Here is a 144,179-nt window from a genome sequence, read left to right on the forward strand (position 1 = left end):
AGCTGAGTGGATTGAGGGTCACAGTAGTGGAGGATATCATGTTTTCAAAAGTGCCAGTGCTTGAGCAGCATGGCTCCTTTTCTACAAATATCCACATTTTCCTCTTGTGCATAGAGAAAAATTATCGTCAGAAGGAGTAGGTGTATGGCTAAGCTTGTATCCTATGGGTTCACCTTTCCGGATGTTTTATCACAAAGAACTCTCTAACATAGAAGCTTTTATAGGCCTCTGGGGTTCATCTAATTTTCCTCCTCATGTAGGGAAGATAAGCGATAAAGCACAGTAAATGAAACAATGTGAACGTGAGATTTCGACTGTGGGAAACAGCAGAGAAGACTGCAGCTCGTCGCCATCCTCTTCTGCACTCCTCTGCAGCTGAATTTGCTGGTGTGCACCTATAGGTTCACTTTAGTGTGTTTTCAATTTGCACAGTAAATCTTGTGTAGAAAGGTTTTGCCAATCATTAGACAAATTACAAATGGTGAGTTCAGATTGCAAGGAATATCTCTGAACTTTGGTTCAAAAACTTTTGAAATTTTGGTTCTTCGAGAGAAGCTGGAAAATTATAAGATAGAACACTAGTGAAAGTGCTCTGTATTAGTTAAGGCAGTTCTTACAGAATCCTATATGATTTTACCACCTTGGAGCTATGATCTGTATGCTACCACCTCTGGAAGCTACAGTTAACATCTTAAGATAATTCAGCTCAGTGTTGGATTACATATAAATCTGAGTTCTCAGACTAGGTCTAGCATATTTTATAGGCACCGTTAAATTTACATGAGCAGAGAATGTATCTGGATTTTTTCAAGTGTCATGGGAGATGGAGCAGGACAGAATTTCAATTTCTCTGAGTGCTCCAGTGGTCGGAACATGGATATTTGGTAACTCACCTCCCTCTACTAGTGGTGACTCTGTGTTGGGATCCTCCCTGGCATTACAGAACACGTGAAGCCAGTTCTTGAGCTCTATCCAGACCATTGATGGCCCTTAGTGGGCAGTGCTCTCCCCTAAATGTGGCAGGAAGAACCAATTTAGCTTTTTAGACATTTGTGTGTTTGGGCTGGATAGATGAGAAACACACAGAATCCCTAGGTAAGGAACTAACACTAGGCAGGAAACCACGTCAGAGGATAAAATTATTGGAATGTAGGGCCATTAAAAGCTGTAAGAGTTTGCATCTAACTAGAAGAGTCTGGAAACCACCGTATGTCCTAGTAGAGCCAGAACTGGGCATATTTCTTGATTTGACAGGGTTTAGAGTTGAGAAGGAGTTGGTCAAGACGACAAGTAGGCATCCTGGGCAAGGAGGAGTGGAATCATGTTCCTCTGTGCCCCTTTAGCCTAGTGTTGTATGTTAGGGTTGTTTGGAATTAGATATTGAGGTGGAGTTTGGCATGAAGAGCTCTTATTAGAGATGAAATCCTGTAAAACAGATAGGAAATGAAGGAGAATTGAGAAGTGGTGCAGTTCTCTGCAGTGTAGGCACAACAGCACCCTTGCCCAGTCCCATGGGAGCATCAGGCATGTGTATGGTCATTCGGACTTGCTCCAAAGTGACTGAAATTGCTGGCCTTTGTATGCTTCTGCAGTCAGTAATTGGATGTGGGTGGTCAGGGGAAGAGTACACCCCTGCAGCAGAGACAAACCCTAAGGAGGGGACAGCTGGAAGCTGCTGACAGCACTTCCAGCATCTGGAGCAACAACCCCTTCCTTGTGGGGAGATTGCTGCCTTTCCAAGTCCTCCATATCCCGTGACTTTGTGAATGTGACTAGCTTTTCTAGTGTCTGGCCTGCTGTTACACACAGATGTGTTCCGTACAGCTTTCCTCCTGAGGACCTTTCCTACAGAGCCCTCCAAAATGGAATCTGAGATTAGTTACTGGATGCTTGGCCAGTGAGACAGAAGCCATGGGGCTCATTCTAAGTAGGATGTGAAAGTGTAGAGAGGGACAACTATTCTTTTCACTTCCTTTCTTTAATCCTACCTAGAAACTAAGGTAGGAGAATCTAACTCATAGAAACCTAACTCTCAGGAACATTTTAGATCATGTATGTTAGGAATAGTGTGTGTGTGTCTCTAAGTGTGACTTTTGTAACTCGTACAAAATAAGATAGTTCAACATGTTATTCTCCAAGTCCTGGAAGGTTTGGACAACATGGAAGACTTGTTTTTTTCTGCCATGGTCAAAGAGTTCAAGGTCCTAGGACCTTTGGGAGAAGGCAATCTGCAATGGCTACTTTCTGTATTTATCACTTTGAAGAGCTTAATCAATGAAGACAAGTCCAGAATTTGTCCCAGTCTTAGAGAGGAGCTTTTTAGGCCACTTTCTAGGTCCTCAGGTTGGGGTATCCTCCAGGCCATAGCAGCCCTGTGCCAGTAGTCTTAGAGGCATAAGGCAGAGAGAATCTAAAGTGGCTCTACCCATGGGGGGCATGGGGGATTGGGGGCAGGACTTGAACCCTTTGCTTGCCTTGTGATAACATAAGTCTTCAAATTTGAGCCTGAGCTCAGCAGAAACAAGGAGGAGGAAGAGCCTACAAGGGCTCTTGTTGCCTGGAACAAGTGGCCTAGTATAAGCATGAGGGCCATGTGGACTGTGCATAGGTACCAGTGATCTTTTGGGTGGATTTCCTAGGTGAAGCCAATGTTTATAGTAGCAGCCTCATGGGCACAAAAATATGCTCTTAGTTTGTAGTGATACTGTAAAGGGCTATGGATTTCTGGGAAGCTGTGTGTTAATGCAAGGTGGAAAAACCAATTCCTGGCTCATATCCTGAGTAGTGCCAGCCCACATCTTTATCTATGCTGTCCTTTATTTCAATTACTTAACTCTCCTTGTCGTCCATCAACAGGATCAAGCCTATTCGAACCCAGATAGAATGGTTGCCTTAATAGACTAAGAAATCTTGGCATGTCTTTTACAAATGAGATAGGGGGAAATTGGGACTAATACAGAGAGCCTTCCGTGGAACAGACCCAAATGACAAAGTAGCCAGCATGCCATGGTCTTGCTTAGAGCATCCACAGCCCGAGATGGCTACTCTTTTGTACCACCATAGATACTATCCTCCTGATACTTGGGAATTGTTCTTCTCTTAGCACAGGGAGCTTACCTCCTAATTGCCTTGAGGGCAGCACTGTTCAACAGAGAGAATGTGAACCACACGTTATTTTAGGTAGTCTAGCAGCCACAATAAAAAAAAGAATTGGATGAAATTTAAAAATTCTTTGTATTTAGACTTGCATTTAAGTCTCAACTACTCCCACTTGGTAGTTGTAATCGTGATGTTCATTTAGAAACTTCCGGCCTGGGTGGGAATTCCCTTCGTACTTAGAACTGCCTCATTGGCTTTCTGAGGATCAGCTAATAAACTATCCATGTCTTCCTAAAATTTTCCAGCTCTTAGGAAACTTGATAAATGTTCTAAAAGGCACAGTGAACTCTAAGTGAATCTATTTTTCAGCAGCTTTTTGGCCCCAATGGAGTAGCATTCATTTTAGATTGGCTGAGAATTGACAGTTGTCGATTCTTAAGCTAGTTGGTCGACGAAAAATTGTGACTGTCTAGAGAAAATGCATTTTAGATGTGGCAGCAGGGCCTGGATCAGCTCTGGTGGCAGCTGGTGTCCAAATAGTGACCACAGCCAGAACATCAATATCATTCACAGATGTGAAGGCCACTTAGGACCTTGGGAGGGCATGTTATTGACTGTTCCCCTCCAATGGAAAAGAGTGAAAAAAGCCAGCCTGCAGAGGATGAGAGTAGATGTGCCTATATGATGACGTGCCAGTCTCACCATGAGTTGGATCTGTGCAAGATGTATTCAGGGAAGTCTTGTTGTTTTATTCTGAGCTTACAGTTCTTCAGATTTACATGACTTCAGAGTAGAATGGAGGTATGTTTGACTAATGGTTCATTGCTGGATGACCCAGAAGAAACTTGATTCTCTGCCTCATGTTGGTAGGGAGATGTTAAATGAGACTTAATCTTGAGTTGAAAGCTCCTGGTGGACTGTCCTAAAGTGGACCCTCCCCATAACCCCTGCACTCCCTCCCCCTGTGTCAGGTGTGACCTACAGACATGAAGGTTATACATTCATGTACTTACAGTGAGACAGTTCTAGAGGCTGAGATTTTGTACTACTCTCAACTCATATTTTACTGCTAGGACTACCTATGCCTTTGCTGGAGTAGAGCTCATGCCAGCTGGACAGTTTTTTACCTGTTTTGTTTAAAGATTGCTAGACCTTGTAGCAACAGGTCAGGATGGTGTGGTCCCAGAGGAGAGGGAGCAGAAGCACAGAAGCACTTAAAGTACAAACCCCTTGGCCCTTACCTAAAGTTCTCTGCCCTGAGAGGCTTAGACCTGTCTGAAGAATATGTCCTCCTGGGTCCCAGGGGCTATCAGCGAGGGAGAGTTGACTCTCCTTACTGGATAAGGGCACAACTTAATTTGGAGTCTTGCTTTTGCCTTTTTGTAGCATGTCTTCCCAGTTCCCACTAAGAGGTATCTTGGAGCTAGGATTTTTAAACACTTCAGCGCTGGTCTGATGTTTACCACCAACTTCCCTTGGTAAATTCTCTATCCTGGATAATAACAATTTAGAAAAGACCACCAGGCTTACTTACCTCTTTATCTCCTCCCACCTTTTCTGTCCTTCCCGGGGACTTCTCAAACCACTGCCATACTTGCCCCTGGGCTTCATCAATCTTCCTGAACTTACTTCATTCATACTGAGCCAAAAGGCCAATTGGGGCATTCACAGATATGGTTTACGTGTATTTTCATCCTTGCTAGCCCAAAGGTTGAGGCTGCTTATTCTTTAGATTTCAGCTGAAATATTACTGCCCCAGTAGGTGCCTCTATTTCACTTCTTGCTCACCACCCTATGTGCTATCCCCCACATTTGTGACCATATGTATATTTATTAATTTGCTTTCCCCCATCACACTGAGCATCATGAGGGCAGAGTACATCTCTTGAGGACACTCAAGTTTGTAATATGTAGCTCCATGTTTGAAACATATTCATTTGCTGAACTAGCAGAGGGGAAGTGGAGCATTAGGTAACATCCCTGCTGGTCCTGCTAAGGATTTTGGACATTATTTTATATGTAATGGGGAGGCCATTAAAGTTTTAAGTATAGTTGAGTGACAGAAGGTATGTTTGTGATTAAACTTCATTTAAAAAATTATTCTTGGCATTTCATAGAAAATAAAAAGGGAGCAAGTTGTGGGCACTGGATGCCGTTTTGACTCAGTCATGGTATGAATAGGTGGTGGCCTGGACCAGTATGGCAGGATTGGGAATGGAGGAAATAGATTAGTTAGAGGAATGTTTAGGAGGCATAATCAATTGGATTTGATGGCTGAGTGTGGGAAAAGTCGTTTCACAGAACTCCTGGGATTCTGAGCAGGGATTCTGTGTGAATGGTGGTGTCATTCACTAGGATAGAGCATGATGGAGGAGATCTAATCATTGTCCAAAGACAGCTATTCTCAAAAGTGAAATCACTTGATTGCAAAACCTGAAACAATGAAATTTATATAAGAAAACATAGGCAGTACGCTCTTCGACATCGGTCTTAGCAACATATTTTCAAGTACCATGTCTGACCAGGCAAGGGAAACAACAGAAAAAAATAAACAAATGGGACTACATCAAACTAAAAAGCTTCTGCACAGCAAAGGAAACCATCAACAAAACGAAAAGACAACCTAACAATTGGGAGAAGATATTTGCAAACCATATATCTGATAAGGGGTTAATATCCAAAATATATAAAGAACTCATACATCTCAACAACAAAAAAACTAAAAACTCAATTAAAAAATGGGCAAAAGGTCTGGCCTCGTTGCATAGTGGTTAAGTTCAAGCACTCCTCTGCTTCAGTAGGTTTGGATCCCAGGCATGGACCTACATGCTGCTTGTCAAGCCATGCTGTGGCAAGCATCCCACATATAAAGTAGAGGCAGATGGGCATGGATGTTAGCCCAGGGCCAATCTTCCTCAGCCAAAAGAGGAGGATTGGCAACAGATGTTAGCCCAGGGCTAATCTTCCTCACTGGAAAAAAAAAAAAGCCAAAAGACCTGAACAGACATTTCTCCAAAGAAATATAGATGGCCAACAGGCAAATGAAAAGATGTTCAACATCATTAACTATCAGGGAAATTCAAATCAAAACTACAATGAGATGTCACCTCACTCCTGTCAGAATGGCTATAATTAACAAGACAGCAAACAACAAGTGTTGGAGAGGATGTGGAGAGAAGGGAACTCACATATACCGCTGGTGGGAGTGAAAACTGGTGAAGCCATTATGGAAAACAGTATGGACATTCCTCAAAAAAATTAAGAATAGAACTACCGTATGATCTAGCTGTTCCATTGCTGAGTGTTTATCCAAAGAACATGAAAACATGCATGCGTAAAGATACATGCACCCCTCTGTCCATTGCAGCATTATTCACAATAGCCAAGACTTGGAAGCAACCTAAGTGCCCATCAAGGGAGGAATGGATAAAGAAGATGTGGTGTGTATACACAATGGAATATTACTCAGCCATAAGAAACGATGAAATCCAGCCATTTGTGACAACATGGATGGACATTGTGGGTAGCATGCTAAGTGAAGTAAGTCACAGGGAGAAGGTCAAATACTGTATGATCTCACTCATAAGTAGAAGATAACAACAACAACAAACAAACACATAGAGACAGAGATTGGCTTGGTGGTTACCAGAGAGGAAGGTGGGAGGGAGGATGGTGAAAGAGATGATTAGGTACATGTGTGTGGTGATGGCTTGTAACTAGTCTTTTGGTGGTGAACATGATGTAACCTATCCAGAAATCAAAATATAATGATGTACACCTGAAATTTATACAATGTTATAAACCAATGTTACCTCAATAAAAACAAAACAAAACAAAGGTAAAAAAAAAAAAAAGTGAAATCACATGAGAATGGAGACTGTATAGGGTAAGAGATTAGCCATGTAGTTCTTTATTAAATAAGTCATAAACTTAACTAAACTCCTATTGGTTAATTCACCAGTATTTTATTCAGTTCCTCAGGGAAGCCTTCCCCAACTCTTTAATGAGGTTGGCTCCTCTCGTTTTCTGGGAGTGGTCTCCGGAGTTTAGGGACTTTATTTCATCACCTAGCAAGATAGCAACTGGTATATTATTGTGCAAACTTTGAATGCCTTGTATTTGTCTACTTCTGGGAGATTATCCTAAGGAATTAGAGCAGCAGGGTCAAAATTTAGGCATACCCTCCAACCTGTTTATGCTAACTGCCCTTATAATTGCATTAGCAACAGGAGTGCCTATCTTCCTGCGTCCTATCCAGTTCTAGGTGGCGTTCTCTAATTCTTTTCTTCTTTTTCTTTTTTTTTTTTTTGGTCAGGAAGATTGGCCCTGAGCTAACATCTGTTGCCAACCTTCCTCTTTTTGCTTGAGGAAGATTGTCACTGAGCATTATACAGTGCCAGTCTTCCTCTATTTTGTATGTGGGATGCTGCCACATCATAGCGTGATGAGTGGTGCAGAGGTCCACGCCCAGGATCTGAACCTGCCTGGGCTGTGGAAGCAGATTGCGCGAACTTAACCACTATGCCACTGGGCTGGCCGCAGCATTCCCTAATTCTTGCTATCCTGAAAGTTGAAAAATGAGAGAACATATATTTTTCCTTGTGAATTTGAATACGATTCATATACTCAATGGCTATGTGTTTCCCCATAAATTACCTATGCCTGTCCTATTCTCCTTATCTTGAAGTATTTCATTTGTAAGATTTTTGGATATTGGGGATATCAGACCTCAGTCTGTTACATTTTTTTCTTCACCAGCTTCCCTTGAACTCCTGATTTTTGCTGTATACCTTTTTCTATCTTTCGAATTTTGTGTTTTTTACATGTACATCAATTATTCACTGAAAAAATTTAGTCTCCTCCCTGTCCTTTTCCCTAGCAATCGTGATTCCTCTTTCTAAAAGAATCATTTTTGTTTCCTTCCAGAGGTTCTATGCATATACTTAATTTTCCACAAAGTAGAATCATTGTACAAACACTATTTTATATCTTAGCACTTAAAAAATAATTTAAAATTCTTTCCAATATATCTTGTAGATGCCTCCCTACTAGTAGATAGAGAGCTACCTGTCTCACTTTGGATTCTCCAAAAGCAAAACTTGAGATCAGGGGTTCAGTACCTTCTCCATGGTGGATTCTTTATAGTTGATAATGTGTGATACAAAAGAGTATGGTTGTCGGTAGCTCATTTGACAAAACAAATATCCAGCCTGTTGGCTGCAGTCTACATGTCTGTATAAAAATTTCTAGTATAATTTGAAATTTTCCTTTCTTGTATAAACACTGTCACAAGAAGAGTTTAGCCCACTGGGCCAACTGCTTCTACAGCAGTAAATATTGGCTCAATTTGTCCAGATCTAGCCTTTCAGAGCTAATCAGGAGCTCTTATGATCACACCAAGCTCAATTTCATGTCTGAAGTTAAGGACTTGTTTGGGCATGTGCCTAAATGTCCAAAGTCTTAACCTGCTAACTCTTGTAATACCATGGTGTAAATGAAAATGATTATATACCCTGGTTAAGCCAATTATCCAAATAAGGTAATATAACATAAGCAACTGGTTTTGGAATTTACAAAAACTGTTATGTTGAGTAAGAAATCTATCGCTTTTATAGATAAACTAAAGCTAAAGCAATTCAGAAGTCCTCTATAACTGCGACTTCACTTTGGAAACATGGATGAGGTGAATATTTGGATGTAAATGGATCTGAGTTCAGGTAACACCTTTACTCAACTGCCACATGACTTTGAGGGAGTTCCTTTTCTGAGGGAATTATCTTTCTTAATCTCTTAGGCATCTTACCTAATCTACAAGATAGGAGGAGCAAGAGCATGTATAAGGCACTTTGAGTCTAATGAACTATATTCATTTCTCAAAAGTGAATATGCTTTTAAAGGAAGCATTGCAGAAAAATTATACCATTGTAGACCAAAAATTTTTGGATTCTTTCAATGAATTGGGGGTTTTCTTGACCCTGTGGCTGAACAAAATAGATCTCAAAGTGAGGAAGGTCCCTATCACATGCTGGAAGACCTTCAACACCTAATAGTCTCAAACCACCCACGTTCTCATACTGCAGTGTGTGTCCTATCACTGGCATGCTATACTGAAATAGTAGTGGTAAAAGCCACCACCTTTTTCTTTTGGTTTAAAGCTAAATCCAGACATGGAAACTATACAATTAAATACTACATATGTGCACAAAAGCTATTTGAGTGTGCCAAGTAATATAAGGAGAAATGGAAAATGACAGCAAATGTTGCAAAATATGGTCATTCAATAATTTCGGTTAATGCCAGACTAGAGTGAATAAAAAAATCTGACTTATTCATTGGCAGCCTTATTTAAAGTAATAGTGCTTCCTTCCCCATCACACTCCCTACTCCATATCCTGCTTTGTTTCCTTCATAGTATGTATTCCTACCTGTTTATCTCCCCCAGTAGAAGGCAAACTCCATGCGGGCAAGGATTTACAGTTTTCTGCTGTATCCCTTAGTGCAGTATCTCTTGCCACAGGTGATGCTTGATATAGTCCTCATTGGATGCAGCAGGCAGACTATTACATGGAATATAGTACATCTTTTTGGCCATCACTTAGAAAAGGAAAATTTGTGCTTCTGAGATTCTTTACCTAGGTTCCCGGGAAAATAGAACCTGAGACAAAATTTAGGTGTGTTAGTTTACTGGGGGGAGATGTGTGCAACCCTAGGCAACAAGAGTGAGGTGATAAAGAGTGAGGCAGGACAAGGAATGCAAATACAAGGTGTTAGGTGACTTGAGCTGATCACAGCTTTTTGAGAATACACACAGCTGCTTGTGTATCATGCAGGCCTACTGAAAACACTATATTAAAACTTTTTGTGGAAGCGAATATATTTAAAATTTCCTACTGTATTGGTGGACTGCTCAATTGCTCCTTAATTTCTGAATTAAGTTAAATGCAAACTTTAACCTAAGCCTCGTCTAATAACTTTAATTTATTTCTGGTGAATTGAAACTTGTTAAAATTTGGTAATGACTTTATCTCAAGTAATGATCTGGTCTTGATTTTTAACTACACTAGCTATTTTGTTGATACATTTGTAGTATCTATTTTTCCATCTTTTTACTTTAAAATTGACACAATTAAAACTTAAGGGATCAGACATTTAAATATCATATGCAAGCATTTAAAAAATCCAGGCCTGACAATCTTGTTCTTTAACTGGAAATCTTTGAAATCACAAGTGTCAATCTACCATCTTATTTTGTGCTTTCTTTTCTGCTTTAACTCTGCTTTCCCTGAGTTTTGGAAAAAGGGAAAGCAAAAAGGTGCTATGTTACGAAACTTGATCACGTAGGACCTCTCACAGCTTGGGTTCTCTTGAAGTCATTGCTGAGAAGGAGTTTCAGGTACAAGGTGTCTATAAGGGATCTCCACCTGTGAAAGGAAGGGGAAGAGGCAGGACTAGGCAGAGAAAAATTGAAATGTGGTGCAGGCTGGACAAAGCCTTGACCAATTGGGTGGGCAGCTCTGGAGCTAATATTGCTTATCAGCCTCCAATATCAAGCCACAAAGGTCAGACACTAGATGCAGGCTGCCCTGGGAGGGTGTGAATTCAGGCAAATGAGTTCTCTGCAGCTGTCACTTAGGGGCTGCTTTCTAATAGTGTTTCCTCAGCTTAGAAGCAAGCCCTTCCTTGAAGAGGAGCTGGATGGAGAATTTCCGTATCTACCACAAGGTGTGTTGTTTCCAAAGTATGATGGTTCCTTGCGGCTGCTCTAGAAGGATGGAGGGTGAATAATCTATATGCCAGCTTCCACTTTCATTTCCTACTGGCATTAAATCCTCTGTACCTCCAGGCTGTGGCTGGAAAAGCCAATCTCATTCCCCATGAATGAATGGTGTTCTGCCCGAGTCCACAAGTGGTCAGGGGAGCTGTAGCCTCTGAGTCCTGTCAGATTGGGCTTGGGTTCCTGTGACTCCTGCCATGTAAGCACTATGGACAGTGTCAGAGTCCAGCGTTGTTCCTGGGGGAAACAAAAGATGAAAAAGCCAGAGATGAGATGATGGTGGAAGTTGGAGCTCTCTACTGAGCATGTAGCCAAGGACCAAGAGGCAGATAGGGCTGAGGAAATTTGAGAAGTATACCAATTTGATCCGACGTATCTGTGAAACATAACTTCTACTGGCTCTTAAGCTCACAGCCCAAATTTTAGGTAATATACACAATGATGGCTACAATTGATGTTTCTAGGCCACTTCTCATAAAGCAAACAAAAGCAGACGAAAAGTCTTAAACATTAGCACATTCTAACCCAGAACTCATATTTTTACTTTCATATTAAATATTATATGTAGGCATAATTATGATATTAGCTTAACATTTAAAAATATCTACAACTACAGCAAGCCAGATCACTGCTTATTTCCATCTCTAAAAATGTCACTATGATGGAAGACATATTGATTACAGCAAAGTCTGATTTACTGAGAATAAGCAGTGAGAATAATAAGCAGTATAAGTATCTCTGAGAACTAACATTAGCTCTTTAAGGTTACAAATTACATAAAGAAGGATTATTTGGAAAATCATTTTTTTTTCCCCAAAGAATTGCCTTGATATACTGTGACACTCACAACTGGCTGCAGAAATTAATCTACATCTTCAGGTGGGTGAAATTTCAGTGAATGCTATGTGATTGGTAGTGACTACTCGCTGTTGAATAAAAATCCCAGGACAGAAAACATAAAGAGGGAAAGACAATTTAAAATTATTTCTCCCCAAAGGGAGACCTTTTGACACATACATATATCTGCTAAGACATTAATAGCATCTCATCTTTCTCTTCTAGCTGTTCAGGCATACTTTTAATCAGTCAATATACATATGAATTATTACTTTGAATATAATCAGATACAGCAATTGAAAGTATATTCACAAATCCTGTTCATAAAGACTTCATGAGGATGATCAGGGTCCCAGAAGGAAATAAGCACATTCTGCAAAGTCTTAGAGTTTGAGGGGAATACTTGCAGAGGTAGGAGTAGGGTTACCTTAATAAGGATGTTAAAGCATTGACACACTAGTTCCATCAAAGCCATTAGCACTGTAGAAATGCAAGTGCAGTGGGAAAGAATGGTGTAAACAGAGCCAGGTAAAAGGGGGTATTATGGAAGACAGCTCCTCGCCAGGAGCCGTGGTCATAAAAGGATGCAGCTACTAAAAGTACTGAAACTCTGAGGCAGAGAGGGGATGTGGCGATTAATATGCCCACTGCTCTCCTCAGGTACTTTCTATTGTCTAACCCAAGAGACAGCCAAGGGGTCAAGGGACCACACGTGATGCAGTTTGTAGGGAACCAGCCCAACCAGACAGGGAACAGAGCAAAGAAGGATTGAAAATGTTTGTGGAGGGAAGCAAGTGCAGAAAGGGGATTGTTTTATTTTGAATGGGTATGTCATCTCCCTGTACTTAAGAACTAGCTTGTCTATTTTATTTTAAAAAGCCTGCTGTGATTTTGATTGGGATTGCTTCAATCTATTAATCAGTTTGAGGAGAGCTTTGGTATCTTAACTATAGTGAGTTTTCTGACCTGTGAATAAAGTATAGTGTTCCATTTCTTTAGGTCTTTAATTTTAGCAGTTTTATGGTTTTTAACATAGAAATCTTGTACAAGTCTTGTTAGACTTATTCTTAAGTATTTAGGAATACTTTACATTATTGTAAATGTCAATTTTTACCTATTCATTATTGGCATATAGAATATTTAACTAACTATAGACATATAAAAATAACATTTTTGTATATTAACCTTGTACCGTGTGACCTTAATTACCGGGTCTAGTATATATTTTGGATTGTCTGGGAGTGTCTATGTAGATGATTATGTTGCCTATGAATAATGATAGTTTTTCTTCTCACTTTACAAACTGGCAAGGACCTCCAGTACAATATTAAATGTTCCTGGATCTGATTAACTTTGGAGTTGGATTAGATTTTGTTTAGAAGTTTTGCATCTATGGTCATAAGGGAGAGTGGCTTGTTTTGTTTTGTGATACTTTTGTCTACTTTTGGTATCAGAGTAATGTTGGCCTTATAGAATGGGTTGTGAAGTATTCTCTCCTCCTCAGTTTTTTGGAACACTTTGTGTAGAACCAGTTTTGTTTCTTAGATGTTAGAATTCCTCAGTGAATCCATCTGGGCCTAGAGTTTCCTTGTGGCGGAATTCAACTACATTCAATTTCTTTGATAGGTAGAGGGCTATTCAGGTTATCTATTTCTTGAGTGAGTTTTGCTAGTTTATCTATCAAAGAGTTGGTCTATTTCATCTAAGTTAAATTTATTAGCATAAAGTTTTCCATAATATTTCCTTTCCTTCTGTAGAATCTGGAGCGATGTCACCTCTCTCATTCTTGATATTAGTAATTTGTACCTTCTCTCACTTTTTCCTCATCAGTCTAGCTAGAAGAGGGGTTGGCAAACTGTGGCCTGTGGGCCTCCTCTTCATCCTGTGCTCTGACAAAGGCGAAACTTTTCAAAGAGAGAGAGGACATATGGAAGGCCCTGTCATCCTTTGGAATTGAGGTTACCTTGTTGTCTTGCAATCTCAGCTCTTGGGATTCAAGAAGAGTTATGATCTAGTAGATTATTTGGCTTTTTCTCATTGTTAGGATGTAGAAAGCCTTAAAAGAATGTTTTCCCCATCCTAAGTGAAAGCAAAACTTCTGCTATATTTTAAAACTTTTTTTTTAGAGATTAGAGCTTTGAACACAAAGTTTATTGAAGCGGGGGGAAAGATTGATATGGAAAAATAAAACCATAATTCAACCTTCTTGTAAATTTAAAATTTTTAAAAACTTTTTAGCTTTTGACCTCTAATCAACCATTTGATTTTTTTATTGAAGTATAATTGACATGTAACATTATACTACTTTCAGGTATACAGCATAATGATTCAACATTTGTATACATGGTGAAATGATCACAATAAGTCTAGTTACCATTGGTCACCATACAGTTACAAAATTTTTTTCTTTTTTAAGGTTTACTATCTTGGCAAAATTCAAATATGCACTACAGTATTATTGACTATAGTCACCATGCTGTATATTACATCCCTATGACTTATTTATTTCATAACTAAAAGTTGTACGTCTTGACTCCCTTTGCCCATATCCCCCACCCCCAATCCCCCTCCCCTCTGGCAACTACTATTCTATTCTCTAAACATATGAATTTTGTTTTTTTTTTGTTTTGTTTATTCATTTGTTTTTCTAGATTCCACAAATAAATGAAATCATACAGTGTTTGTCTGTCTGACACTTGGCATAATACCATCATGGTCCATACGTGTTGTCACAAATGGCAAGATTTCATTCTTTTTTATGGCTGAGTAGTATTCCATTGTATATACATACCACAATTTCTTTATCCATTCATCCATTGATGGACACTTAGGTTGTTTCCATATATTGGCTATTGTAAATAACACTGTAGTGAACATAGAGGTGCATATATCTTTTTGAATTAGTGCTTTCATGTTCTTTGGATAAATACTCTAAAGTGGAATTGCTGGATCATATGGTAGTTCTAGCTTTAATTTTTTAAGGACCCTTTACACTGTTTTCCATAGTGGCTGCACTAATTTACATTCTCACCACAGTGCATGAGGTTTCCTTTTTCTCCACATCCTTGCCAACACTTGTTATTTCTTGTCTTTTTGATAATTGTCATTCTAACAGGTGTGAGGTGATATCTGCTTGTGGTTTTGATTTGCATTTACCTCATGGTTAGTGATGTTGACCATCTTTTCATGTTTCTGCTGGCCATCTGTATGTCTTCTTTGGAAAAATGTCTATTCAGATCTTCTTCCCATTTTTTAATCAGATTGTATTTGCTATTTAGTTATGTGAGTTCTTTATATATTTTAGATATTAACCCCTTATTGGATATATGATTTGCAAATATTTTCTCCATTTAGTTGGTTGTCTTTTCATTTTGTTGATGGTTTCCTTTGCTGTGCAGAAGATTTTTGGTTTGGTGTAGTCCCACTTGTTTTCTTTTTGCTTTTTAGCCTTTGCTTTTGGAGTCAGATCAAAAATATCATTGCCAAGACCTATATCAAGGAGCTTACCACCTACGTTTTCTTCTAGGAGTTGCATGTTTTCAGATCTTACATTCAAGTCTTTAATCCATTTTGAGTTGGCTTTTGTATATGGTGTAAGATAGTAGTCTAGTTTCATTCTTTTGCATGTGGCTGTCCAGTTTTCCCAATACCATTTATTGAAGACACTGTCCTTTCCCCATTGTGTATATTCTTACCTCTTTTGTCATAAATTGATTGACCATATATGCATGCGTTTACTTCTGGGCTCTCAATTCTGTTCCATTGATCTGTCTGTTTTTATGCAAATACCATAATGTTTCGATTAACATAGTTTTGTAATATAGTTTGAAATCAGGAAGAATGATGCTTCCAGCTTTGTTCTTATTTCTCAAGATTGCTTTGGCTATTGGGGGGTCTTTTGTGGTCCTTTGCAAATTTTAGGATTGTTTGTTCTATTTCTGTGAAAAATGCCATTGGAATTTTGATAGGAATTGCACTGAATCTGTAAATTGCTTTGGGTAGTATGGACATTTTAACAATATTAATTCTTTCAATCCATGAGCACAGAATATCTGTCCATTTATTTGTGTCTTCCTCAATTTTTTTCCATCACTGTCATAGTTTTCAGTGTACAAGTCGTTAACATCATTGGTTAAATTTATTCCTAGGTATTTTATTCTCTTTGATGCAATTGTAAATGGGATTCTTTTCTTAATTTGTCTTTCTGTTAGTTTGTAGTTAGTGTATAGAAATGCAACTTATTTCTGTATATTAATTTTGTATCCTGCAACTTTACTGGATTCATTTATTAGTTCTAATAGTTTTTTTGGTGGAGTCTTTAAGGTTTTCTATATATAGTATCATGTCATCTACAAATAGTGACAATTTTACTTCTTCCTTTCCAATTTGGATGCCTTGGATTTCTTTTTCTTGCCTAAATGCTCTGGCTAGGGCTTCCAATACTATGTTGAATAAACACAGTAAGCGTGGAGATTCTAGCCTTCTTCCTGATCTTGGTGGAAAAGGTTTCAGCCTTTCACCATTGAGTATGATGTTAGCTGTGGGCTTGTCATATATGATCTTTATTATGTTGAGGTATGTCCCCTCTATACCCACTTTGTTGGGAGTTTTTATTATGAATGGATGTTGAATTTTGTCAAATGCTATTTCTGCATCTATTGAAATGATCATATGATTTTCATCCTTTGTTTTGTTGATGTTGATTGATTTGCAGATGTTGAACCATTCTTGCATCCCTGGAGTAAATCCCACTTAGTTATAGTGTATGATCCTTTAATGTATTGTTGAATTCAGTTTGCTAATATTTTGTTGAGGATTTTTGCATCTATGTTCATAAGGGAAATTAGCCTGTAATTTTCTTTTCTTGTGGTGTCCTTATCTAGTTTTATTATCAAGGTATTACTATTATCATTAAAGTTAGATCATTTATATAAGATTTTTCTTGTTTCTTGAGGTAGGGCTGTATTGCTATGACATTCCCTCTTAGAACTGCTTTTGCTGCCTCCAATAGATTTTGGTATGTTGTATTTTCATCTGTCTCAAGGTATTTTTTGATTTCTCCTTTGATTTCTTTGACCTATTGGTTGTTCAGTAGCATATTGTTTAATCTCCACATATCTGAATTTTCCAGTTTTTTTCTTGTAATTTATTTCTAGTTTCATCCTATTGTGGATGGAAAAGATGCTTGATATGATTTCAATCTTAAATTTATCGAGAATTGTTTTGTGGCTTAATGTATGATCTATCCTGGAGGATGTTCCCTGTGTATTTGAGAAGAATGTTAATTCTGCTTTTTGGATGTCATCTGTTGTATACATCTATTAAGTCCATCTGGTCTAATGTGTCATTTAAGGCCAATGTTTCCTTATTGATTTTCTGTCTGGATGATTTATCCATCAATTAAGTTGGATATTAACGTCCCCTACTATTATTGTATTGCTGTCAATTTCTCCCTTTAGGTATGTTAATATTTACTTTATATACTTAGGTGCTCCTATGTTGGGTGCATAAATGTTTACAAATGTTACATCTTCTTGTTGGATTCACCCCTTTATCGTTACCTAATGCCCTACTTTGTCTTTTATTGCAGTCTTTGTTTTAAAGTCTATTTTGTCTAATGTAAGTATAGCTGCCCTAGCTTTCTTTCGGTTTTCATTTGAATGGGACATCTTTTTCCATTCCTTCACTTTCAGTCTGTGTGCATTGTTACATCTGAAGTCAGTCTCTTATAGGCACCATATAGATGGGTCTTGTTGATCCATTCAGCTGCTCTGTCTTTTGATTGGAGAACTTAGTCCATTTACATTTAAAGTAATTATTGATAGGTATGTACCTATTGCCATTTTGTTAATTATTTTCTAGCTGTTTTATTGTTCTTCTCTGTTTCTTTCTCTCTTGTTCTCTTCCTTTGTGGTTTGACTTTCTTTAGCATTATGCTTAGATTTTCTCATTATTTCTGGTATATCTACTATAGATTTTTGCTTTGTGGTTACTATGAGGCTCACATATAATGGCTTATGTATATATATAACAGTCTATTTTAAGTTGATAGCAACTTAAGTTTGAACATATTCTAAAACTCCACATTTTTACTCCCTCTTCTCATGTTTTATGTTTTTGAAGTCATATTTTTACATCATTTTATTTTGTGTATCCCTTAACTAATAATTATTGTAGTTATAGTTATTTTTACTACTTTTTCTTTTAACCTTCATACTAGCTTTATAAGTGATTAATCCACTACCTTTACAATATAATTACTTTACCAGTAAGATTTATACTTTCACGTGTTTTCTTGTTACTAATTTGTGCCCATTCTTTTCAGCTTAAAGAAATCCCTTTAACACTGCTTGTAAGGTTGATTTAGTGGTGATGAACTCCTTTAGTTTTCGCTTGTCTGGAAAACTCTTTATCTCTCCTTCAATTCTGAAGATGACCTTGCTGAGTAGAGTATTCTTGGTTGGAATTTTTTTCCTTTCAGCACTTTGAATATGTTGTGCCATTCCATTCTGGCCTGCAAAGTTTCTGCTGAAAAATCTGCTCATAGTCTTATGTGGGTTTTCTTGTATGTAACAAGTTGTTTTCCTCTTGCTGCTTTTAAGCTTCTGTTTTTATTTTTTAACTCTCTTGACATTTAAATTGCAATGTGTCTTGGTGTAGATCTCTTTGGGTTCATCTCATTTGGAACTCTCTGGGATTCCTGGATCTGAATACCTGTTTACGTCCCTAGGTTAGGGAAGTTTTCATTATTTCTTCAAACAAGTTTTCTGCCCCTTTCTCTCTCTCTTCTCCTTCTGGGCCCCCCCATAATGTGAATGTTATTCCATTTGATGTTGTCCCAGAGGTTCCTTAAGCTATCTTCACTTTTTAAAATTCTTTTTCCTTTTTGCTGTCCTGTTTGGGAGAGTTCCACTTTCCTGTCTTCCAGATCACTGATCATTTCTTCTGCTTCATCTAGGCTGCTGTTAACCCCTCTAGTGTATTTTTCAGCTCAGTTATTGTATTTTTCAGCTTGTGACTTCAATTTAGTGCTTTCTTCTATTTTCTATCTTTGTTGAAGTTCTCAGTGCTCATCTATTCTTCTCCCTAGTTTGGTGAGCATCTTTATGACCATTATTTTGACTCTTTATTGGTAAGTTACTTATCTCTGTTTCATTAAGGTTATTTTTTTCCTGAGGTTTTACCTTGTTCTTTTATTTGGAACATATCCCTTTGTTTCCTCATTCTGCTTGACTATCTGTTTGTATTAGGTAAAACAGCTACCTCTGCCAGTCTTAAAGGAGTGGCCTTGTGTAGGAGATGAAACTTATCATTCAACCTTGCCATAGCTCTTGGTTGTTTCTTGAACCTTTGCGATTGTCTAAGCAATCTGATTTATTCTTGATAGGTCTCTGTTGTTGAGTGTGTGCCAAGACCTGTCAGTGTCCCAAGGGGGAGGACCTGAGCCAGCACCTAGTTTCAGGCTGATTGGAAGCCAGACCCTCAGGCAGAAGCTTTTAAAATATGCAAAAATATACAGTCCTGTGGGACCACAATTGTAAACCCTTCTGGTCTCCAGACTAGGTGATCTGGAGGTATCCCCTGGGCAGCAGTTGCAAAAATAGGGGCTCCAGGTGAGGGTATAAGCTCCTTTCTGAGAGGTAATAGTGAGGTGTAGTGAGGCCTAAGGAGAGCACAAAGATGGCATCCCCTGGCCTACTTCCTCTAAGAGCATCTCTGTAGTCTCTAGATGTGTGGCAAACCTGAAGCCTGCCCCTCAGGCTGAAGCTCCAGGACAAGTAAATAGGCCTTTTTCACAGAAAGACTGGAGGTGTGTTTCAGTCTGCTGTCTGTGTAGTGCCCTGGGGGTGGTAGCCTGCCAAGAATTGTCTCTCTGATTGTTATAGTCCTGTGGGACCCAGGAACACAAGCCTCCCTGGCCTTCAGAGCCAGGCGATCAAGGAGTGTCCCCTGTTTGGACTGCCCATACCCGCCAGCTTTAGTGAGGCAGTGGGCAAGCACAGGGCTGGGGCATGCCTGCCAGCTTTAATGAGGTGGTGAAAGAGCACGGGGCTCAGGTGTACCTGTGGTCATCCATTTAATTTTTAAGGAAAGCTCGACATACTTCTACTGAATCCCATTACAGTGGAAAAGTTTTACTATTTAGTAAATTTCGTCAACTTCACACACACATAGGGAATTTAAGTAGGCTGAACTTGAATGTAAGACTACTCCCCAGTGCTGCAGTGGGATAGTAGTTTCTGGTCGCCAGAGCTTGATCTTATCTTCCAATATCTGAGTTGGAACTTCCGGGTAAAGTCTCATCCACTCTGTGTACATACTGCTTCTCCTCTGAGCAATTCCTCTGGCATATACTAAAGTTTGACTTTTCTCTGAATCCTCACCCACACTCTATCCACACATGACTAGTCCCTTGACCATATTCTTTGGTGTAGGATGAGCTGTCACAACTACACTTATATGTGGATAACCACAGGGTTGTGAGGACTGGATAAGGCTATATATTTTTGGTGCTCATGAAATGAGACATGCATGTTATCAACCTGAAACTGAATCCTAGGGACTGTGGCACAGCTTTATTAAGGATACATAGATTAGGAGCCCCTGTTCCACTGCTCACACTCCTCTGCAGGCCTGATACAACCTCCACTACTTTTAGATGAACTATGTTTTAACTGAGATTAAGATATTGTTCTATAGATAAGCAACTAGGAAGATCAACCCATACATGGAGGTTTCCACAGCTGGGGAGTATAGAGCTGGGTGGCAGCCTAGGAGGAGGGGGCAAGGGATGCTGATGTGGGAGGAGGCGAATCATGCTCTCTAAGACTGCATTCTTACTTATCCAGCTAGCTTCACTTAATTTGTTTCCCAAACAAAATTCAGCCAAGATCCTCTAGACTCTCCTTCCTATTTCTGCTCCTTGTTTCCTTATCAATATGCATTTCTGGTTACTTAAGACTTCAGCACTAAAATATCAGAAACCCTGAAGTTGCAAGTTTCAACCAAGATGTATTTCAGTTATCTCTTCTTAGCTTGTTGCATTAGGAACAAACTTTTCCACCTAGACTCCGAATTATACATGCCAGACAGATTGACTGGAAACAAACTGTTGGGAGAAGCAATTGGTGATGATCCCTAAGAAACAATCCATTGTGGGCCTTGAGTATTCCTACACACACCTCCTGGGTATACCAAGAATGTAAGGCCCTGATCATTCTTGACCCGGGCCAATTCTCAGGGTTGTTTTCAGTGAGCAAATCGGAAGGATGAGCTAATGTCTCCCTCCAGGGAGAAGAGCAGGTTTATTTACCGCTTGCTATAAAATGGTGGGTTCCCCAAGTTAAGTGTTGCTTGGCTGCAATGCAAACCCACTACCTGTAGGATATATCTAGACCCTGCCACATCTTTCTCACGGGATATAAGGAGGCGTGGTGACATGGCACCAACAGGCTGCTCCTGTGGTTTCCTGTGCTCTGAGTAACAAAACTTTCTCTCTCTCCTAGGAGTCTTGTCTCATTCCAGCATCCATGAAACAGTAACAGGCTAGCTTATTAGCTTGCAAGTACTATAAAATTCCAAACGCTGACACAAACATGCCTGAATTTAGGGAAGTGTAATGTCCAACAGAAAATAGGCAATATATTGTAAGATAAGTACTGACAACAGAAAGTGACGTACATAGAATAACATGAGAAACTGATCTGACATTGGAAAAGAAAATGTTTCTCATGGAAATGAGAATGGTACAAAAGTGAATCTTGGAATTTTAAAACCATTGTGCTTTGTGAGAGGGGAGCCTTATGGACATTTCTTAACTCTAAGTAAGTTCAGTGGTGGTAATTTAGGGAAGCATCAGGACAGAATTACCTTCAGCCATAGGTTTGTGGTGATATCAGAAGTCTGGATCAAATGTCTATAACAGAATTCCTTCAAATTTGGACGCTGGTTCCAAACTTAGGGTCTTTGAACTTTTGGGGATTGGAAAAGGTACTAATGGGGGTTTGTAAGCCGTGCTTTTAGTATTTCAAATTGGCTAAATGTACTTATTTTCCTACATAGCTTTTTGACATGTAAATTCAAATATCAAATTTCTTTGCTTTTGATTGGGATGATATTACTTGATAGATGTGAGAACGCTGATTCTCTTGTGTTGATCAGAAGTTCTGATTGGCAGTAAAAACATTTCTGTCCTTTTCCACTTTAATGTTTTAATGTTGATGGCCAATATATAAAAACTTGGTGTATAACAGGATAGTGAATAAATACAAGAGGTCTCTGAATTGTGAGGAACTCTTGCTTTGGAATTGGTCTGACAGTGTGATATGACATGCCTGATCCAAGCTTGATTTCACTTGTCTTTTTTGTGGAGAAGTCTAGTGCATTTGGTGAGTAATCCATGCTTTTGATCTCTCCAATAAGAGTAATGTCTTGTTTTCATGAATCTTGCTTTTGGCCTTTTTGTGTTTCAAGGCACTCAGTGAAGTAACTTCAGATTACGGATATAGTGTGTGAATAGGGGCACAGCCACAAAAACTATGAATAGAAATCAGGCATCTATCATGACTCTATGGCCTGGGGTTGTCAACCTTTTTCCGAAATGGCCAGCGGGTAAACTCGTCAGGCTTTGCAGGCCATACAATCTTTGCCTCAACTACTCAACTCTGTGGTAGTGTGAAAGAGGCCATAGACAACAAATAAGCAAATGATTGTGGCTGTTCCAATAGAACTTAAACAGGAAGTGGGTTGGATTTGGTCCATGGGCATTAATTTGCCAACTCCTCCTATAGATAGCTCTACCTCATGATATTTCAGATCTTTAACTGCCTCGTCCTCTTGGTATATCTCAGGATGAATATATAAGAGATCTGATCAAGCTCACCTTTTTATGCCAGGATGTATTAGTTTACTGACCATTCTGTCAACCAATCACTCTAGGTTTAGCTTCAGACAAGATTTAATGCAGTAAACAGAAAACGGTTCAGGTAATTCAAGCAGGAATGTAATACAAGGAATTAATAGGTCTTTACAAAGTGTTTAAAAAGTCCCTTGGAGCTTGAAATCAGGGGGCTAGCACTGGACTATTTTCAAAGTTGTACCACCATAATGATGATGGAGAGGCCAGAAGCAGTCGCTATGTCAACTACCACTGCCTCCTAGGATCTACCATAATATTCCCCTTTAGTTTCTTAGTATCCACTCACAACCTATATACACATAACATTCTCAACAGCAGTAATAACTTGTTCTCATCTAACTAATGGGAACCTGAAAGTGTTAACTCATTTCTCAAAGAGGATATGTAAATTCCCATTGCATAATAGTAGCCCTGTTTCCCCTTCATAATCAGGGATATTACAGGCATGTGACAAAGGAACTCATTTAAAAACTATAATGCAACTTGTATTACATCCCATATTTGTAGAGGCCCAGTCAATAAATTAAGCCATACCAGTTATTTTAACAGAATTCAATTAAAGGAATTGGTATAACAGGTACTGATAGACTTAAAAGACAACAGAAAAATATGAAATTAACATAGATAAAGTAACTGCATGAAACTTTTTTTAACTTTTGCCTCTAGGGTAGGCCTCTGAATATTTATTGGGTTTGTCACTCAGCCTCTGGTGCGCATGTGATTTACCAGGACATCAAGAGTATTTGACACTTCTGTTGCCCAGAACCAGTTAGCATAATATTAACAGAAGACCAACGTGATGTTCGGTAGAATGTCTAGATGATCTAGCTTCCTTCAGCTTTACTGTGACAGCAGGAATGTTGATATAGCCATGGGACAAGACCATCAGTGTATAGTCTTGTCTGCTCCAAGTGAATCAAACTGCTTCTAGTATTGCTCCCTGATGCAGATTTTGAAGAACAGATTAATCAGATCATTAGCGGTATACCAAGTGTTAGAGATTACGTTGATCTCTTTTAGTAAACATACCATATCTGGCACAGTGGTTGTGATTTGGGACAGTCACTGATTAAGGTTTCAGTAGTTTACCATCATCATTTATGATATAGCTAGATCTTGTAGGGGCTATGGCATGAATTAAGGAATGCAGAGATAATGGTCCTCATTTAAGTGTTTGAGGATGTGGCACTAACCTCTGCCATTCTGCCCAGATGTGGTATTGCTGCCGATTTACTATCTTGGCCATGGTGAGATAGTTTTGAAGGCTTTCCCATGCAAGTGGTACAACCCTCACCTGGGTTCCTTGAGGTATATGTCCATTCTAATTTGGTACATGGGAATTGGTGGATGACATGAGGTAGACTTTATTTCCACTGGATCTTCTGAGTAGAATTTGAGTAAGGACTCCATTTACCACACAGCCTCTGTGATCCCTCACTTTACCATGGAGGTCATGATGGCATTTTGGGTCTCCTGTTATCACTCAGATCCTGTAGCAACAGTCTTCAAATGATCGAGGTATTTTCTTTTTCTCAGGGTACAGTTATACTGGCTAATATTTTTATGTACCATTTAGAAGGACCTCACACCACAGCAAGTATATAGCTATTCCCTCAACCCTTTATCAGAGTCTTGGTTTCCTATTACTAATGGGTTCTGAGTTGATAATTAGCGTAAGTCTGGAAAATGGGCAAGAGCAGGTGACATTAGCATTTTACTTCCCTGATCACGATCATTTTGATTACATAGGTCCAGCAATTCTCTCATTGGATGTCCATCTATTTCATCCTTAGTGACGCTGTGGTTTATTAGCCATTGTCAGAGATCCTGTGGGTCAGGGCCCTGATTGCCATTGCAGCTCTGCTACCTCTTACAGTAATTGCATCCACCTTGCTTCTGCCAGTTAAATGCTGACCTATTGCTGCTGCTGTTCTAGGAACCTACATTATCCACTGGTAGGAGAGAGAGCCAGTTTTACAGTAGCATTCCCTTTTGTCATCAATCTTGGTCTACATAGGACAGCCAATGCTGAACTTATCAAGGATTCCAGTGCTCCCCTTACTAGCACAATTGTTATTGCATCAGAGAAGGGTGTATCTTCCAGGCTGTCCTGGGGAACATAACTGCATGGTGGATTTGCTGGTCTTATATAATGTGTTCTAGCTTATGGAAATCTGAGCCTTTTGACTATTTCCTCAGTACTCAGGCTACAGTAAATAAGGTGTCCAGCAATGCATTGGGCAATCTTTTTTCATGCTTATATGGTTCCAATCTTGATGCCTTGTTAGGATGGGTCCTTTATCTTTGATAGGCTATCCAGATTCCCCTTTAAGGAATGATTTGTCCCGGCTACTGGGGGTGCTGTCAGTATACGGTCTCTGGCTGTCTGTTCTTGCAACATTTGCCTCAGCTGCAGAGACACTTCACTCAAAGGTACGCCCTTCCACATCCAATGATCAATTGTATTGGAAGTATAAAGGCCCAGGCATTTTGGTCCACTGTGGGACAACTCTAATGAGTTGTATATCCTCTGGAACTCGCTATGGAATTGGCCGAGGTTTTTTCATGTCTCCATTGCAGTTTGACTTTTCCCTCTGACCAAATTTAGTACCTACCACTTCCTTCCATAGGTGTTCATCCCTAAGAAATATCCTGCATTGCAAATTCTTTCTCAACATCTGCTTCCAGACAACCCAACCTGAGACCATTAGTGCCAGGAGCCGTACAAGAAACCACATGATAATATAGTGTTAAATTCAGGCTGGATTGCTTGCTGTCCAGCTGGCCATGAGGACCTTATCATTGGTGGTAGATGGAGCACAGACAGCCTTGCCACAAGATGGCATTTCATTTGTTAAATGTTCTCCCTGGTTGTGAATTAGGGTGGTATGCCGGTAGAGGGAAATGTATTAGCTGATGAAACACATCATATATTTGAGAAGTGTCAGGGAGAAATAGTCCTCATTCTTATTTTGGCTAAGCCCCACTGACATTGGAGATCCAGAGTCTCATCATGGCCCCCCTGTTAGAGTAGGGACATATTGGGGCCAGGTTATAAATATAGTCCTGGCCAAAGCTTAGATTATGGGTCCATTGTGACCCTGAACCAGCCCAGTGGTCATGTCCCTAGTCCCCGAATATATTGGAATTGACACTTGGCATTTGGAGCAACCCCCACATGGAGTTCTTGGCATTCTCTACTACGATAGCCCTTACCTATAGGCCAAGTAAAAGATGCTGAAACCCTCCAACCCTTCACCATCCCAAGGGGATGGTGAAAATAAGTGTCACTCTTAAGGATCTAAATGATGCAGGGTTGGTAGTCCCCATCATAGCTCCATTTAATTCACTGGCCTGGCACCTGCAGAACTCACATGAATCCTGCAGGATCATAGTAGGCAACTGTAAACTCAGCCAAGTAGTAGTCTCAAATGTAGCCACTGTTCCAGATGTGGTATCTTTGCTAGAGCAGATTAACGTAGCCTTAGGTACATGGTATGCAGCTGTAGATTTTGTGAATGCATTTTTTAAAAATTCTGATTAGAAAAGAGTGTCAAAAACAGCTTGCATTCATACACAATATAAAAAGATATTCAGGAACAGTTTTGCACTTGGGCTATGTTAGCTCTCCTGTTTGTCGTAATATAGTCTGAAGAGATTTGGACGACCTGGACGTCCCACAGAACATCACACTGACCTATTACATCAATAACATCATGAATGATGAGACAGGACAAGCAAGAGGTGGCTAGGATGCTGGAGGCTATGGTAAGATACACATGCATCAGATGGTGAGAGATAAACCCTATGAAGATTCAGGAACCTGCCCCCTCAGTGAAGTTTTTAGGGTCCAGTGGTTAGGGCTGTTTCAGGACATCCCTTCCAACATAACAAATGAACTCTATTTCTTGCATCTCCTATTATAAAGAAAGAAGTACAAGGCCTGGTAGGGTTCTTTGGGTTCTGGAGGTACCACACTCCAAACCTAGGGATACTGCTGTAGCCTTATACTAGATGCTATTCTATGTTCCACCTAAATTCATAACTGAATGTCTCAGTAACTGTGATGCTACTGTGTGCTAGGGTTATCATCCTGCTTTCCACCAGCAACAGGGCCCTTTCTGCCACCGGGCTAGTAAGTGATTGAATTCCAGAATGCCTTCCTAAATATCTCATTCCTAGGATCACTTCTGTAACCACTTTAGTTTGGGTGGCCCCAGAAATAGACCCTGAGGCAAGTTTTCAAGCACCAGTGGTTTCTTGGCTACCTTCCCTTCCCTGTCTTGTTCTCCCATCCCTCACTGGTATATCCTTCACTTCTAAAGTAGAGTATGTTATCAAGTTTGTTGCACTGAGAGAAACTGAGGCTTAATTCTGCTGGGGAAGCACTGGGAGCAAGAGTAGACACATAAACTCGGAATCATCCCAACTTGACTCAAGGGATCTGGGATATCTATACACTGTCTCCCATCATTCATCATTTGAGGGTTGTTCTAATGGAGTGTTGATATCCTGAGATCTTTTCATCGGCCACAACTGCTTTGATGCTGGAGAGAGGCTTGGGCAAAGAAATGCAGGGTGATGTGTGCAGAATTGGCCAAGTGTGAGGTGACATGGATTGGGGCACCAGCAGCATATGCTGTAGTAAGCCTGACCAAACTATTTACATATGTTGTTATTAGTTACATTGAGTCATTTTAACTATTTCACTTTCTTCCTCTTACTGTACTTTTCTTTTCTTGATCTCCAGTGGGTTGGTCAAATTTTCTTTTGTCAGTTTTGGAGGTCATGCATTCTATTCTTATTCATATGGTTGTTACACCTACATTTTTATGGCTGTAACAAGTATCTTCCTCCAAACAGACAAACTTTAAGGTTTCACTTCTATCTTTCCACATCCCCTCCCATCCCTTGATCCAACACATACACAGTGTTATCTTCATGAATTTTAGTTCTGAGTTGGTACTGGAATAATTTCTAATGCTTGTTTTTCTTTACACAAAGAAAGCTTTGTGGTAAAAATGTTGCAAGTATGAGGTTGGGTGAGGAAGCCAGGAAATATTTAGAGAGATGGCAGGACAAGGGGGACAAATAGAGCTGCCAGCTCCTGTCACTGTTGAGCATGGCCAGTTCATACCTTCTTGCCCATATCTTGTGGGATAGGTTGACTCCAGAAAAAGGCAGGGTAGAATATGACTGGGAGCAAGAACATGGCTGAGAATTTGTGGAGGTAGCTCTGGGGTCAGATGACCTGTGGCAGGTGACTGTACCACAAGTCCCTCCGATGAGCTCAGCAATGTGGCACCCAGGAAAGGCAACAGGAATACTTGCAAAAGATTGCAACCATGGGTCCAATTGATCAAAAAGACTTCTGTTCTTCATCTCTAACTCCTCCTCTTGACTCTACACTTGAGTAGCTGGAACCAAAAGAGGGAAGAAAAGAGTGAACATGCTTAACACCCCACTACCAGAGGCAAGTCCTTACATCTCATTTCTTTCCCTACTGTCACCTCAAACCTGACCTGATGGCATAAGTTTTAAATTGGACTGGACACAGCTCACTTTCACTTATTACAAAAAGTTATGGGATCATCCAGGGAAAGAAAGACTAGACACAGCATGATTGAGGTAAAGGAATGGAGGAAAGTAACAATTTCCTATTTTGTACTCCAGAGTTCATACTAATTTAATAAACTGGTGACAAATGGCTATAGTTTATTTTCTTGCCCATATTCCTCAGCAACAACGCCAAAACTCCACTTGCTATGTCCCCTGCTCAATTTCCATGTCTCTTCTCCCTGTATAAACCCCATCCCTGTATAAACTTACCTACATTTGTTTCCTTTCTTCTCTTTCCTCTAATCTCAGAGGATATCTTGGGTTCAAGACCAACTTTTGCTGTGTTATTAATCAGCCCCTCCCAGCTAAGACTTGATTCCAGCAGTTATGCCTTCTCTTCAGTCTTCAAGCTTCCACTTCACCCCACACTGGCTCTTTCTCAGTCCATAAATAAGCCTGTCTCTCTCTCATCTTAGAGCATCTTGACCCCATGCTGCCCTCTAGCCATTGTCGTTTCCCTCCTTCTGACCCAAACCTCAAAAGTAGTATAGTTATTTCTCTATTTCCTTCCACTTACTTCTCATCCTCTACAATCTGGCTCAACACCGTACCACAAATTATAGACATTCAACTTGCCCAGTCATGAATGGATGCGTTTCATTCATGTAGTACTGGAAAGAGTGACTAGCCTATGATTATTCCCCTATGATGGTAATTTTTATGTGCTAACCTGGCTACACTACAGTACCCAGTTACTCAGTCAAACACTAATCTAGGTGTTGCTGTAAAGATAATATATAGGTGTGATTAAGTCAATAATCAGTTGATTTTAAGTAAGGGACATTATCCTAGACAATCTAATGAGCCTAATTCAATTAGTTGAAAGGCCTTAAGAGCAGAGCTGAGGCTTCTCTGATGAAGAAGAAATTCTACCCTTGGAAAGCAGTTTGAGTGGTGCCTGAGAGTTCCAGCCTGCCCTGCTTAAAAGCTTTCCCTATGGATTTTGAACTTGCCCAGCCAGCCCCCACAATGGCAAACTAGCACTGTTGGATACTTGTAATTAAATACAGATAGAAGGTGAGGTTCTGCATGACAGTATATTTGCTACTGTAACACACTTCTGTCAAATTAAGAAGTATAATTGGGTTGACTAGATGTTCATGACCACCCTGAGGAAAGGGGGGAGAAAATGATGAGCTCAGGGTTTCAAATTCCAAGCCAAAGCTCTGTATAAAAATCCTGAAAACTTTCATGTCTGTCTTAAAATAAACCATCATCTGCTGTAGCTGCGGGGCCAAGACTTAGGAAAACCAAACTTAGAGTCTCATCCTATGAGTGGCTGAATCCCAGCGCGAATTGAATCCCAAACCTCATACGGTATCTTCTGTTAAAATGAGTATATTGATAAGGAATGGCATCCTGAATGTTGGAGTGGAGATATTAAGGCAGATGCCAACAAACTGAGGACATCTAACTCCTAAATTCTGCTGAGTCTTCTTTGCTACTAGAAAGAAAACTGCCTGAGCAGGTTAGTGCTTCTTTGCTTAAGGTAGTTGTCTTGCGAGATACTGCTTATTCTCTTTAGAACGTAGCCCTGCCACCTCTCACTTTCTAAGTCTAGAAACAAGTTAGATTCAAGTCCCAGAAGCTCCCAAAGAGTGAGGTACAAAGTGTGACCCATGAGAAGGTATACTACACACAAACATAACTACATGATTTTTCCAATTTCTACTCTAGGGAGTATGTAGGAATGGATCTTAAGGTTATAGGATCCTGAGGGAAAGAACATAAAGTTGGATCAAGCTGAATCTATTGATATGGCTGACTAAGCACAGACTCTTGGCTCAATGTTTTAACCTGAGGGATTAGAAAGGGTTCTAACAGTTTGTCTGAAACATAGACCAAAAAGTGGCCCACACTAAATGAAGTTGAAATGCCAGAATTTCTTTGGTATACTATTGAGGAAGGTATCCAAAAGCTTAGGGAAATTGGAAGGTTACAGTATACTTATCTTGTAAGACCTGTTCACCCACCCCAAGAGGGTCCAGAGGACACAATTTTCATCACAATTGTGAGAAACTGAGGGAAGTGCCAGCATCCTTGAAGACCTCTGAGGTCATTGTTCTCTGTAAACCACAAATAACAATGGGAATGACTACCATAGAATTGGTATCTCTAAATGCAATAGGGATAATGGGATCCTGGGGTGGGAGAGGCTAAGTAATTGTACTTAATCGCCAAAGACAAGGTGGGCATAGTTACCGTAATGGACAGGAAAGCCAAAGCAGTAATCAGAATAGTCTGACTTGCAGAGATCTGTGATGTTGATTAGTTGATCATAGTGCCCCTAGACAAGAAATAGATGAGCAGGCTAGCAAATCTTTGATCTGTATAAGTTGGAAGGTCTACTAAATGGTAAAGTCTTAACTTGAATCACACACACACAAAAATGAGTAATGACCCCTAAATTCCCAGGATTGAGCCAGTTTATAGACCCAGAATCCCATGAATGAAGGGGAGTCTTTGTCCCTTTGAGGAATGACCCTGCTACACTGCCAAAATTGTATATTTTTAATCTTTCTTCCAGCATTCCCCAAATGGATCTTTGACCATTTACCAATGTGACTGTACATTGGAGAGACGGAAACAATCAGACTTCTCAGGGATTATTGGACACTGGCTCTGAACTGACACTAATTCCTAGAGACCCAAAATGTCACTGTGGTCTACCAGTCACAGTAGGGGCTTATGGAGGTAAGGTAATAGGATTTTAGCGCAGGTACATCTCACAGTGGGTCCAGTGGGCCCCAAACCCATCCTTGGTTATTTATTCAGTTCTAGAAAGCATAACTGGAACAAACATACTCAGCAATGGGCAGAATTCCCACACTGGTTTCCTGACTGTGGAGTGAGGGTTTTTATGGTAGGAAAGGCCAAATGGAAACAACTAGTATTGCCTCTACCCACAAAAATAGTAAACCAAAAGCAATACTACATTCTAGAGATTAGTACAGCTATCAAAGACTAGAAAGATGCATGGATGGTGATTCCTACCACATCCCTATTTAACTTGTGCAGAAAACACATGGATCTTAGAAAATGGCAGTCCAGGATTATTACAAACGTAGGTGGTGACTCCAAATTCAGCTACTGTTATAGATGTAATTTCATTGTTTGAGCAAACTAACACAACCTCTGGTACCTGATATGCAGCTATCGACCTGGGAAATACTCTATTTTTACTCTATATACCTGTTAGTAAAAACCACCAGAAGCAGTTTGCTTTCAGTTACCAAGGCCAGCAATACATCTTCCCTGTTCTACCTTAAGGTCTCAGCTCTATAGGTATTAGCCCTATGTAATAATCAAAGGGACCTTGATCACCTTTTCCTTCTATGAAACATCAGGCTGGTTTGTTACATTAATGCTATTATGCTGATTAGACCTGGTGATCAGGAAGTAGTAACTACTCTAGACATGTTGGTAATACATTTGCCTATTAGAGAGTAGGAAACAAATGCTACAAAAATTCAAAGACCTTCCACTTAAGTGAAATTTCTAAGGGTTCAGTGGTATTGGGTATGTAGGGATATGTCTTCTAAGGTGAAAAAAGTGTTCACACCTGGCCCTTCTACCACCAAAAAAGAGGTACAATGCCTAATGGGCCTTTTTGGATTTAGGCAGCAACATATTCCTTATTGGCATATGCTACTCCAGCCCTTTTACCTAGTGACCTGACAAGCTGCTAGTTTTGAGGAGGGACCCAGAACAAGAGAAGGCTTTGCAACTGGTCCAAACTTTTCTGCCACTGGACATACGATCCAGCAGATACAATGGTGCTTGAAGTGTCACTGGCAGATAAAGATCCTGTTTGGAGCCTTTGGTAGACCCTCAGAGGTGAATAATAGCACATACTCAGGATTTTAGAGCAAAGTTCTGCCACCATCTGTGGATAATTACCCTCATTTTGAGAAACAGTTCTTGATCTACTACTGGGCCCTAGAAGAGACTGAATGCTTAACCATGTGCCACTAAGTTACCATGTAACCTGAGCTGCCCATCATAAATGGGGTGTTGTTTAACCCACCAAGCCTTGAAGTTGGGCATGTACAGCAACACTCCATTAACAAACAGAAGTGACATATAAGAGATCAGACTTGAACAGACCGTGAAGGCACAAGTAATTGGGTTGAGGAATTGGTCCAAAGGTCCAGGGCTCCCAATCCTGCTACACTACCTTCTTTCTTCCAGCCATACCTATGGTCTAATGGAGATTTCCCTATGATCAGTTGACTGAGGAAGAGAGAATTGAGGGCTGATTGACAGATAGTTCTGCATGATATGCAGGCACCAAAGGTGAACAGCTGCAGCATTACAGCTCCTTTCTGGGACATTCTCAAAGGATAGTGGCGAAGCAAAATCCTCCCAGTGAGCAGAACTTTGATCAGGGTACCTGGTTGTTCACTTTGCTTGGAAGGAGAAATAGCTAGAGGTAAGAGTCTATGCCAATTTATAGGCTGTGGCCAATGATTTGACTGGAAGGTCAGGGCTGTGGAAGGAATAAGGATTAGAAAACTGGAGACAAAAATGTGCAATGACCTTCTGAAGACTCAGTTACAGCACTGGCTGGTGGCAATACCTTCCAGATCTGAGGAAATGACTTTCAGAATGCTGTATATGCTCTAAATTAGTGCTCAGTATATGTTGCTGTTTCTCCTGTACCCAGGTTTTTTGAGTCCAGAAATCAAGGGGTGGAAACAGGAGTGCCTGTACTTACTATTACCCCTAGTGATCCACTATTAAAATCCATGAACTTAGCCTCTGCTGGTCTATACATCTTAGTTCCAAAAGGAAAAATGATTCCACCAGGAGACATGAGTCCATTGAACTGAAAGTTGAGACTGCCACCTAGCCACTTTAGGCTCCTCATGCCTTCTCACGAATTAACAGGCAAAGAAGTACTCTACCGGCTGGGGTGATTGTTCCTAATTACCAAGGGGAAATTGGTGTTGCTACCACACAGCAGAGATAAAGAAGAATATGTTTGGAATACAGGAGATCCCTTTAGGCTGTCTCTTAGTACCACCATGACCATAATTAAAGTCAATGGAATGCTACAAAACCTCAATTCAGACAGCACTGCTAATGGCAGTGCAAGGGTTTATTTCTGGGTTCTCAATTCTGTTCCATTGGCCTATGTTTCTATTTTTATGCCAGTACCATACTGTTTTGATTACTATAGCTTTGTAGTATAGTTTGAAATCAGGAAGTGTGATGCCCCTGGCTTTGTTTTTATTTCTCAGAATTGCTTTAGCTATTCAAGATCTTTTGTGGTTCCAAACACATTTTAGGATTGTTTTTTCTATTTCTGTGAAAAATGCCACTGGAATTTTGATAGGGATTTCATTGAATCTATAGATGGCTTTGGGTAGTATAACATTTTAATAATAACTCTTCTGGTCCATGAACATGGGATATCTTTCCATTTGGGTCGTCTTCAATTTCTTTCATCAAGGTCTTGTAGTTTTCAATGTATAGATCTTTTACTTCCTTGGCTAAATTTATTCCTAAATATTTTATTGTTTTTGATGCTTTTGTGAATGGGATTGTTTTTTTCTTTTTCAAATGTTTTGTTGTTAGTGTATAGAAATGCAGCTGTATTCTGTATGTTGATATTGTGTCCTGCAACTTTAATGAATTATTGATTAGTTCTAGCAGTTTTTTGGTGGAGTGTTTAGGATTTTCTATATGTAAGATCATATCATCTGCAATCAGAGACAATTTTACTTCTTCCTTTCTTATTTGAATGCTTTTTATTTGTTTTTCCTGCCTGAATGCTCTGGCGAGGACTTCCAGTAGTATGCTGAATAAGAGTGGTGAGAGTGGGCACTCTTGTCTTGTTCCTGATCTTAGAGGAAAAGTTTTCAACTTTTCACCATTGTATATGATGTTTGCTGTGGTTTTGTTGTATATGGCCTTTGTTGTGCTGAAGTATCTTCCTTCTAAACACAATTTGTTGAGTGCTTTTATCATGAATGTTGTATTTTGTCAAATGCTTTTTCTGCATCTATTGAGAAGATCATGTGATTCTTTTCTTTCATTCTATCAATGTGCTATATCACATTGATTTTGCTTATATCAAACCATTCTGGCATCTCAGGGATAAATCCCACTTGATCATGGTAAATTTTCCTTTTAATATGCTCTTGAATTCAGTTTGCTAACATTTGGTTGAGAATTTTTAAATCCATATGCGTCAGGGATTTGGTCTGTGGTTTTCTTTTCTTGTAGTGCCCTTGTCTAGCTTTGGTATCAGGGTAATTCTGGCCTTGTAAAATGAGTCTGGGAATTTTCCCTCCTCTTCAAATTTTTGGAAGAGTTTGAGATGGATTGGCACTAATTCTTCTTTAAAAGTTTGGTAGAATTCACCCACGAAACAATCTGGTCCTGGGCTTTTCTGTGTTGGGAGGTTTTTGTTTACTGATCTCCTTACTTGTCTTGTCATTTGTCTGTTCATATTTTCTATTTCTTCCTGATTCACACTTAGTAGGTTGTATGCTTGTAGGAATTTATCCATTTCCTCTAGGTTATCCAGTTTTCTGGCATATAATTGTTCATAGTAGTCTCTCATGATCCCTTGTATTTGTGTGGTGTCAGTCGGCATGTCTCATTTCATTTGATTTTATTTGAGGCATCCTTTTTTTTCTGAGTTAGTCTAGCTAAGGGTTTGTCTATTTTCTTTCTTTTCAAAAAACCAGTTTTTAGTTCCATTGGTCTTTTCTATTGTCTTTTTAGTCTCTACTTCATTTATTTCTGCTCTGATCTTTATTTCCTTCCTTCTGCTAACTTTGGGCTTTGTTTTTCTAGTTCTTTGAGGTGCAAAGAGATTGTTCATTTGAGAGCTTTCTTTTAATGTAGGCATATATCACTATAAACTTCCTGCTTAGAACTGCTTTTGCAGCGTCCCATAGGTTTTGATGTGTTGTGCTTCCATTTGTTTCAAAATACTTTTTTTGTGTGTATGTGTGAGGAAGCCCTGAACTAACACCTGTCGCCAATCCTCCTCTTTTTCTGAGGAAGATTGGCCCTGGGCTAACATCCGTGCCCATCTTCCTCTACTGTATGTGGGATGCCTGCCACAGGCGTAGGTCTGTGCCCAGGATCTGAACCTGTGAAACCCAGGCTGCCAGAAGCAGAGCCCACGAACTTAACCACTATGCCACTAGGCCGGCCCTTGCTTCAAAATACTTCTTGATTTCCCATTTGATTTCTTCTTTGACTAATCGGTTGTTTGGGAGTGTGTTGTTTAATCTCAACATATTTATGAATTTTCCAGCTTTCCTCCTGTTATTGATTTCTTGTTTCATACCATTGTGGTCAGAAAAGATACTTGATATGATTTCAATCTTAAATTTGCTAAGACTTGTTTTGTTACCTATCATGTGATCTATCCTGGAGAATGTTCTAGGTGCATTTGAGAAGAATGTATACTCTGGTGCTGTCAGATGGAATGTTTTGCGTATGTCTGTTAGGTCCATTTGGTCCAAAGTATGGTTCGAGTCCAATGTTTCCCTGTGATATTCTGTCTGGATGATCTATTCATTGTTGAAAGTAGGATATTGAAGTCCCCTGCTATTTTATTATATATTTCTCCCTTCAGATCTGTTAGTATTTGCTTAATATATTTACATGCTCTGATGTTGGTTGTATATATATTTATGATTTATCTTTTTGATGAATTGACCTCCTGATTATTACATAATGACCATCTTTGTCTCTGGTTACTGTTTTTGGCTTAATGTCTATTTTATCTGATAGTTATCCCTGCTCTCTCTTGGTTTCTGCTTACACGAAATATGTTTTGCCATCCTTTCACCTTGAGTCTGTGTATGTCCTTAAAGCTGAAATCTCTTGTAGGCAGCGTGTAGTTGGGTCTTGCTTTTTTATCCATCCAGCCACTCTTTGCCTTTTGATTGGAGAATTCAGTCCATTAACATTTAGAGTAATTATTGATAGGTAAGGACTTACTAATGCCATCTTATTGTTTTCCGGCTGTATTATAGTTCCATTTCTCTTTTCCTCCTTCTTGCTGCCTTTCTTTGATCATTTTCAATAGTGGTATGCCTTGATCCCTTCTCTTTATCTTTTGTGTATCTAGGGTAGATTTTGCTTTGTGGCTCACTGAGGTTTACATAAAAACTTGTATATGCAACACTATATTTTATGCTGATAACACTTTAACTTTGATTGCATATAAAAACTCTATCCTTTTACTCCCTGCCTTATGTTTTTGATGTCACGTCTTTTTTTTTTTTTTTTTGGTGAGGAAGATCAGCTCTGAGCTAACATCTGCCAATCCTCCTCTTTTTGCTGAGGAAGACTGGCCCTGGGCTAACATCCATGCCCATCTTCCTCCACTTTATATGGGACGCTGCCACAGCATGGCTTGCCAAGCGGTGCATCGGTGCGCGCCCGGGATCTGAACCTGCGAACCCCGGGCCGCTGCAGCGGAGTGCGTGCACTTAACCACTTGCACCACCAGGCCGGCCCCATGATGTCACTTCTTTTCAAATTGTGTAGCCATTAACAAAGTATTGAACCTATAGCTATGTTTAATACTTTTGTGCTTTAAACTTTATACTAGAGTTAAGTAGTTAACATGTTACCAGGTTATAGTAGTAGGTTATTCTGAATCTGACTATATATTTACCTTTACCATGTGATGTATATTTTCATATGTTTCCATGTTACTAGTTAGTGTCCCTTTGTTTTGTCTTGAAGAATTCCATTCAGCATTTCTTGTAATGCAGGTAGAGTGGTGATGAACTCGCTCAGCTTTTGCTAGGGAAAGCTTTAGCTGGCCTTCATTTCTAAAGGACAAGTGTCCTGGGTAAAGTACTACTGGTTGGCATTTTATTTCTTTTAGCACTTTGAATATATCATCCGATTCTCTATCTGTAAAGTCTCTGCTGAGAAATCCACTGATAGCCTTATGGGTGTTTCCTTGTATTTTTTCACTTGTTGCTTTAAAAGGCCAGATGCAGGTGCCTGTGTAGTGGCAGAGGCCAGTTGCAGACACTCATAGTGATGGGGGCCAGGGCAGATTGTGACAGCCAGGCCAACTGTGGACTCACTGGCAGCTGCAGGGGCCCTGGCTGTTGGCATGCTCTCCCGTGGCTGCACACACTCCCTTGATGCATGCACACTGCAGTGGAGGTCAGTGATGGGGATTGGGCTGGGGATGTGCAGGTGCACGGCTGGAGGGGTTAGCTACAGGTGGGTGTGGTGGTACTAGCCAGTGACAGAAGGCAGGGCCTGATCCGGGCCCCCAAGCAGCTGCAGGGGTCTCTGGCTAACAGTGCACTCACTTGTGGTTGCACACTCTCCCACCTGGGCATTTGCACAGCAGTGGATGCTGATGATGGGGCATCAGGCTGGTGACATTCAGGTGCATAGCTGAAGGGGCTAGCCCTGAGTGTGGGCATGGTGGGTGGGGGTCAGCCTCAGGGACCTAGGTTGGCTTCTTGCACTCACACAACTGTAGAAGCCTGAGCTGGCTGCGAGTATGGCTGCTGGAATCCAGTGAGGGTGGGGAGGAACTCAGGAAGCTGGCACTTTACACTTGCATGGCTGCAGAGACCTTGGATGACTGCCAGTATGGGTCCTCGGCTCCAGAGGGGGAGCAGGAGCAGGAGGAGGGATTTTGGTGGCTGGCGTTAGCGAATAAGAATACCTGTGGGGCAAAAGCTGGTGAAATTTGCAGGGAATCTGCAACAGCTCCTGGCCATTAGTTTCTTCAGTTGTGAAATTAGCTGGGTTTGTCTGTGGAGCATGTCACTGGGAACTGCAGTTGCTCCTACTGCATGACTGCTCCTGGTAGCCTGTGCTTTTCTTCTTTGTATCTAGCCATCTCTATATATCTCAGCTTTGCTGGTCTCTAGGTGGCATAGAACTGAAGTGAGATCTTCATGCAGTGCCCCAAAGTTTGGAGAAGTTCCTCGTTCACCCAGATATCCTTTCCTGGCAAGGGGAACTCTTTCTAGCTGGGGAGTTCCCTCATAGTGCTGAGCGATGCCTGCTTGGGGGATGGGTTGATGGAGGCATCCTTCTCTTGTGCAATTATTCTCAGGTTTTTTGTTCTACTGTGTCGCTAAAGTTTCTTAAGTAAACTTCAGAACTCTCCCAGAGCTGTTTCTGTTCATGAATAGCTGCCTAACTGTTGATATTTGGGGGGGGGGGGACAGAGACTGGGGTCTCCTATGTTGCCATTTTGGTGATGTCACTGGAGATTATAGTTTAAAGTGATGTATATAGGTGCCAAGTTGACAATAGGTGGACTGTGGTGGTCTTTTGATGTGTCAGCCTGGCCAGGCTACAGTCCCCATTTATTCAATCAAACAATCTAGGTGTTTCTGTGAAGGTATTTTGTAGATGTAATTAAAGTCCATAATCAGTTGTCTTTAAGTAAGGGAGATTGTTTTAGATAATCTTATGGGCCTGATTCAATCAGTTTAAAAAATTTAAGAGCAGAGCTGAGGCTTCTCTGAAGATGAAATTCTGCCTGTGGATGAGTTTCAGCCATGCCTAATGGTTCCAGCTTACCCTTCCTCACAGCCTGCCCTACAGATTTTGGATTTGCCTTTTGAGCCCCTACAATTGCATAACCCAATTCCTTGCAATCAATATCTTAATATATATCCCCTACTGGCTCTGTTTCTCTGGTTGACCCTTGATTGACATATTCTTTTGTTAAGTATCTAATATAACTTCTAAAATTAAAAAAATGTTTCCAAAGCAGTAGTTCCAACCACACTGAGGGTGAGTGAGAATGATGTATATAATCTTACAGGTCTGAGCCTTCATTGTCGGCTGTCCTATGATTTATCCTCTTCTGCCATCTTGTGGTGATCCTTGGAAGTTAACAGAGATGACTGCTCAATGAATACTCCTCAAAATTCTTAAGCAATTCTGCTGAGTCACCATCTCATAAGAAAATAGGGAATTATGCCAAGATTACAACGAGGTAAATTGCATTTCTCTATTCCTCCAATAATTGGAGTTGAGTACCTAAACACCTAGTGTTACCTTCCTAGCTGAAAAGATACTTTAGAATGTGAACATTTGTGGCAACAGAATAAATGTTTTTATATTAGAAAAGCAATACCTTCTCTGTGGAAAAGCTTTATATATTCCTCTCTTAAGGTTAAAAGTCAAAGTTCTTTTTTTTTCACTAGCTACCACCCCATTCTATTCAATTGTTCAATCAAAAGGTCACCTAAGGTCGTGCTTCCGATCGTTGAACAAGCACAAACGAACATAAAGGTTTATAGAAGCATGAGGATTATCTTTGCAAAAATTTGATAATGTACGTATTTTTGTGCAATTTCTTTTTTATACTCAATATATCATGGTCATTCTTCAGTCAAGATCTGCCCATTCCTTTATGTACACCCAGTGTTCTATAGTATGAATGAGCCATGATTTATTCAACCTTCTCCTTACTGATAGGCTTGTCCAGCCTTTTAGCAATGAAAGACGATGCAAGGAACAAACTTACAACTACAGCCTTGCTCTCTGTTCCAGTATTTTCGTTGGGTAGATAATCAGAACAGCCACAACCTCTTTTCAAAACTGATGCTGTGTAACATGTCCAATGCCAGAGGTAACAAATCTAGCCTAGGATGGTCCTTCTGACTATTTTCTCTTATATCCCTGTCTATCCTTCAGCTTATACAAAGAAAAGTGTGGCCATGGAAGTGTTCTGCATGGATCTCACTTCAAGAAAGAACTTTCCATTCAGCTGTTAAGAGTACAGACGGTAGGGGCCGGCCCCGTGGTGCAAGCGGTTAAGTGCACGCGCTCCACTGTGGCGGCCCGAGGTTCACCGGTTCGGATCCCGGGCGCGCACCAATGCACTGCTTGGCAAGCCATGCTGTGGCGGCCTCCCACATAAAGTGGAGGGAGATGGGCATGGATGTTAGCCCAGGGCCAGTCTTCCTCAGCAAAAAGAGGAGGATTGGCAGATGTTAGCTCAGGGCTGGTCTTCCTCACCAAAAGAAAAAAAAGAGTACAGACAGTAGGCAGCCTCCAGCTGTTGGTCTTTCAGGATCCTCCTCAGCTTTTGAGTGCAGGCATGGTCTTCCTGGGCAGCCCCCACTCAGTGACTGAGCATGGCAGTTGTAACTAGGACCTATTTCTGCCCAAATGTGTGAGCCTGCTAACAGCAGTCTTTACTCTGGAGCTTCCTATTGCATTGGCTGAAATTTGGGCAGGGAGAGCCTCCACTGCAATGCAGATCTGACAGTCCTCTCCCTGCTTTCCTTTTACATGTGCCAGATCTGCATAGCCACCTGAAGGCTTTCCTTGCTGTGGCTGGCAGAGTAATAACCTCCAAAGATGTCCACATCCTAATCTCATGAACCTATGAAAGTTACCTTACATGGCAAAGGGGATTTGAAGATGTGGTTAAATTGAGGATTTTGAGATGGGGAGATTATCCTGGATTACCTGAGTATCCAATGTAATCACATGTGTCCTTGTAAGGGAAAGAGGGAAATAGGTCAGAAGGAGAGGATATAGAGGACAGAGTGATGCAATGTAGGCAGCCTCTTGGAAGCTGGATAAAATAAGGAAAATGATGTTCTTCTAGAACCTCCAGAAGGAATGCAGCCTGCTGAGACGTTGATTTTTAGCCCACTGAAACCCATTTTGGACTTATAACCTTCAGAACTGTAAGATAATAAATTTGTCTTAAGCCATTACGTTGCGGTAAATTTGTTACAGCAGTGATAGGAAACTAATACTCCTGTTCAACCTCGTGTCCACGCTTCAGCTTTCATAGGCATTACCCTCAAGAAACCTACCACACTCCAAACTCCGTCTTGGCATTTGCCTCCCAGAGGTCCCAACCAACTCTAAAGGTCTTAATGTTATCAATTTTTGACCAACACCTTTCTGCAGCAAAATTCATGAAGCCGGGGCAATAATCATCATGGCTCAGATGTTTAAAAACAACATTAAGATGGTAGAAGGGAAAATCTTGGGAGAGAAGAGTATAGAATAATGACAAATGACCACCAGGTCCTCAGAAGCTGCTGGGTGTGTTGATTCTGAGAGTCAGGATGGCTCTAAGGCAAAGAATTCAATGGGGAGGATGAGATTCACTCAGTGGAGGCCCCAGGGGCTGGTGTTTGGAACCACATTTCTTCAACGGTGCTGGTGATTTTAATAGACGTCATTTCAGTGTACTAATATGTTATGCTAAATTAAGGGGATTCAGCTCAAGGAATTCTAATAGGAGGGACATCTAAATAAATGCCATAAAATGAATATGCTATAAAAGTAAAATAAGAAATGGCTAAATGTTTTACTTGTATACTATGTGCCACGTACATACACTCTACTAATCTTCATGACAACCCAATAAAGTAGATGCTATCATCTCCCCATTCAGAAATATGCTTAATCAGCACCCCTTCTAGGAAGCTTCTCAATACTGACCTTGCCCTCCTTCGTACCGCTGTACTCCTTTGAGGCATAGGCAGGCTATGTAATTAGCCAAAGTGTTCGCTAGTGGTTAACGAAGTGTCATGAGACAGGGAGAAAGTGGATTGGCATTAATTCTTCTTTAGTTCCACTGAAATATAGGTTGCGTATAAAATACAGGATGGCCCATTAAATTTGAATTTCAGATTAATAATAAAGTCAGGGAACCATACCACCCACCTGTAGGTTATCGTACTGTGGTGGCTGCATGTTGCTGTGATACTGAAAGCTATGCCACCGGTATTGCAAAGACCAGCAGGGTCACCCATGGTGAACAGGTTTCAGCCGAGCGTCCAGTCTAAGACAGAATAGGAAGAAGGACCTGGCCACTCACTTCCAAAAAAACTGGCCATGAAAATCCTATGAATAACAGCAGAGCATTGTCAGATACAGTGCCAGAAGGCGAGAGGATGGTGCAAAAAGACCAGGCAGAAAATAAGGACCCGGCAGTGTTCCACTCTGCTGTACACCGGGTCACTAGGAGTTGGAATCGACTCTACAGCACTCACAACAAAAGGTGGTTTCAGCATGATACCAGTGGGTATATTTACACCAGAGAGTCGCCTCTCTTTCTATGGGCCCATGCTGAATAGCAGTCATTGCATAAGGGCCAACACAAGGGGATGCAAACTCCCAGGCACACCCAGGTCCAGAGGCCAAAAACAGGCCTCAGAAAGAGACACATGTGGGCTATTAGAAGCCAAAGCATACTGAAGTCAGGGAAGAGATATGCAGAAATGACAAAAAGGATCCAAGTGAAACTGAATGGAAGAGAAGTCAAGATGACGGCGTAGGCAGACTCTGAACTCATCTCCTCCCGTGGACACAGCCAATTTACAAATACTCGTGGAAAAATTACCCGAGACAGAACTGAAAACTGGATAAGAGGAACTCCTGCAACAACGGACAATTCTAATTGAGGTGGAAGAGGCAGAAACTCCCTTCCGGAGAGAAAAAATGCCGCCTTCACAAGCCGCCAGTGTCACGGCCGCAGGGGAGCAGCCCACAGGTACGCAGCCTCCCTGGAGGCGCGGGGCCCTGAGCCGGGGAGCGCCCCTGCTGTGGGCATTTTGTGGACCCAGCACAATCCAGACGAGTGGCATAATATCTGACTTTGCCTGCTACTAAAATATTGGGGATTACCCCCAGAAAAGCTGGTTTACAAAGAAATTAAAACGGGCTCTTAAAGGGCCCATGTGCAAACTCACCCATTTCAGAAAGCAACCTACAGTCACTAGAAAGAAAGGTGCACAGTGTTTTGCTGAAAAGAGACTCACCTAATAGGCCCTGAGTGCATCTCGGTGAGAGGTGAGACCTCTCCAGGGACTGGGACATTGGTGGCAGCCTTTGCTGTGGCCTGGTGTGGGAGTGCTGAACACAGACACCATTGGAGTTCTCCCTGAGGCCTGCTAGCCCAGGGTCTGCTCCACCTGCTAGAGCAGCGATTTAATCCAGCTCAGCCAGGGCAGGCAGCCCACCCTAGAGACTGGCCCCACCCAACAACAAGCCCTCAGGCAACTTGTGGGCCTGCAAAGATTGGTGACTGGATTCTCTGCAGCCTGGCAACTGAACCGACTTCAGTGGGGCAGGGTGGGCACAAGGAGCAGGTGGAGAGTGTGCGGCGGTGGTGGAGTGTGTGGGGCTCCTGCCGTGGAGAGTCTGGGTCTGCTTGGGAGGTCGGGGCGCGCACACAGGGCAGGACTGTGTCGACTGTGTGTGGACCTGTGGATGGCAGGGCTTGTCAGCTGCAGAAGAATTGTGCTTCTCAAAGACCCACATAGGGGGTTTGCCCCACCTTCCAAAGCCTGAAACAATTGGGTGCTCCTGTGCCTGAGACCAGCCCCACCCAGCTGCAATCCTCAGAGAGCTGACAAGAGACCTAAAGGCTGGAGGCTTATAGCACTTGTAAGCCCCTGAGCCTAACAACCTAGCACACTGGGGGCCTACTCACTTAAAAGAAACACTGCAACACAAATGTGGTATTAGAACTTGCAGCCAAATGTGCTGGGGCTCCCCACAGCTGATAAAGAGACTGAAGGGCCCACAACAACTACAAGCAGCTGAGCATTACAACAGCTGGCCAGGAGCATAACTCGGCCTCCCTGGGCACCTACAGAGCAAACAGGCCACAACAGAAGGACACACGTAGCCCACATAGGGGTCACCCCTGGAACGTCGAGAACTGAGGGAAGCACACTGTAGGCCTCCTAAGCCATCACTTACATAAGGTCACCTATCCAAGAGCAGGAGACGTAGCTGACCTACCTAATACGTAGTCACAAGCACAGGGAAAGAGGCAAAATGAGGAAGCAAAGGAATACATTCCAAGTAAGGGAACAGGACAAAACCCCAGAAAAGGAACTAAGTGAAACAGAAATGAGCAACCTACCTGACAGAGTTCAAACTAAGAGTGTTAAGGATGCTCACTGATCTGGGGAGAAGAATAGACGAACTCAGTGAGAATGTCAACAAAGAAATGGAAGATATAAAAAAGAACCAATCAGAAATGAAGAATACAATACAGGAAATGAAAAATTCACTAGAGGGACTCAAAAGCAGAGTAGAGGATACAGAAGAAGGGATGTGTGTGCTGGATGAAAGACTAGAAGAAATTACCCAAGCTGAACAGGTAAAAGAGAAAAGAATTAAAAAGAGTGAGGACAGTCTAAGGGACCTCTGGGACAACATCAAGCACACTAACGTCCGTGTTATAGGTGTCCTGGAAGGAGAAGAGTGAGACAAAGGGGCAGAGAATCTATTTCAAGAAATAATAGATGAAAACTTCCCTAACCTAAGAAAGGAAACAGACATCCAGGTACAGGAATCACAGAGAGCCCCAAACAAGATAAACCCCAAGAGGCCCACACCAAGACACATCATAATCAAAATCTCCAGAATTAAAGATAAAGAGAGAATCCTAAAAGCTGCAAGAGAAAGTCAAGTTACATACAAAGGAAACCTCATAAGGCTATCAGCTGACTTCTCAGCAGAAACCTTACAGGCTAGAGGAGAGTGTCATGATATATTTAAAGTGCTAAAAGGAAAAAACTTACAGCCAAGAATACTCTACCCAGCAAGGTTATCATTCAAAATGGAAGGAGAGATCAAAAATTTCCCAGACAAGCAAAAATTAAAGGATTTTGTCACCAAGAAACCAGTGCTACAAGAAATGTTAAAGGGACTGATTTAAGGGGAAAAGAGAAGACCACAAATAGGAAAAATTATCTATTTCCATGATAAGAGGGTAATGGATACAAATGCACAAAAAAGAGGTTAGATATGATATCAAAAACATAAAAGGAGGGAGGAGGGGAGTTAAAGAGTACAGCTTTCAGACAGAGGTCAAACTAAAGAGACCATCAATTTAGTATAGAAGAAGAAAGGAACAGAGAAGGACTACTAAAACACTGAGGAAAAAAAAAGTTAAAAAATGGCAGGAAGTACATACTTATCAATAGCTACTTTAAACGGCAATGGACTAAATGCTCCAATTAAAAGGCATAGGGTGGCTGATTGGATAAAAAAACAAGATCCATATATATGCTGCTTACAAGAGACACAATTCAGACCTAAAGACACTCACAAACTGAAAGTGAAGGGATGGAAAAAGATATTCCACGCAAATGGCAATGAAAAGAAAGCTGGGGTAGCAGTATTCATATCAGACAAAATAGACTTTAAAACAAAAACTATAAAAAGAGACAAAGAAGGGCATTACATAATGATCAAGGGAACAATCCAACAAGAGGATATAACACTTGTAAATATCTACGCACCCAATGTAGGTGCACCTAAATATATAAAGCAATTATTAACAGACATAAAAAGAGAAATAGACAGTAACACAATAATAGTAGGGGACTTTAACACTCCACTTACACCAACGGATAGATCATCCAAACAGAAGATCAATAAGGAAACATTGGCCTTAAATGACATACTAGAATAGATGGATCTAGTAGATATATACAGAGCATTCCATCCAAAAACCGAAGAATACACGTTCTTTTCAAATGCACATGGAACATTCTCCAGGATTGATCACATATTAGGCCACAAAACGAGTCTCCACAAATTTAAGAAGATTGAAATAATACCAAGCATCTTTTGTGACCACAATGGTATGAAACTAGAAATCAACTATAGGAAGAAAATCAGAAAAGCCACAAATACGTGGAGATTAAACAAAATGCTACTGAACAACGACTGGGTCAATGAAGAAATCAAAGAAGAAATCAAAAAATACCTGGAGACAAGTGAAAATGAAAATACGACATGCCAGAATTTATGGGATACAGCAAAAGTGGTTCTAAGAGGGAAGTTTATAGCAATACAGGCCTATCTCAACAAACAAGAAAAATCTCAAATAAACAACCTAACAATGTACCTAAAGGAACTGGAAAAAGAAGAACAAACAAAGCTCAAAATCAGTAGAAGAAGGGAAATCATAAAAATCAGAGCAGAAATAAATGAAATAGAGACGAAAAAAACAAAAGAAAAAATTAATAAAACCAAGAGCTGGTTCTTTGAAAAGATCAACAAAATTGACAAACCTTTAGCTAGACTCACCAAGAAAAAAAGAGAGAAGGCACAAATAAGTAAAATCGGAAATGAAAGAGGAGAAATTACAACAGATACCTCAGAAATACAAAAGATTATAAGAGAATACTATGAAAAGCTATATGCCAACCAATTCAACAATCTGGAAGAAATGGATAAATTCTTAGAATCATACAACTTTCCAAAACGGGATCAAGAAGAATTAGAGAATTTGAATAGACCAATCACCAGTAAGGAGATCGAAACAGTAATCAAAAACCTCCCCAAAAATAAAAGTCCAGGACCAGACGGCTTCCCTGGTGAATTCTACCAAACATTCAAAGAAGGCATAATACCTATCCTTCTCAAATTCTTCCAAAAAATTGAGGAGGGGGGAAGCTCCCTAACTCATTCTATGCAGCAGACATTACCCTGATACCAAAACCAGACAAGGACAACACAAAAAAAGAAAATTACAGGTCAATATCACTGATGAACATCGATGCAAAAATCCTCAACAAAATACTAGCAAATCGCATACAACAATACGTTAAAAAGATTATACACCATGATCAAGTGGGATTTATTCCAGGGATGCACGGATTGTTTAACATTCGCAAATCAATCAACGTGATACACCACATTAATAAAATGAAGAATAAAAATCACATGATCATCTCAATAGATCCAGAGAAAGCATTTGACAAGATACAGCATCCATTTATGATAAAAACTCTGAATAAAATGGGTATAGAAGGAAAGTACCTCAACATAATAAAGGCCATATATGAGAAACCCACAGCTAATATCATCCTCAATGGTGAAAAACTGAAAGCTATCCCTCTAAGAACGGGAACCAGACAAGGATGCCCACTGTCACCACTCCTATTTAACATAGTACTGGAAGTCCTAGCCAGAGCAATCAGGCAAGAGAAAGAAATAAAAGGGATCCAAATTGGAAAGGAAGAAGTGAAACTCTCACTATTTGCAGATGACATGATTTTATATATAGAAAACCCTAAAGAATCCACCAGAAAACTTTAGAACTAATAAACGAATATGATAAAGTTGCAGGATACAAAATCAACATACAAAAATCAGTTGCATTTCTTACACTAACAACGAAGTAGCAGAAAGAGAAATTAGGAATACCATCCCATTTACAATTGCAACAAAAAGAATAAAATACCTAGGAATAAACTTAACCAAAGATGTGAAAGAGCTGTACACCGAAAACTATAAAACATTGCTGAAAGAAACTGAAGAAGACACAAAGAAATGGAAAGATATTCCGTGCTCTTGGATTGGAAGAATTAACATAGTTAAGATGTCCATACTTCCTAAAGCAATCAGAGATTCAATGCAATCCCTATCAAAGTTCCAACAACATTTTTCACAGAAATAGAACAAAGAATCCTAAAATTTATATGGAACAACAAAAGACCCCGAATAGCTAAAGGAATCCTGAGAAAAAAGAACAAAGCTGGAGGTATCACACTCCCTGACTTCAAAATATACTACAAAGCTATAGTAACCAAAACAACAGCATGGTATTGGCACAAAAACAGACACACAGATCAATGGAATAGAATCGAAAGCCCAGAAATAAACCCACACACCTATGGACAGCTAATCTTTGACAAAGGAGCCAAGAACATACAATGGAGAAAAGAAAGTCTCTTCAACAAATGGTGCTGGGAAAACTGGATAGCCACATGCAAAAAAATGAAAGTAGACCCTTACCTTACACCATACACAAAAATTAACTCAAAAGGGATTAAAGACTTGAATGTAAGACCTGAAACTATGAAACTTCTAGAAGAAAACATAGGCCGTACGCTCTTCGACATCAGTCTTAGCAACATATTTTCAAGCACCATGTCTGACCGGGCAAGAGAAACAATAGAAAAAATAAACAAATGGGACTACATCAAACTAAAAAGCTTCTGCACAGCAAAGGAAACCATCAACAAAACGAAAAGACAACCTAACAATTGGGAGAAGATATTTGCAAACCATACATCTGATAAGGGCTTAATCTCCAAAATATATAAAGAACTCATGCATCTCAACAACAAAAAAACAACCAACCCAATTATAAAATGGGCAAAAGACCTGAACAGACATTTCTCCAAAGAAGATATACAGATGGCCAACAGGCACATGAAAAGACGTTCAAAATCATTAACAATCAGGGAAATGCAAATCAAAACTACAACGAGATATCACCTCACGCTTGTCAGAATGGCTATAATTAACCAGACAGGAAACAGCAAGTGTTGGAGAGGATGTGGAGAGAAGGGAACTCTTATACACTGCTGGTGGAAGTGCAAACTGGTGCAGCCACTATGGAAAACATTGTGGCGATTCCTCAAAAAATCAAGGATAGAACTACCATATGCTCCAGCTATTCCACTGCTGGGTATTTATCCAGAGAACTTGAAAACACGAATGCATAAAGATACATGCACCCCTGTGTTCATTGCAGCGTTATTCACAATAGCCAAGACTTGGAAGCAACCTAAGTGCCCATCAAGGGACGAATGGATAAAGAAGATGTGGTATATACACACAATGGAATACTACTCAGCCATAAGAAACGATGAAATCCAGCCATTTGTGACAACATGGATGGACATTGGGGGTATTATGCAAAGTGAAATAAGTCAGAGGGAGAAGGTCAAATACCGTATGATTTCCTTCATTAAGTAGTAGATAATAACAACAATAAACACATAGAGACAGAGATTGGATTGGTGGTTACCAGAGGGGAAAGGGAGAGGGAGGAAGGCGAAAGGGATAATTCGGCACATGTGTGTGGTGATGGGTTGTAATTAGTATTTTGGTGGTGAACATGATGTAATCTATGCAGAAATAGAAGTATAATGATGTACACCTGAAATTTATACAATGTTATAAACCAGTGTTATTGCAATAAACAAAAAATTTTAAAAAAATGTTAATGATTAACAATAAAAAAAAAAAGAAACTGAATGGAACACCAATAGTGTCTGCTAGAGACCAATCACCATCTTGAAGCTGTGATAAGTTGGAATATACTTCAAGTGAGACTCGAATAGGTGTGAGAAGTGCATGAGGTGGTCACAATTTCTGAGGGAGACCTATAAGAGGGTTAGTAGGATTAGCTATTGCCCCCACTGCTGCACTTGGTCCTGAGGCCATAAATAACTTTCATCATTTTTCTTCCTTTACTACCCATTCTAGATTACCCTCACCATTGGCTAGTATTTTTGCTGGACCAGATAGCTTGCCTGGTGGCCCAGACCTTTATCCAGGAGAGGCCTGAGTCCCTGATTACCAAGGAGGACCTTCACCCCTGTGGATGTGTGAGCCTAGTCCTGTCATCACTTCTACTGTCAGCTCTGGCCTGCAGAAGAGAGCCACAACCGACTCTCAAACAAAATTGCATATTGCAACAGGTGGAACTTCTCCATGATGTTGGTGCCTCATGCATCAACACATTTCTGATGGCCTTGATGACATAGTCCTTTAGTGGGAAGTGCTGGTCTTACGAGGGAAGTGCAGATATCTTTTCAATATCCTGTTTTCATTTCCCTTGGATTTATACCCAGAAGTGGGATTGCTGGATCATATGGCCGTTGTTCTTTATTTTTTGAGGAACCTCCATACTGTTTTCCATAGTGCCTGCACCAATTTGCATTTCCATCAACAGTGCACAAAGGTTCCATTTTCTCCACATCCTTGTCAACATTTATCTCTTATTGTCTTGATGTTAGCCGTTCTAAGAGGTGTGAGGTGATAGCTTGCAGTTTTTAAAAATTTTTAAGTTTTTTTATTGAGATATAATTGACATATAACGTATTAGTTTCTATATCGCCTCATTTTGATTTGCATTTCTCTGATGATGGGTGATATTGAGCATCATTTCATTTTGTGTTAGCCATTGTATGTCTTTGGAAAAATGTCTATTCAAGTCCTCTGCCCATTTATTATTCATATATTTTTTATTGAGTTGTGTGTGTTCTTCATATATTTTGGATATTTACCCTTTATCTGATAAATGGATTGTTGATTTTTGGTTTTTTCCTTATGCTTTTAGCGTCATATCCAAAAAATCATTGCCATGACCAATGTCAAGGAGTTTTCTCCTAGGAGTTTTACACTATCAAGCCTTATGTTTAAATCTTTCATCCATATCAAGTTGATTTTTGTGTATGATATATGGTAGGGGTCCAATATTATCTTTCTGCATGTGGTTATTCAGTTTTCCCAAGACCATGTGCTGAAGAGACTATCCTTTTCCCATTGAATATTCTTGGCTCCCTTGTCAAACGTTAGTTGACCTGTATATGCAAGAGTTTATTCCTGGGCTCTCAATTATGTTCCTTTGGTCTATGTGTCTGTTTTTACAGCAGTACCATACTGTTTTGATTACTATAGCTTTGTAGTATGGTTTGAAATCAGTGTGATACCTCCAGCTTTGTTCTTCTTTCCCAAGTTGCTTTGGCTATTTGGGGTCTTTGTGGTTCCATACAAATTTTAGGATTGTTTTTCCTATTTCTGTGAAAAATGCCATTGGAATTATTTTTTATTTTTTTTAAATTTTTTGTTTATTGCAGTAACATTGGTTTATAATGTATAGATGGCTTTGGGTAGTATGGACGTTTTAACTATGTTGATTCTTTTGGTCCTTGAACATAGGATATCTTTCCATTTGTTTGTATCTTCTTCAATTTCTTTCATCAGGCTTGTTGTTTTCATTGTATACATCTTTCACTGCCTTGGTTAAATTTATTCCTAAGTATTTTATTGTTTTTGATACTACTATGAATATGGTGGTTTTATTTATTTCTTTTTCAGATGTTTTGTTGTTCATGTATAGAAATGCAACTGCCTTTGGTATGTTGATTTTGTATCCTGCAACTTTACTGAATTCCTTGATTAGTTCCAACAGTTTTTTGGTTGAGTCTTTATGATTTTTTATATATAGGATAATATCATCTGCAAATAATGAAAATTTTACTTCTTCCTTTCTGACTTGGATGCCTTTTATTTGTTTGTCCTGCCTAATTGCTCCAGCTAGGACTTCCAGTACTATGTTGAATAGAGTGATCAAAGTAGTCACTTTTGTCTTGTTCCTGATCTTAAAGGAAAAGCTTTCAACCTTTCATTATTGAGTGTGAGTTAGCTATGGGTTTGTTACGTTGAGGTATGTTCCTTCTATACCCAATTTGTTGAGTGTTTTTATCTGGAAGGTTGTATTTTGTCAAATTCTTTTTCTACATTTATTGAGGTGAGCATATGATTTTTATCTCATTCTATTAATGTGCTGTATCACATTTACCGATTTGCATATGTTGAACCGTCCTTGCATCCTGGAGATAAATACCACTTGGTAATGGTATATGATCCTTTTAATGCGCTCTTGAATTTGGCTTGCAAATACTTTGAGAATTTTTGCACTTATATTCATCTGGGATACTGGTTTGTAGTTTTCTCTTCCAGTAGTATCCTTATCTGGCTTTGGTATCGGGGGAATGCTGGCCTTGTAAAATGAGTCTGGGAGTGTTTCCTCCTCTTCAATTTTTTTGGGAGAGTTTGAGAAGGATTGGCATTAATTCTTCTTTAAATGTTTGGTAGAATTCACCCATGAAGCCATCTGGTCCTGGGCTTTACTGTGTTGGGAGGTTTTTGATTACTGATTTAATCTCCTTACTTGTTATTAGTCAGCTCATTTTCTATTTTTTCCTGATTTAGTCTTGGTAGGTTGCATGTCTCTAGGAATTTATCCAGTTTTTCTAAGTTATCTAGTTGGTTGGCATATAACTGTTTATTGTTGTCTCTCATGATCCTATGTATTTCTATAATGTCAGTTATGATATCTGTTCTTTCATTTCTGATCTTGTTTATTTGAATCTTTTTTTTCTCAGTCTAGGTAAAGCTTTGCCAGTTTTCTTTTTGAAAAACCAGCTCCTGGCTCATTGATCATGTCTACTTTTTTTGTCTCTATATTTCTGTCCTTCTGCTTGCTTTGGGCTTAGTTTTTTCTTGTTTTTCTAGGTCCTTGAAGTCTAAAGTTAAGTTGTTTGAGATTGTTCATTTTTCTTAGTGTAGGCATTTACCACTCTAAACTTCCCTCCTAGAACTACTTTTGCTGCATCCAATAAGTTTTGGTATGTCGTGTTTCTATTTTCATTTGTTTCAAGATTTTCTTGCTTTTTCCATTTGATTTCTTCTTTGACCCATTGGTTGTTCAGGAGTGGGTTTTTGTTGTTGTTCCTGTTGTTTTTTACTTCTGTTATTGATTTCTAGTTTCACACCATTGTGTTCAGAAAAGATGCTTGGTATGATTTTAATCTTCTTAAATTTGCTGGGATTTGTTTTGTGACCTATCATATGATCTATCCTGGAGAATGTTTCATATGCACTTGAGAAGAATGTGTGTCTTTCTGCCATTGGATGGAATGTTCCATAAATGTTTGTTGGGTCCATTTGGTCTAAAGTATACTTCAAGTCCAATACTTCCTTATCAATTTTTTCTCTGGATGGTCTATGCATTGTTGAATGTGGGGTATTGAATTCCCCCACTATTACAGTATTGTTGTCTATTTCTGCCTTCAGATCTGTCAGTGTTTGAGTAATGTATTTAGGTGCTTTGATGTTGGGTGCATATATATTTATGATTTTTATATCCTCTTGATGAGTTGACCCATTTATTATTATATAATAATATATGCCTTGTCTCTTGTTACAATTTTGACTTAAAGTCTATTTTGTTTGATTTAAGTGTAGGTACCCCTGCCCTTTCTGTTTCCACTTGCATGGAATATCTGTTTCCATCCCTTCACTTTAAGCCTATGTATGTCCTTGAAACTGAAGTGAGTCTCCTGTAGGCAGCATACAGTTGGGTTTTATTTTTATTTATCTATCCTTCTCCTCTGTGCCTTTTGATTGGAGAATTTAATCCATTACATTTAACATAATTATTGGTAGGTAAGGACTTACTATTGCCATCTTGTTAATTATTTCTGCACTTCTATAGTTGTTTTTTTTTTTTTTTTTTTTTTTGGTGAGGAAGACATGCCCTGAGCTAACATCTGTGCCAATCTTCCTTTTGTATGTGGGATGCCTCCACAGCATGGCTGATGAGTGGAGTAGGTCCACACCTGGGATCGAACCTACAAACCCGGGATGCCGAAGTGAAGCATGTGGAACTTTTAACCACTGGGTCAGCTCCTCTTTTGTAGTTCTTTTGTTCATTTCTTCCTCTCTTGCTGTCTTCCTTTGTGAATTGATGATTTTCCATAGTGGTATACTTTGATTCTCTTCTCTTTATCTTCTGTATACCTACTATAGGTTTTTGTTTTGTGGTTATCCTGTGGCTTACTTGAAATATAACAGTCTATTTTATGCTAATAACTTTGATTGCATACAAAAACTCTATTTTACTCCCCTCAATGAATTTTCTGTTTTTGATGTCATAACTTACATCTTTTTATATTGTGTATCCACTAAAAAATTATGTACTATAGCTATTTTTAATACTTTGGTCGTTTAACCTTTATACTAGAGTTAAGTGGTTAACCCAACACCATATTATAGTATTAGAGTACTCAGAATCTGACTATACACCTACCTTTACTAGTGTATATTTTCGTAATAGTAGTTAGCATCTTTTTATTTTAATTTGAACTCCTCTCAGCCTTACTTATAAGGCAGATAGAATGGTGATGAACTCCATCAGCTTTTGTTAGGGAAAGCTTTATCTCACCTTCATTTCTGAAGGATAACTTTGCTGGGTAAAGTATTCTTGATTGGCAGTTTCTATGTGACCATGCTGGTGCCTGGATCGTGGACTTCCCAGCTTCCAGAACTGTGAGAAATAAACTTCTATTGTCTATAAGCTACCCGCTCTGTGGTATTTTGTTATAGCAGCCTGAAAGGACTGAGACATTGTCCTTAAAAGAATATATAAATCAAAATAGAATTGTTTATTGAAATTCTTTTTCTCTCATAATGTCTTCCTCCCCACCCTACTTCACTCTGGTTTTGGTGATTGTTCCCCTAACCATTTTTATGCACAAATATGTACATATTTATGTATATTTTTCCCCAAAATGCCCAATAAAATCATAATTGCACATGTTGTTCAAAAATTTTTGCCCACCAAACAGCACATAGACAGGTTTCCAAGTCAGTAAGTATAGTTCTGGTTCCAAAATATTTGGTACCAAAAATATTCTGGTATTTTTTAAATGCTGTATAAAATTGGATGGTATGGACATCACAAGATTTTTTTAAACCTGTCCCATGTAATGAAAATTTCAGTTGCATCCAGTTTTTAGCTCTTATAAGCTTGTTCATTGGAAAATTTACAAAACTGTTTAAGGATATATGCATAAGTATTTCTATAAGAAAGATTTCTAGCAGTGCAATGCAATCCTTTTAAATCAAGTAACTGAGATCTAGAGGGCAAAACATTTATCTAAGGCCAGATTCAAACCATGACTGATGCCAGTGATCATGAAATTTCCATGATACCCTGCCAGTCTTTCAGCTTATATAGTTAACAAAGAAGAAAGGACCCTTCCTTTATTAATGTGATTGATAGATTTCTTGAGAATAATGCTTGAAAGCCTAGGCAGTAATTGTCATGCATTTTCATCTTGTCACTCTGTTTCTAAGTATGGTTTCTAAACATCAGGGACATTTTTGGCAGGATGAACATGTATAATTTTTTTTGTAGAATAGAGAATTGAACCCCTGGGACTTCAGTTTTTTTGTTTTTTGTTTTGCTATTCCTCCAAGGCTATATATAAATATAATTTGAGTACTCTAGTATAATAGCCTATGACGTGGGGATATAGAAGAACTATGAACAATGAAAGAGACAACAAGGAAATCACTGCTCTACAGTAGAGCTAGGGTTAAATAGATAGGGCTGCAAGAGAAGGTGAAAGGTCAGCTCTACTTGGCGATTGACATAATGGGTGATGCTTGAGTTGATAAATGTCTACTCATCCTTCAATTCTCAAGTGGGGAGGGCATTCTAACCATAGGGACCAGCATGTGCAAGAGCTCAATGTACTGAAAATAATTGGTATGATCAGGCAAATGTCTATTTTCTATCCTGGGATCGGCAGGAGTTGCAGTGAGAAGTAAGCAGGAATCAAATCACAGAAGGCCTATCTCCTGTTATAAACTTAGTCTCTCTGCCTCCAATCTTGTCTCAAGTTGCTGTAATCCTCTAGATGAGAGATGAGGGCCTAAACTATGCAATGAGAAATGATAGATTTGAGAGATTTAAAGATTGAACAGATGCCAGCTGAAACGTATCCAGGGTCCTGGTTCTGTTGAGTCTCAAACTAACTGGGAAACAACTGGCAGCCAAGAGATGAGGAAATTGGTAGTTTTCCAATTTCTTGTCTGATGCAAGATTTCCTGAGTTATCTGAGGTCCATATCCAAGGCACTTTTTCAGGGGCAATTGAAGGCATTTAAGCACACTGCTAATACTGATTCTGAATATCTTTTCAGGCCAGTGTCAGAGCAGTCAAAATGTGTAAACCACAAACCTGAGGAAGTAATGGGTTAAGAATAGAATTCAAATCTCAAATCCTGGTCATTCCTAATGTAAAAGGTTGCTAGGAGTTGAGTCTTGGTACAATTCATTTCCAATGCAAAGGCACACAACAAATGATCTCTATTTTGATTGTACTATATCATACTAATTGATATACTGAGCTAATTTATTTGCTTATATTTCAAAGGCAAATAGTGTAGAGGCACATTAATACCATCCCCAGTCCTAAAATTCTCCCCTACCTTCTTTCCCTACAACTTCACCAATGTGACAGTTTCAACTGTTACAGATTAGCCAGCAGATTCCTGGCTAATTGATGTCAAAGTTTGTCTAAATGAATGACATTCAACTTAAAAACAAAATGGGCCACTGGCCCCTGTAAATATAAAATAAACTTAAAGAGAAGATATTGGGCAGCTCATAGAATTATCAGGAGCAAGAGAATCAGGCTCAGAAAATGTGCAAATAGAGGCAGAGCTGAAAACTCACCACAAGAGTCAACAGAAGATACAGGCATCAGTATAGACCTCATGCAGCTGGCAATGCCACCATCAATGAATCTGGAGCAGGCAACACCAAGAAACAAGGACGCTGGAGAATTCTGACACTTTCATTAGTGTATGCAGCAGCACTCAAAGTCTCATATGCAAGCATTTGATTAACTGAACCCAGGTCATGTGCCCATGCCCAGCTGCTGGAGGACAAGGGAGAGTTGAATATACTTTTGTAATTCTAGGTTTGTAGCAGGAGGCAAGCTCTGTTACACCAAGACTCACATAGGACCCAATAAGAAGATTCATGCTGGGTATGTTATCTGTTGCCACGCTAATGCTGCATTAAAAACCACCCGAAGCTGGCCCAGTGGCATAGCGGTTAAGTGTGCGTGCTCTGCTTTGGTGGCCTGGGGTTCGCAGGTTGAGATCCTGGGCACGCACCAACGCACCACTTGTCAAGCCATGCTGTGGCGGCGTCCCATATAAAGTAGAGGAAGATGGGCATGGATGTTAGCCCAGGGCCAATCTTCCTCAGCAAAACGAGGAGGACTGGCAACAGATGTTAGCTCAGGGCTAATCTTCCTCACCAAAACAAATTGCAGGTGTCGAATACCTAGGCTTGGAAATGGCACACTGCCAGTTCTACTACATTCAGTTGGCCAAAGACCAGATTCAAGGGATGGGGAAATTGTGATTCCTTCCATGAAAAGGTGGAATCTAAGGCTGATTCCAAAAATAGCCTCAATTCGCCACCTTTTGTGTATCTATACTCTTTTTATTTTTAGAATAATGGACAAAGTTTCTTACCTACCCTTTCACCTAGCCACCCAGCTTCTTTTCTATTCTCTCAGATATTATCAGTAATTATAAGCACAAATGTCTGCATGGTTTTTTTACATAAATGGTTGCATGTTTCACACACTTCTACACCTGATTATTTGCATTTCACGTAACTTGAAGATTATCCCATATTCATAGGTGTATATATCTGTGGCATCAATTCCTAAAAGTAGAATTACTGCATCAAAGGATGTATGTATTTTAAAATTTGATAGTGACAAACAGCCTTCCATAAGAAACAGTACTTATATACCTTCCCACTGAGAAATCTATGTGATTATTTGTTTTTCCAACCCCTTGCCAAAATGCCAATGGAACCATTTTATATTATAAACATATGGGTTTTTAAAATATGTCTCAGTGAATTTTTAAAATTTATTTAATTTCAAACTTACAGAAAAGTTGCAAGAACAGTAAACTACTACCATAACCCTTTCACCAAGATTCCCTAATTATTAATAATTTAACATATTTGCTCTGTAACCCTCTATAAGTATCCATTGGCATTGTTTTCTGAACTACTTGAAAACAAGTTGCTAACATGATGCCCCTTCACCCCTAAATACTCCAGCATGTATTTCTGGAACACAAAGACCCTGTCTTACTTATAAAGCCATAATGTAACCATTCACATCAACATATCAATGGTGATAGAACACCATTGTCCAGAAATGATGCTAGGCTCTTCTCAGTGAAGCACATCAGGAGGCACATAACATTAACATCACCATGGTGGGGTGGGTTAATCTCGATCCCCTGCTCAAGATGGTGTCTGGTGATTTTACAGGTAGAGAAGCCTGCCATTTTCCCCTTTGTAATTGAGAAGTATTTTATGGGAAGATCTCTGAGAAGTGGGATTTTGGCCTATTCTCAAACTTCTACCCACCAGCCTTAGCATCCATTGATGATTCCCACTTGAACCAATCATCACTGTAATGTTGCCAAATGGGGGCGTCTTTTCCCCATTCTTTCTACACTTATTAGTTGACATTCAATTGTAAGGCAAAGCATTTCCTTCGTCTCATATGTTTATATCAGTATGTACTTATACAATTTTATTCACTGGATTATAATCCATTATTGTTTTTTATTTTGATGCTCAAATTGTTCCAGCTTTTGTCAGTGAAAGCCCCTTAAAGCTGGATCCAATGTCCTTTGAGCATCTTCTTACCTTCTGGCCAAGATATCCCAGGCTCATCTTGTACTTTCTCTGACCTAGCCTGGAATTATCCATTTCTCCAAGAAGCCCTGGTTTCTTTAAGTCAGGGGTCAGCAAACATTTTCTGAAAAGGTCTGGATAGTAAGTAATCTAGGCTTTGTGGGTCATTGGGCTTTGTCATCATTACTTAACTCTGCTGTCATAGAGCAAAAGCAGCCGTAGGTAATATGTAAATGAATGGGCATGGCTGCATTCCAATAAAACTTTATTTATAAAACCAGGCAGTGAGCCAGGTTTTGTGTACAAGCCATAGTTTGCTGACCCCCCTATTTGGTATAGAATGGTATTTAATTTTTAAAAATTAAGATACAACTGACAACATTATATTAGTTTAAGATGTACAACATAATGTTTTGAGATATATATATATATTACAAAATGATTACCACAAGTTTATTTAACATCCATCATCTCATCGTTACAATTTCTTTTCTTGTGATGAGAACTTTTAAGATCTACTTCCCTAGCAACTTTCAAATATACAATACAGTATTGTTAACTATAGTCACCATGTTGTTCCATCCCCAGGACTTATTTATCTTATAACTGGAAGTTTGTGTCTTTTGAGAATGGTATTTAGAAACCAAGATCTGGGCATTATGCTCATTGCTACTGGGATATCTTGCTTCTAGTTTCTTGCAAGAAACAGAGCTAGGAAATATATGTATACATATACACATGTACACACACAACTGTATCTATTTCTTTACACTATAAAACTGCAAGTTTGCACTGTTGTCTGCAACTGAAACCCAACACCTCAGGGTTCTTTTTAGCCTTCCTCACCTTCCATAGTTGTAAATCCCTTCTTTGGCTCTCACTGCTGCTCAGTCTCTGTTTGCAACCAATCTCCTGACCTTCTTGGCCTCCTGCTGGCTCTCCAGCCCCACCTTCCCATCCCTACCACCTCCTCAGCCTCATATTTGCCACCTCCAGGGAAAGGGAGGGGAAGAGCTCAGCGTAATTTGCATTCATCTTATAAGTGAGGGTGATGGTCTTCTTGTGTAGCTAAGAGCCATTGTTTTTTCTGAATTGTCTGTTCATGTACTTTGCCCAGTTTTTCTACTGGACTGCTCTCTCTTTGCTGATTTTCCATTGGGTCATTGGTCTTTTTCTTGTTACTCTAGAGGAGCTCTTGCATTTTTTTTTTTTCTTTTCTTTTCTTTTCTTTTTCATAAATGCTGAGTAGTATATATTTAATTCCTCAAAATGGAAACAGAAGTACCTCATAGGAAACAAAGACTGGGAAAAACACATAAAGAAAAATAGAAATTATGGACTAATACATCTAATCATTAACTGCACTGAAAATGGCACTCAGTTTAATTATTATCAAATTCCAAACCTCATTGAAATTTTTCGCCTTGTGATGAGATTTCCTTTGGCAATATAATTCAAATGTAGTAGTGGGTAACAGAAAGATCTTTAGGGGATAGAGAAAGTCAAGTTAATGTTGTAGCAAATTCTTATATGTGGGAGATTAGCCCTTCAGAAGTGTATTTTTATGTAATGAAATTTATAAGCTCTTGCTGAGTTTGCTCCTTTTGCCAGCTGGCTTAGTTGTGGAGGTGTTAGATACCCTTGTACTCTCAATACCCATGAAAACCAATTTTACTGACATTGATTATGACAGAAACAGCTTGGCTCTCTCGCCAGCAGCTGTAGTGACCACTTCAAAAATCAGCAGGCAACATCCAATTTACAGCTTTCTGATTATAAGCAGCTTCCTTAGCAACTCAGTTCTGTGGTGTGGTTATCTAAGGGCTGACTGTAAACCTTTCCAGAGACCATGGAGGGCAGGCTCTATCTTCATGCTCTCCCTCTGCCGCATTCCGTAGCACCAGCATTTCTTCAAGGGGAGCTCTTATACATGTCTGGTACCACAGTTATTACATCTGGTTCCCTGGTTTCTGTGGCTGCTGCTGAGGGGATGAGCCTTGATTGCCTGGCTCTGTGGCTAAGGGGGCTTGTGTTCCTGAGTCCCACGGGGCTGTAACAATCAGAGAGACACTTTTTGTCAGGGTACCACCCCCAGGGCACTGCACAGACACAGACTGAAACACACTCTCCTTCTTTCTGTGAAAAGAGGCCTATTTGCTTGTCCTGGAGTTTTGGCCTGAGGGACAGGCATCAAGTTTGGCATACATCTAGAGGCCTACTGAGCTGCTCTCAGGAGTGTAGGCCAGGGGACACCGTCTTTGCCTTCTCCCCCTGCCTTGCTACAGCTTGTAGGTATCTCTCAGAAAGGAGCTTATATACTTGTTTGGAGCCCCAATTTTTGCAACTGCTGCCCAGGGGACACCTCCTGATCACCTAGCCCTAGTGGCCAGTGAGGCTTACACTTGAGTCCCATAGGGCTGTATATATTTGCATTCTTTAAAAGCTGCCACCTGAGGGTCTGGCTTCCAATCAGCCTAAATCTAGGTGCTGACTGAGGTCCTCCCCTTTGGGACACTGAGACACACCCTCAACTATGGGGAAATATTAAAAATAAAATAGGCAGCTTGGACAATCACAAAGGTTTGAGAGACAACCAAGAACTAGGGCAGGGTTAAATGATAAGTTTCATCTACACAAGGCCATTCCTTAGACTGCAAGAAGTAGGTATTTTACCTAACACATAGAAACAAACAGTCAAGCAAGATGAATAAACAAAGAAATATGTTCCAAATGAAAGAAGAATATAAAACTGCAGGAAAAAGAAAAAAAATAACACCTTAAAGGAACAGAGATAAGTAATTTACCTGAAAAAGAGGTCAAAGTAATGATCATAAAGACATGCACCAAACTCAGGAGAAGAAAGGATGAACTCAGTGAGAACTTTAATAAAGAGATAAAAAAATATATAAGAAAATACTAAATAGAAGTCACAGAGAAGAATAACTGAACAATAACTGAACTGAAAAACACACTAGAAGGGTTCATTAGTGGATTGGAGGAAGCAGAAGAAAAGATCAGTGAACTAAAAGACAAGGCAGTGAAACTCACTCAATCAGAGCATCAAAAATAAAAAAGAATGAAAAAAAGTGAGGATAGCATAAGGGACTTACGGGACAACATCAGGTAGATTAATATTCACATTATAGGAACCCCAGAAAGAGAAGAGAAAGACAAATCAGGCAGAAAAGTTGAAGACATAACGACTGAAAACTTCTCTAACCTGGGGAGGGTAACAGACATCCAGGTCTAGGAAACCCAGAGAGGTCCAAATAAGGGGAACCCAAACAGAAAATATAACAGACCTAAAGTGAGAAACAGATTGTAGTACAATAATAGCAGGGGACTTTAATACCCAACTTACATCAATGGATAGATCATCCAGACAGAAAATCAATTAGAAACATCAGCTTTAAATGACATGTTAGACCAGATTGATTTAAAGATATATACAGTACATTCTATCCAAAAGCAACTGGATACATATTTTTCTTCGAGTGCACATGGAACATTCTTCTGGATAGATCATATGTTAGGCCACATAACAAGTCTCAATAAATTTAAAAAGCTTGAAATCACACCAAACATCTTTTCCAACCACAATGGAATGAAACTAGAAATCAATTACAAGAAGAAAACTGAAATATTCACACATATATAGAGATTAAACAATATGCTACTGAACAACCAATGGATCAACAAAGAAATCAAAATAGAAATGAAAAAAATACCTTGGGACAAATAAAAATAGAACTACAACATACCAAAATTTATGGGATGCAGCAAAAGCAGTTCAAAGATGGAAGTTCATAGCAATAAATGACTACCTCAAGAAACTAGAAAAATCTCAAATAAACAACATAACTTTACACCTAAAGGAACTAGAAAAAGAACAAACAAAGCCCAAAGATAGTAGAAGGAAGGAAATAACAAAGATCAGAGCATAAATAAACAAAATAGACTAAAAAGACAACAGAAAAGATCAATGAAAATAAGAGCTGGCTCTTTGAAAAGATAAACAAAATTGATAAACCTTTAGCTAGACTCAACAGGAAAAAAAGAGGACTCAAATAAATAAAACTAGACATAAAAGAGAAGACATTACAACTGATACCACAGAAATACAAAGGATCACAAGAGACTACTATGAACAATTATATGACAACAAATTGGACAACCTGGAAAAAATGGATAAATTCGTTGAAACATACAATCTTTTAAGACTGAATCATGATGAAATAGAAAATCTGAATAGACTGATTACTAGTAAGGAAATTGAATCAGTAATCAAAAAACTCCCAACAAACAAAAGTCCAGGACCAGACAGCTTCATGGGTACATTCCACCAAACATTCAAAGACAAATTAATACCAATCCTTCTCAAATTTTTCCCTCCTCTTCTATTTTTTTGGAATATTTTCAAATTCACTTTACCAGGCCAACATTACCCTGATACCAAAACCATACAAGGACACCATAAGAAAAGAAAATTACAGGCCAATGTCCATGATGAACATAGATGCAAAAATCCTCAACAAAATCTTGGCAAACCAAATTAAAAATAATGTTAAAAGGATCATACACCATGATCCAGTGGGATTTATTCCAGGGATGCAAGAATGGTTCAACATCTACAAGTCAGTGAACGTGATGCACCACATTAACAAAATGAAGGATAAAAATCATATGATCATCTCAATAAATGCAGAAAAAAGCATTTGAAAAATTCAACATCCATTCATGATAAAGACTCTCAACAAACTGGGTATTAAGGGAATGTACCTCAACATACTAAAGGTTGTATATGACAAGCCCACAGCTAACATCACACACAATGGAGAAAAGCTGAAAGTTTCCTCTAAGATCAGGAACAAGACAAGGGTGCCACCTCTTGCCACTTTTATTCAACATAGTAGTGGAAGTCCTAGCCAGAGAAATGAGGCAAGAAAAAGAAATAAAAGACATCCAAGTTGGAAAGGAAGAAGTAAAACTGTCTCTATTTGCAGATGACATGATATTTTAATAGAAAACCCTAAAAACTCTACCAAAAAACTGTTAGAACTAATTAACAAATTCTGTAAAGTTGCAGGATAAAAAATAAATATATAAAAATTAGCTGAATTTCTGTACACTGACAAGGAACTATTAGAGAAATTAAGAAAAGAATCCTGGGGCCGGCCCGGTAGCCCAAGCAGTTAAGTGCACATGCTCCGCTGCAGCAGCCTGGGGTTCAGGCTATGCTGTGGCAGGCGTCCCATATAAAGTGGAGGAAGATGGGCACAGATGTTAGCCCAGGGCCAGTCTTCCACAGCAAAAAGAGGAGGATTGGCAGATGTTAGCTTAGGGCCGAGCTTCCTCACAAAAACAAAAAAAAGAAAAGAATCCCATATACAATTGCACCACAAAGAATAAAATACCTAGGAATAAATTTAACCAAGCAGGTGAAAGACTTGTACGCTGAAAACTATAAGACTGATGAAAGAAACTGAAGACAGAAATAAATGGAAAGATACTCCTTGCTCATTGATTGGAAGAATTAATACTGTTAAAATGTCCAGCCCAGTGGCATAGCGGTTAAGTTCACACACTTCGCTTCAGCAGCCCAAAGTTTGCCAGTTTGGATCCTGGGCACGGACCTATGCACGGCTCATCAAGCCATGCTGAGGTGGTGTCCCACATAGAGCAACTAGAAGGGTGTACAACTGTGACATGCAACTATCTACTGGGGCTTTGGGGAGAAAAAAGGAAAAAAGGAGGAAGATTGGAACAAATGTTAGCTCAGGGCTAATCTTCCTCAACAACAACAAAAAAGTCCATACTACCCAAAGCAATCTACAGATTCAATGCAATTCCTATCAAAATTCCAACGGCATTTTTCACAGAAATAGAAAAAACAATCCTAAAATTTGTATGGAACCACAAAATACCCAGAATAGTCAAAGCAATCTCGAGAGAGAACAGAGCTGGTGGCATCACACTTCTTGAATTAAAACTATGTTACAAACCTATAGTAATCAAAACAGTGTAGTATTAGCATAAAAACAGACACACAGATCAATGGAACACAGTAGAGAGCCAAGAAATAAACCCATGCATATATAGTCAATTAATTTATGAGAAACGAGCCAAGAATATAAAATGGGGGAAGGACAGTCTCTTCAATAAATGATGTTTGGAAAACTAAACAGCCACATGCAAAAGAATGAAACTGGACCACCATCTTACACCAAACATAAAAATTAACTTAAAATAGATTTAAGACTTGGATGTAAAACCTGAAACCATAAAACTCCTAGAAGAGAACATAGGGAGAAAGCTCCTTGACATTGGTCTTGGACATGATTTTTTGAATATTTTTTTAATTAATTAATTATTATTATTATTATTTTTTTGTGGGAGGAAGATCAGCCTTCAGCTAACATCGGTGCTAATCCTCCTCTTTTTGCTGAGGAAGACCGGCTCTGAGCTAACATCTATTGCCAGTCCTCCTCCTTTTTTTCCACCAAAGCCCCAGTATATAGTTGTATGTCATAGTTGCACATCCTTCTAGTTGCTGTATGTGGGACGCGGCCTCAGCATGCCCAGAGAAGTGGTGCGTCAGTGCGCACCCGGGATCCAAACCTGGGCTGCCAGTAGCAGAGCGCGCGCACTTAACCACTAAGCCATGGGGCCGGCTCGATTTTTTGGATTTGACACCAAAAGCAAAGGCAACAAAAGCAAAAATAATCAAATGGGACTATATCATACTAAAAATCTTCTGCACAGCAAAGGAAGCCATCAACAAAATGAAAAGGCAACCTACTGAATAGGAAAAATATGTGCAAATCATATATCTGATAAAGGGTTAATATCTAAAATATGTAACAATAGCAACTCAATAGCAAAAAAATAAAAAATAAACAATGTAAAAATGGGCAGAGGATTGAATAGACATTTTTCCAAGGAAGACATACAGATGGCCAACAGGCACATGAAAAGATGCTCAACATTACTAATCATCAGGGAAATGTAAACCAAAACCACATTGAGATATTACCTCACACCTGTTAGAATGGCTATTATCAAAAAGACAAGAAATAAATGTTGGCAAGGATGTAGAGAAAAGGGAATCCTTGTGTGGTGTTGGTGGGAATGTAAATTGGTGCAGCCACTATGGAAAATAACATGGCGGGTCCTCAAAAAAATTAAAAATATAACTACCATATGATCCAGTAATTCCACTTCTGGGTATTTAACCACAGAAAATGAAACCACTAATTTGAAAAGATATATGATCCCCTATATTCATTGCAGCATTATTTATAATAGCTACGACATGGAAACAACTTAAATGTCCATTGATAGATGAATGGATAAAGTATGGTAAACGCACACAATAGAATATTATTTTACTTAGCATAGTGCCTTCAAGGTCCATCCATGTTGTTGCGAATGGCAAGATCTCATTCTTTTTTATGGCTGAATAAGTCAGACAGAAAAAGATAAATACCGTACAACTCACTTATATGTGGAATCTAAAAAAAAAACCCAAAAAACAAACAAAAACTGTGCTCATGGATATAGGGAACAGATTAGTGGTTGACTGATGCGGGGATGCGGGGTGGGCGAAATGGGTGAAGGGGATCAAAAGATACAAATTTCCCACTATAAAATGAATAAGTCATGGGGATGTAATGTACAGCACGGTGACTATAGTTAATAACACTGCATAGCATATTTCAAAGTAGCTAGGAGAGTGGATCTTGAAGGTTCTCATTACCAGAAAAAAAATTTTTGTAACTATATATGGTGACAGATGTTAAACAGACTATTGTGGTGATCATTTTGTAATATATACAAATATTGAATCGTAACGTTGTATACCTGAAACTAATATAATGTTACATGTCAATTATATCTCATTAAAAAAATCCTTTGGTGTGGCTTTAGGAGTCTTACCTGGAAGCTTACTCTAGAGTCTCTTTCTTCCATCAATTCTATAAACCGTTTGACACTTAAAAGTCCCTTTCTGCTTTAAGCAGCAGGAGTAGGCTCAATTGTCTGTGCTCCAACTCTGAACGGATACATGTTGCTATTGTTGGATTGAGATGCCACTTTCTTTTCATTTCACTTCCCAAACTCCAAAAGGTTGCTATAGTGAAAGTGCTTAACTTCACTAATACTGATGGCCATGTTGGAGTTTGAGGGAGGGCCCTGTGAATAGTAACTACTCTTCTTCACCTGAGTTCAGAACAGATTGAGACATAGAGGTAAGAGTCAGTGATGGGGAGATCAAAAGACCTCATTTTTTTTTTTTTCCGCTGATAAAGCTGTTGGGAGAAATGAAATTTAGATTTTTGGTCAAAAAAGACTTGCAAATACTACACCCAAAATTAAATTAACCCACTCAGTACACGCAGAGCTGGATACTGGCAGGTCTCCACAACAAGGTCGTCTCTGAAAAGTTTATGTCATAGAGGAGCAGAACAGATAGGAACATGTGCTCTCCTTATAGATGGGCAGATCAGAGAGAGAGAGAGGAGCTGAAGCATCTCCCACATCCTTCCCCTAAACTCATCAATCACCAGAGTACAATCTCCTGCCCTCCAGTTTTCACGTGGAGGAGCTTCCACTTCAGGAGAGTGTTCCCTTCACCTGCCAAAGTGTATGTGTCATAACTTCCTTTCAGTCATCTCATCCAGATAAGATGTCTTTCTTATCAAGAGTTCTTATTCTTTATTTCTGTTCTCTGATTTATCTTTTTGGGAATGAAAACAATGGCTTGTCTAAAAGTTTTATAAAAATACGTTAATTTTCGGTCTTGATCAATGATAGGTATAGTGGATAGTATCCTGTGTCATCCAAACGCTTCTTCAGGAGTGAAGTACTTTTTTTCCACTGCTGAGAGCACTTAGCTGTCAGTCTTCATGTCTTGCTTGAAGAGAGGTACCTTGTCCGAGGGCACAGCGTCTTCCCAAGACAGTCCACATTCAATTACTGATCATCCTACCTCATTGAAGCCTCTGTCCCCTTAACCCAATTCAGAACAATGATAAGGGATCATTTCAACTTCAGAGATTCCTGTGGGGTCCGGCGAGGTCTTCATTTAAACTGCATGGTAGTCCAGTTTTCCCTTCTGTCAAATTCTATTTTCTATTCATCCCTTCCACATGTGTTCAGTTTAAGAGCAACATTTAATAAACTTCCTGCAAGCTATTATCTGTCTCAGAGGTGGCTTCCCAGGGACCCAAGCTGCAACAGTTAGTGCCCTGAAGGATCCAAGAAAGTCAAAGCTAAGATAGGATTCTGAAGTTGGATTGTCACCAGCCAGCTGACAATGAGGACCCTGTAGTGAGTTGAATGGCATCCCCCTCAAAATTCATGTCCCTCCAGAACCTCAGGATGTGATCTTATTTGGAAATAGGGTCTTTGTAGTTGAAATTATTTAAGGATCAAGACAATATCATACTGTTTTAGGATGGGCCCTAAATCTGCCAACTGGTGTCCTTAATAAGAAGAGAAGAGAACAGAGATATAGAGGAGAAGGCCATTTGAAGACAGAGGCAGAGACTGGAGTGATGCTGCCAAAAGCCAAGGAACACCTGGGGCCATCAGAAGCTGGAAGAGGCAAGGATTCTTCCCTAGAGCCTTCAGAGGGAGTATGACCCTGCTGACATTTTAGTTTTGGACTTTTAGGCTCCATAATTGTGAAAGAATAAATTTCTTTTGTTTTAAGCCGTTCAGTTTGTAGTAATTTGTTACAGCAGCTCTAGGAAACTAGTATAGACCCCATCACAGATGATAACTGAATACTGGTACTTCTGGCACAAGGTTAAATTATTAAAATGTTAAAATTGTTAAAATTGATGGTGGAGTGGAAGGAAATGAACTAGCAGCTGCATTGTATCAGGCATTTGAGAAATATAGAGAAATACGAACCGTAAGTACAGTGGAATTAGGTGGCTTTTGTTAAGTGCCACTGGCACTTTGTAAAAATAACAAGAAGTTGAGAGTGTTTAATCAGTAATTAAAAGCTAAGTGTGAAAGCTAGAGGCCTTCGTGATAGCATGTAAAGAGGTTCTTGTGTCCTTCGGCCAGAGGGCAGGGAAAACATGCCAAGGTCAAGATCCTGGTTGGGACAGAACGGGGTCACTTTCAAATCCCCAGATCCCCCAGAACCCGTGAGCCTGCAGAACTGACCCAGTCTTGCCTATTCATGACCATGGTCCCCTTGTTCATGACGGTGCAAAACTCAAACTCCCTTCCACATCTACACTCAGTCGATAACCAGATTTCAATCACAACATAACCCAGCTGGGGATGTGCTAGACCAATTAGGGAGGAAAGGGACTCTACCCTAAAGGAGCTATGGAGGTTTCTTGGGTCAGAAAGATGCCATGTGGAGTTTACGTAAGCCTCCATGGGAGAATAACAATGCAGACTGCTAGGGTTCTAGCAGTCTAGAATGACATCTGGAGCAAGGTTGTTTGTAGCAGAGAATTATATACTATTTGAAAAACAGCTTCTGGCTTGCTATTAGATCTTGTTGCAGATGGAGCATCTGAACATGGTATAGCAAATGAGTATGCAGCCAACTCTACTCCTCGTAGGTTAAACCAGAACCCACAAATTGTTAGATTGGGTGGGCCCAGCAATAATCCACTGTTAGATGGAATGGTACATCCAGGAACAAGCATGAGCAGGCTGGAGGGCAAAGCAGCAAAGCAGATAGCCCAGACCTCCAGGTCATTCATCACTGTTGCACTTGTGTCTTTCCCTCTGGTCACACCCAAGGTAGCATTGGGGTCCCTTCTGGAATGGGAGAAAAAGGATGTCAATCCTTTGAAGAGATCCAGCTGGCCTAAACTTCTTCACAAGATGGCATGGAAGAGACAACGTCTGCCAAAGCAACAAGTAATGTGCTGATAAGAGGGGCATCAGTATCATTAAGTTCAATGGTGGCTGCCCTCTGTAGGCCAGAGCTGACAGTACAAGATGCCATTACAGAACTGGGACTTCTGAGAGCAAAGGGGACAATAGGATTTGGAAACAGTAAAGGCAGGTGATTGTGTTCATTTGGCTTCTGATGGTTATGCATTATATATCATTATAATCAGCAGCATGGTCAGAGTGGCAGCCAGGGGGTTGCAGTCTGGCTCAAAGAGATCTGAACCATGAGGACATTCTGCGGAATGTAACATGGGTCCACTGTATAGATGACATCATGGTAATCTGGCTAGATGAGCAAAAAGTGGCTAATACTTCGGAGGCCTCAGTAAAGCACATGACTGTGGGTAAGGGTAAGAGATAAACTCAGAAGATTTGGAGGTTTACTGCATCAGTAAAATGTTTAGGGCTTCAGTGGTGTTGGGTATCCCAGCATGCCCACTCCCTTAGCTTCTATATTCCTTCCTCTGCCCTCTGGCTGGGCAACTCAGGCTTTTCCCACTTTATTGTGTGTTTCCCACCACCTTTTCTAGGCTTCTAGTTGCCATCTCAGCAGCGAGTTTGCTCTGTCCCCTGGGGTCCTTGCCAGTGTGTTCAATTCAGTGTCTCAAGAAAGTGCCCTGAAATCAATGAATTTTTGGTTTTCTAGGCTTATATTTAAGCCCCCATTGATTAGGCACTCTCAAAATCCAAACCCAGGTGTACTCCCTGACTCTTGATGGTACATGCTAGCTAATTCTTGCAACAAGTGTAGAGTTTTCTCCTCCCTTACCAGGTCCAGCACATCCCCAGCTGGGTTATGCTGAGATTTAACTCTAGTTATCAGCCTAGAATCCAGGAAAAGAAGTGGGGGGTAGCTCTGGCGTGGGGTTTGGGGCAGCCGTTGTCTTGTGGAGGAGAGACCTCTGCAGCATCTTCCAGCACAGGTAAAATGCTAGTTCTTCCTACGGAAGGTGGGCAACCTCTGCATCTTGTAGAGTCAGCATCTTCAGAGGCATCCATTAGGATGTCCAGATCCTGGGCCGGCCCTGTGGCTTAGCGGTTAAGTGCGTGCGCTCTGCTGCTGGCGACCCGGGTTCGGATCCCAGGCGCGCACCGACGCACCACTTCTCTGGCCATGCTGAGGCCGCGTCCCACATACATCAACTAGAAGGGTGTGCAGCTATGACGTACAACTATCTACTGGGGTTTTGGGGGGAAAAAATAAATAAATAAAATCTTTAAAAAAAAAAAAAAAAACGATGTCCAGATCCCATGTTTTAAGGTCCCAGGTTTACCCCAGTAGGGCCTTGACCTTTGCATAACAAAAATACCTTGGCTGAGCATTCTAATGTCTCCGAAGCTCTGTGACGCTGACAATTTGGTTTGCAGACTATTGCTCATCTGTGTTTGCCCTTCCACTGTGGGAGATCTAGGCCTCTTTGTAAGCTATCACAGAGGCCCTATGACTCACACTTACCCATTAACTGCTTATTAACAGCCCTCAGTCTCTCCTGCTGCTGCTGCAGGGCATCAGTACAACCTTGCAGCAAGCAGTCAACTCTGCTGTCTCTGTAGGCCTTTTACCTCTGTATCTTTCAAAAGCCTGCATCATTGCACTTGCAGTATCCCCCTTCACCAGGGTATGTTTCAGGCTTCTTTTGATGAAATCTTTATCAGTTGAGCCAGTATCTTGTAACAGATTCTACTCGTGCCTAATCTACCAAGGATGGGGTCCTCTCTGCCCACTGGGCAGTGGGTGAACCCATTCCAAATCCCCCTATTATACTTTTTCTCAGACCACTTCTGGTATCACACAAGAAGCAGATGCCAAGACAGACAGGATTAAACATGCAAGAAATATATTAGAGAAAATGCCTATCAGAGAAAATAGAGAGGGATCTGGGTAAGGCTGAGAGAGTTGTTAGGCTGTAATGCATGTCTAAGCTCCTGTGGAAAGAAGTAAGGTTGTATGGAAGCTTCTTAGACTGAGTGCAATTCTAAGGAAAGTTTGGCAAGACAATCATAGAGCCCTTGAGCCACTTTACTTCCCTACTTGTCCTGCTAAAGTGCCCAGTGTGAGGAAGACCAAGGATTATTTGTTCCAGATAGTGGGGACAAGATGACAGCTCCACTATTGACTTGGCCTTGGAGGAATTCCAATTCCATGCCTATATATTTCGGGAGCAAATTAACCTGATTATGGAATTCATCAAACAGTGGGGGTTGCTGTTAGTCACCATCTGTCATTTCTTTAAATGTGGTGGCTTGTTTGGGATATAATCAGTCAATAACAAAAAGTTGACAAAAAATCACATCCTAGGTTATTGTTTTACATTATGTAACTTGAGACGTTAGAGTGATTCCAGATAAATTAAAGTTGAGCAGCATTCTTCTTTTGGATGAACACTATTAATCAAATGTATTTTATAATTATTTTTTATTTAATCATTAAGCCCTGAGGGTAAGTTAAAGAAGATTTAAATTTTCTGGGAAATGTATGTCAAAGCATGAAATCAGGAAGATTGCTGTAAAAGATAAATGATATCTAAAATGATGGTGCTACCACAACTGGCTAGTTCATAAATAATATTTGTATAATTTTACTGGCTGGTTGCCAATATATTTGTCAGTTATTCCTGCTAAGGAAATATCTCATTCCAAGATATTAAAGTTAGGCCTTACTGCAGAAAATCCATAAATTTATAAGATTTTTATAAAAACTCATTAATCAAATTGTATAGACATGGGACATCTTTGATAGGATACCCTCTGGTGGGGGGTCATGGCAGTGAAGACCATGAGGGAGATTAATACTGTTTGTTCTTGTGTTAGAATTTGTTTATTATGTCAATGTATTAAGTTAAAAATTATAATCAGGATCAAAGCTATAAATCATAGTTGGTACAATTATCACTTTAAAATCACATAGTATTTTGATACTATGATATGCTTACTACAGAAAGTATTAATTTGGATTTACATACAAACATATTTACATACTACGGGTTCTGTTTTGTTAAAATCCTGACCTATCCCTAGAAGACCTTTTCTAGGATAGCAACCTGACCATGGGTTTGGGGAAATATACCAACGTACCACTAACACCACAAGACCACACCATGGTCTTGGGAACCATGGTCTTGGTAACTTGGGTCTCATGGTCTATGAGAACACACCATGAGTCCTGAGAATTGGGGAAAGACATTTCCTCATTAACTCTTTGGGTAAGAAATAAGATGTGGTTTTGGACTAGAGAGAGTGTAGAGACTTGGAGTAGTTTTGCTGGTGGGGGTGAGCTCCATGTGGAAACAGATAGGAGTGAGAGGGAACACCCAATCTCCTCTGGGTGGTAACAGCGGCATTGGAGAATCACTCCTTCCTGAGCAGGTGGGATCCAGGGCAGCAGCCTCTAGCATGGGCCTCCAAACTCAATGGGCCAGGTCTGAGTTCTGGCCCTGCTACTGAGTGGCAAGACTGACATTTTGGACATGTAGTTATCAGTCTTGCCTTTCTGATTTTGAGAGGGGGATGTTAATGAGGGTCACGACTAGAGAGAGCTCTGTTCAGCAGAGTGACAAATGATGAGCTCATCAGGATCAGTAACAGAAACAAGCAGCTTACAATGGCCAGGTGAGGAGGTTGGAGAAGAAAAGTCTGAGATGGTCAATCCAGGGTACAAATGAGATGGTAGTTTTGCAAATAGCTAGAAGTCAGCATCCCCTTTGCTATCCTATTTGACAAAAAAGGCTGTGGGGACTAGGCCAATAACTCGGCCTTTAAAGGAAATATAACAATAGCTACGAGCTGGGGACCTCGATGGATTACCCTGTATCAGCCCCAAGTTCAGTAACTTCACAGGCTGGCAGGGAAAGCTTCATGCAAAAAACCTCTGCTGGCCACTTAGTTCAGAAGCCCCATAGACTAAGATCTCATTCTGGGCAGCCCAGAGCAGGATTTTAGCCTCCTTGGTCTGGAGTCTCCTCCCCCATCTAGGAAACAATTTCTTCAGTGCTAGATGAGCCATGTCCTCTCACTGGAACCTAAATCTCTGACCTTTAAATAAGGCTTTAAATTCCTGATAGGCAAAGTACCAGAAGAGACAGTTACTATACTCTTATCAACTGAGGAAAAATTATGTGTTACTCAAGGGATACAAAGCCCTTCCTAGGAGGCAACTTTGTCAGAAAATTTTCATGAAAGTCTTTCTAGAGTAGAGCTGAGGGATGTCGTGGGCAATGTCTTCCATGTTCCTAAAACAAAGAGAATGATGGATTTCATTAGCCAGTTTTTTTTTTATAGCATCCCTTGATGAAAGCTGAAGGCGTAACACTAAAGCATAACACAGCTAACGTGATTGTGTGTGAAGCCAAGAAAATATTGTTCAAGTACATGAGGGTCGTGTTCAATCTGAGGAAGGAATGTGGAATAACAAGAATTGGATGTGCTGCATGACCTCCAATCAATTCTTCATAAACATCACTTCTTTCAATTAGTGTTTTGGAAAGAGGCAGCAGAAGATTTGAAATTAATCTCTAGTAAGGGTGTAGAGAAGAATCGTTTTGCTTGTTCAAAGTTTATCTAATACTCAAAAAAATCAAATGAGCATGGGGTAAAGTTAGTATCTAACATTATGGTAATTAAGCAGCTTAACCAAGGCCTCTAATCCATATGAATCTCCATTTCTCTTTTGTTGGGGTAGCCTTGGAGGTCTACATAGGCAAAGCTAGAAGTTTTTAATGCCCCAAGACTACTGAATACTCAGTTATAGACTGGAGCCAAGTTCCTACACATTTAGACTGTTAGCCTATAGGCTCTTTTTACCCACTTCAAGAAACCTATCTCGGGCAGTTTAAGATCCTGAAGGCCTGCTTGGTTTCAGGCACTATACTTGCCCTCTGGTACTCAGGTGCTTCTGGCTGGAGGAACATAGATCTTTCCCTTTTGTGATCCTGAGGGAATTCCTAAAACAGAGCGGGTGATTCCATAGGTCCTGGCAACTGTTGCAGGGAAGAGCCAGCTCCACCCAAGAGGATCCTGCGTGCCATTAGGGTCTGGGAATAAGAAATGGGAGAGGATAGCTATAGAGTCAGCTGGGGCTTAGAACTTAGACTCGATTGGGTAGTTAGCATGTTTGGTCTCAGCTCCTTAGCTTTGACAAAAATATTGAATATGTCAATTGGCCAGTTTCTCTTTTGGGAAAGTAGGCGCTATACACCTGCTGGAGTTCATCTACTAAACAGATTAGCAACTCAACAAGAGACTGTTTTATATTTATGTGGAATCATCCTTCAGAAATCCAACTCCAAAAGCTACTGTATAGAAACCCAACCTAACCTTGGTCACTAGGAGAGACTGCTTATAAGTCCACGTGGAGGGTTCTGGCCCGTGGCTTAGCGGTTAAGTGTGCGTGCTCCGCTACTGGCAGCCTGGGTTCGGGTCCCGGGAGCGCACCGATGCACCGCTTGTTTGGCCATGCTGAGGCGGCATCCCACATACAGCAACTAGAAGGATGTGCAACTATGACATACAACTATCTACTCGGGCTTCGGGGAGAAAAAGGAGGAGGATCGGCAATAGATGTTAGCTCAGGGCTGGTCTTCCTCAGCAAAAAAGAGGAGGATTGGCATGGATGTTAGCTCAGGGCTGATCTTCCTCACGAAAAAAAAAAAAACAAAACAAAAAGGAGTCCATGTGGAGGGGAGCTCAAGATGGCAGTGTAGGAAGATACTGAATTCACTTTCCCCATGGATACAACAAATTTACAGCTACATATGGAACAATTTTCCTCTGAAAAAGACCTAGAAAACTAGATGAACAGTGCCTCCACAATAAAAGACAAAAGAGACACATCAAGAAGGGTAGGAGAGACAGAAACATGGCCTGGCTCAGGACCCCACAATCAGGAGAGATCCTCAAAATATGGAACTCTTCCTTGAGGAGTGAAGGGATTGTGCCCCATTACAGGTACTCCGACCCTAGGGGCCAGCACCAGAAAGACAAGCCCCCAAAACATCTGAAAAGCAACAGGAATTAAAACTCAGGATTATGAACAGGAGAATCATAGAACTGTAGGGAATGGAGATCCTACTCTTAAAGGGCTTGTGCACAAACCCACCTGCCCTGAGATCCAGCACAAAAGCAACAGATTGAAAAGTGCCCAGACCATAAGTGAGGGAGGCTCACTTACTAATTTTAAAGCAGCTGCCAGAGAGGTAGGACCTGCAGTGACTTTATTGGGGATGGAAGCACTGACAGAGACCATTCTTGCAATATCATCCTAACTTGCTGGTGATAGAGCTGATGGGCACCATTTTTGGTGCCCTCCCTCTAGCCTGCTAACACTGGAGGGCATGATCTGCCCACTCCCTGCCATAACTGGGCAGGACAAGCACCTCAAGCCCTGCCCACCCCATGCAGAGACCTAGCTGCAAATAGGATGCGCAAGCATCCCAATCCCCATCTTCCTCATGGTAGCAGCTGCATTGCAGCCAGGCAGGGTGACCACCCTGAGCCCCACCTACCCCGTGCAGAGCTGGGATGGGCAAGTGCCCTAAGCCCCAGTCTCCCCACATAGCAGTCAAGCTGAAATGGGGCCAGGCAAGTGCCCCAAGCCCTGCCCAAACCATGCAGCAGCTGACCCACAACTGGGCTGGGCTAGTGCCCCAAGCCCCACCCACCCTGTGTAGAGACCTAGCTGCAATCAGGCTTAATGAGTGTGCTGAGCCCTGCCCTTCCCGTGAAGCAGCTGTGGCCCTATCACAGCTGGTAGGCACACACAAACTACACAAGAGACGCCCTTAGAGTGCCTGGCTTTGGTGGCCAGGAGAGATTGCATCTGGGCCAGATGGAACAGGTCGTATGTAAGACCACTCCTTCAAGACTGAGAGATGTAGCCATTTTGCATAATACATATTGGCAAACACAGAGAGACAGGCAAAACAAGGAGACAAAGGAATATGTTCCAAACCAAAGAACAAGGCAAATCTACAGAAAAAGACCTTGATGAAGCAACCTACCTGATAAAGAGTTCAAAGTAATGGTCATAAACATGCTTACCAATCTCAGAAGAAGAATAAACACAGTGAGAACTTCAACAAAGAGATAGAAAATATAAGAAAGTAGCAAACAGAAGTTATAACTGAACTGAAAAATATGCTAGAGGAGTTCAACAGCAGAATGGATAAAACAGAAGAACAAATCAGAGAGCTGGAAGACAAAGCAATGGAAAACACCCAGACAGAGCAACAAAATGAAAAAAGAACTAAAAGAAGTGAGGATACCATAAGGGACCTCTGGGACAACATCAAGCAGAATAACATTCACATTATAGGGGTCCCAGAAGAAGAGAGAGAGAAAGGGCCACAAAAATTATTTGAAGAAATAATGGCTAAAAACTTCCCTAATCTGGGGAAGGATACAGACATTCAGGTCCAGGAAGCCCAGAGGGTTCCAAATAAGATGAACCCAAAGAGGAACACATCAAGACACATTACAATTAAAGTGGTAAAATTTAAGGATAAAGAGAGATTCTTAAAAGCAGCAAGAGAAAAGCAACTTATTACCTACAAAAGAACCCCCATAAAACTATGAGCAGGTTTTGCAGCAGAAACTTTATAGGCCAGAAGGGAGTGGTGCAATATATTCGAAGTGCTGACAGGGAAAAACTGCCAAACAAGAATTCTCTACCCATGAAGGTTATAATTCAGAATTGAAGGAGAGATTAAGAATTTTGCAGATAAGCAAAAGCTGGAGGAGTTCATTACCACTAACTGGCCTTACAAGAAATGTTAAAGGGACTTCTCTAAGCTAAAAGGAAAAGGTACCAATTAATAATAAGAAAACATATGAAAGCAAAAATCTCACTAGAAAGGTAAATAAATAATAAAGGTAGTGGGTCAATCACTTATAAAGCAAGTATGAAGGGTAAAAGGCAAAAGTAGTAAAATTAATTAAAAATACAATTAGTTAAGGGATACACAAAATGAAAAGATGTAAAATGTGTCATCAAAAATATAAAACGTGGTGGGGGGAGTAAAAATATAAAGCTTTGGAATGTGTTTAAAATTAAGTTACTATCAACTTAAAAGAGACTGTTATATGCATAGGATGTTATATGTGAACTTCATAGTAACCACAAAGAAAAAACTTACAGTGAACACACACACACAAAAGAGAAAAGAATCTAAACATAACACTAAAGAAAACAATCAAACAACAAAGGAAGAAAGAAAGAGAAGAAGGAACAGAGAAACTACAAAACAGACAGAAAACAATCAACAAAATGGCATTAAGTACATACCTGTTAATGTTTACTTTAAATGTAAATGGACTACCTTCTCCAATCAAAAGACATAGGGTGGCTGAATGGATTAAAAAACAAGACCCTTCTATATGCTACCTATAAGAGATTCACTTCAAACCTAAAGACACTCACAGACTGAAAGTGAAGGGATGGAAAAAGATACCGTGCAAATGGAAATGAAAAGAAAGCTGTCATATCAAACAAAATAGACTTTAAAACAAAGACTGTAACAAAAGACAAAGAAAGACATTACTAATGATAAAGGGGTCAATCCAACAAGGATATAAAATTTGTAAACATTTATGCACCTAACATAGGGGCACCTAAATATATAAAGCAAATACTAACAGATAAAGGGAGAAATAGAGAGCAATACAAAAATAGTAGGGGACTTTAATATCCATTTACATCAATGGATAGATCATCCAGACAGAAAACTCATAAAGAAAATTGGCCTTAAAAAACACATTTGACCAGATGGACTTAATAGATACATACAGAACATTCTATCCAAAAACAGCAGAATACACATTCTTTTCAAGTGTACATGGAATATTCTCCAGGATAGATCACACATTAGGCCACAAATCAAGTCTCAATAAATTTAAGAACACTAAAATCATATCAAGCATCTTTTCTGACCACAATAGTATGAAAGTAGAAATCAATTACAAGAAAACTGGAAAAAACACAAACACATGGAGATTAAAAAACATGCTATTAAACAACTAATGGGTCAATGAACAAATCAAAGTGGAAATCAGGGCCGGCCCTGTGGCTTGGTGGTTAAGTGCGCGCGCTGCGATGCTGGTGGCCCGGGTTCGGATCCCGGGTGCGCATCGAGGCACCACTTCTCCGTTCATCCTGAGGCCGAGTCCCGCATACAGCAACTAGAAGGATGTGCAGCTACGACATACAACTATCCACTGGGGCTTTGGGGGGAAAAAATAAAATAAATAAAATCTTTAAAAAAAAAAAGTGGAAATCAAAAACTACCTTGAGACAAATGAAAATGGAAACACAACTTTCCAAAATCTATTGGATGCTGCAAAAGTACCTCTAAGAGGGAAGCTCACAGTGATACAGGCCTACCTTGGGAAACAAGAAAAATCTCAACCAATCTAACTTTACATTTAAAGGAAATAGAAAAAGAAGAACAAAAAAGCCCAAAGTTAGCAGAAGGAAAGAAATAATAAAGATCAGAGTGGAAATAAATGAAATAGAGACTAAAAAAACCAACAGAATAGATCAATGAAACTAAGAGCAGGTACCTTGAAAAGATAAAATCCACAAACCATTACCCAGACTCATAAAGAAAAAAAGAGTAATTTTTATTCTGATAAATAAAATAAAAAATGAAAGAGGAGAAATTACAGCTGATACCACAAAATTAACAAAGGATCATAAGAGAATACTATAAACAATTATACACCAACAAATTAGACAATTTAGAAGAACTGGGTAAATTCCTAGAAACATACAGTCTTCTAAGACTGAATCATGAAGAAACAGAGAACCCAAATAGACAGATTACTAGTAATGAAATTGAATCAGTAATCCAAAAACTCCCAACAAGCAAAAGTCCAGGACCAGAAGGCTTCACAGGTGAATTCTACCAAACATTTAAAGAAGAGTCAATACCTATCCTTCTCAAGTTATTCTGAAATATTGAAGAAGAAGGAACACTTCCAAACTGATTTTATGTGGCCAGCATTACTCTGATACTAAAACCAGGCAAAGACACTACAAAACAAGAAAATTACGGACCATTATCCCTGATGAACATAGATGCAAAAATCCTCAACAAAATATTAGCAAACCAAATTCAGCAACACATTAAAAGGATCATACACCATGATCAAGTGGGATTCATTCCAGGGATGAAAGGATGGTTTAATATCTGCAAATCAATCAGTGTGATACACCACATTAACAAGACAAAAATCATATGATTATCTCAATAGACATAGAAAAAGCATTTGAAAATTTCAACATCATTTATGATAAAAACTCCCAACAAAGTGGGTATAAGGAGAATGTACCTCAACATAATAAAGGCCATATATGACAAACCCACAGCTAACATCATCCTCAACAGTGAAAAGCTGAAAGTTTTCCTCTAAGATCAGGAACAAGATAACAATGCCCACTCTCACAACTTTTATTCAACATAGTACTAGAAGTCCTAGCCACAGCAATTAGGCAAGAAAAAGAAAGAAAAGGCATCCAAATTGGAAAGGAAGAAGTAAAACTGTCTCTATTTGCAGATGACATGATACTATATATAGAAAACCCTAAATACTTCATCAAAAACTACTAGAACTAATAAATGAATTCAGTAAAGTTGCAGGATACAAAATTAATATACAGAAATCTGTTGCATTTCTATACACTAATAATGAACTGTCAAAAAGAGAAGTGAAGAAAACAATCTCATTTACAATTGCATCAAAAAGAATAAAATACCTAGGAATAAATTTAACCAAGTAGGTGAAAGATCTGTACTCTGAAAGCTATAAGGCAGTGATGAAAGAAATTGAAGATGACACAAATAAATGGAAAGATATTCCATGCTCATGGATTGCAAGAATTAATACTGTTAAAATGTCCGTACTACCAAAAGCAATCTACAGATTCGGCGCAATCCCTATCAAAATTGCAATGGCATTTTTCACAGAACTAGAACTAGGACTAGAAATAATCCTAAAATTTGCATAGAACCACAAAAGACCCCAAATAGCCAAAGCAATCTTGAGAAAGAATAATAAAAGTTGGAGGCATCATGTTCCCTGATTTCAAACTATACTACAAAGCTATAGTAATCAAAACAGTATGGTATTGACACAAAAACAAACACATAGATCAATGGAACAGAATAGAGATATGAGAAATAAACCCATGCTTATGTGGTCAATTAATCTATGACAAAGGAAGCAAGAATATACAATGGGGAAAAGACAGTCTTTTCAATAAATGGTGTTGGGAAAACTGGACAGCTACATGCAAAAGAATGAAACGGGACCACTTTCTTACACCATATTCAAAAATAAATTCAAAATGGATTAAACATTTAATATTAGACCTGAAACCATAAAACTCCTAAAAGAAACCATAGGCAGTAAACTCCTTGACTTAGCAATATTTTTTTCGATCTGTCTTGTCAGGCAAAGGCTACAAAAGCAAAAATAAACAAATGGGACTACATCAAACTAAAAAGCTTTTGCACAGTGAAGGAAGCCATCAACAAAACGAAAAGGCAACCTACTGAATGGAAGAAGATATTTGCAAATGATATATCTGATGAGGGGTTAATATCCAAAATATATAAAGAACTCATACAACTCAACATCAAAAAAACAATCTGATTAAAAAATGGGCAGAGAAGGGCCAGCCCAGTGGTGTAGTGGTTAAGTTTGCTCACACAGCTTTGGCAGCCCAGGGTTTGCAGGTTCAGATCCTGGGCACAGATCTACACACTGCTTATCAAGCCATGCTGTGGCAGGTGTCCCACATATAAAGTAGAGGAAGATGGGCACGGATGTTAGCCCAGAGCCAATCTTCCTCAGCAAAAAGAGGAGGATTGGCAACACATGTTAGCTCAGGGCTAATCTTCCTCACACACACAAAAAGGGCAGAGGACTTGAATAGACATTTTTCCAAAGAAGACATATAGATGGCCAACAGAAACATGAAAAGGTAGGCAATACCATTAACCATGAGGGAAATGCAAATCAAAATCACAATGAGATATCACCTCACACCTGTCAGAATGGCTATCATCAAAAAGATGACAAATAACAAGCGTGGTAAGAACGTGGATAAAAGGGAACCCTTGTGCATTGTTGGTGGGAATGTAAATTGGTGCAGCCACCATGGAAAACAGTATAGAGGCTCCTCAAAAAATTAAAAATATAGCTACCATATGATCCAGCAATTCCACTTCTGGGTATTTATCCAAAGAAAACAAACAATAATTTGAAAAGATATAGGTACCTCTATGTTCATTGCAGCATTATTTACAATAGCCGAAATAGGGAAACAACCTAAGTATACACTGATAGATAAATGGATAAAGAAGATGCGGTATATACATATATATATGTATATATATATATGTAAAATAAAATATTAGTCGTAAAAAAAAGAATGAAATCTTGCCATTTGCAACAACATGGAGGGACCTAGAGAGTATTATGCTAAGTGAAATATATCAGACAGAGAAAGATGACTATTGTATGATTTCACTTATATGTTGAATCTAAAAAACAAATGAACAAACAAAACAAAACAGAAACAGACTTATAGATACAGAGAATAAACTGGTGGTTTCCAGAGGTGAGGGGGTTGGGGGAAGGGAGAAATAGGTGAAGGGGATTAAGAAGTACAAATTTCCAGTTATAAAATAAATGGGTCATGGGGATGTGGTATATGGCATGGGGAATATAATCAACAATATTATAATAACTTGGTGTGGTGACAGATGGTGGCTGGGCTTATCATGGTGATCATTTTGTAATGTGTAAGAATATTAAGCCACTATGTTGTACACCTGAAACTAATATAGTATTGTATGTCAATTATTCAATTATAATTCAATAAAAAAAGAAGTTCATGTGAAGACAAGTATGCACCCAAAATTAAGATAGTACTTTTTTTTCTCTTTTGCTGAGGAAGAGTTTCCCTGAGCTAACACCTGTTGCCAATCTTTCTCTATTTTGGACATGAGCCACTGCCACAGCATGGCCACTGATAGACGAGTGGTGTAAGTCCGTGCCCGGGAACCGAACATCAGCTGCTGAAGCAGAGCACGCTGAACTTAACCACTAGGCCACTGGGGCTGGCCCAAGACAGTACTTTTTTAAGATCCCTTTCAGATGATTTATTTGACAAGCTCGGTTGAAGACAAAATAATGAAGTCCAGGATCCAGTGTTGATGTCCCTCTATGGGGAAAATGCATTTGGACTCTGAAGGATGTGTGGTCTTTAGATGGGTCCAAAGGGCAATACTGGAAGTTAGTCCCCTAAATTCTATGCCTTATAAGATGTGGGGGAGTCAGGAGTGTCTCTCCAATCCTGGCTGGCAGTATAGATGGGGAGTGCACACCATTAAGCCCAAGGGTGAATTGCTGGGGCAGACCAGCTGGGACCAAGTTCAGTGCTTTGATCAGCAGGCGGCAGTGTCTAATCACACAGCAGAGCTCATCAAGCCCTGAGACACCTTGGCTGGATGGAGCCACAAGTGGGTAGCTTCTGAAACGGCTTTCTGGGAAGAAATGACCAGCAGTGAATGACTCAAGCAGTCTGAGAAGGACATCTGGGTCCTACAACTGTGGGTAAAAATGGTTTTTGGGAGGAGAATGGCCAAGCTGAGCCAAGTGAACCAATTAGAGGATGATTAGCAGAAAGAGGACACTAAGAAAGGGAGGAGATGCTGAAAGGCTAAAGCAAGCAAAGACAAGCCAGAGAAGAGTCAAGAGTTGCACTGACAGGTATAGGTCTCAGAAGAGAACCAATCCCAGGGAGGCCAGAGAAAAGGGTGGTTCTGTTAGCCGGGGAATTGTAGGGACTGCATTTCAAAGCACCACTGCTTATGGCTTTGTTGATCTCCCCTCCCTCACTAAACAGATTATGCTCCAAACATATTCTGAGCAAGCATAGTTGGCAGCAGGTGAGCAAGACATAGATGTTCCCTGCTCTCTTGGATCTCTGTTTTCTGGTTACATCACTCAATCTCTTTTAGCTACCTTGGAAGGGATGTTCCTGACGGTGGTTCAGTGATCCCACCTGTGTGGGTCCTTCTTCTTTGGACGCTGCTATCTTCCCAAAAGCATGATGTTCCTAGGTTATATGTGCTGCTTTGGGGTCTACTAGAATGGAAATGGTGGGGGGCAGGAGGGCTTTTATGAGATAAGAGATACTATCTGCCACAGAAAGAAAATAACCTAAATCAGTATTACCATAGCAACTTTGGTTCTAAGATATAAACCCAGTGAACTTTGGTGATTTGCCTAGAAGCTAAAATATCTAAGAAAATAATTTAGTAGAATAGTGGTTTTAAATAATTATTAAACATACTTTTACTTACTAAAAACACTAATATTTTATGCTTTGGGTTCCAATTACTTTGTCCCATGGTCATCCTAATATAATACTAATATTTATTAAAATAATGCTTTATACTTATTAAAAGATTTTTATATAATTCCATTTGATAATCAGTGACTTACTGGGGCACATTCTATCATTGGTGGTCTTGTCTGGAGAATAGGAGTAAATTACTTGCCCAAAGTCACTCAACTCTGAGAGTTAGACCAGCTCCGGATCCCAGGACTCCTGATTTAGTCCAGTGAACTTTGTTCATACACCATGATGCAATCTAGTTTACGTAAGCAGAAATTGGCCTTATGTACTCTTTCAGGTCCCATGGGTTTACACGTTAAGCTGTAGGAGTTTTGAACTTTAGTAAGTCCTCTTGAGCTCTGCTTTGTGAGAAGGTACCTGATGATAACCAGGGAACCAAGGTGAACAGACCTGCTGTGTCACATCCATACACAACCTTGCTCAGGAGAATGAGGCTGAAGAAATTGGTGCTCCCTCTCCCCCTACTAGCTTGGTGGTTCTACATCAAAAACCCTTCCAGACACTCAACTGTAGAATATGAATCATTGAAGCCTACCCAAAATATTGCAATGCTCATTGTGGGCTCTGTTTTCTCCTAGTGTCAAGATGCAAGACCAATGTTGGCCTTCTTCGATATTTGTATTTCAGAGCCAGATGGATCACAGACAAACAGAAAAACCTCTGGGGTAGGAGCCAGTACTAGGCAGGAAGCCAGACCATGGGACAAAATAATCAGCACCTGAGGCCATAAAGAACTTTTCAGTCATCACGGAATTAGTGACTAGAGGGGTCTTTGGGGGTACGCTACTGGTAACCTTGGCAAGTCCTATGGTAGAACGAGGTCTGGGTAAAACAGGTCATCAAGGGTCTCTAATTTAGTGTTTTGCCTTCATAATACCCTGTTCTCAGGTATCCCCTAATTTGCCAACCTGTTGAACTCCTTCTGATTCCTTAAGTCATTGGAACAGCTCACATCCAGATCAGTGTGGTATCCCTTATGTGAACTGTGTTTTGTTTAAACAGAATGGCTTTAGTCCAAAGAAATGACTTATTTTGAATACTTAGAGTTTGGGTCAGATGGGCCAGAGCAGTTTCCAGATGCCCATAGTGCATCCCCTCAGCCACTTATGACTTTATTCGCACCTGCAGGGGACATTTATGTCTCATTCATGCTGGCAATGTGCTCCCCAGCCTCACATCAGACCTCTTCCAATGGGCTTGGCTTTTGTCAGTCCAGGCTCTTTTCTAGGTGCAGCCCAGAAGAGCTGAGGAGTTGTCCCTAGGGGCAAGTCTGAGAAGCACACAGATCCTCTACAAAGGTGGAAAGCAGAGTGCAGGCTTCAATACTGCACCCCACGTTGGCTTTTCCTCCTTCCCTATCTCACGCTTCTCCGTTTTCACTGCTGTTTCCTGGGTGCAGAGAGTTTATTTAGGAGGTAATCTCAAGTCCTTTCCTTAGGCTCTGCTTTTAAGGAAACCCAAACCAAGACACAGGCCCTAGGATCAGGAGATTTGGGTCACTTAGGAAAAAACCCTATAATTCAAAAAAGTGAGTGTAGGAAAACTACATCACAAGCTAAAAACCACAGTAAGGCACTATTCAGTAATGAAAGGAGAGACCAGAGGTGAAGATAATTCTTGACCTCAAGGAACTTCCATTCAATGTTTTAAGTTTCCCCCACTAATGAAGGAATAGGAAAATTCCCTTCTAACATGCTTTGCACACTGTCTGTTGTTTGAGCCTTGCTGTGATTCCTCAGTTGGTGGTCTTTTTCTAATCTTTCTTTTCAGTCTTGGAGGAGCCAATGAATCCTGGTATATATCCTATCTTTGCTGCCCTATACAACGGCTCTTTTCTCATTCTTTAAAAGGGTGGCTTTTACCTCATTTGTAAGGGAGATCTAAACTTATCTGGTTATTCTGATTGAAAGGCTGAGGGAGCTTGCCTTAAGAAACTGGCACCCTGTGCAGAGCATTCCATTCCAAGATGGCATCATAGGATGCTCCTGAAGTCACCTCATCCCATGAGCACACTGAATCTACAGCTACACATGGGACAGTTTCCCCTCAAAGAAATCCAGAAACCAGCTGAGCAACTCCTACACATTGGGTGAACAAGAAAAAAAACCCATTGAAATGGGTAGGACAGGTTGAGACACATTCTTACTATAAACCTCATCTCTGGCACAATGCCATACAATTGGAAGGGAACTCCCAACTTCCAGCTTCTCCCTGAGGAGTGAAGAGTTTCGACCCAACATCTAGCACCCTAACTTTTAAAACTTCTACCTGAGGGACAGCCCCGAAAATACCTAGTTCTGAATGCCATCAGGGCTTGCATTCACGAGACCCACCAGACTATAGCAAACAAAGAAACAGTTTTGTTGCGTGTGTATGAGGAAGATTATCCCTGAGCTAACAACCATTGCCAATCCTCCTCTTTTTGCTGAGGAAGACTGGCCCCAGGCCAACATCCATGCCCATCTTCCTCTACTTTATATGGGATGCCGCCACAGCATGGCTTGACAAGCGGTACATTGGTCTGCGCCTGGGATCCAAACCTGCAAACCCCGGGCTGCCACACCAGAGCGTGCAAACTTAACAGCTATGCCACTGGTCGGCCCCGCAGAGAAACAGTTTTTAACAGCTTTCTGAGGACTCCCCATGACTATCCCCCTAGGGCTTTGCACAGAGGCAGCAGTAAGAAAAGTCTGTCTCATAGTCTTTCACTGAAAGAGGCCTGTTTGCATATCTTAACACCTGCAGCCTGAGGATAAGGCTCCTAATTTAGCACACATCTAGGAGTGACTTGTATTCTCCCTGGTCTCCAGGGAGACCATCAGAAGCCATATCTGAAATCTCCCTATGCCCTGCTACAGGTCATCAGTATCTTCCTGAAAGGAGCTTGTCACATGTCTGGAGTCCCAGCTTTTGTGGCTGCCACCCAGAGGATGCATCCCTTGATCTTACGGCTCTGCTGGCCAATGGGGCTTGTGTTTGCAGGTCCCACAGAACCATAGCAAATAAAGAATCCATTCTTAACCAGCTATCCTGCCAGGGCTCAGCGTAGAGGGAGAAGACAGAAATGCCCAGCTCCCAGTCTTTCTCTGAAAGAGGTCTACTTGCATACTTTAAAAGCTGCTGCCTGAGGGTGTGACTTCCAATCAGCTGGCATCTAGGTGCTGACTGAGATCCTCCCCTTTAAGACACTGACAGGTCTTAGAACACCCTCAACTACTGGGAGCCACTAAGACAAGAAGGGAGCTTGGACAATCACAAAGGTTTGAGAGACAACCAAGAACTAGGGCCAATAAGGTTCATCTCGTACATGAGGCCACTCCCTCAAGACTGAGAGATGTGGCTGTCTTATCTAGTGTGCAGAAACTAACACAATGAGTCAAGGAAAATGAAGAAACAAAGTGTTGAAGCAAATAATCCATAAACAATCTATAAATCAAAACTGGGGTGAGTTTATTATGAGCCAATTCTGAGGACCATATATCCTGGGAGAGTCCTTCTACAAAGGAATGGAGCACTCCAAAGAAGTGGGGTGTACAGAGTGGTTACATACTGTCAAAGAGCCTGTATCACATATGATTGGAATTCCCTTTTACAATGGTCACAAGACTGCTTTGTTGGCACAGCAATTCTAGGAACACAGCAGGTCAGTGGTCTCAAGGTGGGTTGTCACAAGGTGAGTGCAGCAGGTCAGCAATCAATCCTTAGGTTAGGGGGAGATGCTTCTCCTTAAGGAAATGTCAATGTGGGGGAAGTTACATCCCTATATTTAAGGGCATTGTTCTTGTCTTTGGAACATAGTAAATACTTAAAGCAGATATACAATGCATGCTCAATGGCCATGTCAGGCCCTTTTGGAAAAAACAAGTTCAGGCCAAATTAGTTTTATACCAAATGGCTTCTTCATATACTCCAATATCCTATTGCTTGTCATTTATTTATCAAAAGAAATATGTTCCTAACAAAAGAACAAGATAAGACTCCAGAAACAGACTGTAAAGAAACAGAGATAAGTGATTTACTTGATAGAGTTTGAAATAATGGCCATAAAGATGTTCACTGAGGTCAAGAGAACAATGCATGAACTAAGTGAGAATTTCAACGAAGAGATGGAAAATATAAGAAAGTACCAAACATAAATCACAGAGCTAAAGAATACAATAACTGAATGGAAAAATTCAATACAGGGGTTCAACAGAAGACTAGATCAAGTGGAGGAAAAGATCAGCAAACTCAAAGATAGGGCAGTGAAACTCATCCAAACAGAGCAGCAAAAAGAAAAAAGGGTGACGATAGCTTAAGGGACATATGGGACAACACAAAATAGATTAACACTCACATTATAGGAGTCCCACAAGGAGAAGAGAAAGGGGCAGAAAACATATTTGAAGTAATAATGGCTGAAAACTTCCCTAACCTGGGAATAGAAACAGACATCCAGATCCAGAAAGTGCAGAGAATTCTAAATAAGATGAACCCAAAGAGACCCACACCGAGAAACATAATTTAAATGACAAATTTAAGACAAGAAGAGAATCTAAAAAGCAGCAAGAGAAAAACGACTAGTTACATACAAAGGAACCCCCATAAGACTATCAGCAGATTTTTTCAGCAGAATTTTGCAGGCTGGAAGGGAGTAGCATGACATACTCAAAGTGCTGGGAAAAAGAAAAACTGCCAACTAAAAATACTCTATATGGTAAAACTGTCCTTCAGAATTGAAGGAGGGATAAAGAGTTTTCCAGACAAGCAAAACTGAAAGAATTCATCACCACTAAACTGGTATTACAAGGTATATTAGAGGGACTTCTTTGAGCTAAAATGAAAGGGCACTAATTAGTAACAGCAAAACATGTGAGAATATAAATATCACTGGTAAAGGTAAATATATAGTTAAATTCAGAATACTATAATGTTGTAATGGAGGGGATAAATCACTTATAAATCCAGTATGAAGATTGAAATACAAAAGCAGTAAAAATAACTATAACCACAATAATTTGTTAATGGATAAACAACATAAAAAGATGTAAATTGTGTTATCAAATACATAAAACCTGGAGTGGGTGAGGACAATTAGTAGAAGGAAGGAAATAAGAAAGATCAGAGTCAAAATAAATGAAATGGAGACCAAGACAATAGAAAAGATCAATGAAGCTAAGAGCTGGTTCTTTGAAACAAAATAGACAATCCCTTAACTAAATCTGCCAAGAAAAAAAGAGAGAAAACTCAAATAAATAAAAATGAAAGAGGAAATATTACAAATGATACCACAGAAATACAAAAGATCATAGGAGACTACTATGAACAATTATATGCCAACAAATTAGACAGCCCAGAAGAAATGGATAAACTCCTAGAAACATACGACCTACCAAGACTGAATCATGAAGAAATAGAAAATCTGAACAGACTAATAACTAGTAAGGAGATTGAATCAGTAATCAAAAACATCCCAACTAAGAAAAGTCCAGGACCAGATGGCTTCACCAGTGAATTCTACCAAATATTTAAAGAAGAATTAATACCAATCCTTCTCAAATTCTTCCAAAAAATGGAAGAGGACAGAACACATCCAAACTCATTTTATGAAGCAAACATGACCCTGATACCAAAACCAGACAAGGGTGCTTAAAGAAAATTACAGGCCAATTTCCCTGATGAACATAGATACAAGAATCCTCAACAAAATGTTAGCCAACCAAATTCAATAGCACCTTACAAGGATCATACACCATGATTCAGTGGGGTTTATTCCAGGGATGCAAGAATGTCTCAACATGCACAAATCAATCAATGTGATAACCCCACGTTAACAAAATGAAGGACAAAAATCATATGATCATCTCAAGTGATACAGAAAAAGCATTGAAAAATTCAACATCCATTCATGATAGACTCTCAACAAACTGGGTACTGAGGGAATGTACCTCAACATACTAAAGCTCATATACGACAAGCCCACAGCTAACATCATACACAATGGTGAAAAGCTGCAAGTTTCCTCTAAGATCAGGAACAAGACAAGGGGGCCACCTCTCGTCACTTTTATTCAACATAGTATTAGAAGTCCTAACCAGAGAAATGAGGCAAGAAAAAGAAATAAAAGGCATCCAAGTTGGAAAGGAAGAAGTAAAACTGTCTCTGTTTGCAGATGACATGATATTATATAGAAAACCCTAAAGGCTCTACCAAAGCCCTGTTAGAACTAATTAACAAATTCCATAAAGTTGCAGGATAAAAAAATCAATATATAAAAATTAGTTGCACTTCCATCCACTAACAATGAACTATTAGAGAAATTAAGAAAAGAATCTCATTTACAATTACATCAAGAAGAATAAAATACCTAGGAATAAATTTAACCAAGCAGGCAAAAGACCTATACACTGAAAACTGTAGGACATTGAGGGAAGAAATAGAAGAAGACATAAGTAAATAGAAAGATATTCTGTACTCATGGATTGGAAGAATTAATGTTAAAATTTCCATACTCTAAAGCTATCTACAGATTCAATATAATTCTTATCAAAATTCCAATGGCATTTTTCACAGAAATAGAAAAAACAATTATAAAATCTGTATTGAACTGCAAAAGACCCCGAATAGTCAAAGCAGTCTTCAGAAAAAAGAACAGAGCTGTTGGCATCACACTTCTTGAGTTAAGACGATATTACAAAGCTATAGTAATCAAAACAATGTGGTATTATCATAAAAATAGACACACAGATCAATGGAACAGAATAGAGAGCCCAGAAATAAACCCATGCTTATATGGTTAATTAATCTACAACAAAAGAGGCAGGAATATACAAGGGGGAAAAGACAATCTCTTCAATAAATGGTGTTAGAAAAATTGGAGAGGTACATGCAAAAGAAGGAAACTTGACCACTTTCTTAAACCATATACAAAAATAAACTCAAAATGGCTTAAAGACTTGAACATAAGACCTGAAACTACAAAACTCTTAGAAGAAAACATAGGGAGTAAGCTCCTTGACATTGGTCTTGGAGATGATTTTTTGAATTTGACACCAAAAGCAAAAATAAACAAGAGAGACTAAAAAGCTTCTGCACAGCAAAGGAAGCCATCAACAAAATGAAAAGGCAACCTACAGAATGGGAGAAAATATTTGCAAGTCATATATCTGATAAGGGATTAATATCCAAAATATATAAAGAAGTGATAAAACTGGCAAGAAAACAATCTGATTAAAAAATAGACAGAGAAATTGAATAGGTATTTTTCCAAGGAAGACATCCACATGGCCAATAGGTATGGGAAAAAGTGCTCGACATCACTAATTGTCAGGGAAATGCAAATCAAAACCTCAGTGAGATGTCGCCTCACACCTGTTAGAATGGCTATCATGAAAAAGACAAGAGAAGCAAGTGTTGGTGAGGCTGTATAGAAAAAGAAACCCTTGTGCACTGTTCGTGGGACGTAAACTGGTGCAGCCACTACGGAAAACTGTATGAAGGTCCCTCAAAAAATTAAAAATAGAATTACCATATGATCCATCAATTCCACCTCTAGATATACACGTGAAGACAATGATATCACTATATTGAAGAGATATCTGCTCTCATGTTCATTGCAGCATTATTCACAAAGCCACGACATAGAAACAACCTAAGTGTACACTGATGGATGAATGGATAAAGAAGCTACAGTATACATATATGGTGGAATATTATTCAGCCATATAAAAGGAAATCCTGCCTTTGAGACAACATGGGTGAACTTGAAGGCATCATGCTAAGTGAAATAAGCCAGACAGAAAGACAAATACTTCATGATCTCATTTATATGTGGAATCTAAAAAACAATCTAATAGAAACAGAAAACAGATTGGTGGTTGCCAGAGGTAGGGGATGGGGGTGGGTGAAATGGGGAAGGTGGTCAAAAGTACAAACTCTTAGCCATAAGATAAATAAGTCCTGGGGATGTGATGTATAGGGTGGTGACTATAGTTAACAATACTGTATTGTATATATGAAAGTTGCTAGGGAAGTAGATCTTACAAGTTCTCATCACAAGAAAAAAAACTGTAACCATGAGATGACAAATGTTAAATAAACTTGTGGTAGTCATTTTGCAGTATATACATACATCACATCATTATGTTGTACACCTTAAACTAATACAATGTTATATATCAACTATATCTCAATAAAACTGGGGGGAAAAAAAAGAAACAGGCATCCTGTGCAACCATGGGGTTGCGCCATTCAGATCTCTTTTCAAGAAAGAACTTTCCACGGAGCTCTGAGGAGAGCAGCTGCTGACAGCCTCTCTCTGCAGTGCCTTTGGAATTCAACCGGATAATGGATCAGCTCCCAGCCAATGATTTGGTACAGTGGGGATACTAGGGCCTGCCTGGCCATTTCTGACCAACCAGGGACTCCTCTAGTGGGTAATCTTTGCTCCAGAGGCCCCTTGAATTGCCCAAGATATTGTTGGATGTGTAATGTGGCCCAAAAGCTTTTCCTGCCCAACGCTGCCTTCTCCCCCTTTATTTTTCATAGGTGTCACCCCCCTAATAAGCCTCCTACACTCCTAATTCCATCTCAGCATCTGTCTCCTGGAGGACCTGAACTGACATAATTAGTACCAAGAGTGTTCTGAGAAAGCAGGAAAGGGTTTGGGGACTGGATCCCTCATTTCCCTACATTCTACAGTAATGTAGACTGTATCCTGACTTTTATGGGAGGCGTGGATAATCTACGGGTATGTGTGTGTGGGGGGAGGGGAGTGGATAGACAAACTACAGCCCAAGGGCCAAATCTCACCTGCCACCTGTTTTTTTTTGTTGTTGTTGTTGTTGTTATTGTTTTAATGTATGGTAAATCTTTATTTTACCTTCAGGTTTTAAAAAAATTAATAGGCTTTTTTTTTTTGAGCAGTTTTAGGTTTACAGAAAAATTGAGCGGAAATCCCCTCACACACACAACCCTCAAGTTTCCCCTGTTATTAACATCTTGCATCAGTGTAGTACATTTGTTACAACTGAAGAGCCAATATTGGTACATTATTAACTGAAGGCTGTAGTTCACATTATGGTTCACTTTTTGTGTCGTACATTCTATGGCTTTTGACAAATGTATAGTGACATGTATCCACCATGATAGTATCATACAGAACAGTTTCACTGCCCTAAAAATCCCCTGAGCTTCAGCTATTCAATCTCTGGCAACCACTGCTCTTTTTACTGTCTCCATAGTTTTGCCTTTACCAGAGTCATATAGTTGGAATCATGCAATGACCTGTTTGGTGTGTCGTTTTTAAGTTTTGTTAGATCAGAGCCATATACATTCATTTACATATTGTCTATTTTTGCACTATGACAAGAAATTTGAGTATTTGCTACAGTGACTGGTCTGCAAAGCCAAAAAATATTTACCATCTGGCCCTTCTCAGGAAGTTTGCTGACCCCTGGTCTATGGCACAAAGTGGCAGCCCAATCATTAAAATTTATTCCAGGTTGATTTGGGAGAATGCTCTAGTAGAGGAGAACACTCTGGCCAGAGCAATCATTCAGCCACTTGAGAAGCAGGTGTGAGTGGGTGTGGAGGAAGATATAGACAAGGACAATAGAATTGGCTGGCTGGTATCAAATGCATTGACCCAGTAGAGAGAGAGAATGAAAAGCTGAGGCAGTTAACAAACCATGGAAAACTAAGTGTGAAGGCCAGAGAGCTTCTTTAGAAGCTTCCAAAAAGCTGTTATTTCCTGAAGTGAAAAAGCAAAAGAAGTGGAAGACCAAACTCTGGATTTAATAGTTTGAGTCGCTGAGATGCAAAGTTGATTGAATGCTCAACCGAGGCAGGTCTCTCATACCAAGGTCAGGGCCTGGTTGGACAAACCTGGGACTCTTACTATAGGATGGGACTATGTGACTCCCCATCCTCCTCTGACTTCTCTCAGAGTCCCCTCTTAGAGACTGCAGATGAGGCTAGCCCACCTGTCCCTTCCCTAGAAAGAGAAAGTCTCCTCTTATCCCACCTCCCATACCCTGCTGTGGTGGCCTCTTCTCCACAAGGCAAGAGGGGCTCCGCTGCAAGATCTGCCCCCACTTCCTCTGGCATCCAGGCTGATAGCTGGAGTTAAGCATAACACAGCCATGGAAATAGTGGGCCTGATAAGGAGAGAAAGGACCTTACCTCCAAAGGACCTACAATAATTGGCTAACATGAACCGGCAGGGGCCAGAAGAGCACCCATGGATTTGGATTTTGGGTGTGCTTGATCAAGGGGATCAGACCATCAGACCAGATAAGGGAGAGTTTGTTGACTTGGGGGTACTACCTTCAGATACCAGATTTAACATCCTGGCAAAGGCCTCAGGGGATTGGGCAAACTTACTGCTATGATGACTCCTAGAAGCCTGGAATATGCAAGGGCATATGCTGAGCCAAGTTGAAACACCTTAATTGCAAGGACAGAGAGTAGAGGAAGGAAGTAAAAACCCAAGGAGGTAGGCATACTGGATTAAATATACTTTGTGATGACAAAAGATCCACCATGGAATTATGTTCCATGGCACAGCACAAAAGACACTCATCCACCAAGGCCATTAGGAATGTGCCGGCAAGAGGGGCACCGGCATCGGTAGGAAGTTCAACAGTCACTCTCTTCTGCAGGCCACTTACAGACAGTAGGAGGTGCAGTTAAAGGTCTTGGCTCATTTCCAACAATAGGATGGCAGGGTTCCTGAAGCAAAAAAGGCCAGGTGGCAGCCCTCAACCATTAAAAGCTAGGGTGTCATGATTATTGTAATGCCAGGCAAGGCTGGAATGGCAGCCACAGAGGAATGACCTCCAGAGAGTTACGGAGATGTGTAATAGAACACAGCATTTGTAGAAGCAAAATAAATGAGAAATCAATGAGAGTATTAATATCTATAATGAGAAGAATGAACAAATGGGTGAGAAGAAGGCTGAGAGTGGTTACTCCAATAAAAAGTCATAATCTCTTGCCCTGTTCCCATATCGAGCCAAAATGACTCTGCCAGTTGATGTTTGTCTGCCTTTGTCATCTGCCACCCCAGAAATGGCATGACAGGCATACAGACAGAGGGTCCACAGTGGCAGAGATGGAGGCTATGCTATGTGGAATCTCACTCAACAAGGCCAATCTAGCTATTGCTGCTTCTGAATGTCCAACCTGCCAGCAACAGAGACCAACACTGAGCCCCTGATATTGTGCTCTTTTCAAGGAGACCATCCAGTCACTTGGAGGCAAATTAATTACACTGGGACTCTTCCATCCCAGAAGACTAGCAAATCACTCTCACAGGAATAGACACTCCTGATTTAGATTTGCCTTTTTTGCCCTCAGCACCTCATTCAGCATCAATATCCAGGGGATTACAGAGTTCCTGATCCATATAACACAGCATCTGACCAAGGTTTCTCGTTATAATGAAGGAGGTATGGGAGTGAGCCATGACCACGGGATTCCCTAGTCATATCACATACTGCACCATCCAGAATCATGTGGTCTCAGAATGCTTTGGAAAGGCCTGCTGAAGGCAGAGCTGAAGCTCCAGCTCAAATGGGGTACCTTTTTCCAGAAAACAATCTATGCACTATTGAGATATGTCTAGATGGCACTGTGACTCCAACAGGGAGAACCTTTAGACCAGGAACCAGAGTAGGAATCAGAAATTACTTTACTCATCATCATCCCCAATATCTCATAAGGGGAACATTGTGCTTCTCATCCCCGCAGATCTGGTCTCTGCAGTGTTAGAAGTTCTGGTCTTCAAAGTAGGAGCACTCTTACCTGGTAACACAGAAAGAATCCCAGCGAACTGTAAACTATGGTCGCCATCAGGGCACACAATTTCTTCTTAGAATTACTCTCCAGTTACCCACAGCAGTAGCTGGCTTGATAATATGCATTTTATTGGCTACTTTGCTTCCCGGTCTCCCTTTCCCACTCTCCTACCAGTGTTGCCTCCACCTCTTAAGTAAACTACTTGCATTCTTACCTGATGGTATGCTTTTGGGGGAACTCAAACTAAGGAACAGGCCTAGGGAACTAGGAGATACTGCAATAATTCTTGCTTCTATTTAGAAGTAGTGTTCTGTTTGATTAAAATCATTCAAAACCTAAGCAAATCCAATAAACCTATACCTCATGAACCCTGAAACAAGAATCCCCCAGTCATTGTATTTGGAATTGTTCTGTTTTGGAACACTAATGTGCAGTGGTCACACTAAGATGACATTCAAGTGATACTTGATGATCCTGCCTGCCCATAAATCGTTCCATTGGTCCAAGAACATAGATGGTACAGAAGGAATAGAGGAGATTCAAACTCAAGGCATTTGAGGTTTACACAGGCCATGAGCAAGGACCATGAGACACATGGCCAAGACTCTTTGCTCATGATAAGATGGGGAAGGCAGCACCCAGCTAGAAGCAAGAAAAATGTTTATTCTCTTCCACTTTTGTGCATGGCATGGCCAAGGGAGAGAGAGACCATCTCCCCTGCAACCCTCTCAAGCAGAGACTGAGTGGTGATAAAATTTTAATGAAGCCAGGGGGATTGAAAGGAATACTTGAAAAGATTGAGGCTGTGGGACACCATTCAGATGGGAACAGGGTTGACAGTGTTAGAATGGAAGACAGCACGGAAGCAGCCATCCTCGCAGAATGCTGCCTTAACCAAGTTTATTACTGGAATGGGTTGGCTATTTATGACGTGGACATCTCCACTCAGGGTTCCCATTTCAGTGGAAGAGCCAGCACTCTGTCCCGCCAGTCCCCCTTGAATCTACTCATGTATTACAGAAGGGACAGTCCCTGGAGGAAGTTGAGAAACAGCAAAAGCAGCATTTGAATCATGTCTTCAGAAGTGAGTACCTTTGTGTGAAATGATCTTCTGCCTCTCTCCAATAGGACAGAGGTCATGGAGGGTCACTGTCCTCAAGACCTCTCTTGTCCAGAACTGCAGGCCTCTGCCTGCTAGGGCATGTGGAGAAGGAGACTCTGCTAATGTAACTGGTGTTCAATTCTCCTTCACCCTCTTCACTGTGTAACATTGCCTCCCTTTACTGAACCCCAAAAGTGAATTCTGAGCTCCCTGGTTCCTTGTGCATAGGAGAAATTGAGAAAAATTCAACAGCAAACCAAAGTTGCTGTCATCCCAGGTAGGATATGGGTGTGTATAAAGAGAACCTCATGTCATCAAGTTACATTCTGGCCTGTTTGAAACTAGTCTGGGGGACTTAAGCTTCTAGGAACAGGATTTGCAGGATCATATAAGAGCAGCTGGTAAAGAATGTTGTTGCAGGATTTCATAGTTTGTACACCACTCCCAAAAGTGACTGCCTACCATAGCTTATACTTGTGGATCAAGGCAAATCAACATTCTCCACATCCAAGATGGTTTGGACCATACAGAATATTTTTTGCCTTGGCTAGACCTAAGCAGCTTCCATTTTCCTTAAGCATGCACATAATCTCTTGAGAGGCAGCACTGCACAGAAGTGGACAAGAGGAGGAGTTGTGGATTCAGATTGCAGGAGTTCAAATCCCAGCATCACTCCTACCTACTGTGTGACCTTATGCAAATTACTTAACTTCTCAGTGGTCTCCTTACCTGTGGTGGAGATAATCATAGTATCTATCTCTGTTGGGTATTGTGAGGATTGGACGAGCTAACGCCTGTGCTTAGCCTCTGTATATACCAGGCACTATACTAAGACTCTAAAGGTGAATCATGAATTTACTAGCTCACTGCTAACACAAGGAAAAGCTCATCCAAAGAAAAGCTGCCCAGCCAGTGAGCAGAAACTGCATGTGTCCAGGGCTTAGGTCAGAGCTGTGGTCTCAGCCAATGATCCCAGATCTTCTCCGATTGGGGCAATTTGCAGGCAAGAGCATCCACTCACTAGCCATGGGGAGCAAGAATCCACAGAGACGGCATCCACAGGGTGCAGGCCTTTAACTCCTTTGTTTGTCACATGAAACAATACAAATGCCTTTGGCCTTGACCCTGAAACTTCCCTCCAATGATGAGTGAAGTAGAAGGCAGTTGAAAGGTACTGCCTGGTGCAGGCCCTGGTGTTAGCATGGAAGTTTCAACTAGAGCTCTGTTGGCTGGGAGAAGGGAGAGAAAGGAGCAGAGGAACTAGTGGCTTCTACTAGGAGAAGCTTTATAGACACTAAAATCCACTCCCCGAGCACAGTGGCATGAAAGTGGGAAGTGACTGCAGCTCTGGGAAGTTATTCACTGAAATGATTTCAGGTATGGTGGGCAGACGATCTCCCACCCTACATCTGGAGTGTTGACAGCCTGTCTTCTCTCACGGACATTCTCCATTAGTACCTAACTGTCTCCTCACAGATGATGAACACTTTTATCACACCAAACTCAGATACCTACAGAGGCCTGTCAGGTAGTGTAAATGAGTGATGTCTCAGTAAGTAAGACTATGGTGAGTTTTGGTGACAGGAGTGAACTGGAGGAAACATACCCTGTATAAGGGGCCAGCTGTTATTCTCCGCCATTGGTCTGTTGCCATGTGAGGTTTTTCAAAAGAAGCCAGAAAGACAGAATTTTCTGTAGAAATGTCAGATTTAAAAAACCCTGGGTAGGACAAACTCAGCACATCTGTAGACCAGACCTGTCCCACTGACCTTCATTGTACAACCTCTGTTCTACAGTTTCTAAAGTACATTTGCATTCTTCTTTGACTTTCACAAAAAGCCTTGGGAGGTCTTTTTACTTTCCAGAAGAGAAAATTAAGGCTTTGAACAGTGGTCTCCTCATCATCACTCAGTAGTGGATGAGACAGCCAGAGCTCAAGCCTGTCTTCCTTTCCAAATGAAATGAAAAGACCTTGTACTTTCAATCACACAATGCCCTCCTTCCCTTCTAATGGGAGTATGGATTGCTTGAGCCAAGAATAACATGCTGAAACTTTGGCACTGCTTTCAGAAAATGCTCATTTTTTATGAGCAGTCAGTACTACTCCAGTTAGAAATGGCTGAAAGAGGTCCCGCAGAAGAGAAGCTGTAGGGCTTCTGTGGCAGGGAGAATCTTTAGGAAAAGAAAGTTCCAACTCCAGTTAAGTAGGCCTATAAAAATGGATCAATGTGGTAATTACCTTTTTTCAAGGCCTGATCAAGATGTCTCTAGAGGTTCTCAAGAAGTATGAAATTTAGGCCTTAATTAAAACAATTTAAAATTTTTTTTCACTAAATGTGTAACAATTAAATAAAAAAGCTCTGCAATTAAGACAGGGGTGCCCAGATTCTGGTACCACTTTACAAATGGGCTACCTGAAGCAGGATTCTAACATGAAGGAGCACCCCAACAATCCTCTATTTTTCTGCTTTGGGCAGTTAACTCCCTGTGTCAGTTCAGATCCCCCAAGAGTCAGACACCAAGGTGGATTAGACATGCAAGACATGCCTACGAAGTGTAAAGGAGAAAGGAGCATGAGTAGGCAGGAAGAGCCTTTAGACCATCATGTAGGTCTGACACCTGTGAAAGGAGAGAGGGAAGGAAGGATTGGTTAGGAAGAGCCTCAGCCTGCAGTCCAGTCCTGAGAAAGTTGTGACCAGGCTGATGGGAGTCCTCAGGCCAAAGTTTCCTGTGAGATGCAACCTACATCTGGAAGCACTGGCTGGCTTTAGAACTCCCAATGTACTCGGTCATTGGCTGAGAAAGCCCCAGTCCCCTTGGCCTCTGGGTTAATGCCATGGTGGATCCAAAGGGCAGCAGCTGAGGTTGCCTATCAACTATGTTCCCTGCAGCTGGCTTCTTGATGGAACATCTGAGTGGGGCACCTCCATGGCTCCCACACTCTCCTTGCCTGGATACAAACCAGGTGACTCACAACAGAGCTAGAGTTTGCTCTCTAGGTGAGTAAAGGGATTTGGTGGAAGCTAACAAATTATTATTTTCTTTCCTGCCTGAATTCTTAAACAATATAGACAAAACAGGACAAAAGTCAGCAGATGTTGGCCAAAATATTGTCTTTTGTACTGATAAACCAGATATTGGAGAATGTGGCTTATATCTGCAGGCCAGTGGGCTTCTCAAAACTAAGCCCAGAATTAGACACTTAGCCAGTCCAGCAAGAAGAACCACAACAGGACTCTAAGTCACAAGTTGTCTCTGGGTAACTGAGAGCAGGCAGAAATGGGGGAGAATACATGTTTCCTGTGGGCAGCCTCACTCCAAACGGAAAGAGAAACAAGCTGAGCTACACATATCTGGTTTACCCCTTCAGGGAGGAGAGAAGGAGTGGCAAGAGAAAAGCCAAGAGTTCTTTAGCTACTTGAGCTACCTCTACATAGAAGGAAAAATTAGGAACAAGGAAGGATCAGTCTCCTCTTTCCTTCTGGTTCTAGTTTGAGTCCCCTCCAAATAGTCAGACTTGAGTGCTGGAAGTTTATCTGTGGTCCCAGGAGCAAAAGTGAGGGAGTGGGGAGAGAGCTGGGAAAGGTGTTGTAGATTGTTTTTTCTAGAAGCAGGGTCTAGGCAGAGTTTGGGATGTAAGATGTTTCTTAGGGATCAACATCTGTGAAAGGAGGGAAGAGGAAGCAGAATTGGGCAGTCACACTGTGAAGCAGGCCTGAAAAAGCCTCAGCCAGCCTGGCAGGAAGCTCTGGAGCAAATATTGCCCATCAGCATCATCCTGCATGGGACCAAAATGGCCACGCCTTTGTACCCTTATGTCACATAGTTGCCAGAAGTAGGCTACCTAGGAAGGGCATGACCTCAGGTGAGCAACTCTGGGACTAAGGTAGACTCTGAGGGAGCTGACATATAGAGTTGCTGGTCACATCCCCTGGATCAAAATGGTGCATCTCCTTTTCTACCACACAAAGAAAGCCAATACTATGGGCAACTAAGCTTCAATTCCCCCAGGGACTTTCTGAGCATCCACTAAGAATATACCCCAGGATTGTCCTACCAAGGGATGAGAAGGCTGGAGTATTTCTCTACTGACTCCCATCCATCATTGGTTGCAGGATACCTCTAGGGACATTCAATCTCTGGCACCTCCAGGCAAGCACCTTTAGCACCAGAGAAACCCCCCAGGCAGAGAAGCTCTGATAGATGCTTGAGGTGAGAGGCTGTCCACTGTAGCTACAGACCAGCTTGGAAGTGACCAGGGGCACGCAGAGTGGGATCAACAGCATCTGCCATACCCCTGAACATGCCTAGCAATGTCATCTGTTCTAAGGTAAAGTAAAGTAGCAATTCTAAGTTTCTGCTGCATTTTTGGGTTATAACCAGTGGGTATATGATTCTGTGATCGGTCCAGTTCTACAAAATGTGAGCTCCAACAGTCATTCTAGTAGCAGAGGATGAAGAGAGTGTGAATGATGGCTGATAGGGCTGTGAGCAATGTGAGACATTAATCCTCTTGAGGGCAGGAATCTGTGCAATTCAGGTTGCATTTAGAACAATCTTTGACTTTCAATAGGGGCATAGAATCTACTCTGTAAGAAGAAATGTTTGGTATTGGAAGGTGTTTGAGCCTCTTCCTAGTCATTCAGTAGTTCAACATTAAACCATTCTGTACCACACACAGTGAAGAAATCTCGAAAGGGACTGACTTGAAGTGCCCTGGCTCACTGGGGGTTGTCCTGAAGGAGCCCACCCCTCCCCCAACCTCCTCATGTGTGGTGTGATCTACCGAAATGAAAGTTACACATGTGAGTGCCTACAGACAGATTTCTAGAAGCTGAGCTTCTTGTATGGCCCACCACTCCTAAGTCTAAGCCTCCAGAATTTCTACCCTTGTTTAATATACGTCTTTAGTGATCTCTGGCCTACAGCTGATGCCAGAAGTACTGCTGTCTTCCCTAGCATTTAAAAAGGAGCTATTCCTTTCTTGGGTGAAATCAGGACACCATGGATCCAGTGGAAAGGGAGGCTTAAAGAGCTGGCTGGGAGAGGCAGAATGCTTGAAGTATTTCTGTGTTTTGTCTAGAAAGCAATGGCTTCTGGACCATTTTCCAGTGTACCTCTGCCCTGCAGGGTTAATAATGCACAAGCCATCTGTTCTCTCTATCAGATGGCCTCTGCTGTCCAGGAAGCTGACTGTTCCTTCTCCTGCATGAAGAGAACATGGTTCAATTTGGAATTACTTTTCCCTTTTTAGAATATGCACTTTCAGTAGTCTGTGTGGTGTAGCTTGGTTAAGAGTCAAGATACTTACAATTTGCAACAGACTATTTTTGTCCTTAGGAAATTGTAACTATATAATGAAATGAACTTGGGGAAGGCAATAGTCTCTTATCATTATACCTAGAAGATGAGTATGACAAAAACGAAAATATTAATACATGTATCTCCAGCCCATTTACCTCCCCAACTTGTGAAGGGAATCTGTCAGTGTCCGCTGAGCTGTTACACCCCACCCACCTCAACCTGTCCAAAAGTACGTGGATCCTGGACCTCATTAGGTGGAAAGGTTCAAGAATAAAAGAGAAGGAATATTTACTCTGAAATTTGAAGCATGCCCCATCTCATCCTCTCCATTTCAGTAAATGGCACAATCATCTTCCCTTGGCCCTCAAAACCAATCCATCAGAAAGTCCCAGAGAATTAACTCTAAAATATCTGGAATCAGCCCATTCCTTCCTCTCCACTGCCCCCTTTCTCACCTGAGTACCCTCATCTCTCCGTAACTAGCCTCCTTGCATTCGTTATTGTTCTTTTTAAATAATTCTCTTCAAAGCAGCTAGCATAGTGTTTGTTTTAGAAACTTACATTTATTCATGCTATTCCTCTATTTAAAACCTATCTTGACTTCCCATTGCCTTTAGAATTAAATCCAAGCTTTTCAGGTATAACAAAACCCCACATGCTCCAGCTCCTACCTGCTTTTCCACTTCCCCTCCTTCCATTTAACCTTCTCCCTGAATTCCAGCTACAGTGAGCTTTGTGAGATTGGGTGAGCCTGAAAGTGGACCTGGAGGCAAGGATTTGTATGCTGTAGTATATTTTGGAGGAGATCCCAGGAGGCACAGTGAAGATACGAGAGATGAGACAAGGAAGGGAGTAAAACCAAAAAAAGGTGCTTTAACAAGCGGGTTACTACTGTAGGCAACTGGGGCTCAGTTCCACTGGAGATCCTCAAAGAAATGTATGGAATATACTTTGCATTGTCTATCAAGGAGCAAGGAAACTGGGACATTCATCCATCCAGCCCCATTCCTCACCAGTTGAGGATCACTCCTGGGAGCTCCAGGTTGACTCCCTGGCACTTTTAGCCTTCCACATATTACAGCCAACCTTGCCCCCACGGCAATAGAATGAAGGGCCATAGCCTGATTTTGCTGCAGAGCCTTCTCTTGCTCTGGCTCCTCCTATGGAACGTAGCTTTCCCTATCACCTGACAAACAGGTCAGAGTAATACTCCCAAGTCTGGCTTCTTGGGAATCCAAAGAGGCCTACCAAATACTATGCATCTTTCTTGGTGGTAGGAGGAGAGGATGTCCCAGCATGTGCCACAGACCACCGGACCCTAAAAACTTCACCAATGTGGCAGGCACCTGATCCTTTGTAGAGTTTCACCTACCATCTGGTGTGCTTGTGTCTCAGGCTATCCCAGGTACTTACCAATTCCTGCTCTTCAAGTCTAACTAACATGATGTCATCAGTTTAGTGGATTAGTACAATGTTCTACAGAATGACCAGACAATCAAGGTCCGTTCAAACTGTTTTGTGACAAGGAGTGTGGGGGCAAGACCATGAATGCATAATTCTGTCCATCCCAAGTAAATTCAAACTGCTCTGATCCTTTCTCCTACTAGGAATTAAAAAGCATGTAATGGATCAATAGCCACATGCCAAGTGCCACATACCAACTAGAACAGTTGATCTATTCTAGTGAAGATACCACACCTAGCACAATAGCTTGGTTAGGTTTACATTAGTCCCCCATCATCCATTACAATGTTTCTGGTTTTTACAAGGGGTGAAATGGTGATTTACATAGGGATATGATAGGGGCCCCCCTTGCATCCTTTACATTTTTTATGGTGCTAATAATCACTGCAATATCAGGATGTGATTTGCTTCAGATTTACTTATTTTGTTGGGGTGGATAGTTTTAGGAGTTTCCACTTGGCTTTTTCTACATTTATGACGCTCACTATATAGACTAATGTGAATGTTCTACCAGCCGTTAAATACATCTATCTCATTTATGTACTCAGGGACCAGGGAACTGACCACAAGGTAGTTCCATGGACCCACTGGACCAACTATGAGATAGACTTGACATTTTGAGTCCCCTGCTATCACTGTATTCAATGACCCTCAAAATATCTGGGTATTCCTCTTTAACCAGTTTACAGTTACTCTGGTAAATAGCGTAGAAAACTTTGGGGGAACAATTGGAGGAATCACTACTATATCTAGTTGCTATGCTGTTTCAAGGTCTTTGCTCAAGGGAACTTGACCTCCTCTTCAGTTGATTGATCCTGGGTCTGAGAACTGACTGGGGTCTGGAAAATGGATAAGGAATTGTGATTTTTCACTGTAGCAACTGACATCAGCCTTCTGCTTGCCTGCTCTTGATTTGTTTTGTTTTGTTTTTGGTGAGGAAGATTAGCCCTAAACCAACATCTGTTGCCAATCCTCCTTCTTTGCTGAGGAAGATCGGCCCTGGGCTAATATCTGTGCCCATCTTCCACTACTTTATATGTGGGATGCCTGCCACAGCATGGCTTGAGAAGCAGTGCATAGGTCCTCACCTGGGATCCGAACCTGCAAACCTCGGGCCGTTGAAGCGGAGCGTGTGAACTTAACCACTATGCCACTGGGATAGCCCCATGTGTTTTTGATTATATATGTCAAGTATTGGGGGCCGGCCCCATGGCATAGCTGTTAAGTGCAAGCGCTCTGCTGCTGGTGGCCCGAGTTCAGATCCCAGGCACACACCGATGTACCGCTTGTCAGGCCATGCTGTGGCGGCGTCCCATATAAACTGGAGGAAGATGGGCACAGATGTTAGCCCAGGGCCAGTCTTCCTCAGCAAAAAGAGGAGGATTGGCATGGATGTTAGCTCAGGGCTGATCTTCCTCATACAGAAAAAGTAATATCCATGTTGGCTGCCTATCTATTTTTCCCAAAGAACACTATATGGCCACCGGTCCTTGCAGATGCGAGCTTCAAGTCGCCATTTTGAACATTCTGCCCTTTATAGTAATTATTTCCACCTTGCACCTGATGACTAAATAATGTCACTTGGCCTCTGATATCTCCAGAAACAATTTATTCCCATTGATCCTAGACACCCCAGTTCCAGAGTAATTCCCCCATCACCAACTCTAACCTAAGGAGAATATCTACCATTGTTTGCTTCTCTATGATGCTAAAGGACCCCTCACTAGGAGATGCCTTATTGTTGTAAGAGTCTTCTGGCCTCTCCTATGGAACATGGTCATCAATCTGATGGGTTTTCTGGTCTTCTATAATAAGTCCACACTAGAACGCCCATGTCTCTAACATTTTTGACTCCTTCTTCAATACTTTGCCAAGGTAGTCTGGCATCTCTACCTCAATTACTTTGGCTATCACTATTTTCAAGCTTGCATGAGCCATCCAAGCAGTGAATTAGAATTTATGGTTCAGACAAGGATTTATGAAATTGGTCCTAAGTCATTGAAGAGCGTCCTCCACATATTCCCATCAACAAACCTTCCTTTATTCAGTCTTATATTTATTCCTTTGCCCCCTCCCCTGGAGGGTCCCATTCCTGTACCCTCCTGATTCATTCCCAAGCATATTCTCTCTATTCCTGCCAGTATATATTAAACAAGTTCTGAAACTGTTTTTGTGAATAACTTTTTTTCCTCCTAAAGCATGGATGATATTTCCTTAATTGGGCCATGTTGGTTCTTGAACTTTGTTATTGGTCTAGAAGCCATTAGGAGAGCTGGGGTCAAAAATTTAGAAGAGCAAACATCATCTTGCAAGGCATCTGCCTCAGGTGAGACCTCTGCATATTTCCAGGTAGTGGGATGCTGTTGTTATGTTCTAGCAAGGGGCCATTGGGCATTTCTACCATCCCCAGAGTGTTCAGGGGAATGTGGGCATTTAGAGTTCTTAAGTGCATCCCTCTAAATGTTCCTATCACAGGTCTTTACTCACTCCTTTTTTATAGGGCCCGACTTCAGCCTAGGAGATTTGCTGGGACTGTGAGTTCAGCCTTATTTATAATTCTGCTATTCTACAATCAGGTATTACACCTGATTTTCAGCACAGTCTGCCCTCAAGCTGAAGGAAATAACCTCTTTAAATGTTGCTGGGGAGGCCCTCTAGTTTTCATATTGTGACTGAGTTGGTAGATGGCTGATCTGAACCTGTCATTTTCTTCCTTGAGAATATCAGTGTTCACTTAACCAACCAGCTCCATGATCCCTAAACTTATCATTGTCCTGATATCTCTATAAATTGCATGAACTAGTGCATCCCCTTCTACCTGTATCCCAGTCCAACTCACCACAGTTGAGAGTCTTAGTAATCGTGATGCTATAGCACGATCATCCCACCTACCACAAGAAATAAAGTTATAAATCACAGGCAAAACTGAGTCTGCTGTACTTCCCCTCTTAGTTTTAAAGAGTTAAGAACTTAGCCACCAAGTGGCCAAAGTAGTCCTCCAGCTAGTTAATGGCAGAGCTTAGCCTAAAATAAAACCCTTGACTTACCAGTTGATGTTTCTAGCAGTCCAGGTATAATAGAAACCCTCCATTTTGGTCAAATAGATCATTTCTTTAAGGTGTATAGTGGTGTTCTTTTTTTTATTGAAGTATAATCGACATACAACATTATATTAGTTTCAGGTGTACAACATAATGATTTGACATTTGTATACATTGCAAAGTGATCACCACAATAAGTCTAGTTATCATCTGTCACCATACAAAGCTACAAATTTTTTTTGTATAGTGGTGTTCTTGGTGCTCCATTCAGATCCCCTTTACCAGCTGGTGCAACCATCCCCCAGATGCTCTGAATGTTGGCCAATCACAGCTCACAGCTGCTCCTTTTCCAGAGAATTGGCTTTGGGCAAATAGAAACCTGTGGGAGGCTGCACTACACCTCCTCCCTCTCTCCACCCCCTCACCTGGGCGAGACCTTGGCCAATGACTAGCTCAAGATATAAGAGGCCAGCCCCCTTGCCTTAAGGTGCAACTAGTTTTATGCTTCAGGATTCTGGTGGGGTCAGACTGAAGTGAGACTCCAATGAGATCACATTCTTGCTTAGCTTTTTCATCTGCTCTATCTTGCTTCCCTCATTCTCTTTTTCCTAAGAGTACTCATCCGATTAATCACTTAAGAATCCCCATCTTAGACCTCCTTCCAGGGAACACAAACTAAGACAATTGGTGGAGGAAGCAGACTCTAATGATGAGATTCTGAAGTTGGATTGCTCACTATCTGTGGGGCAATGAGTATGTGAAGTAGTGATAGTTCCTGGCATGCTGGAACTTTCTGATTGCTAAAACTAACTGGAATGAGGTATAGGTGGAAGGGGAAGCTCTAGTTGGTGCAGTACCTTGGGCATTTGAGAGTATGGTAGAGAGAACAACAAACATCCATTCTACAATCCTTATAGCTGCTAAGTGCCATTGACTTATTAAAGAGAGAAAATGACAGAGTCAGTTATATTAATCAATGATTAAAGCAAGCTTCAAGAGTCAGATGGCCTCCTTGACAACATTTAAAAAGACCCATGTCTTCTGCAGCTGAAAGGCAGACACAGCTGATCAGGGTCAGGGCTAGAGTGAGGCAAATGAGGCACCAAATTTTAAAAGGCACCTATACTCAGGATTGTGGAAGAGTGCCTCTTTAAACTTTATACCCAAGGAAGTTCACTTGCCTCATGCTAGTCTTGAACCTACAGCTGAACATCAGGCACAGGAGTTCATTTTAACAGAAGCAGAATTTTAGAGAAGGCTGGATTCCCACCCTGGTTAAGAATCCTATATCAAAGTTCTGGCCCTAATAGGGAAAGACTAAGACCTTGAGATTTGGAATGGGGATATCTGGAGAAATGGACTTGAGAAACTTGAATCTTCTGATCCCTTTGAGCTTGCAGAAGTAGTTCACACCCCTTGTTGGAAAGTAGGGCTCCCTCCCTTCCTTGAAGATGATGCAGAAGCCTCAAATGAGACATATGCCTGATAAGACACTTGCTCTCCTCAGCATCTGCCCCCACCTAATCTTCTGTCCACTAGACCTATAATTAGGGTCAAATCTCAACAGAACCTTCCTGGGGAAGTGCTGGGCCTGTTACGTGGGTGAGAGATGTGAAAGGAGCTACAGGACCTGGCTAACATGCAAGCAGGAACTAGGATTGTATACCTGGGAATGGATCCTGAGGGTGCTAGGCCAGCTGGGGGAGGAACATAAATCTGGATAAGGGGGCGTGTGTCAAAATGAGGGCACTCTCTCTTGACACAGGACTTAATGCCCTGGAAAGGACCCAGGGTGACAGTTCTGGGATGACTTTTGGATGGCTCACATTAATAGCCCACACTGAATAAAGTAGAGATGACAGAACTTCCTAGACAGACTACAAAGGAAGGGATCATGCTAAAACAAATGTACTGCTTAAGACTTGACCATGATCTACTTTATAAGAGCTGATCATGTTCTTCACTAGGGTCTGCAGGACACTCTGTTTAACAAGGTGATAATGAATGCACTTGTAAGAGGGCACCAGCACTGACGAAAAGCTATCTGCTATGAGCTGGAACTGACAGTAAGAGATGCTGTCATGGAACTGGGCTCCCTGGAAGCAACGGGGATGATAGGATCCCAGAAGAGCAGAGGCCAAGTGGCCACACTGAACTCTCTGAACAAGGTCGGCATAATGGCCATAATGGGCAAAAATGTGGGATGACCACCAGGGAGGCCTGAACCACAAGTCATCTCTGGAGATGGCTCATACAAAATGGCATTCCTAGAGCGGCCCACAAGGATACTCCTTAATATAAATAATAAAAAGCAATCAGGAATGTATGAGCAAAAGTGTGATATCAGTTGTCCCAGTGGGAAATTATGATCTTTTGCTACTCTTTTCATAATTTAATATCCTGGGGTCACTTACATCCTGGTTAACTTAGGATTTGGGTTTGTTACCCAAATACTACTATCTTTTTCTTTCAGGTAGGACAGTAATTTCTGCCCTTATAACAGGAATATACACCTACTCCCAGATGAGCCCTTTCATGTTTGGATGGGTTCACGTGACTACCACCATGTTTATCTGGGTCCACTGGCATCCTTTCCAGGTTGGCTTGGTGCTACCAATCAATTTCTCTTCACAGACTTTCCTACTGTGTGAAACGAGTTCTAATTTCCCAATAGACTGGAAGCACATTTACTTCTTTGCTGTTCTACAGAAGTCTTTGGGCACATAGACAATACCCAGGGTGATGATATGAGGTAGAAACTAGGGTTATTTTATGTTAACATAATTTTGAATATTTAGATAGTGATTCAAGCAAGGGTTTTTTTAAGAGCATTTGGTCTCTCATTGCATCTCTTTTTTGGTGTTTAACACATTTTTTTTAGTAGAATGTATCCCCTTGATTGGTGAAGAGGTGGCAATGATTGAGGCAGAAGAAGTTCAACTGTACAACAAGCAGTTGACAGGCCATCATCTGAGCATGCTCGTATAATCCAAAATTTAGGGTCATTCTCTTTATTTTCCTTACCAGAAAGTGAATTAGGCTTCCTGCTAATGGGTACCTCCAAGAGTCCCATTCCTGCTGGCAGACAGAAGGCATCCAGGGCCTGATTCAGCACATTTGTGGTTGGGACTTTGAATCAAATTAAGAGCCTCCTTTTGAAATGGGGGCCAGAGGGGACTTCCAAATGCCTTGAGCTTGCTGAGTGTCCTCAGCTAATTATACTGTCCTCCCAAATATGTAAAAGAGGAACTAGGTTCATGCAAAAAGAGTGGGATTCCCCTTTTGGCTCACAGTGGATTTTTAAGCCTTTATTCTTAACATAATCTTCTTTCTTTCCCCAGTTCTGCTCCTGCTTCAATCCTTCCTGCCTTTTTCCTCTTTTAAAATAAACAAAGCAAGATTGCACTTATGGGCCCATCCCTGTGCAGTGATTAGATCATCCACCAACCATCTTGGTATGTACAATATCTACCACTCATGCCCCTACTGCTTGGGATGTTAGAAGGGAGCTAGGATAGGGAGTTGGGGAGCAGGGTATGAGTATCCTGAAGAGTCTTCCTAGAAGAGGTCCGTGGCCTTATAGTACTTGCTTGAGATGAATATCCTCAGACAGGACCATATTTCAGGCCAGGAGACTAGTCAGAGAATCACAGAGTGCTCTCTGTTGGCCTGGACAGTTCAAGCTCTATCTGCCCCAATTATCTCATCTTTTAAGTGAGGATCCTGAGATTCTTGACTATAAATATAAAAACTTAACAAATGTGGGTGACTTGATCCTGAGAGGACTCAAGAGGCTTGCCTGAAAAAACTCAACCACCTCCTAGTAGAGCTGAAACTAGCCAGCAGATTTCCCTATGCAAGGTTCTTTCTTGCAGACTGCAAGCCTGTTTATGTTTGGATGTTCCTGTTGTGGCCCTGCTGACCTCTAGATTAAACAGATGTATGTCCAAACAAAAAAATCCCCAAGCATTTATTTCTAGGACATCACCCTCACCCACAGGCTTCCGAGCACAACGAGTCCAGGGATATTGAGTAAGGGCTTTTCTACCCCTCCCCTCCACTCCTCTGTGCCCCTACAAGTCCAGGCTTTGGGACAGAATTCTCTATACCCAAACCAACAGTCTGCTCTGTGAGATTCTTTTACTTTTGACCAAGTGGGACCCATCTATACCACTCAAGCTTGCAAGTGTTTCTACCTGGTTTTGTGCCTCCAAAAATCCTGCAAAGAGGCCTGCTTGATGATTGAGGAATAGATTTCTTATAAAGGAAATGTTTAGAGCTGATACCTACCCTGAACAAGACTGGCCTGCACTTTCAGTATTCAGCATCCATTCCCCCAGCCCCCAAGAAACTCAGTTGCTATAAGAGTGAATATTAGCTAAAGTGAGAGTCTTTCCCTTTCATCCATTATACGAACACTTCTCCTCCAATTTCTGGGTCATTACCAATATTTGCATTGAGTTCAGCTGTTTCCCATCTGCTATCATGCCAATTCAATTGGTTCTTACAACTGCGTGAAGTCATAAATCGAAAAGATCTTAATCTCTCTGCCATTAGCTTCCATATTTATTAAAAAGTGAATAAGCACTTGCCCAGGGTGTGCAGACAGTATTCCAAGTCTGGCTTAACTATTTCAAATCCAGGGTTCTTCCTACTGTTTCGTGCTATCTTACCAGATCTAGATGACTTCTTCCAAATTATTTAATAATTTTCTTTCTGTCTTTTTTTTAAAGCCCCAGTAGGTAGCTGTATGTCATAGTTGTGCATCCTTCTAGTTGCTCTATGTGAGACACTGCCTCAGCATGGCTTGATGAACGGTGAGTAGGTCCATGCCCAGGATCCAAACCGGCAAACCCTGGGACGCCGGAGCAGAACGTGCGAACTTAACCACTACGCAATGGGGCCGGCCTTATTTTCTTAAATTTAAAGTTAAAAGATGTTTTCTTCTGTAGTATTTACTGACAGATACCTCCAAAATTATGGAGTCGGCTATTGGCCACTTCCAAACACCATTTTCTGCCTTTAGCATATTTTGTGATCCTTGAGGTAAGATCCATACATTCATTTTCTGCAATAGCAGTACTACCCAATTAGAGGTCTTTGTTGGTACAGAAGTCTGTATTATCTCTGATCTTGATGTTTGTGTGGTTTTTCCCTTCCTTCCAACCTCTCACCTCTTCTACAGGACATAAGTGACAAATTCTTGGGAGTTGGACTTACTTTTCCATGTTCTACTTCTCCTTCCAGGTCACCCACTAGCACAACTGAATGAAATGTGAAATCCAACGTGAGGATAATATAGACTCAAATCCCACTGCTGACCTCAGTGATTACCAGAGACTCCTGGAGCCCAGAGCTGTACCAAGTCATACCACACCAAATATCCCTGGTTTCGGCACTATAATAGATATCTGGGATGTCTGCACAGCACATAATAATCCTCTTTTCTCTTGAAACTATCCCTTCTTCCCATTTTAGGGGTGAGCTCCTGAAAGCCATATTTATATTACATAATTATGTCTCCCTGGCATTAGTTGAGGCTGCGTAGACCCCACCTGAGCCAAAGAGGATCAATAAGATCCTCTCCAAGTACATGGAATTAAGTCAGCATGTTAGTGGGTGGCTGGAAATATAATACGTAAACCTAAGAAGTGTGGGGTGGCTGTATTCCATCAATAGCCTAGAAGAGCAGAGAAAAATTATCTGAATGTGTAGAAACAGAGATGGGAGATTTCTGGCAGTTTACCAGGCTTAGATTCTTGTTACTTTCTGAGGCCCAACTGACTTCTTAACCTTAGAGTCTGTTTAACATCCCTTCCCTTTTTAAAAAAATTAGTTAAAGTTGGTTTACTTGACACTAGAGAGTCATAACTTACAGAGCTGGTTAAATTTAACCATAATCTTCCTCTTTATCTTGATTTCTCATTCTCTTGAATTCCTGCCAGGATCTGGAGTAGAAACCTTGCAGGAAATTGATTTTTGCCCATGTGCTTATCTCAGTTTCCTTCCTGCCTGCTTCTTTCCCCACCCTTCAAGCCACATCTTCTTTTTGATATTTCCTTTCAACCACTTCTACTGCCAACTGTAACTCCCATTTTTCCTATAAATAAACTTTCCTATATACTTCACAGAAAAATAGACTACCTCTATTCTTTCTTCCTCTAATTGAAACCGGGAGATGCTAATTTCTTGGTCATTCACTTGAGAAGAATCTGCCCATTCTCCCAGAAGACCTGAAAATTTGGCGTGGAGCTCAGTATCAGTGTCCTGGTTCTACCCTGTCCACAGACAGGTCATGGATCTTCAGCCATTCTGATAAACTTCCTCAGGGGCTTGTTATACCTGTCATTATTTCTGTCATCTTATGAAATCTCCCACAAATTCCCAAATGCACGCAGATTCATTGAGGATTTGGGAACCTGGATATGGTCATACTCTTTGACTTGACTCCTATCATCCTAAGCACATTCATCATCCATGTTACTGTCCCACCCTCTATTCTAGTCTGTTTTTTGATCATCTATTCCCATGGCCTTCATTTAACAAACATGAATACCCATTTGTGGCAAACACTGTTAGTTGCTTGCCCAGTGGGCACTCACCTCTCTTATTGTTTCTTTTCTCAAATGAAGCTGAATATATCAGCTACTTGGTTACCCAGCCTCCCTGGCAACTAGCTATTTGTGGCAAAGTGACCCAGTTATGACCAAGGAGACATAAGGAAAATTTGGAGAAATGTTTCCTTAACTGATAAAAGGAAAGAAGTCAGTGAAGAGACCTTGAATCTCCTTTTCTGCTTTTGGACTTTGTCATCTGAGGATATGATGCTCAGAGCTACTGCAGTCATCTTGTATCTTGGACTGATAGCTCTAACTGACACCTGAGGATGGTAGAAAAGACAAAAAACTCTCCAGTTCTCGACGACACTGTTGAGCTTCCAAACCAACACTGCAACCAGCTGCTTCTAGATTTATTGTTACTTGAGAAAAGTATACTCCAAATGTTTGTCATTTTTAGATCCGTACCTCTGATACTTGCAGCTGAAAGCAATTTGACATATACACTATTAGTACACCAAAAGGCTTATTGGGAAATAAAAAAAAAAGTATGAGTCCTTATTTTGAGGAGTTTACTTTAGTGAAGAGGTAGTTATGCAAGCTAAAATTACATTATATTTGCTAGACTAGTGGTGAACTAGACTGTCAAGTTCTAACACGGGAGGATTGGTGTCTGTTTTGTTTGTTGTATCCCTAAAGCCTACTGTGGCACCAGGAATATGGTAGATGCTCAATAAAACTGAAGAAAGGGTGGCAGGAAATTAAAACTGAACTCTTGTGTGCCTGTGTATGTGTGAGCATGTAAGAACTTTAGAAGGATCATTGACTTGATGACTTATTTTGGGTAGGGGGAGGTGTACGATTGTGTTGAAGTAGGAAGAATCAGTGTTTTAGATTAGAGCTCTGGTTTTTTGGTTTCTTTGAGGAAGGCATGTGTGTGAGTGAGAGAGAGTGTGTGTGTGTGTGTGTGTGTGTGTGTGATGAGAAAGAGAGACACGATACGCACACACCCTCAGTGACCAATTTCCACTGAATGAAACTCTGTTTTACTAAATGTGATACAATTTCTCCAGTTGGTAACCAGGCCATATCCCAAGCTCATCTTACAAGCTTATGTGTTACAAACTTTAGTATTTCCAGCATAAAACTTTGAATTAAATGAAAGTACCACATTTTAGCAACAATTTCTATAAAGCATCAAGCTAAATCAAATTAATACCATATATTCTCGGAGTCCCACATCTTAGCCAGATTTATTTGCCAATGATTTTAGCACTTGATATACTTTATTGCTGTATACTTTTAGTACTATTTGACTTCACTTATTCTAATGTGTTAGATAAAACCTTAAAAAAGGAGAAAATAAGAATTAGGTATTATTCATATCAAACACTGAGGCATGACTCTTTTTACCCTAATCTTAGGGAGAACAAAATCTTATGGGGAAGATGTCTAAGTTTTTAAAAATTATATCATATCCATAAATGAAATTGGAGTCTCAAATTCCAGTCTGAGTAACAGTTCTCTTCATTGCTCCCTAAACACCAAATTTTTCACTATAGATGTAAGACATATACTCTTTCAGCTCAGTGTGCCACGCAGTTCAAGTGTGGTGCATTTATGGTGGCAGCCCTTTAGGAAGAAAAAGATAGCATCAAGAACACTGAAGCCCTACAGTAGAGGCTAGAAATGCAAAATTGAAGTGCTAAGCTCTCAAAGTAATAATTTCTCTACATTTTTTAGCAAGAAGATATATGAGCATGGCAAAGCATGGTGACTCAGCATATCTGCCTCTTTACTAGCTATTTGAAAATTGCAAAACACCATAAAACAGCAGTTAAGGGTAAGGGGCTATGACGTGGGCACAAGAAGTCTCTGCTACAGGACTTTTCTTTGTTCCAGGTATTATGCTAGGCCCTGCAGGTATCTGTTAACTGGTTGGTCTCAGGATTCCTTTACACTCTTAAAAATTATTGAGGACTCTAAAGAACTTTTCTTTATGTGGGTTGTATCTATTGATATTTCCTATCTTGAAATTGAAACTGTACTTCTTGATGAAGCACATACATTTAAGGAGGAAGGGCAGACAAGGTTATACTTTCTTTCATCCAAAATCATCAGCATCCTGCAGGGCATTCCTAACCGGGGGCTTCTGCTCTTGGTATGCAGAAGGAGGAAACCACTACTAACTGGAACTCAAAGAGAAGGACCCTATTGCATGCTGGAAGAGAACAACAAGCTTGTTTGCCCTTGAACTACCACATCAGTTCCAGAATTTGAAAAGTAGTGACTTTAGTGGTGCAATGGCTTTAATGAGGGTCTAAATACCCAGTGGAGTTAAACTATGCCTTCCCTAATACTATGGACTGCGGTCCCTTTCGATTCCCATCTTGGAGAAATCCAGTGATAAAAAGTTGATAACCAACATAAACACATAAATAATTTGTATTTATTTCAAACTTAAGATGAACACAGTAAGTATAAATGTCTTAGCTCTGGAAAACAGAGTCTGAGGCAAAGCTTACATGCAAACATAGTTAGAGGTTGCAATCCCAGGTCAGGAAGAGTGAAGGAAAGGGAAATAAAGCAGAGAAATAGGGAAAGAAATACAAGGTGATGCGTTATCAAGCAAGCAAGCTATAACTTCATAAAAACACTTGGGGGTTGCTTAGACACAGGAGACATCTCTGAAAAGGCCACATGAAAGGTGCCACTGGATCTTGGAAACCTCTTGTGGGAGACAGGAGGAAGGATGTAGAATTTGTCATCTCCCTTCTGTCTTCTGTCTCTAATTTGTCTAATTCACCCACACTTCTGGATTATGTTATTGGCCAGTCCAGGCACCTGCTGAATAAGCCAAAGCCTCCATGGGTCTGGTTAAGTCAAACCTTGGCAGTGGAGCTGCTACAGGTGCTGTATGATAGCCCCATAGAAGCTGTGCCCGGGAGAGGATGAGACAACTGGTGGCATTTGGAGTTGAGGCTATAGCAGCAGTGGCCACTGAACAAGGTTGGGAGTGGAGCTGAGAAAATCTGGGAAGATGCATCAACTCAGTCTAGTATAAGTGTCACTTGACTAAAAAGAGGTTTCATGCATACATCTGGAATTTGAATAATGCAGTGACCACAATTTGTGCAACATTTTATATCTAGGCATTTTCCAGTTATTAGAAACACACAGGGCCAGGCAGCCTAGGATGAACCAATAGCCTAACAAACGCAGTCATCTTTGCAACCACCTTCAAAAGCCACCTTGCTTTACTGAATGCATTAAAAGACAACCTTACTTATAAATCGTTTGAAGCTTATTTGTTGCAAAACAAGAGAAAAACTGGTTATCATTTTCCTTTAGTTTCTTTTCTTATTTTTTGAGTCCTGTGATAACTGGTACTGTTTGGAACATTATTGGGTTAAAAAAAAGTAAAAAAAAAAATGAAATAAATACTAGCAATCACAATTAATGGTCAAGAGACAGTTCACTGCTTAGCTGGTGGTCCCTGGGGCATATTTACTTTGATGGATGATTCTTAATAGTACCATATTGTGTAACTTAGAAACAGAGTTCAAAAATCCCCAAATGTCACAATACATCAGAATTTCAAAGCTTTTTCCATCTAGAGTGCAGAATAAGGCACCTACATAAAGCAGTGAGATTTTTATGGATCTAGAATTCCAGGTAGCTTTGTGTTGTCCTCACCTTACATAAAATTTTAGAAAGTTGACTCTTTAAAATACAGTGACATGCAAATTAGGACTCCTTCAAGAATGTCAATCATCCACCATTCCGTTTCAGTTTGGTGCATACCCTCTTTGAAGATCTGGATTCTAAATATAGTTTAACCCCACCATCTGCTACCCTACATTCTTGGATAGCAAAGAAAAGTAGATGGTCTAATGCCCATTCCCATGAGGATATTTTTATCAGAGCTTTCAGCACATGTCATTTATCTAATTCTATACAGCCACTGCCTCCACATTTCCTGTCCGCCCACTGCTTGATCCAATCCTGGCCACTTCTGGATGCTTCAGGAGGACACTTTATGAGATTGATTGCTTACTATGAGTAAAAGCACATCATCTGACACGTGTGAATGCCTAAATAGCACTCTTCAACACTTCATTGGCTCAAAGCCTACTACTCACGCACAGAGGATGGCCTGCAGGGCCAGAGGCTGGTGAAGGAAGAGAAACTGTCTGAATATATGAACACTCAATGTCTCCAAGGCTGGAGGCTCACACTTGTGATGACTATCTCTGGTGATTTGTGAGGACCCAAGGAAAGAGCTACCCTCCCCCGGAGCTATGCCAACCCCACTCCTACAAATAATATTCCCTGACCAGGCAGCCTTGGTGACTGATATCCTAACATCAGAGATGCCTTCTTTGAGTTAAGAGGTTGTCCTCTTCAAAGAGGAGGTCTTCTGCAGGGCAGGGGCTACTACTATTGCTAGTGAGTTTATTGGGACTGGAATCTTCCATTCTCTTGTTAAAGTGCAAGGAGATAAAAAATATAAGTGTTCCTAGGTTAGGCAGGGAAGGAGAAAATTGAGAGCAGGAAAAGTCAGTCCTGGTTGGGTGAGGAGTGGAGTGAGATTCCTCAGAGTCACTCCTGTTCAGTGTCGGGAGAAGAGACCCACGACCAGTTTCACCTTCACCACCTTGCTGAGGATCATCCTGGGAAACAGAATTTATGAGACTGAGGATGGAGAGTAATGTAGAACTATTCAAATCTTACCACTTCATTCTCCCATGAAATCCTAATGCCTTTCCACCAACTGCAATAGTCTCACCTGAGATGCACGCTCATAGCCTATGTCATGAGCAACTATGTGGTGTTATAAGTGATTTGTTAATAAGATAAATAATTAAAATCTTGAGCCACTTACTCTTGCTTTGTTAATAACTTTAACAAGAACTTTGAACGGGATCACCCCTCCTCCGTTTCAGACGCATTCTTGGATAGAAGAGAAAGGGTGAAAAATAGCTAGTCTGCCTTAGTTGCGCATAAACCGCAGCCTATCTCCCCCATGTCTACAGAATCATGTCCAAACTCCATGCATGCCCTACAAGGTCTTTCATGGTCTGAGCTCAGTGGCCTCTTCAGCATCACTTTTTGTCATACCTCCATTTGTACCATGTGCTCCTGCCATACCAAAGGGCTTGCTATTTTCCCAAATATGCATTTCCTCTGCCTAAAACACTACCCTTCTTCCAGTTCTTTAATTTTGGAATATTTCACTTAATTATACTCTGATCAAGTATTATCATTTTTAGAAAGTAACTTTTCCTGACAAGCTTTCCCCTATAACCCCATCCTCACTTGTAAATGCCCCTTCTTCTGCTCACATGTTTACCTCTCCTATTAGTTCTGAGGTCAGAAACTGTCTTATTTTCTCTGTATCCCTAGTGTCTACCATACAGTAGATGCTCTTATTTGCTGATTAAAAAAATATAAACAACTTATACTGCCTAAACACTTGTTTCTATAAGTTGTTCAGCTTGCATCATCAAATACCTATTAAGTAACAACTTTTAAATGGCAGAGTGCAAATAACTGCATGATTGGACTATTTCCACTTTTATTTTCTCCATTGTCTTTTCCTGGAATGACAAACACAGGAATTGATTCCAGCCCAGTGAATTGTTTGGATGTCCATGCTGCTCCAAATCAGAGTTTCCACTCAACTTTCTCTGTGCTTCACAATTTAACACCAATCTCATTGGTAACAAGCAATGGACTGTGATTTGATATGATTACAGTGAGCTATGTTTACTTGGAGTGTATACATAAGGCTGCTCAACTTGCTTGGACTCTGTTGCACGTCTAACAAGTTTTACATTATTTTCCCTTAGTGCCAAGTAAAGAATTATTTCTGTCTGAAAGAAAAGGGAAAATATTTTAGTTAAAAATAACTTTACCCAGGAGAAAGGATTGTGAGGAGATAGCAGGGTAGGAACAATCAGGACTCTGTCTCCCCACCTAGACAAGAATTACACTGCCAGAATCTGTCTGATGTAACTATTTTGGAACTCTGGAGTCTATCGAATGCTTGCAACTTCCAGGGGAAGGTTTGGAAGGTAAATTGTGATTCATTTTGGCTGATTTCAGCTCTTAGCACAGCAGCAGCTGCCCATCCCCCACCCCCAGCCACATGGCAGGCAGCTGTGTTCCTGGAGCAGTTTGCACACAGCTTGCAGGAGTCAAAGTGAGCAAAAAGGACTTTGTCCACCAAGTATTGGGGATCTGTGCTCTGATTGCTGCTTTTAGTCACAGAGGTGCAAAGTCCCTCCTTATAAGTAATTACTTCAAATGTAAATGGATTAAAATCTCCAATCAAAAGACAGAGATTGGCAGAATAGATAAAAACACATGACCCAACTGTGTGCTGTCTACAAGAGACTCACTTGGGATCCAAAGACACAAACAGGTTGAAAGTGAAAGGATGGAAAAAGATATTCTATGCAAATATTAACCAAAAGAGAACAGGAGTATCTATTACAATATCAGACAAAATAGACTTTAAATCAAAAAAGTTTACAAGAGACAAAGAAGGACATTATATATTAATAAAAGGTTCAATACAGCAAGAAGATATAACAATTATAAACATTTCTGCACCTAATACAGACCATCAAAATATATGAAGTGAAAACTGACAGAATTGAAGAGAGAAACAGATCTATAATAATAGTTGGAGATTTCAATACCCCTCTCCATCTCACAACAGTGGAAGAATCAGAAAGAAGGCAAGTAAGGAAACAGGACTAAAAACAATAAACCAACTAGATCTAACAGACGTATACAGAACACTCCACTAACAACAACAGCATACAAATTCTTCTTAAGTGCACGTGGGACATTTTCCAGGATAGACCATCTGTTAGGCCACAAATTAAGTCTCAATAGATTTTAAAAGTTGGATATCATACGAAATACCTTCTCTCACCACAATGGGATGAAGTTAGATATCAATAACATAAAGAAAACTAGAAAATTCACAAAATTGTGCAAATGAAACAACTTTTTTTTTATTGAGGTGACATTGGTTTATAACATTGTATAAATTTCAGGTGTACATCATTATATTTTGACTTCTGTATAGACTGCATAGTGTTTACCACCAAAAGTCTAGTTGCCATCAATCACCATCCACATATGCCCTTTACCCCTTTTGCCCTCTGGTAACCCTGCTCTCTTCCCCTCTGGTAACCACCAATCTGTTCTCTGTATCTATGTGTTTGTTTATTTTCCACACATGAGTGAAATCATACAGTAATTATATTTCTCCATCTGACTTATTTCACTTAGCATAATACCCTCGAGGTCCATCCATGTTGTCACAAATGGCAAAATGCCATCCTTTTTGTGGCTGAGTAGTATTCCATTGTATATATATACCACATCTTTATCCATTCATCTGTTGATGGGCACTTAGGTTGCTTCCAAGTCCTGGCTATTGTGAATAATGTTGTTATGAACATAGGGGTGCATATATCTTTTCGAATTAGTGTTTTTGCGTTCTTCAGATAAATACCCAAAGGTGGAATAGCTGGATCATATGGTATTTCCATTTTTAAATTTTTGAGGAATCTCCATACTATTTTCCATAGTGGCTGCACCAATTTACATTCCCATCAAAAATATATGAGGGTTTCTTTTTCCTTACATCTAACACTTGTCTTTTTTTATCTTTTTAATAATAGCCATTCTGATGGGCATGAGGTGATATCTCACTGTAGTTTTGATTTGCATTTCCCTAATAATTAGCGATGTTGAACATCTTTCCATGTGCCTTTTGGCCATCTGTATATCTTCTTTGGAAAAATGTCTGTTCATATCCTCTGCCCACTTTTTGATAGGATTGTTTTGTTGAGTTGTATAAGTTCTTTATATATTTTGGATATTAACCCCTTATCAGATATATGATTTGCCAATATCTTCTCCCAACTGGTAAGTTGTCTTAATTTTTTTTGTTGATGGTTTACTTTGCTGTGCAGAACGTTTTCAGTTTGATGTAGTCCCATTTGTTTATTCTTTCTTTTGTTTCCCTTACCTGAGGAGAACTATTCAAAAAGAAACTGCTAAGAATGATGTCAAAGAGCTTACTACCTTTTTTTCTTCTAAGAGTTTTATGGTTTCAAGACTTAGATTCAAGTCTTTCATCCATTGTGAGTTAATTTTTCTGTATGGTGTAAGATAATGGTCTACTTTCTTTCTTTTGCATGTGGTTGTCCAGTTTTCCCAACACCTTTTATTGATGAGACTTTCCTTTCTCTACTGTATGTTCTTGGCTCCTTTGTCGAAGATTAGTTGTCAATAGATGTGTTTTATTTCTGGGATCTCAATTCTGTTCCACTGATCTGTGTGTCTGTTTTTTCTGCCAGTAGCATGCTGTTTTGATTACTACAGCTTTGTAGTATATTTTGAATTCAGGGATTGGGATGCCTCCAGCTTTGTTCCTTTTTCTCAGGATTGCTTTGACTATTTGGGGTCTTTTGTTGTTCCATATAAATTTGAGGATTCTTTGTTCTATTTCCATGAAAAATGTCATTGGGTTCCGATTGGAATTGCATTGAATCTGTAGATTGCTTTAGGTAAAAGAATTAACTATGTTAATTCTTCCAATCCATGAGCATGGAATGTCTTTCCATTTCTTTGTTTTTTCTTCAATTTCCTTCAACAATGTCTTATAGTTTTCAGTGTATAGGTCTTTCACCTCCTTGGTTAAATTTATTCCTAGGGATTTTATTCTTTTTGTTGTGATTGTAAGTGGAATTGTATTCTTGATTTCTCTTTCTGCTATTTCATTGTTAGTGTATAGAAGCACAACTGATTTTTGTATGTTGATTTTCTACACTGTAACTTTACTGTATTTGTTAATTATTTCTAATAGTTTTATGGTGGATTCTTTAGGGTTTTCCATATATAGAATTATGTCATCTGCAAATAGTGACAGGTTTACTTCTTCCTTTCCAATTTGGATATCTTTTTTTTCCTTGCCTAATTGCTCTCGCTAGGATGTCCAACAGTATGTTGAATAAGAGCAGTGAGAGTGGGCATCCTTGTCTTGTTCCTGTTCTTAGAGGTATACCTTTCAGTTTTTCACTCTTGAGTATGATGTTGGCTGTAGGTTTGTTGTATATGGCCTTTATAATGTCGAGGTACTTTCCTTCTATACCCATAATATTGAGAGTTTTTATCATAAATGAATCTCGTCAAATGCTTTCTCTGTATCTGTTGAGATGATCATGTGATTTTTACTCTTCATTTTGTTAATGTGGTTTATAATATTGATTGATTTGTAGATGTCAAACTTTCCCTACATCCCTGGAATAAACCCCACTTGATCATGGTGTATGATCCTTTTAATTTATTGCTGTATTCAATTTGCTAATATTTTCTTGAGGATTTTTGCATGTATGTTCATCAGCGATATTGGCCTGTAATTTTATTTTTCTGTGTTATCCTTGTATGGTTTCAGTATTAGGGTAATGTTGGCCTTATAGAGTGAGTCAGAAAGTGTCCTGTCCTCTTTTGAGTTTGAGAAGGATAGATATCAAATACTCTTTGAATGTTTGGTAGAATTCACCATGGAAGCTGTCTGGTTCTGGACTTGTGTTTTTTGGAAAGTTTCTGATTACTGTTTTGATCTCCTTCTTGATTCACTTTTGAGAGGTTGCATGATTCTAAGAATTTATCCATTTCTTCTAGATTATCTAATTTGTTGACATATAGTTTTTCATAGTATTCTCTTATAATCCTTTGTATGTTCTTTAGTCTACATGACATATTTGTCACTTTCTCAGCTTTTTTCTTGTCATTGATTTCTAGTTTCTTAGCATTGTGGTTGAAAAAGATGCTTGATATGATTTCAATCTTCTTAAATTTATTGAGACTTATTTTGTTTCCTAACTTATGGTCTATCTTTGAAAATGTTCCATGTGCAATTGAGAAGAATGTGTATTTTGCTGCTTTTGGATGGAGTGTTCTCTATATATCTATTAAGTCTGTCTAGTGTTTCATTTAAGGCCAATGTTTCCTTGTTGACTCTCTGTCTGGATTCTATATCCATTGATATTAGTGGGGTGTTAAAGTCCCCTACTATTATTGTGTTGCTGTCAAGTTCTACCTTTAGGTCTGTTAATAGTTGCTTTGTATACTTTGGTGCTCCTATGTTAGGTGCATATATATTAATAAATGTTATGCGTTCTTGGTGAAATGTCCTTTTTATCATTATATAAGGTCCATCTTTGTCACTTATTATCTTTCTCGTCTTAAAGTCTATTTTCTCTGGTATAAGTATAGCTACACTTGCTTTCTTTTGGTTGCCATTTGCTTGGAGTATCATCTTCGATCCCTTCACTTTGAGCCTATGTTTGTCTTTAGAGGTGAAATGGGTCTCCTGAAGGCAGTATATTGTTGGGTCTTGTTTTTTAATTCCTCCAGCCACTCTGTGTCTTTTGATTAGTGAATTCAATCCATTTACGTTTAAGGTGATCATTGATGTATGAAGGCTTAATACTGCCATTTCATCTTTTGTTTTCTGGTTGTTCTATATTCCTATTGTTTCTTTTTCCCTGTGTTTCTATCTGTCATCTCAGTTTGGTGGTTTTCTGTGATGTGTACCTCAGTTTCCTCTTTTTTTATGTTTTGTGACTCTGCTCTGAATTTTTGTTTAGTGGTTATGAAGTTTGTATAAAAGATCTCATAGATGAGATAGTCCTTTTTTTGCTGATAGCATCTTATCTCCACTAGCCTATGCAGGCCCCATCCTTTTCCTCTTCCCCTTCTATGTTTTTGTTGTCACAAATTATCTCTTTTTGTATTGTGAATTTGTTACCAAATTGAAGTGATTATAGTTATTTTTAATCTTTTCTTTCCCTTTAGCCTTTGTATTATAATTGTTTACTAACCTATTCTGATATACAGTTGCAATTTTCTGATTCTGTTTGCCTATTTATCACTTTGTCTAAAGCTTTATATACCCCTGCCTTTTTGTTTCAGATTGGAGGGCTCCTTTGAATATCTCTTGTAAGGCAGGTCTAGTAGCAATGAACTCCCTCAGCTGTTGTTTGTCTGAGAAAGCCTTTATTTCTCCCTCATATCTGAAAGATAACTTTGCTGTATAGAGTATTCTTAGCTGAGTTTTTATCTTTCAATATTTTGAACATATATTATTCCTCTCTCTCCTAGCCTGTAGAGTTTCTGATGAGAAATTCACTGATATCCTAATGAGGGTTCTTTTGTAAGTTATTTTCATCTCTCTGGCTACCCTTAATACTCTCTCTTTGTCATTGACTTTTGACATATAATATAATGTGCCTTGGAGAAGGTCTTTTTGCATTAAGATGATTAGGTTTTCTATTAGCCTCATGTACTTGTATATCCAGTTCCTTCCCCAGGTTTGGGAAGTTCTCAGCTAGTATTTCTTTAAATAAGCTCTCTGCTCCTTTCTCCTCTTCTCCTTCTGGGATATCCATTATCTTTATGCTGCTTCTCCTAATTGAGTCAGATATTTCCCATAGAATTTCTCCATTTTTTAAAAGTCTTCCACCTAAATCATTTCTTCCTATCATTTCTAGATTTATATCTTTGAGCTCACTAATTCTCTCTTTCATATGGTATGCTCTATTTCCAATACTTTCTACTTTATTCTTCATCTCATTTATTGTGTTTTTCATCTCCAGAATTTCTGTTTGGGTGTTTTTAGAGTTTCAATCTCTTTGGTGAGGTACTCCTTCTGCTCATTAATTTTATTCCTGAGCTCATAGAACTGTCTTTATGAGTTTTCTCGTAACTCATCGAGTTTCTTTATGACAGATAATTTGAATTATCTGTCAGTTAGATTACAATCTTCCATGACTTCAAGTTTGGTTTCCGAAAAGCTGTCATTTTCTTTTTGTGCTACCATGTTATTGTAGTTCTTCATGGTGCTTGATGAGTTATTCCTCTGTCAGTGCATTTGTTGTAGCAAATACTTTTCTTGGTTGGGGTAGCCTTTGCTTACTTTGACTCTGAGCTGCTTCTGATTGTATTTGAGTGCCTGTGCTTTCCATCATCCACTGCCTCTGCCAGAGGCATCATCAATTCCCTCCTTGCGCTACTTGTGCCTTCCTACTTAGGATGTTGCTGCAGTCATTGGTGTTGCCACCAGGGTCACCAGGCTGCAAGCACCTCTGCTGCTTCTGGGGTCACCTGGGTTATATGTTCCCCCACTCTGGTGGGAGAGAGGGGGAGAGTGGAGTGGGAGCCAGAGTCATGGGCACCTCCACCACATCTGGATTTGTTGAGTCTGTACGTGCCACTGCTACAGGTGGGGGGATCAAAGTTGCAGGCATCTCTGCAGTTGGGGGTGAGTTGTAGGCTCCACTGTCACAGTTACCTGGCTCTCCATGGGCTTAGGAGCTTCTGCTGCATGTGTCACCTGTGCTGCTGCCACCAGGTTACTTGCAGGTGCTGGGAACACCACTGGGCACTGTTTTTGCAAGTGTTGCCACCACTGCCAGGGGCCCAGGGTCTTTTACGTGGCCCCTGGTGCTGGCATGGTGGGTGTTGGGGGTGCTGCCACTCGGGGCTGGGTTGCAGGCGCTGCTGCAGCTCCTGAAGCCTCAGGTCACAGGCGCCACCTGCCACTGCTGGGGGAGGAGGAGATTCTGAGCTGAAAGTGCCACTGCAGCTCCTATAGCCTTTGGTCTCAGGTGCCAGCCTGATTCCTTGAATCTGAGGACATAGGCACTGCTGCTGCTATCGGAGGTATTGGGGTCTTGGATGCAGTCTCTGCTACTGGAAGGGCCAGTGTTGGAGGCGCCACCATTGAGAGAGGGTGACGGGGCTAGGTCGTGGGCACTACTGTGTTTCCTGAAGCCTCAGGTCATGGGCACCACCTGCCACTGCTGGGGAAGGGGGACGGGCTGAACTGCAAGTGCTGCTGTGGCTCCTGTAGCCTCTAGTCTCCGTTGCTGGTGCACTTTTTGAAACCTCAGGTCATGGGCACTGCCTCCACTGCCAAGGGTAGTCACATTTGGATGCAGCCCCCACTGCTAGAAGGGCTGGTGTCAGAGGCGCTGCTACCAGGAGGTGGAGGGGCCTGGGTCACAAGTATTGTTGTGGTTCCTGGAGTCTCTTGTCACAGGCCCCCAGTGATTCCTAGTGCCTCTGGAAGTGTGGGCTGCCTCTATTCCTGGGACCTCCATTCATGGACATTACCTCAGTTCCTGGGGCCTCTTGTCACAGGCATGGCTGCAGTTCTTGGAATCTCTGGTCTCAGGGGCTGTCACCTTGCTCCCCTGGTTCCACCACCTCCAGAAGGTCCAGTCTGCCCACCTTCAGATCTATAGATGTATTGCTCTCTCAGGCGTTCTGGTGTGCTGTGCAGAGAGTCCTTCTTTGCTCTATGGAAGTCCTACTTCTTGTAACTGAGAGGGGAGAGACAAAGGGAGCAACTCAATCTGCCATGATGCTGATGTCACTCAAACAACACATTTTTAAATAACTAATGCATCAAAGAAGAAATCACAAAGGAAATTAGAAAATACTTAGAGATGAATAAAAAATGAAAACACAAGATACCAAAACTTATGGGACATAGAGAAAGCAGTGCCAGGGTGGAAATTTATAGCTATAAATTAAAAAATAAGAAAGATCTCAAATCAACAACCTAACTTTGCAACTTAAGGAACTAGACAAAGAAAAACAAACTAAACCCAAAGCTAGCAGAAGGAAGCAAATAAAATTATTAGAGCAGACATAAACAAAATAGAGAATAGAAAAACAATAGAGAAAATCAATGAAACCAAAAGTTGGTTCTTCAAAAAGACCAACAAAATTGACAAATATTAACCCACAGGGACTAAGAAAAAAAGAGAGAAGACTCAAATACTAAAATCAGTAATGAAAGTGGGGACATTACTATCAATTATACAGAAATAAAAAGTATTATAAGAGTACTATGAAAAATTTTACACCAAAAAATTGGATAACCTAGATGAAATGGACAAATTCCTAGAAACACAAAACCTACCAACACTAGACAATCTGAATAGAAATATAACTAGTAAGAAAATTGAATTAGTAATCAAAAACCTCCCAACAAAGAAAAGCCCTGGACCCGATGGCCTCACTGGTGAGTTCTGCCAAACATTTAAAGAACTAATACTAACCTTTCTCAAAGATGTACGGTTTTGAGTTGCACTCATGGTGTATCAGTAGGAAATTACTTGGATATCTATCATCTTAAGATTGAGAAGACAAATGGGGCAAATGTGTTTATTCTTTGCACATGGCTCCCAAGACTGACAACATGAAGGTCCTTTCAATTTATATTTCCCAAAAGCCCATGTATATAAATATGTTGAAAATCTCTTCCTCTCACAGCTATAAACATGTTTCATTTATTGGTAGCTATTAAGCTTGGATCTAAGGTACCATCAATAGTGTTCGCTTTGAGTATCTAGGTTAGCTAGTTTACCTGGAGGCACATTACTTTTATTTTAAGTTCTGCAATGCATGCCACTTAGCTGTTTACTAGTAAATGAATATTACTTCCTTGAGTTTCTCAGATCTGACTCTAATAGGCAGTTAGCCAAGAAGATACATTGAATAAAAGAGAGCCTTCTTAGGCTGAGGTATGAAGGGCTGGATGGAGGACAGAGGAGAAGTGGTCAGGCCAGGATGCTCAGGTGGGAAGGGGAGGCAAGCTCTGTTGTGCATTCCCATCTCCATGGCCAAAGCTGTTACCTCGCCATTTCAACCAATCAAATGGTTCTCTTAGTTTTTGTTTCAAGTTCTTTTGCCACCCTATATATCTGATCACTGTTATAACCTCAACAAAAATAATATAAACTTAAACTTGGTGAAGAACACCACTAGTAACTGAAATATCACCAATCCTGTGGTATTTGGCAAATTTTAACTAGAAAGTGTTGCCCTCTCTTGATCTTGAGACAAGCTGTTTCTCCTAGATTTTGACATAGAATAATTGTTTCCAGGTGTATTTCCTATTTGTTGGGCTGCCTGGTTTTAGAGGGATATGCAGTGCCCAGCAGAGAACAGGGAATATACTGTAGAGGAGACTTCATCATGGGGAAAGGTATGTGCAGAGCAACTTGATAGAGTGCCAAACTTTGGTATTGTGCTATCTCCTCGGTTCAGTGATTCCTTTCCAAAATGATCTGAATTTGTGTGACCACCATTCTTTGGGAGTTAGGAGAGAAGATATTATGGTCATTCCTTGGTTCTGAGCAAGCCCTGTTGGTATGACCATCCAAACACAGCAATCACCTTTAACACCTGGAGCTTTAAAGAACTTTCACAGGTACGGGACTCCAGCATGAGGTCCCTGGAGTCCTAGGGAATTGGCAAAGGTGTTGTGATGGACACATACCTGTTGAATGAAAGATTTGTTGCCTCAGCTGCTGAAGTGCTGTTGGCAGACAGTAGGGTGATCAACTATTTTGGTTTGCCTGGGATTTTTCACTGCTAAAATCAGGACAGTCTTAGGAAATCCGGGATGGTCTCTACGAGACAGTCCTTAGCCATCAACACCTTCAGCAATTGTCTCAGCTGCAGAGATCCATCTAGTGTAAGGTCATGTCCCTTCCCAGAATGGCTTACATCCAGTGACTGATGTATGGGGGAGTATATAGGCCTGGCCAATCTGGGTCCAACTCAGAACACCTCTGAAGAACATTCTAGCTCAGAACTTCCCTGTGGGGTCAGCTGAGGCTGTCACTGAGCCTGTATCACAGCAAGACTTCTCCCTCCTCTCAATCTTGCTTTCTCTCCCTCCCTTCTATACTTCTGAATCCTAAGGGTGCTTCTTAATAAACATCCTGGATGCTAAACTCCATCTCCGATTCTGTTTCCCAGGGAACCCAAACTGCACAGTGGTCCATTCTCTAGGCTTGCAACAGAAGAGTACATGAATTTATGAGCATTTGCAGTTTTTTCATAAGTAACCTCAAATGCTGTTTCTTTGCTTTTTTTTTTTTTTTTTTTTTTTTGTGAGGAGGACCAGCCCTGAGCTAACATCCAATGCCAATCCTCCTCTTTTTTGCTGAGGAAGACTGGCCCTGGGCTAACATCCCTGCCCATCTTCCTCTACTTTATATGGGACGCCGCCACAGCATGGCTTGACAAGCGGTGCGTTGGTGCGCGCCCTGGATCCGAACCGGCGAACCTTGGGCCGCCACAGCGGAACGCGCGCACTTAACCGCTTGTGCCACCGGGCTGGCCCCCCTGTTTCTTTGCTTTTATCTGGAATGATAGGAATGTTTTGAGAACAGTGATTCTCTTAAGTTGACCAGAAGCTGGGATTAGTAATTATACATTTTCTCACTCATTTTCCATTTAAATTTTTAAATGTGGTTTTATATATACATATTAAAAAGTCTGCACTTCAAAGTTAGGGTGAATATATAATATAAGGAGTCCTTGAATTAAAGGGCACTTTTGGGCAGCAGTTGGTGACACAAAGTGACATAAAGTAACTGACTCAAGCTAATTTCACTTTGTGATTTTTGTGGTGAGCGGGGATGGCTGGAGTAGTTTGTAGGAGCCATCTGCTAAAGCTTTTGCTTTTAAGAATGGCGTTTTGCTTTGGCTTCCCTAGCCAAAGCTGCTATAATTATCTCATGTGATAGGTTCGTAATACAGATAATGGTAAACCCCACCTCATGGTCTTTCAGCTGCTCTATTTATCCTCTTCTCTTGATAGTAAATTCCTAGTTCAAATTCATGAGAGAGAACCTGACCCATAACAAGGCTTGGCGTGAAAAGATGATCTATATTGATACCCAGGCCTTGCCTTGGTGGCCCTTTCATTGAATGTCCGTCTTTGTCTAGTCATCTGAGACTGTGATACCAAATCAAGCATGATTACCTAGTGCTGCCTATTCATTGTGGGCTGTAAGTGGGGCGGGTACTGACTGACATGTCCAGTAACAGTGGGCAAACCTTGTACATGGTTTGAACTTTTATTCTAATCCTAATTAAATTCCAATTTAGAACATGTCCTGAATTTTAAAAGCATACTTCCATTTGGCTACATACCATGGCCAAATTGAAGATTTGGAAGATACCTTCAAATGAGAAATGTAGCATGTTTTCAAATATACCAAGCAGTATTCCAAGGAATGATGATGCTGGTCTCACGACCCCTCTCTCCAGTTTAGTGCCAAAATAACTTAGAAGGGGGAAGGAGACAAGAACTTCTTTAATTTTTGGATTCATTGAAACTTAGAAATTTTATTGAACTTATGATACCCACAACACAAAGGGAAGTAGGCAAACAGGCTTTTGCTTCCTCTATCATAAAACAACCCACACAAGGTTAATGAAGGAAGCCAGAATATTCCCTAATGCCCTATGATAAGGGTCAAAATTAATGACAAAATGTTACTGAAAATTCACATATCAGTTTCTTGAATCCTGTTTAAAAAAATCATAAGATACATACTCTAGAAAGAAAGAAGTAGGAAAGAGTAAAAAACATCCTAAAGCAATTGGTTAAAAATAACTATGCAAAACTATACAAGGTTCTTTTACCTTGAGGCAATATCAGTTCCTAGGCAGAGAATGAGAGAAACGGAAGACAAAGTTTCTGTCTTGAATTCTTTCCAATTCTGCACATATATTAGGTGTCTTCACGATTACTTTATGAGAGGTCTCTATAACATTGGGCCTCTGCAACATTAATCATTAATCTGCTTAGCAAATATTTCTCATTACAGTTTTTGGTCTTTCTAGTTTGTGATATTTCTCACTTCGCATAACAAATGTAGCCTAGCAAAGCTGACTGTACAAAAAGTTCCATTTTCTTTGCGATAACAAATGATCCTTTGATGGACAATCTTCTTTCCATTAGGGAGGAAAAGAACCTCTGAAGTTTGAGCAAAACTTCTTGGTGATGAATTAACATAGAGGTTAGATTTGTGGCATAAGAGACGCTATGGTCCTGGTAGTCCTTTTTTTTTTTTTTTTTTTTTGTGAGGAAGATCAGCCCTGTGCTAACATCTGCCAATCCTCCTCTTTTTGCTGAGGAAGACTGCCCCTGGGCTAACATCCGTGCCCATCTTCCTCCACTTTATATGGGATGCCGCCACAGCATGGCTTGACAAGCAGTGCGTCGGTGCACGACCCGTTCCGAACCAGCGAACCACGGGCCGCCACAGCAGAGCGTGCGCACTTAACAGCTTGCACCACCGACCCGGCCCCAGTGCTTTTCTTCTTATACTTTCCCTAAAACCAGGATCTTCCTTTAGCTACCTCCTCTGTTCTTCTCTCCAGAGGCAATTTTTTGTATGCTTGTCGATTTACTGGTCCTCATGTACAGCTCTAGTAACATTGTGGGTATGTTCCAACAATAGGACCTTGATTTTCTCCTTCTCTGTTCTATTTACTGTCTTTTAGTTGAAACTCTCATTTCTCACCTCAGTTGCTACAAAGCCTCCTGATTAATCTTACTGCTGCTGTCAGAATCATCTAACATGAAAGAAAGACCCTTCATGGTGTGGATCCTACCCACTTCATTGTTCTTGCCTCTCAGGCCTCAGATTTACTCCAGCTGCATTAAACATCTTGTAGTTCACATGTGTCATTCAGTTGCCTTAGGGGATGTGGCATATCCTGCCTTGACCTGGGGTTTCTCAATGTTGTCCATCGATTGCCCCATGTATTAGCAAGGGTCCCAGCAGAAATAGATGAGAATTTTAGGAGAACTCAGTAAAAGCACTATTTATTAGGATGTGGGCAGGTATAGAGAAGCCACACAGATAAAGTAGTATTCTGGTGGGGCGTTGGTACTAGCTGTAGGCTGGAAGGGAGGGGAGGGGACCCTTATCAGAACCTGGAGACAGAAAGGGCTACGGAGAGAGCCATCTGAATGAGCTACTCTTCAAGGAGGGAAGCAAAGCCCCAGGATGGCAATTCCACAGGGGGTATTGGGAACACAGTCTCCTCTCCTCAGTCTCCTTTCAATCCCTTCCCTTCCTTCCACTCTCTGTGAGTGCTCACCTTGGACTGAACCCCAGCAGAAGGCACAGGGCAAGGGAGCTCCCTGATGCAGCCCCTGGTGGTCAGCTCCACAGGGTACAAGGTGGGGAAGGGCAGAGCATGGCTTGGGAGGGTAAATGGAAGATATACTCGCCATGCCCTGTATCAGAATCACCTGCAGGACTTGTTGAAGAAGTAGTTTGTTGAGGCCCACCAGGCCTGGTAAATCAGAGTCCCTGTTCGTGGAGCCCAGGAATCTGCATGTGGCAGAGATAATGAGCCATCCACTGATGGCTTTGCTCCACTTTCATACTGTAGAGGCTGGAAGTGGCTGTGCATTCAGGGACTACTTTGTATCTAGATAAAGTCATATGACAAGTTTTTGTTAATGGGATGTCAGTGGAAATGAGTATGTGAATTTCACTCTTCTCTCTTTCCCCCACCCAAACGGACGCAGAGAACTCAGAGGCCCTACAACATGGTGGAACCACAAGATGAAAGGAGTCAGAGTCGCTGGAGCATCATGAGGAAGAAAGCATCCCACCAACTAGGGAACCACAAGAAGTAAACTTTGGAAAAAAGTTATAAAACACTTTGAACATTAACAAAACCAGAGATAATAATGAATCGCATTTACCCATCACCCAGATTCAACAATCATCAAGATTTTCTGTATTAGGTTAACCATCCCTTTTGTCTTTTTCTTTGCTAAAGTATTTCAAAGTAAATATCTGGCTTACTTTCATCTTTGCATACTTCAGTATGCAGCTCTTAAAAAGAATGTATTCTTACTTAACCACAATAGCAGCTTATACCTAATAAAATTATTAATAATTCTTTGACATCATCTACTAAGTCCACACATTACATTTGATTATTGTGTTTCTTGCACGTAGAGTTGTTCCCTTTCCCAAATTTTTCCCTTATCCTTGTCTCATTGTAGAAAATGAGTCAGTTCTGCAGAATGTTCCCCATTCCGGATTCATCTGTTTTCTTCCTTGTGTTGGTGTCACTTAACTTGTTCCTCTATCCCTGTACTTCCTGTAAATACAAGACTTGCACTAGAGACTCTAGATTCAGGCTCAACTTTTCTTGGCAAGAATAATTTATAGTATTAAATGTTGGGGTTTTTTTTGGTAAAAATGCAGAATATTAGAGTAATACCAGCTATTGTAGCAAACAGCCCCAAGTGATCCAAATGGACCCTGCAGGTGAAAATAAACTAACCTGGAATGTCCTCTTTCCTTTTTGCTGGATTCTTATCTCTTGGAACTCAGCTCAGGAGAGTTCCTGAGCTTTATGAGAAACTTACTAACACTTCCCCTTTCCTGGTATAGACTAGTCCTATTTGCTACAAAAGCTTTTGTATGATTCTATCCTAGCATTCACTTATCTCATTAATGATATATTTGCTAATATTACAAGATGGGACTCTGTCTTCACTTTTGCTGAGGGCCAAAAAGCAACAAATCGTGTAATTCAAAGTGAGATACCATACACCTATGCAGAACTTGAAAAGGAGTGGGTTAGAAACAAGTGTTATCCCCAGATCCAGGCAGTATAAGGGAGAGTTAAGAATTCAGTCAAGAAATTGGAACCTAGAAAAAAGGATTTCTTTGGAGAGGGTTATTAGTGTGCTGTGGGCCTTCCCTACCTCATGGAAGAGGACTGAAGGGTTCTTTCCCTTTCCTCAGGCTTAGTAATTAGGACTTTCATGAACTCAGCAAGTTTGATCTGTATCCCCTGTAGTTTGCGGGACAGAGTGAAAGCCTCCTGAAGGATCTAGAAGCAAGAAGCTATGGTAATTAGCCAGAGGCAGGAGAGCAGAGAGAGCCTGAGCAGGCTGCATTGGAAGCCAGCTGCTCTTCCATTCACAGCTCAGTGGTCCTTGTGGGTCCAGATGGAGAGAGCCAGCTTAGAGCTATTTCAAATTCAGCCTAAAAGGACTCCCCTTGAGGGGTGGTTACTCCAACTGAAAGACAGATCATCCAATTCCTAGGATTTGAGGGAAGAGATATAAGCAGCCACCCAGGAGAAAATGCATCACCCATGTCAGAGGAGGATCCTTTGCAGCTCCCAGCATGGGCCTCCAACAACTCACGGGAGACACTGTCAAACATACATCTGCCCTGGCCTGTGCAAAATTACCTGAGTGCCAGCCAAGCCCACTCCTGCCTCTGAGCACACCAGGCCCCCAACTTCACCTTATGCCTTACGCGAGCTAGAGGCAGCCTAGTGAGTGGGAAAGGAGGGACAGGGCCCCTGGGAGGAAGATGGAGGAGCTGCCCATGCCTCTGCAGTGAGCTCATGCTAGAGGAAGAGGAATCTTTAACTTTAAATGAAATTTGGAGTTTTGACAGGGTTTAAATTACTGAAACAAGTCTTTTTTTCTCTAGAAGTGACCGGAGGACATTATTATTTGGGATTTACCAGAGAAGTCATGAGACCTGTCCTAGATGTCTTCCAAAGGACAAGAAAGAACTTGCTATACAGAGCAAGTCAGAACAGGTAGTGGGGAGAGCAGAAGAACATTTTCTGATCACAGCCTTGAGACCCCTCATTCAACGCAGTGTCTGATTCTGCCACCAGACTGAGCTCTCCTTAAGGACAAGGACTGTCATATCCAATTTTACCTTTTAAAAATTTCTTAGTGCACAGGCATTTGGCTAAGGTGTGAGAGTTAGAGTATATATGGTAGAAATATATTATAGTTCAATATGTATTTAATCCTTTAGGTCTGGATTGCAAATCCAGTTCTGAATCAGTTCCCTATTTTATCAATTCCAAAGTGCCGTAAAACAAGTACCTATATCTGTGCATGCTGAAGAGAGGAAACAATTTATCAAAAGACTAATTATTGAACAATATTCACTGTGAGATTGAGTTACTTTTCATTTATAGTATAGCTTTCTCCAACTGTTAATCAATCTCTTTATATTTTCCAGATGTAGTACTGATAGGATTTTAACTTCTAGCCCAATGTTGTAAGATAAGCAATTAATTTTGGAACGTCCCTTAAATATATTTCCCTCTGAGATGTTAGACGAGGCCTATCAAGGGAACCCAAAGTGCTGTTCACAGCATGAGAAATTTTAGGCTTGGTACATCTCCGAGGATTCTTTATCTCTAACTTCAGACTGAGGTGGACTGCTATAAATATTCTGCATGCACATATGTGCATACACACTACTCTGAGCATTTTGGGGTCCCAGCTGTCTCCCTTGTGAAATGAGTATTGGCCCAGTCGAGGAAGGTCCTCAGGTCCAACAGATTTTATCTAATCATCTCTGGCTACTCTTGGCCTGTTACATTTATTCAAAGGAGTGAAAGAAGATGTATGAACAAATTGACCCTGCTAATGAGGTGAGAGGTTGAGCATGTCAGCCCCACAAACTCTACTGCCTGGTTAACTTCCAGAGCTGACGTCCATCATTCCTCTTGGCATGGGGCAGGCCTGGTCCAGAATTTGTTTCCAAGTAACTACTAAGGAATGTATGTGGTTTGTTTATTCTGTGAGTCTCAAATCAAGGGTTTGGAAGCCTCATGCATAGTCCCTGGAGCAGTGTGCCATGGATCACATTGAAAATCCACTTCCAGGTAAGAGATATGGGCCTTCTTGCCTAGGTGATCACAGTCTGTTCAGAGGACCACCTGTTCAGCACAATTCCCTTTGATCAAGACCTTAAAAGCTCAGTCAACTTCAACTGGAAATTTGATTTTTATTTTCAGATTCTTCAATGATAAGAGGAAAATTATTTAGCCAACTTGTTCCTTCTTCATTTATTATTTTCTCATTAGTTTCATCTCAAACCAGCTCCATCTATCAGCTCAGAGCAAAGTAGTATTAAAATAATTTTAGAGACAAGTTTGTAGGTAATTTTATAGAAATTAGAAAGTGCAGAGAATCAAACAGTAATTCAAACAATTCTACTATCACATACTGCTGCTGTTACTACTTGTATTAGTTTGCTCAGGGCTGCCATAACAAAGTACCACAGACTAGTTGGCTTTAATAAACGAAATTTATTTTCTCACAGTTCTGGAGATTAGAAGCCCAAGATCAAGGTGTCGGCCGAGTTGATTTCTTCTGCAGCCTCTCTCCTTGGTTTGTAAATGGTTGTCTTATCCCTGGGTCTTCATCTGGTCTTCCCTCTGTGTGTATCTGTGTCCAAATTTCCTCTTCTTATAAGGACACCAGTCATATTGGATTAGGGGCCCCCTAATGACCTCATTTAGCTTTAAATACCTCTTTAAAGACCCTATCACCAAATGCAGTCATATTAAGGTACTGGGAGTTAGGATTGCAACATACAAATTTTGAGGGGACACAATTCAGCCCATAACACTACTTTAGTGCACATTCTTGTGTACCTCAATCATACATAAACATTTTTACTTTATGAAATATGATCATGCATCAGATAACATACATTAATACAGTAAGTAAAATTTTTTCAATGTTAAATATTTATCTAATACTTAATGCCTGAATGCCAACTCAATATAAAATAGACCTTCATACTATTGAATGCTTCACATGGTATGTATATCTTGGCTTAATCCTGAGGATGGTGATAATGATGATAATAGATAAGGAAAAAAGGGAAATGATAGAAAATATGTTCAAAGGAGAGAAGTCTGTGGTAACTCGAAACCTAGATTAAGTGACACTGAAATGTACCAATTCATTCACCAAATCTGAGGATTTATTACATACTTGGCACATAGCCCAGCTGCCAGAGCTTCAAGTGAGAAAAGACACAAGGTTCCTGGCCTAATGGAGTTTATGCAACATAATGTCAGCAAAGACAGGGACAAGCAAACAGATAAGTAAAATTGCAGACTGGGGTAAATCTAAGGGAAGGAAAAGAAGAGCTATGAGAGAGACTAACAGAGAAGACCCACTTAAGAAAGTCAGGGGAGACCTTTCTGAAGAAGTGGCCTTTAAGCCAAGATTCCAATTTGAGAAGGGCCAGACACATGGAGAACCAAGCAGATTGGTCACAGAGCCATTTTGTTTGCTGGTCAAACAAGAAGAATTTGCCACGCTCTAGATGCTGAGAGAAGGCCAGTGGGGTTGGAGCATGGTAGGCAAGTTGGTTTCCTTTCGTGAACATCAAGGACTGGAACTTTGGCAAACAAGACCCCTCAGGGTGAGTGGGAGAGTGGGTAGATAGATACACTTTGCTCGTATTAAACATATAAAAATACGCCTGTGACACATTTCACCAAAGAAGATATACAGGTGGCAAATAAGCATATGAAAAGATGCCCAACATCATTAGTCATTAGGGAAATGCAAATTACAATCATAAAGAGATAGCACTACACACCTATTAGAGCAGCTAAAATAAAAACTACCGATGACACCAAATGCTAGTGGGGATATGGAGAGACTGGATGATTCATACATTGTTTGTGGGAAATGATACAGCCACTCTGGAAAACAGTGTGGCAGTTTCTTTAAAAAACTAAATATGCAACTACTATACAACCCAGCAACTGCACTTCTGGGCATTTATCCCAGACAAATGAAGACTATCTTTACACACAAAAACCTGAATATGATGTTTATAACAGCTTATTTGTATTAGCACAAAACTGAAAACAAGCCAGATGTTCTTCAACAGGTGAATGGTTAAACAGTAGTACATCCATACTGTGGAATATGATAAAAAATGATAAAAAGAACAAATTATTGATACACTCAACAACTTCGATGAATCTCCAAAGAATTATGCTGAGTGGAAAAAATCAATCCCAAAAGCTTCCATACTGTATGATTCCACTTATGTAACATTCTTGAAATGACACAACTATAGGAATGGAGAACAAATGGGGGTAACCAGGGGTAAAGGAAGGGTGGGGCAGGAAGAAGTGTGTATGGCTATAAAAGCGCAACATAAGGGGTCCTTTTGGTGATGGAAATTTTCTGTATCTTGACTGTATATCCTGGTTATGATATTGCACTATAATTTTGCAAGAAGTTATCAGTGGGGGAAACTAGAAAACACGAGATTTCTCTCTATAATTCTTACAGCTGCATGTGAATCTATAATTATCTCAAAATAAGTTTAATTTAAAAAATATACCTCTGAGATAGTGGGGGGTTTGGGTTGGGACCTATTTCAGATTTGTCATAAATGGTAGAAGTCTGAGTAGTGTAGACCTCAGGTGTGCCACTTAACCTCTCATCTCCAGTTTCCACTGCTAAATAATGGGGTTGGGCCATAAATAGGTTCTAAGGTCCCTTTTTGCTTCTACAGTTCCATGGCTAGAGTGAGCTATACACATTTGTGAAGCCTTGTTTTCAGCCTTGTCATATTTATCAAAGACCCTCTGAAATCTTTATGGAAATGGTGCTAACTACCTTTCTAGCATTACTCTAGAAGAAGTAGATCCTGCCTTCCTACTCTCCTGAAAACTGCTTTGCATACTACAGCAAGATTACTGGAGTTATAAAAGGGGAAATGACGAGCATTTTATTTCCCAGCTAAAAAGATCTCCCCACTCAAATGGATACTGTCCTCACAGTATCCATTTCCAGAGAGATAGAGGGAAGTTCTTTCAGAAAACCTACCCAGTACGATCAAAACACTCATTTTCACAGGAAGTACTGAGCGGTATTTTAGGAAATCTGTTCTGTAACTAATTATTTATTTTTTAAGCCCTGGAGGTACCGTGAATAACAGTTGTATAACATACTCCTTTTTTTGACATTTTCATAAATTTTGCAGTATATTTCTTCCCTTCTAGGCATGTCTTCCCAGTTGGGCCATACTCATGTATACAAACTTAGTCCTCAAATCTCAATCTTGTGACCACTATGTTTTTCCAAAGATGACTGCAAAATCTCTCCCATATGCATGCTCTTCCTATAATGTGACCTTGACATTTCTCCCACCAAGTTTTGGGGTCTATGTTCCCTCCCCTAGAACCTGGACAGAGCTTTGTGACTGTCTTGACCAATCGAGTATGATGGAAGTGGCACTATCCAACTCCCAAGGCTAGAACATAAAAATGCCATGCACTTCTACCTGCTTTCTCAGAGACACTCACCACTGGAATCCAACAGCCACACTGTGAGGAAATCCAAACTCACCCAGGTGGAGAGGCCATTGGAGAGGCTACATATAGATACTCTGGCTAAAGATTCAGCTGAGGTCCCAGACAATAACTAACATCAGCTGCTAGACACGTGAGTGAACATGTCTTTAGATAACTCCAACTTCCAGTTGTGAAGCCACCTTTAGCCTTTGAGTCCCAGAGAAGACCCTAAACACAGTATAGAGAAGCCATCTCCACTATGCTCTGTCTGAATTCCTGACCCACAAAATTGATGAACCTAATAAAATGGTTCTTTTAGACCACTAAATTTGGAGTCTTTTGTTAAGCAGCAATGAATAACTGCACATCTTGTTAGAACGAATACCCTAGCTTCACTCTCCTCCCTCAATCTTCAGTTATTACACCCCACTGGCCAAACCCAACTGGAATCCAGAAAGCAAAGGAGCCCATTGATAGAACCCATATAAGCCAGTGTACTGGGGCAGGAAGCAGGGAGGAGCATGGATCCAGAGAGACCAGCAGATATCCTGTGCAGTTGGGAGTCTCATTTATACTCGGCCTTATTTCAATGATGATGTAGAGTAGATGAGATGGAAGTTTGGATGCCTAAATTTGGTCCAGGATAGGAGAAATAGTAAACAGTAATAATTTAACCATCTTTTAGTTGAATTTGTAAAATGAGGAGTTTGAAGTAGTTAGTTTCTGAGTTCCCTTTCAGCTCTGGCATTTATCATGAAGAAATAGTAGACTTTAATCATTAAGAGCATAGACTCTGGTTCCATAAGCCCAAAGCCATCTATAGATTCAATGAAATCTCTATCAAAATTCCAGGAGCATTTCTCACAGAAATAGAAAAGACAGTTTTACAATTCATATGGAACCACAAAAGACCCCAAATAGCCAAAGCAATTCTGAGAAAGAACATACAGCTGAAGGCATCACACTTTCTGATTTCAAACAATGCTACAAAGCTATAGTAATCAAACAGGATGGTACTGGCATAAAAATAGACAAATGGAACAGAATTGAGAAATCAGAAATAAACCTTCACATATATGGTCAACTAATATTTGACCCTGGTGGTCTAGTGGTTAAGATTCTGTGCTCTCACTGCTGTGGCCCAGGTTCATTTCCCAGTCACGGAATGATACTACCCATCTATCAGTTGTCATACTGTGGTGGTTGCTGTGTTGCTGTGATGCTGAAAGCTATGCCACCAGTACCTCAAATACCAGCAGGCTCACTCACGGTGAACAGGTTTCAGAGGAGCTTCCAGACAAAGCAGACTAGGAAGAAGGACCTGGCCACGCACTTCCAAAAAATAGCCATGAAAAGCAGCAGAGCATTGTCTGATATAGCACTAGAAGGTGACAGGATGGTGCAAAAAGACCCAGCAGGGTTCAGCTCCGCTGTACACAGTATCACTAGGAGTTGGAATCAACTCAACGGCACTAACAACAAAATATTTGACAAGAGAGTCAAGAATACTCAATGAAGAAAGGATATTCTCTTCAATAAACGGTGCTGGGAAAACTGGAGAACCACATGCAGAAAAGTTAAATTGGACCCCTATATTACACAACTCACAAAAATGAACTCGAAATTGATTAAAGACTTGAATATAAGACCTGAAACCATAAAATTCCTAGAAGAGAACATAGGGGAAAAACTCCTTGACATTGATCTTGGCAATAATTTTTTGGATATGACACCAAAAACACAAGCGACAAAAGCTAAATTAATAAGTGGACTACATCAAACTAAAAAGCTTCTGCACAGCAAAAGAAACAATCAACAAAATGAAAAGGCAACATATGGAATGGGGAAAATATTTGCAAATTATATATCTGATATGGGGTTAATATCCAAAATATAAAAGGAACACATACAACTCAACAGCAAAAAAAAAAACACAAACAAATAATTTAATTAAAAAATAGGCAAAGGACCTGAATAGATGTTTTTCCGAAGATGACATACAGATGGCCAACAGATACATGAAAAGGTGCTCAACGTCACTAATCATCAGGGAAATGCAAATCAAAACCACAATGAGATATCACCTCACACCTGTTAGAATGGCTGTCATCAAAAAATCAAGAGATAACAAGTGTCAACCAGGATGTGGAGAAAAGAAAATCCTTGTGCACTGTTGATGGGAATGTAAATTTGTACAGCCACTATAAAAACAGTATGGAGTTTCCTTAAAAAAAAAAATAGTACTATCATATGATCCAGCAATCCCACTTCTGCGTATATATCCAAGGGAAATGAAAACAGGATCTTGAAGACATATCTGCACTCTCACGTTTATTGAAGCATTATTCACAATAGTCAAGATATAGAAGTCAAGTGTCCATCAATAGATGAATGGGTGAAGAAAGTGAGATATATAAGTATACACACACACAGAATGGAATATTAGTCAGCCATGAGAAAGAAAGAAATCCTGCCGTTTGCAACACTTTGGATGAAACTTGAGGGCACTGTGCTAAGTGAAATAAGTCAAACAGAGAAAGACAAATACCATATGATATCACTTATATGTGGAATCTAAGAAAGCCAAACTCATAGAAACAGAGAGTAGAATGGTGGTTACCAGGGGCTGAGGGGCTGGGGAAATGGGGAGATGCTGGTCAAAGTGTACAAACTTCCAGTTATAAGAAGAATAAGTTCTGGGATGTAATGTACAGCATGGTGATAATAATTACTAATACTGTATTACATACTTGAAAGTTGCTGAGAGAGTAAATCTTGAATGTTCTTACCCCAAAAACGGTAATTATGTGACACGACAGAGGTATTAGCTAACACTATGGTGGTAATCGTTATGCAATATGTAAGTATATCAAATCATCACATTGTACACCTCAAATTTACCCAATGTTATATGTTGATTATATCTCAGTAAAGCTATGGGGAAGAAAAGAACATAGACTCAGGAGCCAGTCAGCCTGGGTTCAAGTGCTGGCTCTGCTGTTAACTAGCTGTGTGAATTGAGTGACTCCCTTAGCCTCTCTGTGCTTCAGTTTCCTCATCTGTAAATAGGGATAAGAATATTTCCTACCTTACAAGTTTGTTGTGAATATTAAATGAGCTAATCAATGTAAAGCACTTAGCATGGTGCTGGTTGACAATAAACACTCTATACCTCTTAGCCATTATGATAGCAGATAGGAGAAGATTACAGGGTGCACACTGTGAGGGGGAAACGAGATGGAAAAGTAGCGCACGTTCTTTCCTTTTCCCTTTATTTTCTTCTGTGAAACAGCAACCTGTTGTTCATGCCATCAAGCCAATTCCGACTCCTGTGTACAGCACAGCTGAACGCTGCCTGGTCTTTTTGAGCCGATCCTGCTATTCGTAGGGTTTTCATGGCCAATTTTTTCAGAAGTAGGTGGCCAGGTCCTGCTTCTTAGTCTGTCTTAGTCCGGAAGTTCCACTGAAACCTCTCCACCATGGTTGACCCTGCTGGTGTTTGAAATGCTGGTGGGATAGCTTTCAGCAACACAGTAACACAGCAGCCACCACAGTATGACAACCGACAGATGGGTGGTGTGGTTCCCTGACCAGGAAACAAACCTGGGTTGCAGTAGTGAGGTCACAGAATCTTAACCACTAGACCCCCAGGGCTGGCTGTGAAACAGCAATAGCTACTGCCATTATCTCTGATCTTCAGGTTTCTTTATAAAGATGACTTTACCAGGATACAAAAGGTTAAAGAACGACTACAATAGAAAAGAAGGAATAAAAACTACCTCATTTCTTTTTTTATGAGCTATAAGTGTGGTCTACTGAGTTCTCATGAACCTGTGACATTGTTAGAGTACACTAGCTTTGAGGTAGGTCTACTACATTGGTCTCCTCTTCCTACCTTCCATTCCAAAAGGTAAAATAAAATCTGAGGCAATGGTTCTACAAACAAATAATCCCTAGATAAATACCACTAATATCAATCAGATTCCAGCAAGAAATAAATGGCACACTCAAATGGCATTATGAGATGAGTTTATTAAAGGGAATATTTATAAAGACATTGGCAAGGCAAAAGGAAAGAAATCACAAAGGATGTGCATTTTCCTGGGATTAGTAGCCATAAGGGTAATACTACCACTCCTAGACCTGAAGGTACAACAGTAGAGAGTTGAAAGCTGGACCTGGAGAGAAAGCTGCGTGGAAGGGACTGCCGAGAAGAGCTGTGTGGCCTTCGATGAAGAAATATAGATGATTCACTAAACCCTGCAAGGAGGGAGCCAGAGGGAATAAATACCCCAACCTTACTTTCCTTCAAGCCTCCAACCTACTGACAGTGCTCCCTGTTTGAACACAGATAGAAGCCAGAGGGAAAGAGAGTTGTTGTAATCCATACAAGTCAGCCTCCCAGGGCAGAGAGCCAAGTTGGAGAAACGGATCTGGAGGGGCAACAGAAGACATAACAAAGAGCCTGCTCTGGGGGTGTGCTGGATAATAGTTGTTCATCCCCTTGTGCCAGCACAGAAGATTCCATTTGGTAAACTAAAATATTTTCTATTAAATAGTGTGTAATGGATGCTTGGTGGTTTTTGTTTTTCTTATGTCCCATGTCCCAGCGTCCATTCTAGGTTTTTTTTTTTTTTTGGCTGTAGCACTCTAATTTTTCTATGGATAATTACTCTTCCTCCATTCTTCTCTCTCTTTTTTTTTTTTTTTTTGTGAGGAAGACCAGCCCTGAGCTAACATCCATGCCAATCCTCCTCATTTTGCTGAGGAAGACCGGCTCTGAGCTAACATCTATTGCCAATCCTCCTCCTTTTTTTTTTTCCCCCAGAGCCCCAGTAGATAGTTGTACGTCATAGTTGCACATCCTTCTAGTTGCTGTACATGGGACGCAGCCACAGCATGGCCGGAGAAGTGGTGTGTTGGTGCGCGTTCGGGATCCGAACCCAGGCCACCAGTAGCGGAGCGCGCGCACAGGGCCAGCCCTCTTCCTCCATTCTTAATCCATGTGGTTATATGAGCCTAACTCCATTCCATGGCTTCAGGGTGGACATGAGATTCAACCAGAGCACTTTCTCCCCTGTCTATCAGGGATAGGCTTTTGATCTAAACCAGCTAATAAGCTTCAGTCCTGAAGTTTTTGCTGTAGCTATTAGGAAAGGGTCTCTTGCTTTCTGTTGAGGTTGCTAAACTCATGAAATCTAAGCCCAAGCTTAGATGATT

This window comes from Ceratotherium simum, chromosome 8 (assembly GCF_057802395.1).
Source record: "Ceratotherium simum simum isolate JZ-2026a chromosome 8, ASM5780239v1, whole genome shotgun sequence".
In the NCBI taxonomy this organism is placed as follows: domain Eukaryota; kingdom Metazoa; phylum Chordata; class Mammalia; order Perissodactyla; family Rhinocerotidae; genus Ceratotherium; species Ceratotherium simum.